Genomic DNA, 139266 nt, shown 5'->3' on the forward strand with positions numbered 1-139266 from the left:
TAGGGTTAGGGTTAGGGATGAAAACCTATAGGAGTTCAAGATATTCTTCCATAACTTTTTTTCTGAAGGTCATAGAGACTTGGAAGTTGGTTCCATCTCCACTAATGTGGCTATGCCCGATCCATTGGGACCATCCCCGAGCTTCTATGACCTTCGGAAATGGTGAAACCACCAAATCTATTAAAAAAAGTACAAGATATTTTTGAATAACTTTTTGTCTGAAAGTCATAGAGACTTGGGCTTTTCAGGATTGATAAAGGGTAGCCTGCCACGCAACCACACCGAATTTCAGCACGTTCCGAGCAAGCAGCGCAGAGTTATTCACCCTATGGTGAATATGGGTTAGAGTTGCCATTAGGGTTAGGGTTAGGGTTGTGATTAGGGTTAGGGTTAGGGTTAGGGTTAGGGAGGAGTACCCATTGGAGATCAAGATATTCTTCCATAACTTTTTTTCTGTAGGTCATAGAGACTTGGAAGTTGGTTCCATCTCCACTAATGTGGGTATGCCCGATCCATTGGTACCACCCCCGAGCTTCTACGACCTTTGGAAGGGGTAGGGTTAGGGTTGTGACTAGTGTTTGCTTTTTGGGTTGTGATTAGGGTTAGGGTTAGGGATGAAAACCTATAGGAGTTCAAGATATTCTTCCATAACTTTTTTTCTGAAGGTCATAGAGACTTGGAAGTTGGTTCCATCTCCACTAATGTGGCTATGCCCGATCCATTGGGACCATCCCCGAGCTTCTATGACCTTCGGAAATGGTGAAACCACCAAATCTATTAAAAAAAGTACAAGATATTTTTGAATAACTTTTTGTCTGAAAGTCATAGAGACTTGGGCTTTTCAGGATTGATAAAGGGTAGCCTGCCACGCAACCACACCGAATTTCAGCACGTTCCGAGCAAGCAGCGCAGAGTTATTCACCCTATGGTGAATATGGGTTAGAGTTGCCATTAGGGTTAGGGTTAGGGTTGTGATTAGGGTTAGGGTTAGGGTTAGGGTTAGGGAGGAGTACCCATTGGAGATCAAGATATTCTTCCATAACTTTTTGTCTGTAGGTCATAGAGACTTGGAAGTTGGTTCCATCTCCACTAATGTGGGTATGCCCGATCCATTGGTACCACCCCCGAGCTTCTACGACCTTTGGAAGGGGTAGGGTTAGGGTTGTGACTAGTGTTTGCTTTTTGGGTTGTGATTAGGGTTAGGGTTAGGGATGAAAACCTATAGGAGTTCAAGATATTCTTCCATAACTTTTTTTCTGAAGGTCATAGAGACTTGGAAGTTGGTTCCATCTCCACTAATGTGGCTATGCCCGATCCATTGGGACCATCCCCGAGCTTCTATGACCTTCGGAAATGGTGAAACCACCAAATCTATTAAAAAAAGTACAAGATATTTTTGAATAACTTTTTGTCTGAAAGTCATAGAGACTTGGGCTTTTCAGGATTGATAAAGGGTAGCCTGCCACGCAACCACACCGAATTTCAGCACGTTCCGAGCAAGCAGCGCAGAGTTATTCACCCTATGGTGAATATGGGTTAGAGTTGCCATTAGGGTTAGGGTTAGGGTTGTGATTAGGGTTAGGGTTAGGGTTAGGGTTAGGGAGGAGTACCCATTGGAGATCAAGATATTCTTCCATAACTTTTTTTCTGTAGGTCATAGAGACTTGGAAGTTGGTTCCATCTCCACTAATGTGGGTATGCCCGATCCATTGGTACCACCCCCGAGCTTCTACGACCTTTGGAAGGGGTAGGGTTAGGGTTGTGACTAGTGTTTGCTTTTTGGGTTGTGATTAGGGTTAGGGTTAGGGATGAAAACCTATAGGAGTTCAAGATATTCTTCCATAACTTTTTTTCTGAAGGTCATAGAGACTTGGAAGTTGGTTCCATCTCCACTAATGTGGCTATGCCCGATCCATTGGGACCATCCCCGAGCTTCTATGACCTTCGGAAATGGTGAAACCACCAAATCTATTAAAAAAAGTACAAGATATTTTTGAATAACTTTTTGTCTGAAAGTCATAGAGACTTGGGCTTTTCAGGATTGATAAAGGGTAGCCTGCCACGCAACCACACCGAATTTCAGCACGTTCCGAGCAAGCAGCGCAGAGTTATTCACCCTATGGTGAATATGGGTTAGAGTTGCCATTAGGGTTAGGGTTAGGGTTGTGATTAGGGTTAGGGTTAGGGTTAGGGTTAGGGTTAGGGAGGAGTACCCATTGGAGATCAAGATATTCTTCCATAACTTTTTGTCTGTAGGTCATAGAGACTTGGAAGTTGGTTCCATCTCCACTAATGTGGGTATGCCCGATCCATTGGTACCACCCCCGAGCTTCTACGACCTTTGGAAGGGGTAGGGTTAGGGTTGTGACTAGTGTTTGCTTTTTGGGTTGTGATTAGGGTTAGGGTTAGGGATGAAAACCTATAGGAGTTCAAGATATTCTTCCATAACTTTTTTTCTGAAGGTCATAGAGACTTGGAAGTTGGTTCCATCTCCACTAATGTGGCTATGCCCGATCCATTGGGACCATCCCTGAGCTTCTATGACCTTCGGAAATGGTGAAACCACCAAATCTATTAAAAAAAGTACAAGATATTTTTGAATAACTTTTTGTCTGAAAGTCATAGAGACTTGGGCTTTTCAGGATTGATAAAGGGTAGCCTGCCACGCAACCACACCGAATTTCAGCACGTTCCGAGCAAGCAGCGCAGAGTTATTCACCCTATGGTGAATATGGGTTAGAGTTGCCATTAGGGTTAGGGTTAGGGTTGTGATTAGGGTTAGGGTTAGGGTTAGGGTTAGGGAGGAGTACCCATTGGAGATCAAGATATTCTTCCATAACTTTTTTTCTGTAGGTCATAGAGACTTGGAAGTTGGTTCCATCTCCACTAATGTGGGTATGCCCGATCCATTGGTACCACCCCCGAGCTTCTACGACCTTTGGAAGGGGTAGGGTTAGGGTTGTGACTAGTGTTTGCTTTTTGGGTTGTGATTAGGGTTAGGGTTAGGGATGAAAACCTATAGGAGTTCAAGATATTCTTCCATAACTTTTTTTCTGAAGGTCATAGAGACTTGGAAGTTGGTTCCATCTCCACTAATGTGGCTATGCCCGATCCATTGGGACCATCCCCGAGCTTCTATGACCTTCGGAAATGGTGAAACCACCAAATCTATTAAAAAAAGTACAAGATATTTTTGAATAACTTTTTGTCTGAAAGTCATAGAGACTTGGGCTTTTCAGGATTGATAAAGGGTAGCCTGCCACGCAACCACACCGAATTTCAGCACGTTCCGAGCAAGCAGCGCAGAGTTATTCACCCTATGGTGAATATGGGTTAGAGTTGCCATTAGGGTTAGGGTTAGGGTTGTGATTAGGGTTAGGGTTAGGGTTAGGGTTAGGGAGGAGTACCCATTGGAGATCAAGATATTCTTCCATAACTTTTTTTCTGTAGGTCATAGAGACTTGGAAGTTGGTTCCATCTCCACTAATGTGGGTATGCCCGATCCATTGGTACCACCCCCGAGCTTCTACGACCTTTGGAAGGGGTAGGGTTAGGGTTGTGACTAGTGTTTGCTTTTTGGGTTGTGATTAGGGTTAGGGTTAGGGATGAAAACCTATAGGAGTTCAAGATATTCTTCCATAACTTTTTTTCTGAAGGTCATAGAGACTTGGAAGTTGGTTCCATCTCCACTAATGTGGCTATGCCCGATCCATTGGGACCATCCCCGAGCTTCTATGACCTTCGGAAATGGTGAAACCACCAAATCTATTAAAAAAAGTACAAGATATTTTTGAATAACTTTTTGTCTGAAAGTCATAGAGACTTGGGCTTTTCAGGATTGATAAAGGGTAGCCTGCCACGCAACCACACCGAATTTCAGCACGTTCCGAGCAAGCAGCGCAGAGTTATTCACCCTATGGTGAATATGGGTTAGAGTTGCCATTAGGGTTAGGGTTAGGGTTGTGATTAGGGTTAGGGTTAGGGTTAGGGTTAGGGTTAGGGAGGAGTACCCATTGGAGATCAAGATATTCTTCCATAACTTTTTTTCTGTAGGTCATAGAGACTTGGAAGTTGGTTCCATCTCCACTAATGTGGGTATGCCCGATCCATTGGTACCACCCCCGAGCTTCTACGACCTTTGGAAGGGGTAGGGTTAGGGTTGTGACTAGTGTTTGCTTTTTGGGTTGTGATTAGGGTTAGGGTTAGGGATGAAAACCTATAGGAGTTCAAGATATTCTTCCATAACTTTTTTTCTGAAGGTCATAGAGACTTGGAAGTTGGTTCCATCTCCACTAATGTGGCTATGCCCGATCCATTGGGACCATCCCCGAGCTTCTATGACCTTCGGAAATGGTGAAACCACCAAATCTATTAAAAAAAGTACAAGATATTTTTGAATAACTTTTTGTCTGAAAGTCATAGAGACTTGGGCTTTTCAGGATTGATAAAGGGTAGCCTGCCACGCAACCACACCGAATTTCAGCACGTTCCGAGCAAGCAGCGCAGAGTTATTCACCCTATGGTGAATATGGGTTAGAGTTGCCATTAGGGTTAGGGTTAGGGTTGTGATTAGGGTTAGGGTTAGGGTTAGGGTTAGGGAGGAGTACCCATTGGAGATCAAGATATTCTTCCATAACTTTTTTTCTGTAGGTCATAGAGACTTGGAAGTTGGTTCCATCTCCACTAATGTGGGTATGCCCGATCCATTGGTACCACCCCCGAGCTTCTACGACCTTTGGAAGGGGTAGGGTTAGGGTTGTGACTAGTGTTTGCTTTTTGGGTTGTGATTAGGGTTAGGGTTAGGGATGAAAACCTATAGGAGTTCAAGATATTCTTCCATAACTTTTTTTCTGAAGGTCATAGAGACTTGGAAGTTGGTTCCATCTCCACTAATGTGGCTATGCCCGATCCATTGGGACCATCCCCGAGCTTCTATGACCTTCGGAAATGGTGAAACCACCAAATCTATTAAAAAAAGTACAAGATATTTTTGAATAACTTTTTGTCTGAAAGTCATAGAGACTTGGGCTTTTCAGGATTGATAAAGGGTAGCCTGCCACGCAACCACACCGAATTTCAGCACGTTCCGAGCAAGCAGCGCAGAGTTATTCACCCTATGGTGAATATGGGTTAGAGTTGCCATTAGGGTTAGGGTTAGGGTTGTGATTAGGGTTAGGGTTAGGGTTAGGGTTAGGGAGGAGTACCCATTGGAGATCAAGATATTCTTCCATAACTTTTTTTCTGTAGGTCATAGAGACTTGGAAGTTGGTTCCATCTCCACTAATGTGGGTATGCCCGATCCATTGGTACCACCCCCGAGCTTCTACGACCTTTGGAAGGGGTAGGGTTAGGGTTGTGACTAGTGTTTGCTTTTTGGGTTGTGATTAGGGTTAGGGTTAGGGATGAAAACCTATAGGAGTTCAAGATATTCTTCCATAACTTTTTTTCTGAAGGTCATAGAGACTTGGAAGTTGGTTCCATCTCCACTAATGTGGCTATGCCCGATCCATTGGGACCATCCCCGAGCTTCTATGACCTTCGGAAATGGTGAAACCACCAAATCTATTAAAAAAAGTACAAGATATTTTTGAATAACTTTTTGTCTGAAAGTCATAGAGACTTGGGCTTTTCAGGATTGATAAAGGGTAGCCTGCCACGCAACCACACCGAATTTCAGCACGTTCCGAGCAAGCAGCGCAGAGTTATTCACCCTATGGTGAATATGGGTTAGAGTTGCCATTAGGGTTAGGGTTAGGGTTGTGATTAGGGTTAGGGTTAGGGTTAGGGTTAGGGAGGAGTACCCATTGGAGATCAAGATATTCTTCCATAACTTTTTTTCTGTAGGTCATAGAGACTTGGAAGTTGGTTCCATCTCCACTAATGTGGGTATGCCCGATCCATTGGTACCACCCCCGAGCTTCTACGACCTTTGGAAGGGGTAGGGTTAGGGTTGTGACTAGTGTTTGCTTTTTGGGTTGTGATTAGGGTTAGGGTTAGGGATGAAAACCTATAGGAGTTCAAGATATTCTTCCATAACTTTTTTTCTGAAGGTCATAGAGACTTGGAAGTTGGTTCCATCTCCACTAATGTGGCTATGCCCGATCCATTGGGACCATCCCCGAGCTTCTATGACCTTCGGAAATGGTGAAACCACCAAATCTATTAAAAAAAGTACAAGATATTTTTGAATAACTTTTTGTCTGAAAGTCATAGAGACTTGGGCTTTTCAGGATTGATAAAGGGTAGCCTGCCACGCAACCACACCGAATTTCAGCACGTTCCGAGCAAGCAGCGCAGAGTTATTCACCCTATGGTGAATATGGGTTAGAGTTGCCATTAGGGTTAGGGTTAGGGTTGTGATTAGGGTTAGGGTTAGGGTTAGGGTTAGGGTTAGGGAGGAGTACCCATTGGAGATCAAGATATTCTTCCATAACTTTTTTTCTGTAGGTCATAGAGACTTGGAAGTTGGTTCCATCTCCACTAATGTGGGTATGCCCGATCCATTGGTACCACCCCCGAGCTTCTACGACCTTTGGAAGGGGTAGGGTTAGGGTTGTGACTAGTGTTTGCTTTTTGGGTTGTGATTAGGGTTAGGGTTAGGGATGAAAACCTATAGGAGTTCAAGATATTCTTCCATAACTTTTTTTCTGAAGGTCATAGAGACTTGGAAGTTGGTTCCATCTCCACTAATGTGGCTATGCCCGATCCATTGGGACCATCCCCGAGCTTCTATGACCTTCGGAAATGGTGAAACCACCAAATCTATTAAAAAAAGTACAAGATATTTTTGAATAACTTTTTGTCTGAAAGTCATAGAGACTTGGGCTTTTCAGGATTGATAAAGGGTAGCCTGCCACGCAACCACACCGAATTTCAGCACGTTCCGAGCAAGCAGCGCAGAGTTATTCACCCTATGGTGAATATGGGTTAGAGTTGCCATTAGGGTTAGGGTTAGGGTTGTGATTAGGGTTAGGGTTAGGGTTAGGGTTAGGGAGGAGTACCCATTGGAGATCAAGATATTCTTCCATAACTTTTTTTCTGTAGGTCATAGAGACTTGGAAGTTGGTTCCATCTCCACTAATGTGGGTATGCCCGATCCATTGGTACCACCCCCGAGCTTCTACGACCTTTGGAAGGGGTAGGGTTAGGGTTGTGACTAGTGTTTGCTTTTTGGGTTGTGATTAGGGTTAGGGTTAGGGATGAAAACCTATAGGAGTTCAAGATATTCTTCCATAACTTTTTTTCTGAAGGTCATAGAGACTTGGAAGTTGGTTCCATCTCCACTAATGTGGCTATGCCCGATCCATTGGGACCATCCCCGAGCTTCTATGACCTTCGGAAATGGTGAAACCACCAAATCTATTAAAAAAAGTACAAGATATTTTTGAATAACTTTTTGTCTGAAAGTCATAGAGACTTGGGCTTTTCAGGATTGATAAAGGGTAGCCTGCCACGCAACCACACCGAATTTCAGCACGTTCCGAGCAAGCAGCGCAGAGTTATTCACCCTATGGTGAATATGGGTTAGAGTTGCCATTAGGGTTAGGGTTAGGGTTGTGATTAGGGTTAGGGTTAGGGTTAGGGTTAGGGAGGAGTACCCATTGGAGATCAAGATATTCTTCCATAACTTTTTTTCTGTAGGTCATAGAGACTTGGAAGTTGGTTCCATCTCCACTAATGTGGGTATGCCCGATCCATTGGTACCACCCCCGAGCTTCTACGACCTTTGGAAGGGGTAGGGTTAGGGTTGTGACTAGTGTTTGCTTTTTGGGTTGTGATTAGGGTTAGGGTTAGGGATGAAAACCTATAGGAGTTCAAGATATTCTTCCATAACTTTTTTTCTGAAGGTCATAGAGACTTGGAAGTTGGTTCCATCTCCACTAATGTGGCTATGCCCGATCCATTGGGACCATCCCCGAGCTTCTATGACCTTCGGAAATGGTGAAACCACCAAATCTATTAAAAAAAGTACAAGATATTTTTGAATAACTTTTTGTCTGAAAGTCATAGAGACTTGGGCTTTTCAGGATTGATAAAGGGTAGCCTGCCACGCAACCACACCGAATTTCAGCACGTTCCGAGCAAGCAGCGCAGAGTTATTCACCCTATGGTGAATATGGGTTAGAGTTGCCATTAGGGTTAGGGTTAGGGTTGTGATTAGGGTTAGGGTTAGGGTTAGGGTTAGGGAGGAGTACCCATTGGAGATCAAGATATTCTTCCATAACTTTTTTTCTGTAGGTCATAGAGACTTGGAAGTTGGTTCCATCTCCACTAATGTGGGTATGCCCGATCCATTGGTACCACCCCCGAGCTTCTACGACCTTTGGAAGGGGTAGGGTTAGGGTTGTGACTAGTGTTTGCTTTTTGGGTTGTGATTAGGGTTAGGGTTAGGGATGAAAACCTATAGGAGTTCAAGATATTCTTCCATAACTTTTTTTCTGAAGGTCATAGAGACTTGGAAGTTGGTTCCATCTCCACTAATGTGGCTATGCCCGATCCATTGGGACCATCCCCGAGCTTCTATGACCTTCGGAAATGGTGAAACCACCAAATCTATTAAAAAAAGTACAAGATATTTTTGAATAACTTTTTGTCTGAAAGTCATAGAGACTTGGGCTTTTCAGGATTGATAAAGGGTAGCCTGCCACGCAACCACACCGAATTTCAGCACGTTCCGAGCAAGCAGCGCAGAGTTATTCACCCTATGGTGAATATGGGTTAGAGTTGCCATTAGGGTTAGGGTTAGGGTTGTGATTAGGGTTAGGGTTAGGGTTAGGGTTAGGGAGGAGTACCCATTGGAGATCAAGATATTCTTCCATAACTTTTTTTCTGTAGGTCATAGAGACTTGGAAGTTGGTTCCATCTCCACTAATGTGGGTATGCCCGATCCATTGGTACCACCCCCGAGCTTCTACGACCTTTGGAAGGGGTAGGGTTAGGGTTGTGACTAGTGTTTGCTTTTTGGGTTGTGATTAGGGTTAGGGTTAGGGATGAAAACCTATAGGAGTTCAAGATATTCTTCCATAACTTTTTTTCTGAAGGTCATAGAGACTTGGAAGTTGGTTCCATCTCCACTAATGTGGCTATGCCCGATCCATTGGGACCATCCCCGAGCTTCTATGACCTTCGGAAATGGTGAAACCACCAAATCTATTAAAAAAAGTACAAGATATTTTTGAATAACTTTTTGTCTGAAAGTCATAGAGACTTGGGCTTTTCAGGATTGATAAAGGGTAGCCTGCCACGCAACCACACCGAATTTCAGCACGTTCCGAGCAAGCAGCGCAGAGTTATTCACCCTATGGTGAATATGGGTTAGAGTTGCCATTAGGGTTAGGGTTAGGGTTGTGATTAGGGTTAGGGTTAGGGTTAGGGTTAGGGAGGAGTACCCATTGGAGATCAAGATATTCTTCCATAACTTTTTTTCTGTAGGTCATAGAGACTTGGAAGTTGGTTCCATCTCCACTAATGTGGGTATGCCCGATCCATTGGTACCACCCCCGAGCTTCTACGACCTTTGGAAGGGGTAGGGTTAGGGTTGTGACTAGTGTTTGCTTTTTGGGTTGTGATTAGGGTTAGGGTTAGGGATGAAAACCTATAGGAGTTCAAGATATTCTTCCATAACTTTTTTTCTGAAGGTCATAGAGACTTGGAAGTTGGTTCCATCTCCACTAATGTGGCTATGCCCGATCCATTGGGACCATCCCCGAGCTTCTATGACCTTCGGAAATGGTGAAACCACCAAATCTATTAAAAAAAGTACAAGATATTTTTGAATAACTTTTTGTCTGAAAGTCATAGAGACTTGGGCTTTTCAGGATTGATAAAGGGTAGCCTGCCACGCAACCACACCGAATTTCAGCACGTTCCGAGCAAGCAGCGCAGAGTTATTCACCCTATGGTGAATATGGGTTAGAGTTGCCATTAGGGTTAGGGTTAGGGTTGTGATTAGGGTTAGGGTTAGGGTTAGGGTTAGGGAGGAGTACCCATTGGAGATCAAGATATTCTTCCATAACTTTTTTTCTGTAGGTCATAGAGACTTGGAAGTTGGTTCCATCTCCACTAATGTGGGTATGCCCGATCCATTGGTACCACCCCCGAGCTTCTACGACCTTTGGAAGGGGTAGGGTTAGGGTTGTGACTAGTGTTTGCTTTTTGGGTTGTGATTAGGGTTAGGGTTAGGGATGAAAACCTATAGGAGTTCAAGATATTCTTCCATAACTTTTTTTCTGAAGGTCATAGAGACTTGGAAGTTGGTTCCATCTCCACTAATGTGGCTATGCCCGATCCATTGGGACCATCCCCGAGCTTCTATGACCTTCGGAAATGGTGAAACCACCAAATCTATTAAAAAAAGTACAAGATATTTTTGAATAACTTTTTGTCTGAAAGTCATAGAGACTTGGGCTTTTCAGGATTGATAAAGGGTAGCCTGCCACGCAACCACACCGAATTTCAGCACGTTCCGAGCAAGCAGCGCAGAGTTATTCACCCTATGGTGAATATGGGTTAGAGTTGCCATTAGGGTTAGGGTTAGGGTTGTGATTAGGGTTAGGGTTAGGGTTAGGGAGGAGTACCCATTGGAGATCAAGATATTCTTCCATAACTTTTTTTCTGTAGGTCATAGAGACTTGGAAGTTGGTTCCATCTCCACTAATGTGGGTATGCCCGATCCATTGGTACCACCCCCGAGCTTCTACGACCTTTGGAAGGGGTAGGGTTAGGGTTGTGACTAGTGTTTGCTTTTTGGGTTGTGATTAGGGTTAGGGTTAGGGATGAAAACCTATAGGAGTTCAAGATATTCTTCCATAACTTTTTTTCTGAAGGTCATAGAGACTTGGAAGTTGGTTCCATCTCCACTAATGTGGCTATGCCCGATCCATTGGGACCATCCCCGAGCTTCTATGACCTTCGGAAATGGTGAAACCACCAAATCTATTAAAAAAAGTACAAGATATTTTTGAATAACTTTTTGTCTGAAAGTCATAGAGACTTGGGCTTTTCAGGATTGATAAAGGGTAGCCTGCCACGCAACCACACCGAATTTCAGCACGTTCCGAGCAAGCAGCGCAGAGTTATTCACCCTATGGTGAATATGGGTTAGAGTTGCCATTAGGGTTAGGGTTAGGGTTGTGATTAGGGTTAGGGTTAGGGTTAGGGTTAGGGAGGAGTACCCATTGGAGATCAAGATATTCTTCCATAACTTTTTTTCTGTAGGTCATAGAGACTTGGAAGTTGGTTCCATCTCCACTAATGTGGGTATGCCCGATCCATTGGTACCACCCCCGAGCTTCTACGACCTTTGGAAGGGGTAGGGTTAGGGTTGTGACTAGTGTTTGCTTTTTGGGTTGTGATTAGGGTTAGGGTTAGGGATGAAAACCTATAGGAGTTCAAGATATTCTTCCATAACTTTTTTTCTGAAGGTCATAGAGACTTGGAAGTTGGTTCCATCTCCACTAATGTGGCTATGCCCGATCCATTGGGACCATCCCCGAGCTTCTATGACCTTCGGAAATGGTGAAACCACCAAATCTATTAAAAAAAGTACAAGATATTTTTGAATAACTTTTTGTCTGAAAGTCATAGAGACTTGGGCTTTTCAGGATTGATAAAGGGTAGCCTGCCACGCAACCACACCGAATTTCAGCACGTTCCGAGCAAGCAGCGCAGAGTTATTCACCCTATGGTGAATATGGGTTAGAGTTGCCATTAGGGTTAGGGTTAGGGTTGTGATTAGGGTTAGGGTTAGGGTTAGGGAGGAGTACCCATTGGAGATCAAGATATTCTTCCATAACTTTTTTTCTGTAGGTCATAGAGACTTGGAAGTTGGTTCCATCTCCACTAATGTGGGTATGCCCGATCCATTGGTACCACCCCCGAGCTTCTACGACCTTTGGAAGGGGTAGGGTTAGGGTTGTGACTAGTGTTTGCTTTTTGGGTTGTGATTAGGGTTAGGGTTAGGGATGAAAACCTATAGGAGTTCAAGATATTCTTCCATAACTTTTTTTCTGAAGGTCATAGAGACTTGGAAGTTGGTTCCATCTCCACTAATGTGGCTATGCCCGATCCATTGGGACCATCCCCGAGCTTCTATGACCTTCGGAAATGGTGAAACCACCAAATCTATTAAAAAAAGTACAAGATATTTTTGAATAACTTTTTGTCTGAAAGTCATAGAGACTTGGGCTTTTCAGGATTGATAAAGGGTAGCCTGCCACGCAACCACACCGAATTTCAGCACGTTCCGAGCAAGCAGCGCAGAGTTATTCACCCTATGGTGAATATGGGTTAGAGTTGCCATTAGGGTTAGGGTTAGGGTTGTGATTAGGGTTAGGGTTAGGGTTAGGGTTAGGGAGGAGTACCCATTGGAGATCAAGATATTCTTCCATAACTTTTTTTCTGTAGGTCATAGAGACTTGGAAGTTGGTTCCATCTCCACTAATGTGGGTATGCCCGATCCATTGGTACCACCCCCGAGCTTCTACGACCTTTGGAAGGGGTAGGGTTAGGGTTGTGACTAGTGTTTGCTTTTTGGGTTGTGATTAGGGTTAGGGTTAGGGATGAAAACCTATAGGAGTTCAAGATATTCTTCCATAACTTTTTTTCTGAAGGTCATAGAGACTTGGAAGTTGGTTCCATCTCCACTAATGTGGCTATGCCTGATCCATTGGGACCATCCCCGAGCTTCTATGACCTTCGGAAATGGTGAAACCACCAAATCTATTAAAAAAAGTACAAGATATTTTTGAATAACTTTTTGTCTGAAAGTCATAGAGACTTGGGCTTTTCAGGATTGATAAAGGGTAGCCTGCCACGCAACCACACCGAATTTCAGCACGTTCCGAGCAAGCAGCGCAGAGTTATTCACCCTATGGTGAATATGGGTTAGAGTTGCCATTAGGGTTAGGGTTAGGGTTGTGATTAGGGTTAGGGTTAGGGTTAGGGTTAGGGAGGAGTACCCATTGGAGATCAAGATATTCTTCCATAACTTTTTTTCTGTCGGTCATAGAGACTTGGAAGTTGGTTCCATCTCCACTAATGTGGGTATGCCCGATCCATTGGTACCACCCCCGAGCTTCTACGACCTTTGGAAGGGATAGGGTTAGGGTTGTGACTAGTGTTTGCTTTTTGGGTTGTGATTAGGGTTAGGGTTAGGGATGAAAACCTATAGGAGTTCAAGATATTCTTCCATAACTTTTTTTCTGAAGGTCATAGAGACTTGGAAGTTGGTTCCATCTCCACTAATGTGGCTATGCCCGATCCATTGGGACCATCCCCGAGCTTCTATGACCTTCGGAAATGGTGAAACCACCAAATCTATTAAAAAAAGTACAAGATATTTTTGAATAACTTTTTGTCTGAAAGTCATAGAGACTTGGGCTTTTCAGGATTGATAAAGGGTAGCCTGCCACGCAACCACACCGAATTTCAGCACGTTCCGAGCAAGCAGCGCAGAGTTATTCACCCTATGGTGAATATGGGTTAGAGTTGCCATTAGGGTTAGGGTTAGGGTTGTGATTAGGGTTAGGGTTAGGGTTAGGGTTAGGGAGGAGTACCCATTGGAGATCAAGATATTCTTCCATAACTTTTTTTCTGTAGGTCATAGAGACTTGGAAGTTGGTTCCATCTCCACTAATGTGGGTATGCCCGATCCATTGGTACCACCCCCGAGCTTCTACGACCTTTGGAAGGGGTAGGGTTAGGGTTGTGACTAGTGTTTGCTTTTTGGGTTGTGATTAGGGTTAGGGTTAGGGATGAAAACCTATAGGAGTTCAAGATATTCTTCCATAACTTTTTTTCTGAAGGTCATAGAGACTTGGAAGTTGGTTCCATCTCCACTAATGTGGCTATGCCCGATCCATTGGGACCATCCCCGAGCTTCTATGACCTTCGGAAATGGTGAAACCACCAAATCTATTAAAAAAAGTACAAGATATTTTTGAATAACTTTTTGTCTGAAAGTCATAGAGACTTGGGCTTTTCAGGATTGATAAAGGGTAGCCTGCCACGCAACCACACCGAATTTCAGCACGTTCCGAGCAAGCAGCGCAGAGTTATTCACCCTATGGTGAATATGGGTTAGAGTTGCCATTAGGGTTAGGGTTGTGATTAGGGTTAGGGTTAGGGTTAGGGTTAGGGAGGAGTACCCATTGGAGATCAAGATATTCTTCCATAACTTTTTTTCTGTAGGTCATAGAGACTTGGAAGTTGGTTCCATCTCCACTAATGTGGGTATGCCCGATCCATTGGTACCACCCCCGAGCTTCTACGACCTTTGGAAGGGGTAGGGTTAGGGTTGTGACTAGTGTTTGCTTTTTGGGTTGTGATTAGGGTTAGGGTTAGGGATGAAAACCTATAGGAGTTCAAGATATTCTTCCATAACTTTTTTTCTGAAGGTCATAGAGACTTGGAAGTTGGTTCCATCTCCACTAATGTGGCTATGCCCGATCCATTGGGACCATCCCCGAGCTTCTATGACCTTCGGAAATGGTGAAACCACCAAATCTATTAAAAAAAGTACAAGATATTTTTGAATAACTTTTTGTCTGAAAGTCATAGAGACTTGGGCTTTTCAGGATTGATAAAGGGTAGCCTGCCACGCAACCACACCGAATTTCAGCACGTTCCGAGCAAGCAGCGCAGAGTTATTCACCCTATGGTGAATATGGGTTAGAGTTGCCATTAGGGTTAGGGTTGTGATTAGGGTTAGGGTTAGGGTTAGGGTTAGGGAGGAGTACCCATTGGAGATCAAGATATTCTTCCATAACTTTTTTTCTGTAGGTCATAGAGACTTGGAAGTTGGTTCCATCTCCACTAATGTGGGTATGCCCGATCCATTGGTACCACCCCCGAGCTTCTACGACCTTTGGAAGGGGTAGGGTTAGGGTTGTGACTAGTGTTTGCTTTTTGGGTTGTGATTAGGGTTAGGGTTAGGGATGAAAACCTATAGGAGTTCAAGATATTCTTCCATAACTTTTTTTCTGAAGGTCATAGAGACTTGGAAGTTGGTTCCATCTCCACTAATGTGGCTATGCCCGATCCATTGGGACCATCCCCGAGCTTCTATGACCTTCGGAAATGGTGAAACCACCAAATCTATTAAAAAAAGTACAAGATATTTTTGAATAACTTTTTGTCTGAAAGTCATAGAGACTTGGGCTTTTCAGGATTGATAAAGGGTAGCCTGCCACACAACCACACCGAATTTCAGCACGTTCCGAGCAAGCAGCGCAGAGTTATTCACCCTATGGTGAATATGGGTTAGAGTTGCCATTAGGGTTAGGGTTAGGGTTGTGATTAGGGTTAGGGTTAGGGTTAGGGTTAGGGAGGAGTACCCATTGGAGATCAAGATATTCTTCCATAACTTTTTTTCTGTAGGTCATAGAGACTTGGAAGTTAGTTCCATCTCCACTAATGTGGGTATGCCCGATCCATTGGTACCACCCCCGAGCTTCTACAACCTTTGGAAGGGGTAGGGTTAGGGTTGTGACTAGTGTTTGCTTTTTGGGTTGTGATTAGGGTTAGGGTTAGGGATGAAAACCTATAGGAGTTCAAGATATTCTTCCATAACTTTTTTTCTGAAGGTCATAGAGACTTGGAAGTTGGTTCCATCTCCACTAATGTGGCTATGCCCGATCCATTGGGACCATCCCCGAGCTTCTATGACCTTCGGAAATGGTGAAACCACCAAATCTATTAAAAAAAGTACAAGATATTTTTGAATAACTTTTTGTCTGAAAGTCATAGAGACTTGGGCTTTTCAGGATTGATAAAGGGTAGCCTGCCACGCAACCACACCGAATTTCAGCACGTTCCGAGCAAGCAGCGCAGAGTTATTCACCCTATGGTGAATATGGGTTAGAGTTGCCATTAGGGTTAGGGTTAGGGTTGTGATTAGGGTTAGGGTTAGGGTTAGGGTTAGGGAGGAGTACCCATTGGAGATCAAGATATTCTTCCATAACTTTTTTTCTGTAGGTCATAGAGACTTGGAAGTTGGTTCCATCTCCACTAATGTGGGTATGCCCGATCCATTGGTACCACCCCCGATCTTCTACGACCTTTGGAAGGGGTAGGGTTAGGGTTGTGATTAGTGTTTGCTTTTTGGGTTGTGATTAGGGTTAGGGTTAGGGATGAAAACCTATAGGAGTTCAAGATATTCTTCCATAACTTTTTTTCTGAAGGTCATAGAGACTTGGAAGTTGGTTCCATCTCCACTAATGTGGCTATGCCCGATCCATTGGGACCATCCCCGAGCTTCTATGACCTTCGGAAATGGTGAAACCACCAAATCTATTAAAAAAAGTACAAGATATTTTTGAATAACTTTTTGTCTGAAAGTCATAGAGACTTGGGCTTTTCAGGATTGATAAAGGGTAGCCTGCCACGCAACCTCACCGAATTTCAGCACGTTCCGAGCAAGCAGCGCAGAGTTATTCACCCTATGGTGAATATGGGTTAGAGTTGCCATTAGGGTTAGGGTTAGGGTTGTGATTAGGGTTAGGGTTAGGGTTAGGGTTAGGGAGGAGTACCCATTGGAGATCAAGATATTCTTCCATAACTTTTTTTCTGTAGGTCATAGAGACTTGGAAGTTGGTTCCATCTCCACTAATGTGGGTATGCCCGATCCATTGGTACCACCCCCGAGCTTCTACGACCTTTGGAAGGGGTAGGGTTAGGGTTGTGACTAGTGTTTGCTTTTTGGGTTGTGATTAGGGTTAGGGTTAGGGATGAAAACCTATAGGAGTTCAAGATATTCTTCCATAACTTTTTTTCTGAAGGTCATAGAGACTTGGAAGTTGGTTCCATCTCCACTAATGTGGCTATGCCCGATCCATTGGGACCATCCCCGAGCTTCTATGACCTTCGGAAATGGTGAAACCACCAAATCTATTAAAAAAAGTACAAGATATTTTTGAATAACTTTTTGTCTGAAAGTCATAGAGACTTGGGCTTTTCAGGATTGATAAAGGGTAGCCTGCCACGCAACCACACCGAATTTCAGCACGTTCCGAGCAAGCAGCGCAGAGTTATTCACCCTATGGTGAATATGGGTTAGAGTTGCCATTAGGGTTAGGGTTAGGGTTGTGATTAGGGTTAGGGTTAGGGTTAGGGAGGAGTACCCATTGGAGATCAAGATATTCTTCCATAACTTTTTTTCTGTAGGTCATAGAGACTTGGAAGTTGGTTCCATCTCCACTAATGTGGGTATGCCCGATCCATTGGTACCACCCCCGAGCTTCTACGACCTTTGGAAGGGGTAGGGTTAGGGTTGTGACTAGTGTTTGCTTTTTGGGTTGTGATTAGGGTTAGGGTTAGGGATGAAAACCTATAGGAGTTCAAGATATTCTTCCATAACTTTTTTTCTGAAGGTCATAGAGACTTGGAAGTTGGTTCCATCTCCACTAATGTGGCTATGCCCGATCCATTGGGACCATCCCCGAGCTTCTATGACCTTCGGAAATGGTGAAACCACCAAATCTATTAAAAAAAGTACAAGATATTTTTGAATAACTTTTTGTCTGAAAGTCATAGAGACTTGGGCTTTTCAGGATTGATAAAGGGTAGCCTGCCACGCAACCACACCGAATTTCAGCACATTCCGAGCAAGCAGCGCAGAGTTATTCACCCTATGGTGAATATGGGTTAGGGTTTCAATGAGGGTTAAGGATGACACAACAAAGTACAACAAGCTTCAAATTATTAAAATAGGAGAATTTTCAGCCGCCGGTGTTGATGCATCAGAAGAAAGAAACACAACAGAAAAAAGATGATGTCAAGAGAAAAATTCCATCAGCGGAAAATTTTCACACAGGAAGAGACATTTATTAACAGTTTGTAAAATAATAAGATCTAATGACACTTTAACTGAGCTGTTTTCACAACGATACAGATTCATACAATTGATTATGATGCAGCCATTAAAGTTAAAAAACATGATTCTTTCACAGTATATTTTTCTCAATCATTATATATATATATATATATATATATATATATATATATATATATATATGTTTTTATGTATTTGGAACAAAGACAAACGTACTTTGAACACTACAATGACAATCATGCAATAACAGACACATGGAGAACAGATATTTGAGATGAGTTGTTGAGTCGTCAGTAGATCTTCTCCTTCCTTTCATACAATATTCTAATGAAACATTTACAACCCAAACTTCTACCTCTCCTGTGTATTTACAACCAACCAACGACATCCAATAAGCATGGACGCAGCATATCCACTTCTTCTTCTTAATGTACAAAAATTAAGCCCAAACATTGATACGGGCGCTGCCATCACGCTCAGAATGGATGAAGCAAATGACACAAGCACATAAAAACCAGGGTCCGAACATTCGGGCTGCAGATGTTGTAGATTTCATATTTTCTTCTCAGGGCTGATGTTTCCTGGCTGCTTGCTTGCAGACTGTCGAGTACAGAGGAACCTCTGCAGCTCTGGGCTGTTGAATCACAGTAGAGTCTGTTGGACTTCGGAGGCCATTCACTGTAGAGTATTCGCAGGAGGAGGAGCTGGTTATGGGGAACAGAGCCTCGCCACCAGCTCTGTCAGAGCCGTTCTGATGGTTGATGGTGGCGTAAGTCGGTGAGGAAAAGTGGTTTGAGGTGTCAGGGACATGAACGGTGTTTGTTGCATTTCTTGAGTCTGGTGTCTGGAGATGCTCCTGTAACTCATCATAGACATAAACGTTCCAGAGAGGATGAGAAACACATTAATAACAAGCACAGTGTAAACAGCATGAACCGTCCACAACTACACACAGACATTTATACACCAACCTCTCTGTCCTGCTGTGCTGCTGCTTCATTTCTTCTGCTGTCTGAGCGAGAAAGTCCTGAAGGATGAGAACAAAGAAGAGATAAAACCAGCAAACTGAGACTCGATGGCTTCTCTATTTATCTCATTCACAACTAGAGACGAAGGAAAAAAGAAACCATTTAAACTCCCGCCACGACTCAGGAGCAGAAACAATCAACTTCCAGACATGAAAGTGTCACGTCTACTCATCACTGATGTAGTACTGTATGTCTACTGTGTCATTTGTGCAGGACAAAGACGTGTGAATGTGGTTTTGTGTGTCTGTGAGTGTGAATGTATTAGTGTGTGTTCTGTGAACTGATAAAGATTCTCTTACGTATACGTTTGGTGACTGGGATGAGAATCAGCAGCAGAATCACAGAGAACACAATCACAGAGATGATCACAGTGACGAGGACCTTAAATCGTCCTGCAAGATAAAACACAGCAACAAGAAAACACGCAGCAGTCAACACATGTCACTATCATACATGATCATATTTCAATGTGAAACATGTTAACATTTTCCTCTGAATGATTTTGTGCAGAAGAAAGTTAAGTTTCAGATCTCTCTCTCTCTCTCTCTCTCTCTCTCTCTCTCTCTTTCTCTCTCTCTCACCTTGATTCTCAGCCGATGCAGGAGTTGGTGCTGAAGGTTGAACTGAAAGCAAACACACACATTAGGTTTCACAAGAAATACATTTGAAGTCTCATCAAAACTTATAATTTTTTGGGGGGGAAATCTGGAAAATAGGAACAAACTTCTCATAACACATTTTCAGTGTGTGTGAAATGTTGAAACTTGAGTTTTGAAAGGCGGACGTACACCAGCACATTTCTTTCACAGCTGAGTTTACAACACACTCTTCAGAGATTTGTTAATTATGTCATTCAGCTCTGATCTGAAACACCAGAACTGACGATCTGAACAAGTTTGGATCCTGGAGGAAGAGACATTCCATCAAAACCTTATGTCAGGCTTCAAAACCAAGTTTGAATCAGTAATAGTATTAGTAGTATTTACTACATGTATTTGTGTCTCTAAGATTAAAACAACTCACTTGTAACATTCAGGTGTATTTTTCGCAGTCCAACACTGGTTTTGTTGTCATCTTGGATTTTCAGTCCACACCAGTAGACACCAGCATCCTGCGAGGACACGTCCTTGATTGAAACGTTGAAGCCGCTTGTTGTGATTGTGAGTGAGAACGTCCCGTTTGACCTCTGAGAAGACTGTGTTGATAAAATCTCTTCACAGGTTAAACTATTATCTCTGCAGAAGAACTTGACGTTGGACTCTGAGATTCCTGGATATTCACATGTGAAGGTGGTTTCAGCTCCTGTGTACGTAGTCTGATGAAGTGGTTTCTTGCAGACGTGATCTTCTGCAGATACTGAAGGTTGAAGATGACTGAACATTTATCTATATTTATCTGTTTCCGTCACTGAGAGTGAACTTCATGTTTTAACTTCTGCTTTGATAGAATGCCATCACAAAACCATTCACTTTGAATAAGATGCATGCTCTGCAAGATATCTGTTCTTTTCGAACAAATGTTTTATACATAACACATTAGATTTAATCATTTTTATCTTAAAGTTCTCCTGAACTCCAAATCATTTAGTCCATTTCTGCCGTTTTGTTTTGACAGACAGGAAATGTTGGACGTATACAGAAACAACATGCAGCCAATTGTCCGAATGGCCGTGAGTCAAAAACAAGGACTTGCCTCTCAGGTTATTTTAGCCCACGTGGTATTCGTCCTAACTCTGGCTCAGATATTTTATTAGCATCATTAAAGATGTACTATAAATATTGACTAACAGATTAATACATTGAACATGTCTCCTTCTCTTACCTATTAATTTTAGTTGCACAGGAGCTGTGTTGTGTTGGCAGGTGTAGATCCCAGCATCCCCTTCTTTAAGTGGATTCCCCCAAAATCTGACTGTTTTTGTATTTATATTTTCATATGGGTAAAATCTGCCAAATCTTTCCCACTTGTCATTTCTTGTATCTAATTTAAACAAAGTTAAATCACCAGAATGGTTACAGGTTAATTCAAACCATCCTCCTGCACATCCCCTCACGACAGACTCGGCCTCACAGCCTGGAGATCAAACAAAGAGAAGAGTTCACGTCAAGTTAGATACTGAAACCATCTCAGAGCTGCTGCTTTAATAATCTCAATCTTTACTGAATCAGGTTCAATGTCATCAAGATTCAAGACACATGAGAAAACAGAAAGACTCACAATCCAGCAGCAAACAGAGACAACACAGCTCATAAAAACAATTAATAAAGAATCCTCAGATAATAAAGTTTTAAATCTGTAAGAGTGTGGAGGACGTTAGTTTGTTGGCAGTTTGCAATTTAACTCAATTTAAAAGGGTAAATGGGCAAATAAAGAATATTTACACAAAGACCCTGATTCAGATCCACGACAAAATGTCATGAGCTCTTCCCTGAGAGAAAGTGTATATATCTGTTCTGTAGTTTTACAAATAAATCAACGAACCAACAAACAAAAAACAACCTTAATAATGTTAATATTGGCCAAATCAAAGTTTTTCTACTCTACAGTCCTTGTAAAGCTGCAGGAAACATTTTCAGGATTTCAGATCACCAGCACAAGAAGTAATAATATCACAACATCATGATACTATCACACGTGGACATTTTCCCAATTTCACTTTGAATATTTGATCAATATCAACAACGCACGTCTGCATGTTAAGTTTGAAGAAAGATTCAACATAGTAAAAGTGAAAACAGAAACTCATCCATATGAAAGTTCAGGAAAGAATAAACCCTTTAGTTTACATCTTGTGATCTGTAGCTTTCATCACTGTAATGTTGAACAGAGGAAGCAGAAAATAAACATGTTAAATGTCAGTGACAGTTTTTAGTGTCTGATTCGTGATGATTGTAATTTTATTATGTGCTGCAGTAAAGCTGCTGGGATCCGTGTTACATTTCTTGGTTGTAAGAGTTATGAGTAGAAATGGATCAGTATTGAAGTTTTACCTGTGATCAGCGAGAGGAGGATCAGAGCCAAACTCTTCATGTTGTTCATCTTGGTTCTGATGTTGAAATGGCTTTTTCTTCAGCGTCTCTTTGAATTTGTGGCTTCGATATCTTCTTCCCCTTTCTCTCAAAACTTTTGAGTTTTCTGAGTATTAGAGATGTTTGCTCCTGTTGTTGCTCATATTCCTTCGTCATTTTCATTGGGGAACATGTGTTATTAGAATGTTTGCATCAAACAGCTCAACACTTGTATGGAATCATGGCCTGTACACGGCTGGCACCATGTTATTGTATGTTACTGTATGTTCCTCCTGTGGTGTGAGGAGCCAAAGCAGGGAAACGTTGTCTTGACCCTCCAGGTCTGGGGGACGTCTTCAATTGTGGATAGTAAAATATTAACACATTCAGTCAGAGGCTTCAGGGAGAAAAGTTGAAGAAATGCTTGTTGAGCTGTTTTTAGGTGGCTCGAGAATTCAGTTCTGAGAGAAAAGATAAAAAAATGAGGAAGTGATTCAAGAAATTTCTGTTGCTGACAAAATAATGAGAATGTTCAAGAGCACCATCATCTGGATTCTCTCGGTAATGGACGATATCTTTGAGCTTAAAGGAAGCAGACAGAGTGAGCAGCTTGAACAACGAGAGACTTTTGATTTGGTCCAAACTTTTATTTTTTAAACAAAAAATAGATGAAAACAACTTCTATGATACAAAAATACACTTAACCCCTTTAACAGTAATATAACAAAATAAATCAAGAATGTTTTTTATGGAATCTGGTAAAACATGAAGATAAATACGTATCTTACCTATACCTTCCCTATACTGAATATATATTTATACACAAAGGATTCAATACGATCTTTTCAAAAATACTGATTCCACGTAATAATAAAACCTTTCAATATATTTTTCCATAGGGAGTAGAAAATAACAATAATACAGCACACTATACATATTTGCTGCCAATCTTAAAAGGTTTTTACAAAATGTTCGATGTTACTTTCTGATGTCTGAGTTAGGTTTGTGTTTTTTAAGGCCTCTTACAACTGAAAGGCCTGAAACTGTGAGGACTAGTTTGTTCCTCAGTGCTGCTGTTGGTTGACGTGGAAGTTGATGGTAGAATAAAGAGGTTTTTCAGTGAAGCTGGAAGGATGATTGACAGTAGAGTAGGTGGGACCCTCGACACTGCCCCCTACAGTGGAACACGTGTCACTACTAACTCCAACAGGGCTTTTCTCAAACAGGACGTTTAAGTAATGGGAGGCAGAAACCTTTGTGGGGAAGTTGGCAGTGACATACACTGTTTTTGCGGCAGTTCCTAAGTCCGGCTTCTGGGGGCGCTCTTCTATCTCTGCATAGTTGTGATCCTGCCAGGATATAAAACACAGACTTTATATACAATCCTAAAAATAAGCATCAACTCTTACTTAAGTTCGTAAAGACAAAGCATCATCTCAGTTGCTCGGAAAAACATGTATCTTTAATTCTGAGAGCTGTCCCATGATCACGTGCAAATGTATGCACCCTCATACATAGCTCTCGTTAAAAGAGTACAATTTAAAACAATTTAGCCATGATGCTAGCAGCGTAGCTCTGTGTGTGGTGGTACCAGTCAGACGATTGCTCGAGACATAAAATATTCTTAGTAATGTGTGTTTCATCTAAATTGTATGGATTGTTGTTTTCTTTACCCTTGAATGAGCCTTTATATGAAACTACTTTACATTTAAATACTTTATATTTAAATATTTATATTTACAGCAGTCCAGACTGGACAAACTAAACCTCTTGAGTTTTTATGACAACTGAAGCTACCACAGATTCACCTATATGTTTGGAAGGGGATGGGAAGGTGAGGGGTATTCAGCTGCAACAGGACACTTCACCACTAGATGTCACTTAAAGATTCCAGCAGTTATTGATTACACACACACACACACACACACACACTGTATTTACCTCGTTCTGTGCTCCTCCATGAGTTGTGTTTTTTGAACCATCACATCCTGTGAGAGACAAATGAGAAAATGTAAGGGGAGAAGAAAACAATGTGTTGGCTCTGTCCTGCTCAGTTGTACGTTGTACGAGAGCTTGCATGTGTTGTGATTTTTTTTGCAGCCTCGTTGACAGGTGTCGTCAAATTGATGAAGTTGTTTTCTTTTGTGTATTTACACCTGTTTGCATTTGTCATGACTTTGTCACCGTGTATCCCCACAAAACCAAATATATTGAAATCTAGACAGAAATCAGACATTAAGGAGGTAACATGTACATGAGTGCTTCATGTTCTGCAGGGTAAGGAATCTCTTACGTCTATAAATAATGATAAGAAGCACCAACACGGCCGCACAGATCACTGCAACAATTGCACCAATAACCGGTAACAGAAAGCCATCTGCAAATCAAAGCCAAACAACCACAGAACAACCATCACCAACAAAATTCATCCAGAATCAAAAGTGTAACTGAATTTAAGGGAAGTTTTCACAAAAAAATGTTTTTCCTGCTCTTGTATGTTTTAAAAAACAAAGTCCTTCCTCACCCTGATTCTTATCAGGTGCAGTGGTTGTCTTCTCTGAAGTCAAAGATCTAGTAGTTTCATGGACGGGGGGTATTGTTATAAGTCGAGGTTCTGAAACTAGATGAGAGAGATTAAAGTCAAAATGACAAAATACAATTATAAATAAATTATAAATATAAATTCGAGCAGCGGGCGACTCCTCTGGTTGCTGTTGCAGGGAATGTGTCAGACACAGACGAGTGTCACCATCCAGATGATCCTCCAACAGTTTACATCCAAACATTTGAATAATGCAACCACTCACCTACAGTCATCACAAGTCTGTGGACGAACACGTCACTGCGTGCTTTGTCCGAGGTTTCTGCTCCACACCAGTACGTCCCAGAGTCATCTGTCCTGAGGTCTGTCATTGTGAAGCTGATGTTTAGCTTGGAGTTGTCTTCTTTAAGGGAAAACCTCTCGTTCGTACTTATTTTGCCGCTCGCCAGACGTTCACACAGAGATGGATCTTCTCCCTTACAAACAAATTTCTTGATGAAATTGTTCTTGCTGAAGTCACACATGTATGTGAGTGTCTCTCCAACGGTTGCTGATCTTGTGTCGCTTGTAATATCTGTAGATACAGGAGATAAAGATGTTAACCCTCTGACAGTCAGGGGGGAGTATAAGCCCCCACATATCAATCAATCAAATTTTATTTGTGTAGCTCATATTCACAAATCACAATTTGTGTCATAGGGTTCAACAAAGGGCTCATTCTAGGGTAAAGAAAACAATTCATACAATTTAGATGAAACACACATTACTAAGAATTGTCATGTCGACTTAATCTCCAGTCTATGACTCACATGCAAGTAAAACTCATCATTATATGTTGTGAAGTAAAAAGTTCAATCGTGACTTCATGTATGAATATTGACTCACTTTGAACCTCCAGCTGTATTCGTCTGATTGAACGCTTGTAATCAGCTGATTTCACACCACACCAGTAGACGCCACTATCCTGTGAGGACACGTCACTGATGGACACATTGAGGCCTCCTTCGATTTTCGTCAGTGTAAACCTTTCGGGGAAAATCTCCGTGCAGTCAAAACCGTTGTCTTTGCAGAAATAACTTTCCCTGTTCTTCTTGTCATATTTGCATGTTACGGTGGTTTTAGCCGTTGCGTAAGCAGTTTGATGAAGATTTTTCCTGCAGCCATCTGTCGGTAAAAGAGAAACGTAAAAGGTGTCAGATTCAGTTTACTCTGTCATTTGAGAAAGCCGAGGCAAGACAGTTTTATTGATTTCATGCACAGAGGTCGACGTTAAAAACAACAAAGTTAACGTAAATCGATTTGAAATGAGAGAGCATAGGTTACAACAATGTTCAAGCAAAAATAAAAGAGATTAAAAAGAGTGGAATAATAGCGGTGAAGAGAAATATAAAGAACTAAGTCTTATATAAAATCTAAAAAGAAACACAAATGAAGTAGATCAAGATATGTTCTTGTAAGATAGAGACAGGGGGATGTGACCCATACTGCAGCCACCAGGGGGTGATCAAGATGCTTTGGCTTCACGTTTGAGGAGCTGTCATGTCTTTAATCTTTGTTTACATTAAATAATCCTGACAGACCTGTGAGTAATACTCGTCATTAGAGTAAAGTAAATATACATCATGTAAATATCATTTTAAATAAACTTCAAAAAGAAATGTATAATGTTTAACTAGCTCTGACTGACAGATAGTGATAGTAACTTTATATTTAAAATACTTGTCTTTCATATTTATAAAGTTCTTTAACAAAGAACAAGATAGTCGCTGAAGAGATAAATCATTTTCTTACCATTTTTTACTTCTAGTTCCAGATTTGTTTTGGATCCCTTTGGATTCTTACACTTGTAATCGCCAGAATCATCTTTTTTCAGGTTTTTGACAATCACCCTGAGGAGTTTACCACTTTTATTGTGGTACATGAAAATATTCTTATTCTCTTCCCATTTATCCACTACAGTGCTTTTTAATTTCTTCTTCAAGGCCTCGATGGTTGGACCATTTTGGATAGAATATTTGCAGGTGAATTCAAACCATCCTCCCACACATGCCTCGATTTCACGTTCCGCCTCGCAGCCTGTTGATCAGAGAGAAAACACACAACTCAGACAACAACCGATCTGCTGTGTGAATTGTGAATCTGGTTATCAGCTGTTTCAGTTAACTCAGGAGGACTCATGGTTAATTATGGCCGACACCCAGAACCAAATTTCTCAATATGATATGAGAAGAAACGCTGACACCTGCTGGTAGAGTCGATAATAACGACGTCATTAATGAAAGAAAGGAAACAGTAAATAAACAAGAATATTACAGAGTTTTTTCGTTTGTTTTTGTCAGATGATGAACAAACTATATTAAAAAATAGAAGCGTTAATGTGTGATGAGCAGTCAATTTACTATCATGAGAAATATTCAACAATTTGTGGATCATGTTTTATGTTATGCATTAAAATAATCTTTGTTTGATTACAATAGTAAACGTGAAGTATTTATATATTTTTATAATAAACTATGGTATTTGTGAAGTAGTTGTTGAGTCATTAATATAATTGGTGTCACAGATTAAACTGGGTGTTGCTGTGTGCTCTGGCACCTTCCTGCCACCAGGGGTCTTTTATATTCAGGATTTAAATTTAAATGGTTTTAACTTCAATATTCGTTTAAATATTCATATTTCTGATAATTATCCAATTTGTTTAATCATCAAAACAAACACAAAAAAACATCCTTATCTGTTCATCAGTGGAATATTTCACATCCTCATCGTGTTTTAATAATTACTGTGTTTTTTCACAGTAAAACTCTTTGGTGCAGTTGACGACATATTAAAAAACTCACATGAAGTAATTACCTCAAACAAAATGAGCCTTTATAGAAACAGGTAATCTGTCATCATATATTAGTGTGTGAACTGTTACCTGTGAGGATCAGAGAGAGGACGAGTAGAAGAATCATCTTCTGAGATTCCTTCAGATCATTTATCTCCACTTTTCCGTTTCTGCTCCCTCTGCTTGTATTGACAGCCGCTTCAACAAAGTGTTTCCTGAATCTTAAATCTTTTCACATACACATCTCTGTCCATCCTCCCTTTTTTTTTTTTTCTCAACCACAATGATGTCTTTACTCTACGCTTCCTCTCAGGATTACAAAACAGGAAACAAGTAGTCAGAGAGAACAAAAAAGAAGACAAGAAAAGAACATAGGAATATACTTAATACTAAATCAGAGGTCAAAACTGCTATAATCATTTAAAATATGTGCATGAGTAAAATAACTTAAAATAAAACATAAATACAACAGACGTTAAAATTCCATTATATCATTGGAACAAGAACTATTAGATTTATAAAAGTTGTGTTTGCAATATGTTTTTCTAAGAATTTAGTTACTCTTGCACAATCATGTCTTTTGTTAAGCATTTTAGAATAAAACTGGTGTGTATCTGATAAAAGTGGGAACTAAAAACAACTGTAGTGACGAATATAAGGTTAATAATAAGACATCATCCGACCGCAGCATTGCATCATCGGCCGTACAGCTGAAGACACAACAGGATGTGACTAACATTGGATTTCATGTTGTGCAGACATGATGCACACAGGTACAAAAATAATTTCTCTGACACACTGTCGCTAAAAATTCAATTTGACGTTACTTCACAAACGGTGATGATTCTCAGTCGTGCTCAGTTCTACCTGACGAGTGTGAAACGATGACTTTTACAGAGAAACTGAAACACAACGGGATATTACCCATGATCCCTAATTTCTTGAAGGAGCTGCCACTGTAAAAAACTGACCTCCACACACACACACACACACACACACACACACTTGATTATGTCGCCTGAGCTGAAGATTTCAGTTCGTCTCTATCAACTAATCACACAACAATCCTCGGGGTATCTGGGCCCTGCGGACTGGGACGGACACCCCGTTTATTTCAGGGGGGAAAAAAAGCAAACTGCTTTTTGCCTTTGGCTCGTTGTGGGTTTGGAGTCTGATAACGTTTGTCGTCTGCTCCAAGTGAAACACGGGAACAATGGCTGAGTGTGTGTTAATGCTTTATGAGTGTGCTTGTGAAGCTGGAAGGAAAACAGAGATAACACACACACACACACACACACATGCAGAGCTGATTGGTTGTAAAGGCTGTGATTTATAAGTTGTTCATGATCTGCTGCTGAGAAGAGAAATGTGAAGCTGGTCAGAAACCCGACATGTGATGTACTTTGTTGTTTATTTGTCTTGTGGATTTTGTGGCTTTGGGGGAAGTTCAGGTGTTAATCTATAAATGGAGGATCTGATCGCACCTGCAGAAACCTTGAATCGTGAACAATAAATGCGTAATATATTATTAATATAACGGCAACTGAAATCAGTCTACTGGCTAAAGAAGAGATGATTTTCTAAGTAAGAACATTCGTCCGTCAGTCCGTTGTTCTCACTGGACATTAACAATTCTGTCGATGGCACTTTTAACCCGTCTCCGAGGAGGTGAGGTACGATGTGAAACTACCAATGCTGACTTTCAGTTTGATGATGTGTAAAAGGAGAAGACGAGAGCCTTCGCCAGTGTGAGACTCTGAAGTTTAAGGCTGTGGCTATTTCCTGGAATCAGGAAACTACTTTTCAAATGAAAAGAGGATGATTTTATGATGAGAGTCAAACGTAAATATGCATCTCGCGTCTGAAAAGCAGAGAGAACATGTGCGACAGGTTCAGTTTGTTGTATAGTTAGAATAAAATGTTCTGCCCCTGATGTGTTGGAGCCTGTTGGCACTTCTCTGTAACGTGTGATTGATGAGGGTTAATGTTTCCCTGCAGTTAGAGGAGCAGCAGCGTGTTTACGTTGGGATGGAGAAGCCTGTCAGGAACCGCCGGCTGCAGACTGACCTCCTGCAAATTCCACTCGCTCATTCACCACACCCACAGGTTTCAGACTCACCCACAACAATCCACATGCTCCCGCACCGAGGGGCAAAATCCTTTCTGCATTAATAACTTGGAAGTCACTCTCAGCAAGGCTGTGTTTAATTCCTGAAAATCAACCGTTCTCTCTCTGAGGATGGAGGTTTTTGTTTGTTTCAGTATCGTGAATTCACTGAGTGACCTTGTTATCTTCATGTTCGCTTATCAGGGTTTGAATTAGTCGTGCGATACAGTTAGAATGAAGCAGATACTACAGTGTAAACACACTCGTCACTAATGGTGGGAAATCTTCCTCCATTTATGCCGAGCTTTTGAAATCTCTAAAAAGCTGAAGTCTCTCTGAAGATAGAACCAAAGTAATGATATGACTGAGCTCCCTCCCTGAAACCATTTCGCTCTCCTTCTCTTTCAGCCGCTCACAGACACTCAACCAGCAGATTATAAACTATCAGACATTTCCATTAAATGAAACATTATTATCTCTTCAGTCCCACAGTTTTTAATGGAAAACATCCCATTAACTTCTCTTCAACTCTTTGATCACGTTGTCATGTTCAGAGCATTCCAGGGCATTTTTTTATCTTTATACTTGTTTTTAGATGCCTCCATTTCCCAAAACCTGCAGAGTATGCTCTGCTACAGTAAGCCTTTTCCTACATTTACCAGAATGCATTTTGTTTTCCACTGCCCCTCTCTTTCCTCTGCATGGGAGCATGGGAGCTCTCAGGTGTTGCATCTTGCACGACGCTTTAATTTCTCAGGGCGTACACACAACTGATGCGGGAAATATGAAGCAGATATCTTCTGACCCTTGGAGCTTGGTCTACGTTTTTCTGTCTGAACTCATTAGAGCCCGAGAGAAAAGTAACCGAACCCGAAAACCAACAGCCAGATACAACTTTTCAGGTAGTTTCAAACATTACATCATCCTCTCCTTCCTCTCCTTCTTCTTCTTCTATTGTTTAACGCGGTCTCTACTTCCTGTGATTGGTCCAAAAACCTTATTATTCAGATAAACAAGAACTAACAACTTTTTACTTAACGTGTAAGACTTGTGATGTGATGTTCTTCTTCTCTTGTTCTTCACACAGTCAGAGGTCAGAGGTCACACGGTGGATAAAAGTGATGGTTTTCTCAAAATCAAGAGAAATCTCGATGTGGAAACTGAACAAATAGTCGCTGCCTGTGAGCTGCTTCAGTTTATTTGTGTTTTCATAATATTTGTCAGTTTCGCCTCATGTTGCCTAGCAACAAAATATCCAGGAAGTATTGGAGGAATCACTGCAGCTTAAAAAAGATCAAACCCATCACAGTGTCATGACTCTTTCAGACGGACGGTTTCGCTCGGAGCCATAAAATCATCAGGTCTCTGAGAAGGTTCATGTTAAATGATGAATCATGTCTTTAATCTTTCTTAATCTTTTTCCGATAGTCAGAAAAACTCAACAAATATAATGGAATGACCATAATAAGAGTCGAGCTGAAGCACTTACAATCATGAAGATAAACACATAACGTGGACAAGCACTGGAAATCACTGACGCCCGTCTGACACTTAAAGAGTCGCTGATGCAAAGTTACACTGGGACCACATTTGGTCAAAAGTTTTCAGCTTCAACGTGGAACATGGAAAATTATTCTTCACTTCACAGCTTTGAATATGATAATAGGTCATATTTAAACTTGAAAAGTAGATTATCTTAACAAAAATAGATGAAGGGACAAAAGTGCAAACGTTCAAATGTCTTTTAACATTAAAAGCATTTATTTACATTTATATTTAGTTGATCATCAGCTTAAAGACTTTAAGTCCTCAAAACAACAAATGGCAACAAGTGTCAGAGCACTGCTTGTTTGGAGTTCTGTCTCATTTTGGATTTTCTGGAGCATTTTGCTTATTTCACAAAATAATTGTACACCAGCAGTTTAACTCACTGCTGAGAGTCATTACAAATAGTGGAAGAATTTATCCATCCTTCCATCCATCTGTCCGTCCATCCTTCCATCCATCCGTCCATCCGTTAGTTTATGACCATTACTGATCGATATGCTTTGGGAGCCGTCATCTCGTCCATCTTAACTTTCATCCATTGCTGATCCAGAACACATCAGTAAAATGTGTTTTTCAATATCTTTGAACTTTATTATTTCCTGTTTTATTTTGAAACCACTTACCTTGTTTGTGTTACTTCCTGTCCTCTCTGCATGGTTCCTGTGATGACTGTCACATCTTGATGTGTTTCACCTGCGTCCAATCAGCTTCCTTCATGTGTATTAGTCTCTGTGCTCCACAGTTCACAAGGAATATTCACCTTCTCGTCCCATCTTCTAAAATGATTTATTTTGTTGCCTAAATTTTGATTTTTGGAGCCTGAATCACTTTTTGCTTCCCAACCTTCAAACACAGAACGTAAGCATTTATTTCTGATTAAATATTCTGTCCTGATTAACCTGCCTATGCTCACACATCTGCATTTTGGGTCCAGTTAACTCTTTAACACATCAAGAATAATTCGTTTTCCTCCAAAATATATCATCTTTCCACAAAATATCGACCTTGTGTTGTGTTGTGCATTGTTTATTTAACCTAAAACACCAGCTTTGCTCAAAGTGCTTTGTTGCCTAAACCACTGCAGGACGACCACCGTACGATCACTGTGCCAAACCATGAGGAGGTAAATGTGTCCAGCAGCAGAGGAGCGAGAAAGAGGAGAAAAGCCAGACCCTCGATTTAAAAAAGCAAAAAGACAAACATCAAGTTTAGAAGGGGACAAAAATAAGAGTCGTTGCTGAAATCGGATCCTGGAATAAAACAAACCCAACATCCTCATCCATCTTCCCACAGAGGGAAGGTGAAAGGCCTGGTTCATGACTCAGTTATTCCTGATATCAGCCGGGAGAAACTCGGAAATAGAAATGATCTGATTTCAATGACTTTCATAATTCGACTAAAATGTGAGAAACCAACTTTTCTCAGGTGAAGTTTTTGAGATCTCAATCACCAGAGAGGTTTTTGATTTGTAATGTTACTCATACTCAACATGGAGATGATTGTTAAAATAACAAGGAGGTACTAATCCTAAAATAAACAAAGATGAGGATTAGCTCCAGAAACCGCAACATACTGATCCAAAGTCTGGATATTCATAGTCTGTGTTCTAAAAATTACATTTCTATAAGACTAATCTTTTGTAGGAAACATAATCTCAGGCTGGATTATGTTCTGTTGTGTATTTTTAGTTTTGAATGAATGACCAAATGAAACCGCACGTCCAGCGTCACAGTCTCCAGGAGGCGGTGGAGCGGCTGCTGGCTGCGCTAAACACACAACTGTCACACGTCATTTCTCTGTATTAAACCAGAGCAGGATCTTTAACAAAGAGCCGAGTGAGTCTGAGCAGAAACATAAATAAGTGTGATCATGACGGACGAACTACGAGATGATGTTGTGCTGCCACATCGAATCGAAAACAAATATTAAAATTCACACTTTATACAGTGAGCTCAGGATCCTTAAACCCAAAAGTTCCCAACTGGAAGAATCCAACCGACTCCAGCGACTTTAAAACAACTCATATAATGTATTTTACCAGTTTTATACTAAACAGGTATGGAAGTGAGAACTAGTGATTTGTCTAGGAGAAACTAATATTCTTTAAAAACATGGGATCGGATCAGTGACATACTCGTCAGTGTCCAACTCTGCGTCTTCAGCAGACTCTGAGGCAAGTTTGATGCTGATGTCTGAAACATCTAATAAATGCAACAGGACCAGACTCAGAACTCTGCTCCTCTGGTTTGGTTGAGAGATGATGAATGGCAGAGAAATGAGGCGTAGGGGGAGAGGTGAACAGAAAACAGCTGTGGCTCAGGAGGTAGAGCGGGTTGTCCACGAACTAGCAGTTAGATACCAGTCTTCCCCATTCCACTTGTCCTTGGCCAAGATTCTGTACCCAAAATGCCTCGTACCAGCAGTTTGAGTCACGTGTGACAAAGCATACATTGATGCAGTGTATGAATGTGTGAATGTGTGAAAACTGTACTTATGAAGCTCTCAAAAAACATTTGAAACCATTTTCAAAGTGGAGCGGAGGAGAGATTTGTGTTCGGTATCAGTCAAAGTTCTTAAAAACGAATTCAAACGATGCAGTAAGTAGATTCTGAGCAGAAACACCAGCTCCGTGTTTCTCAGCTCCGAGCTCCAGACTCACGTTCCCATGAGAATGATCTGTGGTCGGGGGCAGAAGCCGTTCACTGAGTAACCTCTCTGCTTTCCCCCAGAGGAACCGTTGGCCAACGTTATAAGAGAGTGACTCGGCCTCGCTGAAACTTAGACGAATGCTGCAACAACAGTTGACTTGAGGTCAGGCTGTGCTGAAAAAATAGACCATTAGAGCAAAATGAACGAGTGTGCGGTTGTGAGATGAAGATTTGTGTCGTCTTTGATCAGCAGAGGACGATGTTTGCGCAGCAGGAACCTCGCTCCGTTTTATCACTTTTATCTTCACATCTGTGAGTGTGTCTCTTATCTCCCGGTAAAACTATTTAATCTGCATCGTATTTTGCATCAATCAGCTTCTGCAGAACGCTTTATCGCTGTGCAAATAAACTCAATAATTGACATCTCACATTGTCCCACCACATGTCGAGCTTGTGTTTCATAAGCCTGGGACCGGGCCCATCTGTCTGGAACTAATCTCTGTATGTGTTTCCACGTCGAGTGCAGAGCAGCAGGACAGATGTGAGGCGGAGGGAAGGTACAGCACCTCCTGTTACAGAGAGAGGGTTTGGACAAACGGGGGGTGCGTGGTTTTACCTCAGCCCCTCCAGAGAACGCCTCAGAGAACGAGAAGCAAAAACTCTGTGGCTTTTGTTCCTCTTTTTTTTTAATTCAGGAGCGTGGTGGTTGTGTTTGAAACATTGATTTCACATACAGATTTCATAATGCTTTCACTCAAAACCCTGCACTCGCACTCAAGCACCCCCGCCTTTGTCCCGCTTGTGCTCAAATGTACGGCAGATGATGAATGTAACAGTCCAGCCCTTGTTGTAGTTATACTTTTGTGATTGGAACAAGGAGATCTGTAGTTAGTTTTCATAGTTGCTTGAGTGCAAGCTCCCAGTTTGTGCTGTTTGACCACCGGTGGTTAATTACCTCTCTTCATTGGGGGTCTTTCAGTTTGATGGGAGGACTTACTGATTCTGCATCAGGTTTCCTAAAGCTTTCCCTCAAAACCCGGCTCACACTCAAATATACTCTGCTTGCGTTCAGATTTCCTGCGCTCCAGCTTCAGCTCCTCATGCTGCACATGTGAATTCTTCTCCCTACATCACTACACCTAGCATTCAGTTGATTTTTACAGACGTTTCACGTACAGAAGCAGCTTGAGTGCGATGGGGAAGAGCTGGAGCGCAGGAATTCAAAGCACTTGCAAAGTATATTTGAGCGCGAGCGTAGGGTTTGGAGTGAAAGCTTTACAAAATCTGAATGTGAAACCAACAAGTCCTGCTCTCAAATTGAAAGCCTCTGGAAATTAGAGAGAAAAAAGCTGCAGCTTCAGTTGCTGACTCAGTGTGAATGACCATACAAGGCTCTGGTTTGTCAGGAAAGCAGATTACAGCAGCTTCAAATCGCTCTCTTTCTTTTATCGGCCCATTTCTCTCTGGCTTTCATCTGCATCTCAACATTTAAGTTTCTTTCTTTCATTTTTGTCTATTTCTCTTATCTTTCACCCCCTACATCTCTCTCTCTCTCTCTCTCTCTCTCTCTCTCTCTTTTCCTTAATCTTCTTTCTTTTACTTTTTCTGGCCACTTCTCATTCCCTCCTTCCTCCCTCCTTCCCGTCAGCCCACAAATAGAGAGGGTATACTCTAACAGACCCCCCTCAGGTCTCCTGTCCGTCCACTCCTCCCTCTCCGTCTCTCTCCCCTCCCTCACTCACTCACCCATTCCTCCTTTTCTCAGCCAGCCCCAGATAAAAAAGGGGAAGAAGTATTTCTCTTCTGCCACTTCTGAAGCTGGAGCCACCAGAAAAGGATGGGAAGGAAAAAAGACTGTGTTCTATCTCTCCTCTTTGTTCTTTCATTCTTGGACATTTGAGGACTGAGAGGTGCCTTTTAGTCATCTTTCATTCAATGTGCAACTTTAAATCTCTTTCACATGTTTCACTTTGCCTCCTAAACATCTGTTTTACTCTAAAATTAAGTTTGGACATCTTCATATCACCCAACCCTTCTTTCTTTATCATTTTGGATTTCTCTTCTTAGATTTTTCCTGAGCGTTTCTTGAGCAGCACCTGCTACATTGTGGACAGGAGTGAGTTTCTGGAAAACCATGTGGGTCGAGCCAATGGACCCGTCCTGAAAACTCAACAAGTTCAAGACCCAAGGACGAAAGAAGGTAAAGAGAGAACAGAGGAGATGGATCCAACTATTCATCACAAGTGAGAAGGCAATAGGAGAAAATTCGATTTGAACAGGTGTCGCTTTGTGTTTCTGTCCTCAAGAAAAGTCTTCTAACATTAAAGAGAAGCAGAAGAGACCTCAAACCTCATAGACTGAGTGGTAGGTGCAGATACTTGTTCAAGGTGCAGATACTTGTTCAAGGTGCAGATACTTGTGCATGCATCCTGCAGACAGATGTTGTCGTAAGGTGAAACTGGGGTCAAAGCGTGAACGAGCTCCACTTGACTCTCTTCACACTGAGAGAAAACACTTTTATCTATATAGAAAGAGCGTCATGCGTGGCCTCCATCTCAGCCGGGGGTTGCTGGTCCTTCTGCTGCTCTGCACCCTGTTGGTCGTCGCTGATGCAGCCGGTGTTGCGAGCGCAGAACGAGGAGGAGCTGGAAGAAGCCAGAGAAGAGGAGGAGGAGGAGGTGCAGAGAAGAAAAAGAGGTTCCACCGCATCCAACATGGACAGTGCAGCTACACCTTTATCCTCCCAGAGCTGGACGGATGTCAGGCTGCAGGATGGGCGTCACAGGCCGAACGGTACGGTGACTCTCGCAGGTCGAGCGTTGTGCAAAGAGACTCGCCACCTACTGACAGAGAATGGTCGGCTCAGAAGCTGCAGCACCTGGAGAGCACGATGGAGAACAACACGCAGTGGCTGCAGAAGGTAAGAGACCAACCATCTTCTTGTTTGGAGACTAAAGATCCACAAACCTCAGAATAAAGCAACACGTGTGTAGAGAAGACGAGTACGGTGACGGTTATGCAAAAGAAATAATGAACGTTCGGGACTTGGATGTTGATTCATAACCTGCAAATAGAAAGTAAATCCAACTTCTTATTTCTACTCTGAAGTGATTTGCAAGACTCTTGCAGAAGATGCTGCTCGGTGCTTTGGTTGGCACTGCATGAAAATTATACACACTGATTAAAGGCTTAAGAGAATGGCTGTGTGTGTGTGTGTGTGTGAGTGTTGTCGGTTGTTACCATGGACGCTCTTGTCCTCTCCCTCAAAAGACCTGAGAAAACAAAACGAGAAGAAAATATGTGTTGGAAACCAAAGAAAGCAGTGACTCAGGATTCTTTCAACATAAACTGCATTTGGTTCAGCAGCTGTGTGTGTGTGTGTGTGTGTGTGTGTGTGTGTGTGTGTGTGTGTGTGTGTGTGTGTAGATTTCCTCATGTGCTGTTTTGCAGGTCAGAGATCAGAGTTTGAGGTTATGACTGTGGATGAGTGGCAGCTGGTTTCAATCAGTGAACGTCCCCTCCTGTAATTCCTCCATGTGTTTCCCTGCAGCTCAGACTGTACAGAGCGTAATGAGAGCTGTTGTAAATCCTGTTATTCCTGTATAGATCCAGCACAAGTAGATTTGCAATTGAATGTCTTGTGCAGAAGAATCTTCAGGTGTTGGAATGAATTTATTATTCTGGTAAACTGACGTCTGATGAAGATCTAACTGTGAGTTTTACATCATCCCTCCCTTAGTTTGTAATTCTCTGTCTGTAATCATCACTATTGTTCTGTGAAGACTTCAGAGAGACACGTGGATCTTTACAATCCCCACAACAACTTCTGGCCAATGGTGTTTTAGACCAAACACCAAGCAACTTCTTCACTCTGCTTTAGTTTGATTCACCTGAGCTGCTTTCAGATGTGCACAGAACTCCAGATAATCTCCTGAAATTATGCGGAGGGTCTGTATGTGAGAATGTCCAAGTCAGGTGCTGTGGAGGACGTTCTCCGGAGTATCTCCTCACCAGCCCCTCAGTCAAAACTCTGGAGAATATGAGAATACAGCAGGAAAATGTCCAGAGAACAACAACTCCGGACAAAGTCATTTTAAAACATATTCAACCTGTAGATCTCGTTTCTCTGTCGTCTCAGACGTCAGTGAAGCTGAAGAGCAGATTTCTTGTGGTTTCAGTGCAGCAGGTGAAGCTGATCCATGAAATCAGATGAGTGAGAGAAAACATCTTTGAGTGTGTGTGAGGAAAGTTCATCCATCATCATTAGAATCATTTAAACGCTGCAGAAGAATGAGAGCGTGAGTGATGACTGTGTTTCAGAGCTCGTATGAATCAGGACTTACAGGAAGAATCCAGAGTTTATTTAACTTTTCTAAATGTTCGATAAATCCCCCAGAACATCCACACTTACTGTTAATTACGTTAAATGACGTTACGTGTTAAATTCCTTTCACCAAAATGCCACAAATATTTAGTTTCACTGGACAGAATTTTTAACTCTGCTTGAAAATATTAGTTCAAATAGTTGTTAGACTTGCAGCTCCATTTGAAAATTACTGACAGAAAAGATATGATAAGATAAATGATATATTCTATGTAAATGTATGAACATCAGTGAGGCTGCAAAATTAACTTTTTAAACACATCCATGTAAATTATTTCCATCTTTATTTACCACAGACTGTAACTACAGACGGACAGAAGTCAAAATATCATTATGAGTATACAAAACTGATCTGAAACATGAACACCTGGACAAACATCAGTGAATTAAGAACATCCTGAAATGACAGAAACCACGTTTATTCATCATGACTTAGATTATTTGTTTGTTTGGTTCATGTCCCATCCGCTAACACGGAGGAGTTGGTGTTTATGATCCAATGTGGCTTTAATTACCTCGTCTAACAAGATCAAACTGTGTCAAACCTGGAACGTAAAGAAATAACACAGAGTCGCTGGTCGTCTGCAAATCAAATCTGCTTATTTAACAGTTTGATTAACGCCGGCTCAGATTACGATTGATACGTTACTTTGGTTCGGATGCATTCCTGTGTAAATGGAGCGAGTAAGAATTTCATTATTTCTGCCGCCCACCAGAGTCGATCTCTCTCCTGCAGAAGCTGAACGAGGGATTGAATTTCTCACAAGAAAAGATTTGTATCAGCGGAGTGTAAATTCAGAGAGCTTCACTAGATGAACCCCTCTGGGATTTCAGCAGCATGTCTACGAACCACTTCTGTGTGTGTGTGTGTGTGTGTGTGTGTTTACCACCCACACTGTTAAACCTCAGAGGAGACGACAGAAGTCTGCGGCACCACGACGACAGAGACAGAAGTGAGAGTTGACCTTTGACCTCCAGGGTTCAGTCGCAGTCTGAGTCGATATCTAATCGCTCTTTGTCTCCGTCTCATCAGAGCTTTAATTCAATTCAGCTCAAAGATAACGACGTCTCCTCTGTCGACTTTGTCTCCGCTCGTCTCTTCCTCCTCTTCACCTCCTCCTCTCGCCTCAATCTCTCCTCAAACTGTAGCAGCAGAGACTTTTCTCGTGTTTTCAGTGTTAAACTTATTTAATTCTTTTTAATTCTGATATGACATTTTGTCATAATGAGATTAAGTTGTAAAAGTTTCTGCATCATCTGATCTTGAGTCGACAAAAAGTCCCTGAAACAAACATGAAGTTATTTCCCAGACATGAAGTCTCTTTGCACGTTGTGAGGTTTCATCATCGGAACAAATTCACACCCCCGAAAAACTGAGAAAAGCAGAACAACATTTTCTTCTCTGTCGTGACACATGAGCTGAATGTAAACCCATTGATCTGGACTGGAGGCCCAATAAAATCCAGGAGAACATTAAAGAATGTTCTAGTTGATTCCTTCGTGCTGAACAGCAGCGGCATAATAAACGTTTGGTTCTCAGTTGACATTTGACATCAAACTGTGACTTTTATTTTACAATCCAGAACAAACCTTGAATTAAAACCTGCATCCTGCATCGTCTCCTTCTTTTAAATCCACTTTTCTCCTTCTGGTACCGACAGATTTGTCTAAGCGTGTCTCTCGCTCTGCAGAAGGTTATCGTCTAAACGACCTCTGACCACATCAAAGCGTCGTATCGCAGCAGCAGCAGCGGTGGATGATGACCACAGAGGTTTTCCTGTCTCTGAGTCTCAGTCTCTCAGGCACCGCTCCATTTGAAGTCAGTCATTTGGCAGAAAACTAAACAAGCCTCCTGTTAACTACCTCACTTACTGCTGTTTACTCTGAAAAACCACCAAACCCCTGCAGACGCCACGCTGCCACTGAAACTGAACACTTCTATATTTGTCAGGGACAGTGCAGTTTAACAACATTTCTGAAAATATGCCGTAGAGGCTAATTTTCATCGATTGTCCCTGAACAGGCAATAAAAGAATTGAAAATACAGACGTATATAAAAGTTGTGAAAACGATTTATAGACACAAATTGGGTCTGTCTACATAAAAGCAAATGTAGCAGCTGTTCAAATACACAAAAGTCACAATATGAAAGTCACTATATATATATATATATATATATGATATGTAAGAAAACAGATAACACAAATTTAAACATATTAGAGTTCCCAGTTTTGATATATAATAAATCAGGAGTTAGTCTCAGCTGTCAATCATGACGTCTCAGCCTGTTTTTATATCATAAACTAATTAAAACCAGAAACACTTGAACAAATCAGAGTGATAAGAAATAACAGAAACCATCTTTGACAAACATTTATACATACTTCATTTTGTTTCATTTTGGTCCATGTCCTATCTGCTAACATGGAGGAGGCGGAGTTTATGACCAATAGCCAGTCACCAGGGGGCGATCAAGGTGTTTCAGCTTCATTTTTAGAAGCCGTCATGTCGTTGATCTTTCTTTAGAGTCTTTGGTTTAATTAAAAAACAAGAACTCGTCGCTGCTTTTAGAAAACAACCACATCAGAAAACACAACACACACTTGATGCTTGGCGCTCCGTCCTTTGTGCTGCAGTTTGAATCCGCGACGGACTTCGAGCTTTCAGACCTGATTTGTGACTTCCTGAGCTCGGAGGGAAAACATTTGCCACCAGCGAGAGAAACACAAATATTGAGAAGAATTTGAGCAAATAGAGAGAATCTGAGTTGAGGAGGTGAAGGAATGAAATCCTCGGCTGTAGAGTTCAGACACAACACAGCTGTGGTCCTGAAAAAATCTCTTCTCTGCTTCTTCTGCTGAAGTTACGTCCAGAAAAGTCTGTTCACACGATTCTGAGCTGAAACTACATTAATCCATTCACTGATATACTGAAAATAAATCATCGTAAAAATAAATCGATTCATCGCTGACAAACTTCTGCCGAGTTGATTTGGTGGAATCGAGGACGAGGAAAAGAAAGAGTGAAAGTCTCTTGATATAAAACACAAGTCTGGACTTGTTCCTGAAATGTTCTGGAGGATCTGTATGTGAGTCAGTCGCTCTCCTGCTGCTTCTTCACGCGAGAAACACAAACTACACAAAATGTCCATTCACTGCTTCGTCTGAAAACATCGAGAAGCGGTTCTGCTGTATTTGTCAGTTTCAAACATGTGGATTGTTCCAGATCAGAACAGAAAGAGGTTCCTGATGTGAGTAATAACAAACTGTATTTGTCTGTAGAAACACCTGGTCTGTGAGCTGCTGCTCCATCATCCTCCACCGCTGCCACCTGACAGCGCTAATAACACGCTAATGACGGCCATTACCTGCTGTCGGCCTCCGGAGGTCCAAACACTCTGCAGCGCTCGGTCAGCGACTGGGTTTGCCTCATCAGAGCTTTGATCATTTCAATCTACTGGGACTCTTCTCTTTGTGTTTCAGGATAATGACAGAACAGAATTTGTTTTCAAACATGAACATATCCGCAAAATAGCATCTGGACATTTTCAGACTCAACGACGGAACATTCCGATGTTTGTGTTCTCACATTCAGCCGCTCCAGATCATTTCAGGAGAAGATCCGGACTTCAGCGTCCGTCTGAAAGCAGCTTTCGTGAGCGGTTTATAGGTTTCGGTTCCTGGGATTCTCTGTGAGTTTATCCCTCCTGTGGGGAAATGTTGGGAGAGATTAGTGAGGCAGTGATGGGAACAGTTTTACCACAGCTCGCTGTTTTATTGTGCTTCATGGGGAACTGCAGTGGGGAGGTCGTGGTGAGTTGGGGTGTTTTAAACCGCCTCATAAAGACTGCTGTGTGTGTGTGTGTGTGTGTGTGTGTTGAGGAGCTGCTGGTTTATGAGCCGATGATGCAACAACCCGAGTCTCACAGTCACGTGTTCCTGCTGTTTATCTGCAAAACTGATAAATGTAAAAACAAAACACAGCCCATCCAACCATCGTTTTCAAACCAGACACATTCTGTTCGTCTTCAAGTTGATGAGGATTTTAATTTGTGTTATGACTGTTAAATGTTTTCATGCTCTAAACTCTCCTCACACTGTCCATCGCTGCAGCTCCTCTTCTCAGCCTCTGTCAGGCAGGAAACGTCGGCGTCTGCGTTCACTTCACGTGGTTTTGTGAGGACACAGACAAAGGAAACGATGTAAACTGCTCGCCGGAGGTAATAACAGTCGTAGAACGTTTCGTACAGATTGTTTAAAACGACTTGTTTTAAAGATGGAAACAGAGGATCTGTCCGTCACTGCCACTGAACTGCAGACACACAATGACCACACACAACTGATAACAACCTGTGTGTGTGTGTGTGTCTGTGTTGTCTTTTTATCTCAGGCAGTAGTTTGATCACTGCAGCTGCTTTCTCACCACATGTGGCTCATTGTTACTGAACACACGTAATCACACACACACACACACACACACACACACACACACAGGTCGGCCTCCTGTTTCTCTGCAGCTGATTACTGGTCCGTTATCGTCACAGTGAATCTGACTAACTGCTGGAGACACTTCAGAGGAACAACTGCAACAAAGAGAGTGAAGTTAAAACAGAATTTGAATTTAATGTGATGAAACAAATCTGTCTAAACGACTGGATTCATCTTTTTGTACCTGCAATTTCACACCTTGTACAAAAAGTTAAAACTAAACTTAAAAAACTTTTTCACATAGTTTTCAACGTAAAAAGCAGAAAATAAATAATTAAATAAAACATATGAAAACAAGATGTCATCAAAATGCTCAAATTCCCCTTCAACTCTTCTTCTGCGCTTCTTATTGTTTTTCTCTCTTTTTGGCGAAATGAATTATCGGATCCGGAGCTACAACGCTCGTCTCGATGGAGACGAGACGCAGCCAAAGTGTGTAACATGAAGGCCACAGTCTAAAAGAATAGAGTGAGGGAGTTAACACAGAAAATGAAACAGAGAGGAAGACATGGTTCAACAATTCCAAACAAGTCATCTGTTCACCTATTAATCACTGAAGGGACGTGAAGCGAGCGGGACGGAGAGGAACAAAGAGGCTGGAGGAGATAATAACGTGAGAGGAGACGTGAGGAGGGAGGAGAGGACATATGAGACAAGAGGAGAGAGGGAGTGAAGAGAAATAGGTTTAAACTTATTTCATATTGTCAAACAAAGTCACAGAGGCTGCAGCTTCGTACGCCGATGTGCGGATCCTGTTCTTCACATCAGCAGTTAGTTTGTCTGAGGTGCTGCTGGATGCATCTTTCTTTAGAAACAACTTCACATTACAGACGGTAGAAACTGTTTCTCTGCACACGACTCGTTTACATGGACACCAAGAATCTGACTCTTGACCTTATTCTGAAAAATAATTACTTTGATTATGACGTTTACATGCGTTTCTAGAAGAATATTCCATCACAGACCTGTTTACTAAGACTCACATCAACAATGCGATCACTGTGTCATACGTCCGCCGCTCCCAGGACATTTTTTTGAAAATATCATAAAATGGAAACTACACGTACATTGAGGTTTCTCCCTCATGCTGAAAATGTGATTTCATCTCATTTCGCATCAATTTGTCTAAAATCCCTGAGACCTTTTAATGGAGCTGAAATAAACCAGATACTGAGGTACGTTACACAAACACACACTTTTCTTCTGATCAACTCATCTGCTCACATCCATCGACCCAGATTACATAAGAAATATAAAAACACAGTAAACACAATCTCTCTCTGATACACACATACACGCAGTAAACATTCAGCACAACATGTACCCTCATGTATAAAGCTTATTCTAACCTGACAACTAAATCTTAGTCCTCACACACACACACACACACACACACACACACACACACACACACACACACACACACACACACACACAGCGCTCTAATGTGATTCCCTTTGGATGTCCATATTTACTGGGTTAATTTGTCAATTCGTTTTTCCCAGAGAATCGTTGCTGTCAGCAGAACAGCTGGAACAGAGACAAACCCACAGTCAGCAACTTTCCCATTACTGCATCTGCTGTGTGTGTGTGTGTGTGTGTGTGTGTGTGTGTGTGTGTGTGTGTGTGTGTGTGTGTGTGTGTGTTGTTTGAGCGTAGATTTTTTCTGTGTCTGTACCAGTGGACATGTGTGTTGTTTGTCTAACAGAGAAATGGACGGACAGTGTGTTTGTGCATCAGATATCAGATGTACTATTATTTGCTGAGTATGTGATCTGCTGTGGGTGTTGTGTGTTCGGACGCATGCTTGTGTGTGTGTGTGTTGTGGAATGTGTGACTGATTTTCAGTAAATTAGATGGACACTCCGACACCTGCAGGTTTCTGGATCTGCACCATTCTCACTCTGCATCGTTAACAGTCAGATCATAAAACAAGCAACTGAAGAAACTTCAGGTTGAAGTTCTGCAAAAACCATTTGGGGGAAGACTCGATGTTTAAATGATTAAATATTTCAATTTAATCTTCGACTAAATAATGAAGCTCACATCTGATGAAACGTTTCTGCTGCCAAGTCCAACAAAGACATTATGTTATTTATTTTAATCATGATTAAAAAGAGCACTAAGGACCAAACTGATTTTATTTGATGTTGCAGGCGAATTACGTGTTACACTCACACACATACACATTTGCCAGCTCTCACAGATGGATGCAGATATTTCATCGTTGACGTCTTTTGCTGAGTGTTTGTTCTTGGAGTAAAACACTACGTGCCGTTTGTGTTTATAATGATTTTTCAACCTGTCACAGAGCGCTGAGGCTACCGTCATTAATTCGGTCCACTTAGCGCTACGTGCTGTACGACAACGCCAGCAGCGGCGGCCAGCTCTGCTTCATTCAGCTAAAATTAGGTCCAATTATGTAAATAGTAGATTAAAAAAAGATAAAACAAATTTCCATTAATTTCCTCAGAGTCGACCTGAGAGTATAGCGGAGGTGGAGGCTGCTGGGTTGTAAAAAATACTAAAGACGTTTTGTTCTCAGAAAATTTGGGATGAAGAGGGACTGGATCGGGCCAGGAAGCATCAGAAATCCAAATATTTAGTCTTTCTTACAGATTTTGTGAAGAAATTCCCTGATTTGTTTGTTTTGGGGACAGAAGTGGCCACTTCAGGCAATGATGCAGCACTTCTGGCTGAACTAAATGGAAGTGGAACATGTGGTAAAAGGTGACAGTGGCCCAAATAGCCGAATCTAGGCCAAAACAATTTGGCTATTTGAACCTTATCTGAAATACCGCCACAGGAGCTATAGGTGGCGACACTTCTTGCCATGGTTAGAATAATAAACGTGTTTATCTGGGAAGACATAATGGTTTGGCCCGACAGAGAGCTCATTCTCGAGTGCTGTCACTTTATCTAAAACTCAACTTTGAACTAATACGACTTGAAACTTGGTTTGTTCCGATATATTTTCATTTGTTCGCTGTCAATCACGTCACGCCGTCTATTTGACTCTAAATGATCATAATTTACTAAATGAACATCAGCTGTATTGAAGAAGAGATTGAGACAAACTCCTCAGGAAAAAGTTTATTGACGTTACAAAGTGAGAAGTAGAATCATTTTCTCATAGACTTCTATAGAAACAACCAGTGGAGTCGCCCCCTGCTGGTCATTACACGGAAGACAGGTGTCAGGCACTGTCACATTGGCTTCACTTTCTGGATCTGGAGTCTTCGTCCAGTTCCATAAACAGATGTGAACACATTTGGGCGTAGAACAGAACAGAAGAAACCAGGTCTGAACATCATCCTCATACGAGACGAAGAGTTTGAACCTCTGTCGCGTTGCTTCCATTTTGCTCGGTTACACAAGAAACAACACATGCACGACCAGCTGCCCACCCATCAACACACACTGGGGCGGGATTGGAAACCATTATTTAGCCATTACTCTGGTTTTCTCTGGGGGGTTGAGGCTGGTCTGGTGATAAACATTGACAGATCACAGAATGTCTTCATCCCTCTGATCCAATGAAAATGTTGTGCTAAGTTGATGTTGAGCAGAAGTTGAGCTGTGAGATATTTCAACACCTTCTATCACACGTTACTATATTTTAGTAGAAGTAACAAGGCTGCAAGTGAGATACAGTAAACACACACAGGACGAGACACTGGACAGATTTTGAGCTGTTTTGCTTCCATATATAATTTAGAGTGGACAGAAAACGTCCAGAATAAACATTTAGCTCTTTACTTTACTTCACTTTGTGTAATTACGTCTGCAGATTTAAATTACAAGACAAATCTGTCAAGGATGTTTTGGTCAAACTAAGATTTCTGAGCCAGAACTCTTCAGTAGCATTTACATAAATCAAACTCCACAGTTTTATTCTGAAGGTTTATTTGGTGCAATTTTATTTCAAGGACGTTTTCTCTCCTGAGAATCTGAACCAGCTTCATGTGATTGTTCCACAGTTTCATTTGATCTGGTTAGTTTTGGAATCACTTTGCAATTTAAGGACCAAAGACCTTTTGCCTGATATATGTACATTTGATTTTCACTGTAAACAAACAAAACCATGGTTCAGTTCGATCCAGACTCAGAACACCTCTTCTGGTCCGAGGAACCTTTCACACCTGATGTTTAGTCTGGAAAGTCTGCAGATCTGAAACAAACAAGGTGTGAAAACATCATGTAGAACAGAATGAAACCAGAATTTTGAACCTGGCTTTATGTCATATTCTTTTCTTTTCTCAATTATATGCAAATTAACAAACAAGTTAACATATCAACATAGTGTTTTGTATTATATATATATATATATATATATATATATATATATATATATATATATACAGTATATATGTTAATGTATTTCAGTGGCTGTTGCTTCTGCGGATTAAATGGCGTAGGCGTGTAATGTTGTGTGTGCGGTGGTGTCATGCTTCCAGGAACAGGCGTGTTTTCAAAGAGCTGCATCCTCAACATGTGTAATCACAGTTTCCTCAGAGACAAACACACGTAGACATGGGCGTCTGTTTACTCCAGAACAAACTCTGGATTTATCGTCTCTTACTTTGATGTGTCTCCACCTCAGTCTCTTGGTTCGTACGATGGTAAATTCTATGAGTTCTGGATTCATTGCAAACTGTCCTGTCATCCTCTGACTTCAGATTTGTGCAGAGGATTCTTTGTGTTTGTCCTGTGCAGAGATGAGATGATGTGAGTGCAACAACAAAACAGTAACAAAAACTAAATAAAGTCGATTTTCATGAGGAAAATTGCGTTTTACATTATTTTGTTGTGATATGTCTCGTAAAGCCATTTGGATCCGGACATGTTGTGTAGTTAGTGTTTGTGAAGCAGCAGCAGCAGATTGTCCGACTCGTTCACAACAGTAGGGGAACATCCAGGCGAGGGGTGGAGCCTGTAGAGAAGCAGGAGGCGGGTCATGACGTATAAACTCTGTTGTGGAACAGCTCATCCACACCGGCGTCGGCCTTTATCACCAAAAGCTCTGGAATCTCCTCGTCTTTCCAAGTTGACGTCTTTGTCTTCTACGTGTGCGGCTCCTCTTCTTCATCCTGAGATATTCGGATTCTTTACGAACACAGAGCTGCGCCTGTTTTGATGTATCTAGAGCTGTTGTTCGTTTCTGTGTAGCTTTCCGCAGATGTGCACGAGTAAGAAATGAAATGAACTATTAAAAACATCATGAAGATTATTCTACATTCAATTTCTGCCAATAGTTCCCTTTCACCTAAATCCTACACACTGGACCTTTAACACACAAGCATGAGTTGAATATACAAGCTTTAGCCGAGAGCAGAAATGTGCGGCTGCAGCGTCGGGGTCAGGACGGACTCTTGTTCATCTGGGATGTGTCAGCTGTCGGATACTTTCACTGTTGCTGTGGGAGAAGCCAGATCATCACCTTGTCCCACTTTAAGGAGGAAATAACATTCAGATAAAGCAAACGTCTTCCGACACAACCTCGTCTGGTGCTGTTTGGTCTGAGTCGACTAAATTTAGTCCACAGAGACGTCCAGTGAAGACGAAGTACATCACCATGTTAAATCCTGCAACAGTCAAGATTATCTGCTGTTTGCAGAGCTCCAGGTTTTAGCATCAGTAGCTTTAAAGCAGCAGACTCTGTGGGGGGTGATCCGTCTGCAGAATCATTTTTAACATTAAACAGTAAAGATATTGTTATTTGGTGCCACAGATCAGAGAGAGTCTTCTAGTACTTTATCAGAGCTGAGGGAAGTTCACTGCACCAACATCTGAGACTGCACGTCGTCAGTTCATGGACGTTTGTTTTTCCAGTTTAACACACGAGACCTTTACAGCGTCACAAATAAACGCTGTGGCACCCAGCGACTGAGCAGGAGGCCGGATTCACACCGAGAGAAGAATTCCTGTCAGAGAAACCATCACACAGCTGATTCACACTTATTTTCTTTCACATGTAACAAGCAGAATGTTGTTCGGACGTTTGTGTTACTTTATACAACTGTCGGCGATGAAGAGTTCACACATAACGACTGGCGACTATCGATTGAGCTCTGATCGCGGGCTTTTGTCTGTAACTTGCAAAATCAGAATGAAAATTTAGGAGGCAGGATTCATCCTGTGCCCACCCACCAGGGGGCGATCAAGAGGATTTGTCGTACATTTGTCGTAGATCATTACACTCAAGTCAGGCTTTGAATTTCTCCACATTTGACTGAGCATGTTTGATTTTTTATTTCAACTTAAAAGAGAATTGAACACATTCAACTCCCCTCAGTTGAACAATCTTATAAAAATGTAGAAATTCAAGGTTTGTAATCAAACGTTTTGAAACGCTGCTGACTTTTTTTTTCAAGACAACTTCCGTTTTGAGTAGTTTTCTTCTTGAGTTGAAGTTACTTCTGCCTGGTGAGTACTCTGAGTACTTCACTTCTCTCGTACTCCGGCGCTGTGTTTGTTTATGTGAGCCTGAGAGAGGAATCTCTCCTTTTGGCCCTGACGCTGCTCTTTCCCTCTGAGCAGCTGGGTCACAGCGCTCAGGCCCAGTTTGGGGGAAGCCAGCATCATCTGAATTGCAAAGAAAACAGAAAAATCCACTTCAGGCTCGGCCTTAACTTTATGATAACACGTAATTAATCGGCTGGAATCTGCGTCCGCAATCAAATGTAGCCTTAACCCTGCATCTCTGTAATTACACGTTAAGGACAGAGAATATTGAAGAGGGTTTTAGGGGGAAATTGTTTCACTCTGAGTTTCTCCATATGAACAAACAACCAGAGGACGTGTTTACAGCTCGTCTGCACAGAAACTTGTTGTGTGTTGAGTTTGTGTGATTATTGCAGGGAGCTGGGTTTGTTGATTTGCATGTTGTACTTCATGTAATGAAAGTGTTTGAGCCGAGGGTAAACAAACACTGAGGAGGGGTCCGGTCGTGTCAGCTCCGTCACTGTGCTGCAGATTTAAAGGGACACTTCACATAAACCAGAAGGATTTCTTTAGAAAACCTCTGCATTAAAGATTCATTGATATCCCTGTAAGATGCATGTGAATTCTTTACAAACCTTGATCGTAAACTCAGATTGTGGGCGATGCTCAGTTTGCGCAAACTCTGCAAACAAACAAAAAGAAACTCTGACATTTGTTCATTCATTTAATTTCAACTTTGTTATTTAGCGTATCCACCACTACCTCCGTCCTGTCAATGTAATGAAATAGAGTTATTTGTTGTTGGATGTTCTCATCTTCCTCAGCGCAGGTGAAAGTTCAGGACCATCATCGTTGGCTAAGTTAAACAGAGTCGTCTCTGTGACCAACAGACCACCAACATGTTGGGAGTAAACAAGGAATAAACAAGATACTTTCAAATAAACAGGTGTATGGGACGATAGCACAGGGATCTGTAATTATTTAGACGTTGTACCTGATCTTTTACCTTCGTGTTCTCACCTCAGGAAGTCAATTTAACTTCAGAAGTTTGAATTAAAACTTTACTCACATCATCGTCTATATGTCTGTTCATCAAGATCTGTGAATTATTTTTCGAGAAAACACAGAGAAACAAAAAAAAACTTATCACCTCACAATGTTGAAGAAAATTAAGAGATATCTTGGATCCGCCCATTTCTCAGGATCCACGTCAAGGTTTAATTCATAATTTGGCCCATAATGGAAAACTGTCCGCTGGTTTTAATCTGATTCTGCTGACGAACAAGTAGACAAACAGAAAGGGCTGAAAATAAACTTGTGAAAGGAAATGTAACCTCAGTTAACAGAAGTAGATTTCTAACTTCTGTTATTTTCTACTACAATAGTTTCACTTCATGAATTTCTCCTGACTCCTCAGCTCTTTGGTGACATCAGCTATTTCATCATTGTTATTTTTATGTCTTTATGAAAAAGAGTTTCGACTGAACCGTCACCAAGCAAAGACACGGTCGTGTTGGTTGTCATGGTTACAGGTGGAGCTGAAAGTCCTGCTACAGCTCAGGAGCCGAAACAGTGAGAGAATGAAGACACAGGAAATGTGAAGAATAAATAAATGAAACAACTCAGTCACTCATTAAACGGCCAGGATGCAGGAAAGACAGAGATGTGAGTGTGTGCTGAGAGACACGTCTGTAACATCTAGACACACCTGTAACACAGAGACACGTCTGTAACACAGAGACACACCTGTAACACAGAGACTCGTCTGTAACACAGAGACACGTCTCTTAAAAAGAGACACGTCTGTAACATCTAGACACACCTGTAACACAGAGACTCGTCTGTAACACAGAGACATGTCTCTTAAAAAGAGACACGCCTGTAACACAGAGACACGTCTGTAACACAGAGATACGCCTGTAACACAGAGACATGTCTCTTAAAAAGAGACACGCCTGTAACACAGAGACACGCCTGTAACATCTAGACACACCTGTAACACAGAGACATGTCTGTAACACAGAGACACGTCTGTAACACAGAGACACGTCTGTAACACAGAGACATGTCTCTTAAAAAGAGACACACCTGTAACACAGAGACACGCCTGTAGCACAGAGACTCGTCTGTAACACAGAGACATGTCTGTAACACAGAGACACGTCTGTAACACAGAGACACGTCTGTAACACAGAGACACGTCTGTAACATGAGCTGAACGTTCTGAATGTTCACTGAGACAACAAATACAGACGAGCTTCTTTATTAATGTGCTCCTCTGTCAGCGTGTTTGAACAGACGGAGCTGGACGGTGACGGAGACATTAACTGGCTGATAGACAATGTGGTTGGAATCTGTTCTTAAAAGAAAAAAAACGTTTGGGTTCTTGGTGGAAAGTGGAAGAGAGAGAGACTCTGTGGTCGTTTGGTTTTAATGTCGTGTCTTGTTTCTCTTCACCTCTTCCATCCTCTAGAGAATAATGTGGTTTGCGTGTGAGACACATAAATAATTGTTTTATTCTTGTAAGAGAATTTAAAAACTCTGAGTTAATCCTCCGAGTGCAGCTCCTCCTCTTTAACTTTGATGAAACAGTAGAGCTCATGTAACTTCAGCAACAGTCCCTTCAATTCAGTCAAGCTGCAGAAAGTATCGAACACTCATCGATGTCACTTCTCAGCTATTAAGTCGTAGTCTAAGTCTACGTTTGGTGTTAGAGGACGAAGGTGTGAGGATCCGTCCGTCTCCTGTGTTAACCTGATGAATGTGCAGCACGTCGTTCTACTCTGGTGCAAGGTTGACAAATAACAGAATCAAGATGTTTGTCTCATCAGCTGCACATGATCATCAGATCATCAGAGAAAGTTTTCACTCGTTTTAGGGCCAATAAAAAGGGAATGTTTGAGCCCCTTTAGAGACTGTGGTGCTTGGACGGACTCCAGTGTGTGTGTGTGTGTGTGTGTGTGTGTGTGTGTGTGTGTGTGTGGTTGTGTGTGTGTGTGTGTGTGTGTGTGTGTGTGTGTGTGTGTGTGTGTGTGTGTGTGTGTGTGTGTGTGTGGTTGTGGTCAGTTTGGCACTCGGCCACAGCTCACTGGAAATCTCTCCCTCCTGTTTCTCCCTCTCTTCCCCCCCCCCCCCCCCCCTCCTTCACCCTCCTCACCCCCTCCAACCCCTCCCACCTCCTCTCTTTCATCTCTTCCTCTAAACCCCCCCCCCCTCCATCGTTACACATCCAGCAACGTCCTTTCGTCCTCTGCTTTCTCTCCCCATCCATCCATCCGTCCTCCTCCATCCCTCCACGGCCTTTTTAGACTCATTCTCTCTCTCCTCTCCCTTCTTCGTCTCCTCCTCCTCCTTCATGTCTTCCACCCCTCCGTCAGCCTGTCCTCCCTCTGCCCTCAGCTTGTCCACTTCCATGGCAGCTGGAATCTCCCACTGTGCCAACTGGCAGCTGCTGGGTGATGAATGGCTTTTTGAACTGGGACTTAAAAACAAAATGGAACCACCACTTATTCTCTCCACACACACACACACACACACACTGAGGGGGAGTATTCTTCTTTCCAGCTGATAACAGCCTGACTAACTAATTTGGTGACCTTTAGGACAGAAGATTAATCTCACTTATGGTCTTGCTCTGTTTCCTCTTCTTGTATATTTGTCTCTTTGTCAAGTTGTGTCAAAGTTGTCTCAAAGTCTGGCTCCGGGACCTGAACACGGCCCCGGACAGGACGAGGCTGAAGCGTTTAAATATTGACGGACTGTCCATCACTTTAAATTTGGTCTGGACCTGGTCTACATGTCTGTCACAGTTTACTCTGTGACAGACGTGTAGACCAGGTCCTCCGAGGGACGCGCCCCTGAATTTACACACAGCTCATGATCTGTATCACAACCTTAAATGGAAATTTGCCCACTGACATTAAAACTTCCCTGGTTATTCAACCAAACCACAATTTGTTTGTATGACGAGCAGCAGAGAGAAAGAGCAGCTTCCTCTGAAGCGTTAGAACGTAACACTGACTCAGAGATTCAGGAACAGCAACATTATCAAACTGTGTTCAGGCGTCTGTGGAGGTTTGAGTAGTGGAACTACTTCTGAGTAATGTGCATACACAACCCACACACACACACACACACACACACACACACAGACACACACAGAGTTGACCCAGACCATCTGGTCCTGATTGTGGTGAGATGATTGAGATATTTGTCGTAGTTCGTTTGCGGGGGTGTAGTAGTGGTGACTGGACATTCTAACACACACATACTTACACACACATGCACGTACACATGCACACATGTTGTAGATGCATTTACTGACACACTCACTCCCTCATTCATGTACAAACACAGAGCTGTGGCCCTTCTGTCAGTGTTGGGGTTCAAACACACATCAGACTGTGACATGTAGGTTAGTGACACACGCACACACACACACACACACACACAGAAACACACAAAGCTGTGACATACATGAAACTGTTCTAATCTTTTGTTGCCATGTGATTTCACAGTCATTCGCTTCGTTACTGCTTTTCCACTTTCAGCCTCTTAAAATGAAATTTTCGGTGCAAAAATGAAAACTCATCAGTTTTAGATAATTCAAACTTCTTCAAATGACAACGACGAGCTCCAGTTGACGGTGGAATGTCGACCAACTGACGGAAATATCTAAATCTCCATTGATTAATGTGAAGTTTCGCTCTGGAGATTTTTACAGGATATCATTGGTTGTTCAGAGAAAGAATGTGACACGGCCACAGACTTCAGAATAAACGAGTCTGTGGAGATTACTGGGTCAGATTCTGAGATCTGGTCTAACGCTACTTTTTTTTCAGAATTCTTCAGAATGCTAAAACAGAGCGGTTTAAACGATGCTGTTTTGATTTGAAAGCTCTGGGGCTGCGTTTCGGTGACGATTCCCATCACGTGACATGTGATTTATATGTAGTAGTAAGGATGGAGCCTAAACTATCTGTCCATGTGCCACAGTCAGTAATGATAAGAAACACTAGACGCAGTAGTTTCATTCTGATGGACATATTCTCAAATTAATCTAGTTTTGATCTCTTGGTTTCTTTAAATCAAACATTGGACAAATCAGTTGATCATCCACTTGCCAGGAAGGAGGTCTAATTCGATCCTGGTTTTACTAGAAGCCATTTTGTTTGTGTTTGGCCCACGTCTGACGCAGAGTCCTCATGTTGGCATCCACTGGGAACAAGGTTTTTAAAAAAAACAGCTCTAACTTGGTTCTTCTCAGCTGTTTTCCCACTCCTACCTCCTTCATAAATTTAGCTTTCCCATAGAAAGCATTAAAAACACTGAAGGAGAGAAAACTGGAAGTTAATATTCCATCTGGTTCTGGTTTAATTCTCTGTCGTACATAATAAACAAAACTCTGGACGGGAAGTTAGTCGGATATTTAAACATTCGCAGTGTGAATGGTTTGAATCCACCTGACCACTCGAAATGATTTAAGTAATTTGAACTAATTAGAAACATGTTTTGTTTAAAAAGGTCTAAATCTCAGCCTGAATATTGTCACACTTAATACAATCATGTCATTCCCACTTTCCTTCAGAGGGATTTCTGCAGGCGTCCAACATAAACACAAAACACGTTGCTGAACAGGACGAAAGTGAATCGTCCCGTGGAGATTTTTCCGTTGCTCATTCTGCACGGTACCAAAACAAACAACTGTGACATCCACGCAGGATTTAGACGACACCAGAGCGACCGGGACACTCGACTGATACAAGACGACTGGCCGTGGGTTCCTCCAGATCACGTGCAGCTCAAGACAAATTCATACATGAAGAAGTGATGGGACGGTGAGGAGGGTGATGGAGAGAGAGGGAGGAAAAACAGAACATGTAGTGCAGCGGTGTTCGGACGGAAAGCCCGAGGCTGTGGGCTCCAAAACATCTGGACGCTGTGATTCTTAGAGACGCGATGAAGTTATATAAGAAGCTCTGCGAGTCACCCAGTGTGTCACCATGAGTTTGGTGACACACTGGGTGAGTTTGAAAAAATCTAAATACACGTTTAAATACATATTTCCAAAGATGGTTTCTGTCATTTCACATTCATATATTTTCAAGTGTTCATGTTTCTGATGAGTTTGGTTTTACTTAGTTATTTCGATGGTATAAAAACGGGCTGAGACGTCATTGATTGACAGCTGAGACTGACTCGTGATCGGGCGAGCTCCATCCCCAGATCACTACGGCGTCGACTCTGGCTCTAGAGAGAGAATGAATGGACGGTTGAGAGTAACACCAGAAGACGGCACTAAATAAAAAGGTCAGAGGATCATCATGTGTCTGCAGACGGTGAGGATGTTCACAAAGCTGATGTGGAAAAAGTGCATGAACTTAGAAATGTGTTTACATGACTTGATCCTGCATCGCACTCTTATCAGAGGATGGACATGTGGTTGGCAGGGGCAGTTTTGCTCGAGTTATTTTAGGGGGAAACAAAAGTAAAAAGCCAAGAACATGTTTGTGGTGTGTTGAGTTCAGTCTCAGATCCTCCGTCAGTGCTTCAGTTTACCAGCTCAGGTCCGACACACTTCTGCACTTGTTACCCCAGATCCATATCGGTGCTACTTGCCTGTGCGTCACTCATGTTATCGGAGGCACACACACACACACACACACACACACATCCTCTGTGAAGTCACCCAAAGGGCCAGATCATAGTGAAGCCAACATGTGGTTTGAGTTAACATCTCAGAAACAAGCTCTCCATACTGGAGTTGCCTGTGTATTTCCAGAGTTTGTGTGTGTGTGTGTGTGTGTGTGTGTGTGTGTGTGTGTGTGTGTGTGTGTGTGTGTGTGTGTGTGTGTGTGTGTGTGTGTGTGAGTGAGTGTGTGTGTGTTGTATCTTTCATCCTACAGCAGGAAGGAAGGGTCAATTAAAAAGTCAGCACATTGTGTCTCAGGAGACTAAAATAAGAAGCAAAAAAAACCCTGCAAAACTTTGATTTTCTTGTTTTTTCATCAAATCGTTTGTTGTTGTTTTTTCTTCTGCTCTCGCACAGACGACACGTATGTGCTCTCACTGTATACTCAGAGCAGTACAGAACCCCCCACCCCCACCCCCCGTCAGTCAGGTGAAGCGTTTGGTTTCCATCACAGTCAATCTGTGCAACATCACAGGAAGCAGAAACCACAGCTCGCTCCAGCTGTTTTCTCCACGTTTGATTATTTGATTAACTTCTCACTGCGTCACAGCATCTGTCTTTTGTTCAGGTTCGCACAATTCACTCCGTCGCGCAAAAAACCCTCTCCAACGAGCCACTCGGCCGCTGCGATTCCTATCTCTCCTCTCGTAAAATCACTTTTTGATTGAACGGAGCGATGGTTGTTTTATCTGAATGTGAATTGAAGCAGACTAAACATAATAACACCGGAGTAACTGTAATTGGGCAGTGAAAATGAGTAATAGCGCCGTCAGTGTGCATGGAGACCGATGATTGAGATAGAGTCAATCAGCGAGGATAACATCAGTCGGTGAAAGGAATAAAACCGTGAATGTTTAATGCTGCAGGATTAGTCAGCAGTTATTTTAAGGAAAATGAAAAACATATTTAAGCCAAATGGACGGAGTCACTGTTGATCTTCGGGGATTTTCATTTCATTATCTTCACTCAAGGTCTGTTTGTGTGTTTTTCAATTAATTTCAGCAAAGTTTGGCTCAGAGTCACAAAACAAGTGACAAATCATCGGTCTGGATCCATGAACGTATGAAAGTGTCCTTTAACACTGACCCTGTTTCTCATGAACTGCTGCACCTGAGATTGTGTCTGGTTGATATTTGTGTGCAGAGCTTTTTATATAAACGGTGCAGAGTGAAGTTAGAAAACTTTGTGTTCATCCAACCTGGTTTATCTGCACTGAAGTTTTTATCATGAATGTTTCTCATCAAATGAAACAGAATTATCGTTATTACTGTTCACATGTGAGGTTTATGAATAGTTTGAAAGACTTACTTAATAACTGATGTTGTTTTTTCACATTTTAATTGTCGACTGTTTCAGAGGTCCAATCAACACAATCTTCAGATTCAAGTTCACATCTTTTCAAATTAAAAGCTCTCACGACCTAACTGTTGTTGGAGAAGCCATGGAAATGTGATGAGATCCACTTAATCAATCAATCAATTTTTACTTGTTTAGCCAACATTCACAAACCAAAGTTTGTCTCATAGATCTTAACAAGGTGCAACATCCTCTGTTCTTCACCCTCAGCAAGAGTAAAACTACCAATAAAACTTTATTAACAAGGCAAATAAGAGTCACATGTGTGGATCCTCTCCCAGGATGGACACAAGTGCAACAAATGCTGTGTGTAACTGAACACATCGACAAAATAACAGAATTTACAACATTTATTCAATGTTCAACTTAATGGAAAATTGTGTTAATGTTTAAAGTATTTATACATAAGAAAAAGTCTGATAGAGATGAAGGGAGCAGCAACGACAAATGAACTGAGACGTGATTGTCAGTAGAATATGTGAGGAGACATTTGTATATCAAGCAGTCTTGTTGTGATCATTATTCACGATCAGCTGCCAACACCATCACGATCTTGAGAAAATCAACACACACACACACACACACACACACACACACACAGTTGGATCTCATCAAACAACCACACTGGTAACGGGGTCTCCCCAGGGACCGATCTGTTTGTTGGTGCAGTGGTATATTTATCAACTCCCTGCTTCTCAGTGGCACTGATATCCTGGGGACGTTTGAGGGAGGAATTGCAGGACAGATGGATTATTTATTTGTCAGAGGTCAAAGGTCACAGCATGGCAGTGTGACTTGGCATCAGTTGATATTCCCATACACATGGAGACCTGCATCTTTTTACCCCAGACCTCCTGACATGTTCCATTGTGCGTTTGATTTGAGGAACTTCATGCACCAAGCCAGTGTTTTTACTGAGACACTTTCTAACTCATAATTTCTTCTGTTTGTATCTTTTCATCCCGCAGCTGGAGAACTTCGTACAGAGACGAGACATCACCAACATACCGTCACACGTCGTGCACAACCAGACGGCTACGATGCTGGAGATCGGAACAAACCTCCTCACACGCACAGCAGAGCAGACACGCAAACTCAATGTGGTGGAAGCCAAGGTATCTTCATGCATCCATCGTGTGAGAGAGAGACCATTTAATGCTTTAACAGTAATGAGTAGAAGTCAGAAATCAAAACTTAATGTAATATAGGATTCATGTATATTGCAAATTTAATTTCATCCACCAGGTGCTGAACCACACGTCTCGGATTGAGATCCAGCTTCTGGAGAACTCTCTGTCCACCAACAAGCTAGAGAAGGAGCTGTTACTCCAGATGTCCGAAATCAGTCAGCTGCGAGACAAGAACAGGTAAAAAATCAAAGGAAATAGCGCTTTAATCTCAGCAGAGTCTGGGTCTGGAGGGCCAGAGTAGACTCTGAATGACAGAGCTCGGCGAGAGTCTTGTGGTTAATTGGTCATGGGTCTGCACTTCGGTACCTCAAGTTCCTTCTGATGGGCATCTTTTTCTCTCTGAAGACTAGACTGCAGTGTCTGGTCTGCTCTCCTTCCAGCTTGGGGGTAAGATCTTCTTCATTTTGTGACAGAAACTTAGTATTTTCTGTTTCTACCTCTAGCTTGGTAATGTTGCTCTGCACATTTTGACTGAGCTCTTCCAAAAGCTCAAGGTTAGTTGCTTTCAAGCTTTCCAGTTCCTGCAGTTGCAGAGCATTTCTCTCAATGTTGGACTGTTTCACTGCCTGAAGATCCTCCTGATGAGCGTTGTTTTGTTTCTGTAACTGATGTGTCAGCTCCTTTGTCTGGGCCCACTACATCTGCAGCTTGGCAGAAAGATCCTCCCTCTCTTTTGTCAGAGATTTGTTCTTTTCAGTCTCTGCCTCCAGGCTTATATAGAGTTTGACAGATTGTCTCTGGAGGTCCTGATTGATCTTATCCTTCATTTTAAGTTTGTTGACAAGCTCAAGGGTGGTAAATTTCAAGCTCTCCAATTCCTGCAGTTTCAGAGCATTTCTCTCTTTGTTGGACTGTTTCACTGCCTGAAGCTCCTCCTGAAGAGCGTTGTTTTGTTTCTGCAGCTGAAATTTCAGCTCCTTTGTCTGGGCCCACTCCATCTGCAGCTCAGCAGAAAGATTCTCTTTCTCTTTTGTCAGAGACTTGTTCTTTTCTGTCTCTGCCTCAAGCATGGTGGAGAGCTTGATCATTTTGCTCTTAAGATTCTGACTGAGCTCTTTTTCAGCTTTAAGTTCGGTGACAAACTCTAGGTTGGTTGCTTTCAAGCTCTCCAGTTCCAGCAGTTGCTGAGCGTTTCTGTCAATATTGGAACATTTCACTGCCTGAAGATCCTCCTGATGAGCGATGTTTTCTTTCTGCTGCTGATGTTTCAGCTCCGGTATCTGGGTTCGCTGCTTCTGCAATTTAGCAGAATTATCCTGTTTCTTTTCTGCCAGAGACCTGATGTGTTCTGCCACTGTTTCCATTCTAATAGAGAGCTTGGTCATTTCTCTCCAGAGGTCTTCCTCAGCTTTAGGCTCAAGGTTGGTTGCTGTACTGCCTTCCTTGTCCTCCAAGTGGCAACTATTAGCCTCTTGAAGGGACTGTTTCCATATCATAAATTGTTGCAGATGGGCATCTGCTTGTTTTTGCAACCTGTCTTTCAGTTGGAGACATTGGATGGATTCTTTTTTCAGCTCAGCAGAGAGAAATTCAACCATGTCTGGCAGAGAATTGATATTTTCATCCATTAGCATCTATTGGTCAACTTTCCACTTTATGGACCGGTACATGTTTTTGCTTTTTAATCCTGGTCACTATTGTTGAATACTATCAATGAATTCTTGTCTAAATTTGTCTGCAACATTGGTGGGTTTAAGTTTCACATTGTACAGGATGCTCCTTGAGCCTTCTCTTCAAAGGCAGGTATTAGTTTGGATGCCTTTGATTTAAGTTAAAACAACACTTTGGTGCCAGCTGCTATAAAACCTGATAGAAGAAGAAGAAGAAGAAGAAGAAGAAGAAGAAGAAGAAAATAAATAAATCATGAATATGGTTTATTTGTCATATAAATGTATATATAACATATTTATAAATAATATACATTTATTTTGAATATAATGAATATCCATAATTAGTGGACAGACAAACTGACAATATTACCCTAAAAAGGAAGCACTGCCAAATACAACAATACTGTCATGTTCAAATTATATAATAACAATAAATGAAGATACAAGTTGCTGAAGTTGAGAGAATTTACATTTTTCATTACTTTTCGAATGCGTTTTGTTCAAAAGATCTAATCAAACCTGAGCACGATGGCTGCTGTGAATGAGATAAGCTCTTGGAATGATCCATCGGTAAATAACATTTTCTTTTTAAACTGAGAAAAGTGATGAGAAACAACCACTGAGCTTGGCACACCCCTCAGGTCAGAGTTGACATTGTAAGGACAAATCCTCACAGGCCTTTGTAGCAAAATAATTCATGATACATTCATGGTAAATATGTTATTGTTATATCTATAAAAAATAATAATTGTGTTAATTAAGTGTGTGAACGCATTGTGTTTTGTCCTTTTACTTGTGTATTATTATCATTATTTCATTTGGAAAATATCACAGTTATTTTCAGTACTGGCATATCGGTACCATGGTTACCAGTGTTGTTCTAATCAGTTTCGCTTGTGTTCCACACTCGCACTCACACGCACACACACACACACACACACACACACACACTGTACAGACCGCAGCACCACAACGATCAGTGACTCCCCATCAGTCCACATCCCAGTAAAAGGTGTTCACTCGTTCATGTGTGGGTCAGCATGATGAAGTGTTTGGAGGCAGGAGCTGATGACGTGTTTCAGCTCTTAATATGACCACGGTCTCACCGCTAATGTAAAAATATATCACTGGTAGATGTGAAAACCACGTCATGACACATGTGGACACGCTAGAACAACGGAAGGTCGTGTCCAACACTTGTCAATTACACTTCAGCAGAAATAGACCTTGTGGTTGGAAAGGTTTCATGAGCAGTTTGTCTCAGGGGGTTGATACAGTGATAAATATACTGAGGAGTGTTGGAGAGCAATGTAACTAAACCTAACAAATATAGGCTCACTTTTCTGTTTGTTAAACACAGACTGGAAACTTATATTAAAGTTAAAGATATTGTATCGTGGCCATTTCATTTTAAACACAGAAATCTGGACATTCCGACAGTCTTCACAGTCCTGTGTTTCCCTGTGAAGCTGCTGAATGACAGACCTTTCAAATCCACTTATCTGGCAACCAACTTAACCAACTTAAGGCAAAGTTTGCTACTTTTTCATTATGACACTCATAAGTTGCTCATATTAAATATGAACAAAATCCTGAAGAGGTGACACAAATATCTCCCCTCACTTGTTCATGGTGACCCCCACTGTCTGTATGTCGAGTTTCAGAGGTTATAAACTTCATTTAGTTGTTTTATGGCTCATTGACCAGGAGTTATAACTTCAGGTCCATTACAAACAGATTTGCTGCACAAATAGTTTGGATTTGCTTCCTCCCTCTGGAGATACTCACAAACTTCATGTTAAAGTGTCAAATCTGAAGAATTATAGGAGTTATGTTTCTATGACAGTAATTTACTTTATGGTGTTCCTAAAACCTGCAGATCTCCTAGTTTGCTTTTATCTCAGTGATACAGGACAGAGTGTCTGTGCTGCATGTTTGCATGTTTTACATGGTTAGAAAGGATTTCTCCTTTTAATTTTTCATTCATTGATATCGATAGACTATGAAGATTTATTTTCCAGCATGTCGCCTGGACCGAGATTTAATCTGTCTTTTTTTGCCAAACCAGATGATCATTTTTTTTGTCCCTGGAGGACCCTGGCTCTGGAGCTAGTATTTATAAAGATGCTAAGCTCAGGTAAAACCTCCTATAGGAGAGAGGCCTGGGAGTCTGGTGTATTCTGGGTATTGTAGCATTTATGGAGCGAACCCTGCAGCCAACTAGAGCTGCGCTGCTCCAATCATGTGACACACATCATGTGACATACCTCATTCTCCACAATCATCTATTTTACACATCCACCTGTAGGCTCCGACGGGGGTTACGAGTATTTCCTCGTCACTCACATCATATCTGTGTAATCATATCGGGGGAGTGATTAAGTCGGAGCCTAGACGAGAACACAAACTATGATTGAACTACCTTTTGGGGGAAAAGGTTAATACCACAGTCACTTTTCTCTGTTTTCTTCTGTCGTGTTGCACCAACTTCATTCCCACTTTTCTACTGATGGGATACAGAGGTTTTATTAGAGGGCTCCATCCTCCCACAGTGAAGGACTTCTTTAATGTGTCTTTCAGTCACCTGGAGAGTAAAGTTCAGATGTTGGAGTCTCGGCAGAAAGGAGAGCTGGAGGACATGAAGGAGCAGAAGAGCAGACTGCAGGTACACCTCATACAAGTGACTCATTCAGGCAAAGTATTTTACATGTACAAGACATAGATTTCAGTGCATGTGCTCTTAAATGTAAAACTATTCAGATCTGTTTCTATTGATTCATAATACTTTGACCAAGCTGGCTGAGAGGTGTACACTCAAAACAAACAGAAGATAAAAACAAGGAGGTTATGTTCCAAACATTTTTTCACATTCTTTAACTTTCCCACATAGCAAGACTTGGCCCTGATTTTTCAAATACCATATGGAATAATGGCATTCGAGCCGTCTGCTCCTGTTTGCCAGATCTGGGCCACAAGTGAGCCATAAACTTTTGTTTTGGGATATTTTGGACAGATTAGTTATTTTACAAGTGGGTCTCTTACGGCTCACATCCATTTTGTCTGGGGCATAAGAAGACCAGACGTGCTGCATCATTGCCTGAAGTGGCTCTGTATATTCCATGAGAACAATTCATAGTTTTAAATTCATATAATCAGTTATATTTAGAGAGCTGAATCATATGAGTGTGTGAAGTTTGGTGCAGCTAGTTTGTTTTTTTATCACTTTCAATGTGAGATAGCAGTTTGTCAACTTTTTCTTGATTTCTCAGAGTAACGTCCAACGAACTTGGTGGGAAAAAAATCAGGCATATCTAGTTTTACTGCTGACGAACAAACCAACAAGAAACTGAGGGAAAGAAGAGGAAAAAAATAACCTCCCTGGCAAAGGTCAGATCCAGATTAGGATTTTTGTTGGAGACAATAAATTCAGAGCTGTTAAACAAAAGAAAATCGATTGAGGGGCTGGCTCCCTCCTCTCCACATCGACCTGGTATTGGTACTGGTATACATCGACCAACACAGTAGATGGCGGTGATGCACCTTGACATCTATCGCCATCCAGTAAATATCCGAACAAAGAAGAAGACAAAAGAAAATCTTTTTCTCTCAGTCTGTTGTCAGGACTCAGATGGCGGCGATCGAATCTTTGGAGAGGCAGCTGAGAGTCGCCAGCAGCAACAACACGGCTCTGCAGAGGCAGCAGTCTCAGCTGATGGAGTCTGTCCACACACTCATTAACTTGGTGGCCAGTACTACAGGTACACACACACACACACACACACACACACACACACACACACACACACACACACACATACACACATTCTTGTACTTCTATCTTAAGCTGCATTCAGACCTGCACTGAGGTCCAGATAATCTTCTGAAATTATCCAGAGGGGCTGTCTGTGAGAACTCAAATGTTTGAGTCAGTTGCTGCCAACATTCTCTGGGGTTTCTCCTTCCAGCCCCCGAGTGAAAACTCCAGATAATGTCTGAGTGAACCCAGGTCAGAATACATAAGGATGCAAAACTAAAGAAGAATAAAAAGAATATAAATATCTAATAGGGTGAAAAAGAGGAGCCATACACGTAGACCACACCAACAGAATTGTCAAAGAAGGAGATTTGAGAGTTTATAAATGGAAAGTCCTGCCTCCTGTGTGCTGCTCCACCCCTCACCTGAACGCTCCAGAGCTTTTCCTGCTGTGGTGAACGTGTCAGGCTCCGACAACCTCCTTCTCCGTTCTTCACCCCTTACCCTAAAATATCAAAACTTAAAACCAAGTCTTTCCACTCTTGAAGGTTTATACTCAAAATAGTCCTCACAAAGACACACACACACCCATGAGTCTTTACTGTATTTGTGTGTGTGTGTGTGTGTGTGTGTGTGTGTGTGTGTGTGTGTGTGTGTGTGTGTGTGTAGCGTCACCTCCTGGGAACCAGATGTGGAGGAACTGTGCAGATGCCTACAAGGCCGGTCACTCTGTCAGCGGAGTGTATCACATCTTCGTCGGCAACAGGACTCAACCTGTGCAGGTAATGTCTGTTCTCTTTATGCTCTAAATTCAGTTATGACGATCAGTGTGAGCGAGTGTTCTGGTAGAATGAGAACCAATGAATGAACCAGAACACGTGTCCTTCAACTCTGACTCTATATCAAGCCATAACTTCAAGCGTACTGAACTTCAAATAAACAGGTGAACAGATCTTTGTGCAGCAGCAGCTCTTGATTTGCTGCAGGTCACTTCTACACTCACAGAAAGAAAAGCTGCGTCCAGGCAAAGCAAACAGCCCATTCCAAATGGACACTGCCATAGTCTTTAAAATTTGAACTTTTAATACTTTCCCATCTTCTCCTGAAGGTGTACTGTGACATGGAGACGAGCGGCGGAGGTTGGACGGTCTTCCAGCGACGGTTTAACGGCAGCGTGGACTTCCAGAGGAGCTGGACGGATTACAAGATGGTGGGTTTGTCTCACAATGTAAAAGAATAAGATCGGTTCATAGATAATACCTCACCCTCCTCCCCATCGTCCCGCTCTGCAGGGTTTCGGGGACGTGTCGGGAGAGCACTGGTTGGGTAATGAAGTTTTGTACCTGCTGACCAGTCAGGGTCAGTACTCTCTGAGGGTGGACCTGAAAGACTGGGAGGGAAACCCCGCCCACTCCCAGTATGACCGCTTTACACTGACCAGTGAGAGGCAGCAGTACAGGTGACAGTTACATTTTACACCACACACACACACACAGCGCTGATACACACTGATACACACATGTGTACACCGCTGGTGGAGTACTCCTGTTTTCACAAGTAAAATTAGCTCCACCACCTTCAGTTGAAATGTTAAAATGCTGCTTATCTCATTTGTGGTGATGACGGTAACGAGCAACAATCAATTATATATCGAACTAGCAATTGACAATCATCTATCTATCTATCTATATATTTATCTTATGTAATAAAGTACACTTCTCTCCACACTGCTCCTGCCTCTTTACTCTCAGGTTGTATCTGAGAGGCTACAGCGGCACAACAGGGAGGCAGAGCAGCTTGACCACCCATGGGACCAGCTTCAGCACCCGAGACCAGGACAACGACAACTGTGACCACTGCAAATGTGCCCTGATGCTCACAGGAGGTAAAGTTCATCCTCCCGTCCAGTGGGATCAGTGAAAACAAAAACACTGATGTTTCCACGGCACATTTTTAATACGTCGTGTCCGTCTTGCTTTCTTTCACCCACGTCTCTCTCTGTGTCTGTCTCTCTCTCCATCAGGTTGGTGGTTCGACGCCTGTGGTTTCTCCAACCTGAACGGTATCTACTACACCATCGGCCACAACATCAGGAAGCTTAACGGTATCAAGTGGCACCACTTCAGAGGCCCCAGCTACTCTCTGCACTCCACCTCCATGATGGTTCGACCCTACGACTTCTAACAGCACCCCTCAGCCTTCATGATGGAACAACCCAATAACACCCTTTGAATATATACCTTCCTGAGTATGTGAGCACCCCTTGGCTCCAGGATTAAGATGGTGTACCCCCCAAGTCTACTACCTTGATAGTCCACTCCGACTGCATGTAACAACACTTCTTGGATCCACAAAAGTACAAACATGACTTAAACAGACAGTGAGAATCACAACCATAATGGTACAGCCCACACGAGTCACAGACATGGTTTGAAAGTTTTGCCGGATAAGTTGTTTTAAGTAACCGGTCCCAGATCCAGGAGGGTCGTAAATGTGATCCTCAAAAAAGAACCAGTTCATTCAAAGGGGTTTCTGAATCACCACAGTCGATGGCGGTACGAAATGCAGACCGTCATTGATGGAGCCAGTTGCTCCAAACAGACGTTCATAGTGTTTCTACAAGTGAAAGGTGACAGAAATAATTGTGAAAAACTGAGAATCAGCAAAACAGTGAAACCCTGCTGACTTTCTCTGGCCAACGATGGCACGAAGTAAAGGCGTCAAAGTATCTGTGAACGCCACTAATCCACTGTTCCAAAGCTTTTCCTCCATCTGATGAGAAGTTCCCATGGCAGCTACATGGTACAGATCTTTCTGACTTTGGAGCATCTCGACTTCAACATATCTCTGCAGGTTGTTTTCACGAGGACAATCCCCTGTTTACCTTTTCCCGCATCTGGAGAATCCTTCTGTTTGGGAACTAGGGGTCATCCTGCTTTTGTGATTTTCTGTTGGCAGAAGATCGTATCCACTGCAGTGAAACCTCTCTCTCTAATGGTGTCGCACCTTTTGACGAAAACTAAAATGCAGAGGCCAGCAAAGATGCTTGTGCTGCCCACAAGCCCCAGAGGAGAACATGAAATGAGGAGGTTGTGCAGAACAGAGCGTCTCTCTGTCCCACAGTCACAGTTCTGAATATCTCCAGAGGTCGATGCTACATGTCATCACACCAAGGAGGCTTCCAGTCTGAGGAATGAACTGGTTGACCAGGAGTTCATGAAGACATGAAGAATAAAAGAGTGTCAGTTGTCAGTTGGATATTTGACTGTGATGCTGAAGTCTATAAGAAGTTAACAGGGTACGAGATTGGGCAGGAAAAGATCTATGAAATCTCTCATTATGTTTTCAGGAACAATTAAAAGACTTTTATCACGAAATGAGAGACCGTCCTGTTTCATGAACTGGAAATGTGTCCGCCTGATTCAAGGACCTGAAGTGATTTAAAGTCAAGTTAAAGAAGCTGCAGTGACTGACAGTTGTTTCTTTCTTCTTTATAATAAATTGAAAGAGTTTTTTCGCCCCAAAAAATGTCAAACTATTCCTTTAAAAACATGTCTCACTCATGTTGATCAAACTCTACTTTAGAATTTGACATTGAGGTGAAGCAGATCTGTGACAGTGGTGGTCGATGATACAGTTTCATATATGAAGCCTCTGCAGGTTTTACAGGTTGAGACGTCACATGTTTATTTGCCAGAATACAGAAGTCGTATTAAAATGCACTTTATGAAAGAGAGCATGAGTGTTTGTTTTGACCTTTGCCCTCAGTGTTACTGTGTACTGTGTGTTGAATGATACTGCAAACATTATTAAATTACACTTATTTTACAGGGTTGAATTAGTTTTTTTATTTTACTGCATATGTGTTACAAAGCTTGTCCACTCAATTGTAAACTGTTTATTTTGTACAATAAAATATGTCAATAAAGCGTCACTGCTCCTTCTCTCAGCCGAATGAATAAATCCTGCCTCATATATTTAAATAATATTTAATAAACATATTTCAGTATGTGTCAAGTGTCTGCAGAATTGGACTCGTGACCGTGTCTCATCCTGTAAATAGAGATTGACAACATGTGAAATTGCTGCATTAACATAATACTGCCAGTGAACAAAACAAGATAATGGTGAATTTAATTACTCTCTTTTCATTCACAGGAGAAACAAATCATTCTAGACCTCTGCATATAAATATTGTTCAAATTTAAAGATTCATTCAAACCCCTGAAGAAGATAGTTCAGTGTTGTTCTGCTTCGCTCTTGTGGTCAGACTGTGTAACTACAACATGTTTGGTTTGCTGGGGACTAAGTGCAGCATGATATCAAGTGTGTGTGTGTTTAAATATAAGCATAAATATAAGGTTTGTCTACCTACTGTAAGTACTCTATTTATACTATAATGATATACTATATTTATTTCAACTATTATATATATATAAAAAATATAGTAGACTTTATCTAACTTTATATTATATATAGTAAAACAAACCATAAATATATATATATATATATATATTATTATAGTGAGTATATAGAGTTTAAACCTGTCCTCTCCACCATGTCCTCAACTCCCCTCGCTTCGCTTTCCTCTGGACCGGGTGTGTTTTGTCCCTCTGCGGCTCCAGTAGCAGCTCTTCCGGTAGAGAAGCAGTGCGTTAGCGGTTTAAGTGAAGGTCGTGAGTCCAACCCGTGAGTATTCCTCCGTCTGGTCCGGTTCTAAACTCTCTCCTGGATTCTCATTGTGACCTCTCCGTGTACTAACCTGACCCTGACTCCGGGATCTGACCCGGTGTCTTTAATTTCGCCCTCTTGCCTCCAGCGTCTGCGGCTCGTTAGCACTTAGCTTCACCGAGCTAGCGAGCGTCCTCTCGTGCCGTCGCTCTCTGACGCTCCAGGTTCATTATTAATGTTTAACGTCACATTCAATGGTGTTCTGATGGTTTTCCACCTCGTTTCTCGGCGCTGAGTCAAACCAACGCGACGCAAAGAGTCGAGGCCCGACATGTCGTCGTGATGACTTCGTGCTGATTTGACCCTGCAGCTCAGCTGGTGGACCGATCGCGTGTTTTAACATGTCATATTATTGTATTCACATTATATTTAACAGTTTCCTGCTCGAGTTAACTCGTGTGTTCGTTTGTTTATATGATCTGTGCTGAGCTGAGTTCAGGAAACTGAGTCAATAGTTGTGTTAGATAGAAAACACGTCATCTGGACAAAATAACAACACTGGTTGACATCTTCTCCAGTGAAACAGTTCACACATGTCGCTGGATTATTAAACTAACTTATGCAGCAGTGAAGGATGAACTGAATTAATGATGACGCTGAATCGGTTTCTGTCTAATGTCACTGCTATGACATGGTTTCAGTCATTTCAATCAAAGACAGAGGCCTGTCACACTCACGTAAACCACTTTGGACCAGTTCCAGATCTAAAACCACTTGACACAGACCCGTCGAACTGGATTAGATTATCACACAAGCTTCAGACTCTTTAAAAACACAATCTTGTCTTTTTCAGTCTCATTACTAAGACTTGGATTTGTGTTTGGCAGGTGCAGAGTAACTGATCTGATACGAAGATTAGAAGTCCTTTGTGAGTCTAGTGTTTGATTACAACCCCGTATGACTCAGTGTGAGGAAGAAGCTGTCGTCATTCTGTTTCCTGGAAGGGAACGTTGGGCTCAACTTAAACTTTAACGCTTTCCATTTTTTGACTTACGAAATATAACGTAAAAAATGACACCACACTTGTTTACGTCCAGTGTTCTGTTAAACTCAAGTGACAATGTTTAGACGTCAGCGCTCCAGATTTCTGTGGTGAAGCTCATTGCGGGTTCATCCTCTCATTTCTCTTGTGGATTTTGTACAGAGTAGTCTCAGAAAAATGTTTCCATGATGGCAAAGTTCACTGTATTTAAAACTTGTTTTCAATTATCACCGGGGGGTTTCTTGAAATCGTGACATTTCCTGGTGCGATGCTTGTAGACGTGCTTGGTTAAGTTGTGTTATAATTGAGATAACCATCGAGACGATGGACGATGCAAACAGTCGTTGAATTACAAGATGAGAGTGAAAAGAAATCGAAACTGACCCTTTGCTTTTAGCTCCATTTGCTACGTGCTATACAAATGGTCATTGTTATTATCCTTCTGCTGACTCAATGTATTAAGTAAACAGATCTTTGATCCAGTTACTTGAGTCAGTATCGTAATGTCATCTGATCCCAGTGCATCCCTGTCTCATGCAGTAAGAGAGGACATGAAACTTGGACTGTACGTTTATGTTTTCACGACTCAGATTTGATTTTAAAGTTTAATCGGTGCCTCGTCCTCTCTGCAGGTAATCCACCATGTCTCTGCCAAAGCCTGTGATGAGGGGGATGCTGGCAAAGCGTCTGAGGTTTCACCTGCCCATCTCTTTCGCTCTGGCTTTTGGGGCTGCGATACTGTTCAAGGTGAGTACAGCGCACACACACACGCGGCTACGTCCTTCAAAATTAATCACTGAAACTCGATTCTGACATTTTCAACTATTTTAGTTCTTTATAGGTTTTGATTGAAGTGTGAATAAAAATGTTTATTTTATTTTTGTCTTGCAGTACACAGTGACGGAGCCCAGGAAAAAGGCCTACGCTGATTTCTACAAAAATTACGACTCGGTCAAAGAGTTCAACGCCATGAGGGAAGCTGGCATCTTCGAGAGCGTGCGGCCTTCAGGAGAGTGAAGCCACTGTGAGTCCTTTCTCCATTCTGCGACATTATACATAATATTGGATAAATCACAGCTCATTACGAAACATTAAGAACAATTAGTAATTGTGGCGTTGTGTTTTCTTCTTCCAGCTCTTTTTCCCCGTCATTGGTTCCTGGTCCGAGGATGAAGTTCCTTCTCTTTGATGTAATTTACTGATCAGATGTGAACTTCGCTTTTTCTGTTTTCTTCCTCTGAATAAAATATTCTATTAATGTAAAAGTTATTTGGTTTTTGTCTTATTGTCTTATTATTTGTCTTTTTAATTTTCCATTATACATTTTCAAATAACGTGCAATACAGTATCACTGAAACTGTGGTTTATGTGCTATTACTAATATTGAAAAATGTATTATTTACTACTAATCTGAAGTGTGGTAGATATAAAGGGCTAATTCTCATCAAATTATAGCAATGATTTTTATTTCAGGTGACGATTCACTAATAACCATAATTGTAAATATTATTTTAAACACAGATCCCAGTAAATCCAGCAAACTGGACCTAAGACTGTATTTAAAGATGAACAATGTGACGGCTCCCTGAAAGTGAAGCCAGATCTTCATTTGGACATGAACCAAACAAAAAAAATCAAAGTAGACGTTAAAGTAATGTTGGTCAAAGATGGTTTCTGTCATTTAAGGTCGTTCTTATCACACAGATGTTTTCACAAGTGTTTCTGGTCATTTTTACTTCTTTGATGATGGTTCCAGACTCTGATCTCTACTGCACAGACTCTGCCTACAAATACACAAGATGGCAGCGTTTGTATCCTGTAGCTTTTGGCTTTGTTTCTGGATAATGGGAGAAAGTGGAGACAAGTCATCCATCTTTATTTTTTTCAATGTATGATCTCAGTGTTTATTTTAAGTAAAGAAATGATCTGATACTTTGGCAGAACTTTACACCAGTGTGTTTTTCCTTAGTAAAAAGTAATAACGTTACACTGACGATGATCTATTTGACTTGGCATTTATTAACTTTTCTCCAGTATAAGTTTTACAAATAACAAAACACTTTTGTCACCTTTGTTCATCTCTTTCTCATTAAATTATGACTTTATTCTCTGGAAACTATGTCTTTAGACACATGATATTATGACATTATTTTTGTTAAATTATGACTTAATTCTCATAATATTATTACCTTTCTCTTGTTAAATTATAACTTTGTTATATCATGACTTAATTTTCATTAGGTAAATACTTTATTTCTCTTATATTATAACTTTATTCTCATTAAATCACTTTATTTCACTTACATTATAACTTTATTGTCATTAAATTACTTTATTTCAGTTACATTATAACTTTATTCTTATTATATCTGTTTATTTCAGTTACATTATAACTTTATTCTCATTAAATCACTTTATTTCAGTTACATTATAACTTTATTCTCATTAAATCACTTTATTTCAGTTACATTATAACTTTATTCTCATTAAATCACTTTATTTCAGTTACATTATAACTTTATTCTTATTAAATCACTTTATTTCAGTTACATTATAACTTTATTCTCATTAAATGTTGTTATTCGTCTTATTAAACGTAGTAAGCGGGCCTGCAGCGCCCCCTCTCGCCGCCGAGTCGTACTGCAGTGTTTGTGCGCCCCGCCCCGCTCCCTCTTCTCTTCCGGGTTGTTCTTCCTCTGGATGTGGCGCCTCGGTCTCTGTCTCTGTCTCTGTGTCTGTGTCTCTGTCCCTGTCTGTCCCTCTCTGTCTGTCTCTCACCGAGTCTCTCACTGAGTCGCGCAGGGCTGAAGAAGAGCGGGATGAACCGGGCGGGCAGCGCCGGGCAGGACCGGGCAGCGGACCGGAGTCTGTTCACCGACTGAACCGAGAGTCGGGGCGTCATGAGCGGACCTGGCGTGTCTCTCACCCCGCGGCAGTGAGCGTGTGAGCGGGCGGACCGCTGCTAGCCGCCGCCGCTAGCCGCCGCCGCTGTTAGCATTAGCACACACAGTTCGAAACAAGAACCAGGAGGAAACATGGAGAACAAGGTGCAGATGAGGAATCACCCCCGGAGGTAAAGAGTTCACACACGTGTTCATCCTGGTTCTCACATTCTATTGTCTTTATTTCTATTAGTTTATTTGATGCTTCTGCTCAGTTTTTTTTTTAGATTCTAATGTTTAACGTCTTTGCTGCTTCAGGACTTAGTTTCGTTTCCTCTCGTGTTTCAGAATGAACATTAATCTTCTTGAATCCTGAAGATGAGTAAACACACGTTCCCGGTGTGTTCACAGTTACACATGTAAAACAGCAGGAGTTCATAAAGTCAGGACTGTTCTCCATCTTTAAAACCTCCAGTGAATGGATTATAATGTAGTTTATTCATGTGTTTGTGATTATAACTAATGACATTTAACACTTTAATCTGTTCTCCATCTTTAAAACCTTCAGTGAATGGGTTTAAATGTAGTTTATTCATGTGTTTGTGATTATAACTAATGACATTTAACACTGTAATGTGTTCTCCATCTTTAAAACCTTCAGTAAATTGGTTTAAATGTAGTTTATTCATGTGTTTGTGATTATAACTAATGACATTTAACACTTAAATCTGTTCTCCATCTTTAAAACCTTCAGTAAATGGGTTTAAATGAAGCACAGACGTGAAATATCGAAGGAGAGTAAGAGGTGATTTGACTAAGAGTGAAATTTAGTGGGGCTTTCCAGTGATATAATAAAAAACAATTGGACAAATATGTAGAATAATACAACAACTGCTGCTCCTGTAGATGCACAACTGTAGGCTAATACCAATCACTGCATCCCATAATGAAACTACTTCCTACTTTTTTCTGGTAATGAAATAAATGAGAGCAGATAAAATCCGCACTGAGCCAATTTAATGCCTTAACTCCATTTGCGGATCTGGTCGTCGCTGCTTTAATCTCAGATAAGTTTGAGTGAATCAGCTCAGTGTGGAATCAGAGGCGGTCGTTCGTGTGCAGCAGTGAAACGTGTTAAAGGTGAGCTGTTCCTCCGCCGACGGCCGCGTGTCAAAGGCGTCAGTCACCACAGAGCTGGTTTTTGTGTCAGAAACATGAGGCCCCTGGAAAGAGCGAGGCTTTGGTTGATACCACAGAAAAGATTCAACATCTCCAAACACACACTGAAGAGTAGAGTGGACTCAAACACAAGTACCAGCAACAGCTTGAGGTAGACTAAACCTCTTTCAAATGTAAATGTACTCACCGTACATTACGCTCACTGCATTTTATGAATTTTAAATAAATGTAAACTCAGTGTACCTCTGCCCTTTGCCAGCTGTTAAGAAACATCAGGTTGAGGAGATATGGATTCAAACCGAGGCCCAGACTGAGACATCTTTTGTTTTGGTTTTGTCTTTTGTTTTGATGGATCAGTTAAGAGCTGTTCAATGTTCAAAACTGGTTTGTCAGCTGTTTGACAGTAGGAACTGACTTGTTCCTTTTCCAGCCACTTATCAGGAGGATGCTCGTAGCACACACAGCTCACTTGTTATCATGTCCATTCACTCGTCCACTGTTTCCTCATTCAGCTGATGTAAGACTCACGTTTCCAGTCGATGTTCCACGTTCACACTGAGGCAAGAATTCAGTCTGTCATATTCTTGATAACATTTTTGCCGTGTTGTTGTTTTGACCAAACATTGAAGGTGTTTTTTTTGATGCATTAGTTCTCGATGAGAAGGTTTTATGACATTTTCCCAGATTTCCCAGAGAATAATTGATGAATCTTGATGGAATGAATCATATTTGAGTGGACTGATATTTATAAGTGGGAGCAATTTGACGCAGCTTGATTGAACTGAACTTTTGGGCCTTGGTGGACGTATGAACTCTACTCTGTGATATTCTACTATTCAGTATTGTAAGCCTGTTGCTGGTTCACTTGAGGTAGAAGAACATTACGAGCAGCAGTTGTTTCTGAATGTAGGGGGCAGATCTGTTGAACTGTGACTGCGTTTGCTTTCAAAAATAGAAGCTGAAACTTGAAAGATAAGAAAACAAGAGCTGAGGGAAAGCATGGGGCATTTTAAATATAGTAATGTAAATATTCGGTGTGTTCTGTACTTCAAGCCACTGCAGATACGCACACATACATTTTGCAGAAGTTCACAGAGTCCTCTTGAAAAGCAGATTATGGGCTGCTACAGTCGAGTATCGTTTCAGTGCTTATTTAACGGTCTCCTGTGGCTTGAAGTGCAAACACTGGACAGTTTGACTTTAAAATCCAGGGGGGTTAAAAAAAAAACAGTCACAGATTCACTGACAACATCTTTTATCAACCGATGAACGAGAAGACTGGTTACAGTTTGACCACACGGCGTCTTTGAGGTTCTTACAAATGTCGCTTTTGTGTTTCTCCATCCGTGATGACGTCTACACAACATTTTACTTTTACACTCACCTCTACGTGAAACACACAACAACAACACCCAGCAAACAGTTCACATACACAACAACAACAGTAACAGATATGGACGTCAACATTAAACACTACCGACAGAATTTCTTAGTAACACCATTGGGTTAAATGAAATATTACATATATACATTCACTCAAAGCAGTTTGGCCTCATGCCTTTGATATTTCCTTTAATTGGATATTTCCTCCCGTCTTCCTGTAATCATCCTGATCGGTTTGTCGCTGGCTGCATCCAGGACGTTGGAGTCTATTTTTGTTCCGGACTATTTTTGTCTTTTGACTTATCAGACATCAGAGAATTGTTTTCGTGCTGCTCATCAGGAGAGAGAAAAGGTGGCGATGCCACAGTTCACCCAAGAGGATGATTTTAATATTCTGCTTCTGATTTTATTAGATCCACACAGCCTGATTATAGTATAATGTAGTTTTTTAATGTGTTTGTGAATATATAACTAATGACATTTAACACATAAATCTGTTCTCCATCTTTAAAACCTTCAGTAAACAGGTTTAAATGTAGTTTACCCCCAAAATATATAAACTAGGGACCCAAAAATAATGATCATATTTATGCCAGTTAAAAAAGAAAAGGTGAAGATGAAATTCTGGCTTTACTCAATCTAAAAAAACGAGCTCGGTGAGCTGGACTTACAGCAGAGAAAAATGGTTTCCAAGCTTTAGACGCCTCCCAAACTCCCTCTCTTTTCAGTCTTGGGTTCTGACGTATCTTGACATATACGAGCCGTCAGGTAATCGTCGTTTGAAGCCTTACCCTGAAATATCTGCATGAAAAAGTTTCAGTGTCACATTTATTGCGTCTCGTTTCCTGCTTCATGTCTCTGTCGTTCTGTCGTTGCAGACAGCTGAAGAAGCTGAGCGAGGACAGTCTCACCAAGCAGCCGGAGGAAGTGTTTGATGTGCTGGAGAAGCTGGGTGAAGGGTGAGTCGTCGAACAGTCGCCCAGAGACGTCACAGAAACATCACACTGTCCTGACAGATGGGTTTCCACACCTCTGTCTGCGGATCTGTTTTTAATCAATCTTTCTTTCCTTTTTCTCTTCTCCGCTCTTTCTCTATCACTCCCTCCATCTCTCTCCACCCTATCTTCCTCCCCGTTGTTGACATGAAGCTCCTCCCCCTACCATCAACATAAACATTGCCTCTTCATTTCCTGTGTCTCAACACACTTCCTGTTCTGAGTGGCTGATTGACATTGTGCATGTGCGTGTGTGTGTGTGTGTGTGTCTAACTTCTAGTTTGTTCTTTAATCTGCAGCGCAACACAATCATCAGACATCACTGGTGTTTAATGAGACTAAACTACACAAAGTTGTGTTTAAAGATGTTCACAGTCTTTTCTACCTTTTGATTGATTCGACAAAAACTCAACAGATGTGTGACAATGACCAAAACCACGGAGGAAATAATGACGCCTGCAGTGACAGATATGAGAAAAACTATGCTCACCGCACATCTTGTCGTCCGTGTGAACACATGGATGAATATTAGATTTCATCTGTGAAATTACAGATCATTAAAATTCTGATGTTTACAGCTGCAAAACACAGGCAACACACATTTTATCTCACAGCGATACTTTTGTGCAGTTTTCACTGTAACACATGAAACCTCTGTGTCTCTGCAGATCCTATGGCAGCGTGTTTAAAGCCAATTACAAAGAGACGGGGGAGATCGTAGCCATCAAACAGGTTCCTGTGGAGTCTGATCTACAGGAGATAATTAAAGAAATATCCATCATGCAGCAGTGTAACAGGTACTTTACTTCACCGTTTACATTGTCAAGTGTGTTACTTTAAATTCTTCCACTCATCTTTTGCAGCGGCGGATTCATTGAATTATAGATTTCCTTTATCTTAAAGAATACCTTTGCTCTTTCAGCACGTTGGTTTCTTGCATATTTCATATTGTTAAGTTTTTAAATGATATAACTTAAGTATAAGTTTGATAATGTGTAATTCAGGAAGCTAAAGGGGGGGGGGGCTTTACTTTACCTGAAATTGAAAAAAGTAACTGCAAATGTGTGTGTGTTCAGTCCATATGTAGTGCGTTACTATGGCAGCTACTTCAAGAACAGTGACCTGTGGATCGTCATGGAATATTGCGGAGCCGGATCAGTTTCTGATATCATTAGAATACGCAACAAGACGGTAATGTAATACTCTCAAGACACACACACACACACACACACACACACACACACACACACACACACACACACACACACACACACACACACACAGAGTTTACATAAAGTGTGTGTAATTGTTACTGCACTGAATTGTAGCAACAAAAAGAGGCAAAGATTGTTTTGGCTGATCTCTTTTCATTTCTGTGCGTGTAGATAACAGAAGAAGAGATAGCCGCCATCCTGTACGCGACTCTGAAGGGTTTGGAGTATCTTCACTTCATGAGGAAGATCCACAGAGACATTAAAGCAGGAAACATCCTGCTGAACACGGAGGGTCAGGCCAAACTGGCCGACTTCGGAGTTGCTGGACAACTCACAGTAAGAAAATAAGAATTCAATAAAGAGACATGTCCATAAAATACAGCTCCCACTACAGACAGGACCTGATGGGTACGAGGATGTGTATATATGAAATGTATGAAAAAAACTATGACCTGAATATGAATTACTATTTTTGTTTGTCGACTTTGTTAATTGGAAGTTTAAACGGGAAAATAAAAGTGCTCTGTTGTACTTAAAGACAGACATCAGCAATTCAACAGAGAATGAATTGACAATTATCTCAGTGTTCAGTTTTGAGTGATACTCCAAAAGTAGGATCGCACCACTAAAGCTCAATAGCTTCTGGAGGTAGTGCGGCGTTGTGTCTGGTCAACCAGAATTAATTAATCTGCGCATATCGAACCGTCACGTGTCTCCTGCTCTCTTCCTCAGGACACCATGGCGAAGAGAAACACGGTGATTGGCACGCCGTTCTGGATGGCTCCAGAAGTTATACAGGAGATCGGCTACAACTGCGTGGCTGACATTTGGTCTCTGGGGATCACAGCTATAGAGATGGCTGAGGGGAAGCCGCCCTATGCTGACATACACCCGATGAGGGTGAGGGAGTGTGTGTATTGTCTGTGTGTTTGTATTTAAAGGTTAAAAAGAAAGAAAAGCAAAAGTTCTCAGAAAATGTTGAGAGGTTGAAGAGGGGAGTAAATCTCTGTATTAACGATGAAAAAGAGTTAAATGAATTAAATTTGTGTGTACTGAATTATTTTTCCTCCTCCAGGCCATCTTCATGATTCCAACCAACCCTCCTCCAACGTTTCGGAACCCAGATCTGTGGTCGAAATCATTTGAAGACTTTGTGAGCCAGTGTTTGGTGAAAAACCCAGAAAAAAGGGCGACTGCCACACAGCTGTTACAGGTAATGGTGCAGTCATGTTCGAGTCCACCCTAGCAATTTCATGCTGTGTCCTTCACGTGTGAAACACAAACTCCAGAAAATCCAAACACTTTCCGGAGTTGATGTCTGAAAACAGCTCATGTAGGAGCCATAAAAATCGAGTTGCTCATATGAGCGTGTTTCTGTTTGCTGGTAAGTAAAATGGAAAACTTGTAGGATACCTCGTCTTCATCGTGTCTCTCACTCCTTCAGCATGAATTTATCAAGTCGGCCAAGCCCAGCAGCATCCTCAGAGACCTGATCACAGACGCCATGGAGATCAAACTGAAGTTACAGGAGGAGGCAGAGCAGAGGGAACAGGACGCAGAAGATGACGACAATTCGGTAAAGACACGAAGAATCCTGAAATTATAAAGAAGGCAGGAGAGGTTGTTCTGTTCTGTCTCCTGTCATTTTTTACTTTCCCAGATATAAACAATCAATCTTCTTGAAATAAGACTTGGCTTTCTGCCTGTGTTTCAGGAGGAGGACGAGGTCGACCAGGGGACGATGGTGCGGACTGGGTCAGGCGACTCCGATACCATCCGGGCCGCTGGCTCATTGGTGGGTTCCCTCGGCGGTACGGCACGGACCATGATCGAACACGACGACGGGACCATGCAGTCACAGCTGGGAACCATGGTCATCAACTCTGATGATGAGGATGACATAGATGCTGGTACAATGAAGAGTAAGTTCGTTAATAAAATCCAAAGTTGATTTGCGTAGAAATTGTGGGTGCCTCCTCCATGTTAGCAGATGAGACATGGAACAAACTAAAAAAAGTTGACTCTAAATAAGCATTTGTCAAAGATGGTTTCTGTCATTTTAGGTTGTTCTCGTCACACTGATGTTTGTTCAAGTGTTGTTACTTATTGTTTGGTTTAATTTCATTCGGCTGAGACGTCAGGGGAGGCAGACTCGCGATTGGTGGAAGTAGAAACGTGTCGTCCAACATGTTGAACAGCTCTGTGTTCTGTACTGAGACAAAGATTCAAACATCATAGAGCGCTGCTGTGTGTTGTCGTCATCCAGTAGAGGGCAGAGTGTTACCGTCAGACAGACCGAGGTTCCCTGACTTCCCTCTGAACCCGTAGTGTTCAGGGTCTTACTCCTCTGACCATGACTACGAGTTTTCTCTTTTACGTTTAGGGAGAGTGGTGAGTTTTTGTATTGTCAATAATCACAAAATGTACTTTACTTGACATGTGAGTATTACATATTCATTCATTGTTGTCTTGAAAAAATTCTACTTGGCCTGGTTAGATGATAAACCAGCAGGTCCCCCTTCATGCAGTGGATGCATTAAGTTTTGCTGTGGTGTCATTTAAGGAGAGATGCGATGCTGCAGGAGTCTGTTGGGAGTGTTTTTTTTTATTATTGCAGTGTGGGAGTAGTAAGCGTTGGATGTATTGGAGGTTTTGGAAGGAGTCTCGATAAGAGTTGGACTCTGTTCATCAGTGCTGGCAGTCAGTGGGTGTGTTGTGTTGTGTGTTTGTTTTTATCCGCTAAGAATTAACCTCGGTGAGCAGCTGCAGCAAACTGAGTTTGTGTGCGTCTGTGTGTGACCTCTGTACCGTACGACCCTTTTCTAGGCAACATAACTTTTTTTTGTGTGTTTGACTTCGTCATCTACCTCAGTGAAAGTTTTTTTTTTAGCTTCTCCCACAATACAATAAAAAATCCATACACTCCACATAACGCAACACATACAACTGACAATAGTGAAAATATATTTATATGAACACAACAGAGTTAATCTTATAAAATCACCAGTGTTTCCTGACGCAGTCGTTCTCTGTCTGTGTGAAATGGATTTCTTGTATATGTTCTTGTTGAACTCTGGGCAGCTCAGACTCCGAGTGTGGTGGGTGTGATGTATCTACAGTTTACGCGTTCATCCTTCCTGTGCACAGCTCTGTCAGATATACTGTTAAGTAGTTTTTGTGTCTTGCCTATAGCGTTAACACGTCTGCAGAGCTTGTTTCTGCTGTGTACTCTCACATTACTGCACTGGACTGTTATGTTAAACGAGAAGATGCTTTCTACAATCCTCCTGTTTGCTATTTAAAGCACGTGTCAGCTTCCTGATCAAAAACAGTCGCTGGTTCGCTCTCTGAGTTCTCATCAAAACAAGATTACATCATAACATCACAACTCCTACACCACATCTCATGAGATGTTTGCTCAAGCCAAAGAAGTGTGGCAGCGTTTACAGCAACCGACTGGGATTAGCTGCATTCTGATGGTCGCTGGGGTAATTTCCCAGCATGCACAGCGCTGCTGAAGTTGTCAGAAGGAATTGAGATTGAACCACAGGACAGCGAAGCGTCTGCAGGGTATCATCAGACAGAAGTAGACACCACAAATATCAAAGATACAGCAGCAGTTATATTTCATTGCCATGTGTCAAATGTATTGTTTATATTTCCATCAGCTGATTAATCAATATTGACATCAGTCATCAAATCCATTTCAGTTGAGAACATGGAAACACATGAAGACACTTTTGATCAGATTATTAATGTAATAAGTGTTTTTAACTTCTTGTGATTTCATGGCACCACAGGTTTAATCTGATTAATCTGACACGAGATCGATCTCCTCGCCATCCGAACGTCGGCTCTTTCGTGATCTTTCCTCGTTTATTTAACTGATTTTGTTATTGAATGAGATACTACATTTATTGCAGCGATCTGACATCAAATCATCACATGGATTCAAATACAGATACAATACAGAACATGGTGTACGTCCATCTGGTTGAGGATTTTATTTCCCATGTCCTTCCCTCTAGTTTTGCATTTGCGTGAGATTATGTGAGCAGGATCCTTATTCTGACCTAAAACCAGCACATTGAGGGGAGCAGGTCTGAAAGGGCAATAACACGCACGCACACACGCACACACACGCACACACACACACACGCACACACACACACACACACACACACACACACACACACGCACACACACACACTCTGTCTCCTGTCTGATGTCCTGCTATTAGGTTAGCATAGATCTCCACTGCTAGCAGTTTAAACTGCATTAACGTTGGAACATTTTGAATTTATAACTGCATTAGTATCCTTGTATCCTCCAGTTGTGTGTTTGCGAGAGTGTGTATATCTCTGTTGTGTTTTTGTACAAAGTTGTGTGTGTGTGTGTGTTTCAAACTAATTGACTTGATTGTCTAAAGCTGAAGAATCAAGATAAAGTATTGGATCAGAAATTGATCCTGTCTGAATTTTTCAGAATTATAAAAAGCCTTTTCATTTACACTGATTAGCCACTAACCCTCAGTCACGCTCAGGCCCGCTCTTCTCCAGAGTCGTGCTCTCGCCTCTTTCCTCCGTGTGACGTCATGATTCTGAGGAGCTGTTTACTTTCACCTGACTTTAAAAATGAATGCATTTCCTCAGTGTTTCATTATTTTCCTCAGTTGTGATTCATGGTCAGCAGCAGCTCTTCACCTGGACTGCCCTTGAAATGCAGTTCAGAACTCAGAGCACACATAAATAAGAATATTAGGATCTTTTTGAATTGCTTCTTTTGAATTTTTCATGTGTCTCTGGTCAAGTCTTTTCTGTGTCCATGTCAAGGTCTGTTTGACAGCAGCTGCTTCTTCACACACCCAGTCGCAGGCTCTCTTGCCGTTGCCGAAAAGCAAAGTTATTATTTGAAGTCTGTTCACAAGAGAACGAGAGCATTGTCTCAGTTCAGACATTTATTGCAGCTGAGCTCCTGAGATATTTTGAGAACTTAATTTCAATCCTTTCTCCAAAAATAAGACAGGATCCAAAGCACAGACACTCAAAACCACCACAAGACAAAGAAGGATGCAGTCATGACATTTGTCAATTTAAATTTGACGTCTGATCTGATGTTGATTTGATGTCTGAGCAACTAGTGCGTTGACAACATCACATACAGCCCAACGTCTAGCAGAACAGAACAAGATAAAGGAAACAAACTACATTTCTGACTGTCCGATAACAACAACGCCACGTCAACATTTGTCCTGCAGCCTCTTAAAACTCCCGCCAACAAGGTGAACTTGCTCTTCTGTTCCTCTGACGACGTCCTCTTTGGTTTCCTCAGTGGCTTTGTCATGACATCCAAACTGAGAACAGTGAGATGGCTCTTGAAGCTCGCTGTAAGCTGCAGATCTGGTTGTTGGTACGTGATGTAAAGCGTGTCGTAATGTTCCAGCTCACCAGCTTTACATTGAGAAATTCCTGGCCCCCAGGGGGCACTGACGCACCATTCTCCATTTTATGAGATTGTTTGATTTTCATTAAAATGTCTCTGAAGTTGCTATTTTAAGGTGTAAAAAAAAAAACTGTTGTTTCAACAGCGGCCGACATTCTGAAGTGAGGTGGTTCAACTTTCCATTTGTTGTTTGAAATGCACACAGATGGAACCATTATGTTGACTTAAATAAATTATTTAAATCATGGCTCTCCTCTGCAATGTTCTCTGATGCTTAAATGCTCAGTGAATGCAGCCATTACTCCGTCTTTAACGTTACATTCTCCTCTATAGTAACGTCAACAACAAACAGCACAGTGAGCTATGCTCACACTTAGAGTAAACGCTGAAGTGCATTTCCTAAAAGCCTCTTCGTAGGAGTTCTAGTTAAAATGATTTAATATCTGTGTATCTGCTCAGCTCGCTGCACTTTATTAAAGTTTAATTTTGTTTTGGGAAGTCTCAGGAGCAGATGGCAGCTCTCTTTGGACTCCTCTTTGGTTTGGCCTTCACCTTGAATTCAAACGTGTGGTTTTTAGCTCGGTTTAGAGGCAGCAGCACTTGTGAGTGTGTGGGCAGAATAAAGCATCAACACCACTGTGGTTAGAGAATTCAATCCCAATGAGGCCGATAATGAAAACCATGATCACAAATTTATTTGAAAAATGTCAACCACCTGATTTGTTGTCGACTGTTGTTAAAACCCAACAACTGTATACCTCCTACCAGCAACAGCCTGCAGCAGAGGGATTATGTTCAGTTAGTTAGAGTTGTCTGTCTGTCTGTCCGTCCGTCTGTCCCATTCATGTGAACATTATCTCAAGAACTCGAGGGAGTTTCTTCAAATTTGGTGCAAATGTTCAGAAGGACTCAAGGTTGAAGTGATTGAGGGCAGTAATTCTGCTTTCAAATTTTTACTTTTGAGAAGTAGAGTCATTCTCTTGTTGACTTTTGTAGAAGCGGACTCATTTTAGTCTCGCTCTGGTAGTCATTCCAGAGAAAACAGGTTTCAGGCACTCCCACATCAGCTTCACTCTCCGGATCTGGAGTCTACGTCCATTTTTATACACAATCTATGATATTGACTTAATAGTCGGTGATATGCCAATGTTGTGTACTCAACTTGTTTCTGCTGTCCTCAGCTGGTCAGCAGGATTAAGTTATCACAGCTTTAAAGGATCAGTGTGTAGAATTTAGTGACATCTAGTGTTGATGTGTCATGTTGCAGCTGAAGACCCCTCACCTCACCCTCCCACTTGAACCTCTGCTAGTTTCAGTTGTCATAGAAACTCAAAATGTCTAGTTTGTCGAGTCTTGGCTTTTGTAAGAAAAAAACTTGGCTGCCTCTGTAGAGAGGACCCGCTCCTGATGTAAATATAAAGGGCTCGTTGTCGGGGGAAAGAAAAGAACATTTTAGATGATTAAACACTTGTGAAAACTCCAATAGTTTTATTTTCTGTTCAGTTTCTGCCAATAGATTCCTTTCAACTAAATCTGACTCACTGGATCTTTAAGCCTTGAAAGTTCTAGAAAGCTCCACCAAGATACAAACCAACAACATTTCTACTTTTTAATTCAAAGTAAACACAAACATGTCCACTTCCTGCTGCGTTGTGACCACCGAGGGGATTAATGATCAGACTGGTCGGAGCAGAGGGAACAAAATAATGGGCCCGTCTGGAGGCGACAGACATTAATGACAGAACTCCTTTTTTATTTTGTTTTGTTTGTTTGTTTAGTCTCAGCTGATCAGAGTGGTTCTGGGTAAACGGCCAGATTCTCCAAACCTTTCAGTGATACAGTTGCTTCCAGTAAATCACTCCAAGCACTCCTCTTTCTTTTCCAGGCACTCATCTGGAAAGGAGTCCTCTGTTTTATCTGTTGTGGAAAACTTAGGAAAAGGTGCGTGGGTGCGGCAATGACTGAGCTAATTTGATTAAAAACTAAATTGAACATATCTTGTAGATGTTGGTGCATCACTCAGCTCACATGGACCCACTCTGACATTTTATGGACGTTTACCAGGTGATGTGAAAAGTTTCAGATAATTTGCGGAGTCACTGCCTCGGACATTAAGTTTTCACATACAGCCCTCTTAGAACTTGAGTTCATGTCTGAAAGCAGCTTCAGTTGCACAGAAACTGGATTAAGGCCAAGATGTTGTGACAGATGCTGTGTTTGAGAATCTCCCAAAAAATGTCTTTTATTTAAAATGTGCAAGATGGATGTTATACAACCTTAAAAGTCGACCAGAATCATGTAGATAGACCAAGTGCTTCTACTGAGTCAAACCACTCAACTTTGTTTTTCTCTGTGTCAGGCTGAAGTTTTAAGTGAAAAATCATGTTTCTAAACTTTGCAAGAAGTGTGAGCACATTTAAATAGGTACTCCTCTTACACAGCCTCATGTTGTGGGGTTCTGAAGAAGCTTGTTTGAGCAGATGCTGTGTTACACAACACAAAGGATTGGCTGAAAGAAAGAAGGACACTTTCCACACTCTGTAGAAAGCCTCACTGGAGAAGCCCTAATGGTTGTGTTTGGTTAATCGTCTAACTCGAGGAGGTAGTCTGTTCGTATTTGTACAAGGCGATTACATTTTCACCCCTGTCCGCTTGTTTGTTGTTTGGTTTGTCTGTTTTTTTGTTTGTTAGCAAGACAACAGAAACAACTAAATGGATTTCCACAAAACATGGTGGAAGGGTGTAGTATGGGTGCGGAGGGGGACGACTCAGAATCATTTTTTTTTTACTTTCCTAAACATTGTGAGGATATTTATTTCAGTTTTCACCTTTTTCTCAGATAATAATTCATAAATCTGAATGAGGCAGGACTGATACTCATGAGTGTTTCTAATATGAGCTTCAGTGTTTCCTCTGCAGGAGAGGAGCTCCCATAACCACAGACTTGACTTTTAACTTTGCAGAACTTTTACCTTCTCAGGAAACACACTCGAGGAAAGAAACACTGAAAAAAGTATCATACGTCTCATTTAATAACTTCATGGGCTCAGTTCCTCTAAACTGCGAAGACGGCTTTGATTCAGTTGTGATTCTAAATCATCTCCGTAAACTCACAACGGTTCCCAACACGTGACAGAAAATATATATTATAGAAAACTCTTCACCCAGAAGCACAAAAACATAAGACAGAAGAAACGTCGCTCGCTAGGCTACGTGCCTCCACATGGGGTTGTCATAGCAACCAACAAAGCACAGCGGGTCACAGTTTATAGAAATGTGAGGCACAGTTGGAAAGAGTCTTTGAGCAGTCGGATAATTGGTCCAGTTACCTGACAACAGCAGATACCACACTGAAATCAAACACACATCAGGTCATGGATTTTTTAAAGTCCGACCTTTCATCTGATTATGTTGGAAAAAAACTGCGGCTGGTTTCCTGAAACGCTCGCATCTCCGAGGTCCACGCTCGGTGCAGTGTAAATAGGTGGCTGTGAAACGAGCCCACAGCAAGAGAACCGTGATACATTCTCAGAATCTACATCTAACATCAGAAAACTGTGAAAGAATCCCTTCAGTGTTTGAGGGGTTTGACCCACAGTCCTCTAACCTGGAACTACGAATACTGGGACTCATCAACGTAAGTGATGCACGTCCCACTCTAATACCAAAACACACAGTGCACTGATCCGATACCAGTGCATTTAAAAATATCATAATATATAATATCATATTTTAACAGCTGTATACTAACTCTGTATGGAAGTGTGGATTGCTGTCATTGTTGTATGCCCTGTTTCAAGTTTTGAAGTCTTGCATAAGGTACAGGCTGACATTTTACTTCTGGGACTTTCCAGAGGGAAGTTTTTGATATTTCTAACGCTGCATCACCAGGATTCCCTTTTTCTTTTCTTCTCTGCTCTGAGTAAAATCCGTTTTGTCAGAGTGAAACTAATAAACTCTAAAGACGTGGTATAAGATCGGTACATAGATTTTTACACACTCGCACAAAACTTGGCATTTCTGATGCTGGTATCGAAACATCTCATCTTAGAGTTGTTATGTTTGTCTGACAGTTTGAGGGAAGGAAAAGCCTGAGGATGGTGTTCTCCTCCAGATACTGAATGTCCTGGAAGAATAGCGTTCAACATAAACAAGGGGAATCAATGCCATTAAACATTGAGACTGTTGTCCAACAGTTTTAGACACATTCTGTTAGCTTTTCCTTAAATATGTCCTGTGTCGATATACTGATGTTTGTTTTAGGGCATTTAGCTAAAGATACCACGGAGCACCCCGAGGATAATATAAGATTCTCTCAATTAGCAGCTGCGGCTCAGCAGGAGAACCAGAGGGCTGAGTTCCACCCCTGCTAAATGTTGCATCATGCAAGTCATTTTTACTTCCTGGTTACACTGAGATTCAGGCATTTGTGGTCAGGAACATGTCGGGTCATAAAAACAGGTTGACTCCTCCAGCTGCTGGATTCTTGATTTTAAATCTCTCGAGTGAGCAAACAGAAGAGATCATTTTAAACTATATCTTTAGATAAGCAATATAAACGCTGAACAACCTGCAGGTTTCTCACAACAGTTCATCTATAATTAAATTATAATTTATTCTTCTTCTAGGATTTTATCATTTTTCCTGTGAAGCACTTTGTAACTTTGTTTAGATAAGTGCTATACAAATGCAGTTATTATTATTATCAAACTTAATATTATTATTATTAACTCTGTCACAATACTTATTCCGGTAAATGTCCATTTATATAAGCTGATTATTGGACATAAATTAATTATAAGTGCACACATGAACCAGCTCTAATTTCCTCTTGGTATGACATCAGATTTTCCTGCATCCAGTCGAGTTTACAATCAAATAAGAACCAGGCTGAAAGAACAAAGATGCTGCTGTTCTGTGAATCTGAATACGTTTCTTACACAGTGAAGCTGAAGAATCTGAATTGTTTGCAGCGACTGTTTTCCCACCGTCCACAGTGGGGCTGTATGTGACTGCTCTCAGATGTGTACATCTTGTAGGAATGGAAACGGCAGCCTCTGTAACACCACGGCTTATTAAAGCCATGAATCAAAGTGAACTACTCTCATTGATTTGCTCTACTCATGGAACCATCTGGGTAAAATTAGCGATGCATAGGTTTTCTCCAGTGAAACCGCTTCATCTCTGCAACTCCACACGCCCGCATACACTTCTTATGTGTACCTCAGCTGGGTGCATTGTTGGTTGCATTGTTTATTTAGTGAGTCTGCAACTATCCCACACGTTTTTGTTTGTTAGTTTTTTTGTTTCATCGCAGGTCAGAGAGAAAAACTATTTTTCAGTGTTTACTTTCTGCTGCAGCTACGAGGCAGCTTAACAAATCCTCCCTCCGTCCCTGTCAGCATTCAGTCTTCTGAAAACTGCACCAAACTCCACAGAAGAGCATTTACGTCATCCAACCGCATTCGTCCTTGAAGCTCGTCCAGTTTAGCTGCATGTGTCTCTGCAGAAATCCTGATAATTGTGCTTGTGTAATTTACAACGTGAACAACTGCTGTTAATCCTTTTTTGTGCTCGTATACATCTTAAAAAACTGTGCAGTCATTTAACATGAACATTGTTTTTGATTATTATTATTAAAATCAATTAAAGCAACATAACTGCTGACAAAGAGCGTTTTAACACCTCTTTGAATTTAATCAACAGAAGCTCCTCATAATTCGTGTGGATTTAAAACACTAAGTGAGAGGCCCATTAGGAGAAACTGTGTTTCAGAATGTGTCAGTGTTAATAAGTAGGCTGTATATTATTGACTCAGCTGGATTGAAGAGGAAGCTGTCGGCCAAACCAGCTTTTAAAGTGATTGCAAAGTTCATTTTAGTTCATCGAAGGATTGGTTGACTCTTGGATGTTTAACTTCTCGTGTTGAAACCACTTTCAACCAACCCAACAGTTAAGTCAAGCCCGCATCCTCCTGCCAGGTTAGAGCTTGTGTAGTATCGGGCTACTCTTCAGTGGCCCTGTGTCTTTTGTTAGAGTTGATACACAAGAGAATATGTGGTGTTTTATAAGTAACGGTTGGTTCTGTTTTACAGGGAGAGATGAGACGATGCAGCCAGCGAAGCCGTCCTTCCTCGAGTACTTTGATCAGAAAGAGAAGGAGGCCAACAGTCACAATGACGGAGGACGAAGAGGAGACAACAACGCAGACAACCGCAAACTGCCTGGTGAAGGAGATCTCGAAGTGGTGAGTTTTTATCAACTGTAGCTGTGTCCTGATTCCGTGGGACGCTGCTGCTTTTGAAATCATTTAAGTCAAGTTTATTTATTCTATTTCACTTTTCAGTGTTGATGTTTGAGCGATGTGATAGTTTGATGGTTGGTGGGATTTCTCGCTGTAACCTCCGATCAGTGTGTTGATGCAAGACGTAGTCGGAACTGTGAAATGTAGAAACAACAACCTGCAGAGCTGCTTTTTTTTTCTCTACCACGGCTGCATTCATTTCAGTTTTCTCTGTGTTTCACGCAAATGTTGGGATGCATGAAAACAAAGTTGAAGTGAGAATGTGCAAACTTTAACCCATGCATACGCACATTTTGCTAAATGGACACATAAAGCATGTTCAGCCAAAAGATTTTTAAACATGAACAAAGTATTTCTAAACCCTCCATAAGTAATTTTAGATATCTATTTTACGTTTATGACTTTCTGCTGCAAACACACTTCAATATCCAAAATATGATATTTTTTATGGCATCAACAGGATCATACAAATCAATCTCCAACGGTGAGTTTGGAGCCGCCCGTCGGATGTCGATTTTCAGGGGGTTTAATAATTTATATTCAGAGTCTGCTAATGTTTTCAAATAATTTAACAGGCCTTTTTTACAATATGTAATTTCATTGGTATATTACCTTCAGTTTTGTTGATATAAATCGTGGGTGTGATGTACTCGGCTCGATAAACTCACCTCTCTAAGTTCTGAGTGCCTTTAAGTTTCCGGGCAGCTGCAGCGAGAAGCCGAGGCTGTTTGTCTCGCTCCAGGACACTTAAGCAGGACAAATGGCTGCTGCTGGAATTAAATATTAAATATGTGACCTTTTTAAATACGAGGTGGTTTCTCTCAGCAGACCACAGTGCTGCCTGCTCAGATTCAGATATTCAGAGTACACCGATGCGTCTGATTAATACAGAGGAACCATTTCTCCAGTCATACTCATCAGCAGCTGAGAAATGAGGCTAAAACACTGAGAGAGGTTGAATCATGTGTCGACGTATCAGTGTCATTCGACGTCTGAATAAAAGAACAAAGGTGTCGTGTGTGTGTGTTTTCTGTGTGTAGTGTGTTACACGATGAAGCTATTGAGACGCAGATCTGTGCCAGTGTGCATTCAATGACGTTACGCTAACTGACAATGACACGTAACCGCCGGCTGACCCCGATTCTCACTCTCCTGAGGGATGAGTCTTATCCAGCACTTCATCTGGATTTAAAGAAAGAGTGAATGGTGAAATGATGAAGAATCGTTCTGAAGACGCTGCAGTTCGCAGGATTCCCATGCATCCTGGACATCGTTAGAGGTAGAGCGGAGTCAGTTTTTGTCCACTTCATCAAACACCCTGCATCACTTAAAACGTGTTCATGTGTCAACTCTACACCAACAGTTGTGTTATATCGAGTCTTTGTCACCAATTTGTAGCCCTGAAGAACTGTGATATGCAGAGACACCAGGTTATAATATAACCTCTAAGAAAATAAATACATCTCTGTGTTATTACAACATTCACAGTTTGTGGCACTGAGAATAAAATCTCACACTCGAGGGGATTTATTTTTCCATTAGAATTTCAAATGTGAGGATAAATCGGCTCATTTCTTCTTGAGCCTGAAGACTTTGTGGCGGCCGGTTGACAGCGTCGTGTTAATTTTAGATCTGTCTACTTTGCTATTTTTATACTTTGCTGCTAAGATGTTGTTTTCAGAGACCGGGACAGGAAGCCGATCACAGGTTGGCTGGTTGTAGTTTACACATGCAGACTTATTCCTTTCTTGAATTGAATTCTGTTGCGTAAGGAGACGATTCATTTGTCTGGCTTTTGTCTGAAATGTGAATTTCACTCCAGGATCAAATGACTCTGCGGTAGACACAGCAATGATTGAAACACCGCATCCGGGTGAAGGTGCTCATTTGCTCCAGGAGCCAATCGCCTCTTTTTAACGGGTTTACCACTAACCTGCTAATTCTGGTGTAAAAGATGTGTAATTGTACATCCAGACTTTATATATGATCACAGATAAAGATCACAATACTTGTGCTGAAGTCCCACGTTAGTGTTCTGTGTTTTGCAGGGACATGCGTTGTTTTTTCAGTGTCCAGTGACGCCGCTGGTCAAATGTCAAACTCACGGCTTCAAAACAGCAGCTCGCGACCCAATGGGTGACGTCACAGTGGGTTGATACTTGAGGAGCTGCAGCAATGGACAGTACGAGAAAAAAGAAACCCAGCTGAACATGATCAACCTGAATATGAGCAGACTCATACGGTCTGCTTCTTATATTTATCATATTTATCATTTCACCTGTAGTTTGACAATGCAGCACAGGACACGTGGTGTTAAAGCACAAACCTTCATTTTTCACGAGGAGCGGGCGTAGAACAACCAATCCCCCCCCCCCCCCCCCCCCCCCCCCCCCCCCATTGCTCCTCTCCGCCCTCGCCCCTTTTCTCTATTTTTATCCTTCTTCTTATTGGTTTTCTCGACTTCCGTCTCTCTTCCTTTCTTCCGTCCCTCCTCAGAACACATCTTATCAAACAGGTCACGAGAGAAGGTCAAATCACACCCGTCAACGGTTGCATCTTCTGTGTCGGCAGTGTCGTTGAGTTTAACGGTTGAATTGTAGATACAGAGGAAGTCACGTGTGTGTTTCAGAAGTGATTTCAAACTGACTCTGAAACCCTGAACAGAACTTGTTCCTGAGACCACGCTGGTGCAAGCTGAGGTGAAACAGACCTGAGTTCAGTCTGATGTCTTTAAATAAAACAGTTTTAAAACTGTGAAATCCAATACTTCCTCTTTTGCTGTGTTTGAATCCTTTATCGTGTGATTATTTGTCCAAATTCTCATCTATGATTTCCCTTCACTCGGCAGAATCGTCTTGTAACTGTTGGTTCCTCAGTTTAACCGAAACTAAAACCTTTTCAAACCTACAATAACACGAGAAACGAGCTGAAAACGCAACAGCAGTTCACGTTGTAATGGAAAACTTCTAAGCAACCTCTGTGGATTTGGGGGAAGTGTTCGTGTCCACTGAAAAAATTGATTTCAGATAAGTTTGCAGATGAAAACCTTCAGAAGATCTGCGGGAACCTGATCCTTAATTTATATAAATGTTCTGATTGTAGCCTTTAAAAAACAAATGTGAAGTGACAAAACATTCACTATTTTACTTCCATTCAAAAATAAACCTCGCTTCTGCACTCTTTCATTTCTGTTTTTTTTATTTATTCCAGAGGTCTTCTCTGTAGTTTTGTTGGATCAGGTCGTGTGTTTGTGAAACAGAGAGCGAGCATGAGAGCAGAGCGTTTGTCAGCTGTTAGCTCAAATAGTAAATGTTTAATGACGTTAAGTGTTTCTCTGCAGTGGTCGGACATAACGCTGCAGCTACAGTCCGCAGGAACCACAGTCCTATAGTGGCAACAATAAAAAAATATATATTCTCAGAAGGAATATTAGTCCTTTCTTAAAAGATTCATGTTTGTGTTTGACTTTGTGTTCGTTTGCATCAGAACAATTTGCCTGGTAGGTTCATTCTGTGGAATATTATAATTATATTTATTGATAAACCCTAAAAACAGGTATCAGCACCGGTTTGAAAGGTTTGATGTTTTTTATGTGGTGGACAAATGATATTATGCTGCAGAAGCTTCTCTGGATGTTTTAACGTTTGAGAGTTGTATCGATCACTGAGGGAACATTTAATGAATCAGGAGCTTTAAGAACGATTTGGGTTTTACTTTGACCCTGGTGTCGTCCAGTCGTATGACCGTCCATCCGCTCCTCGCGGTTATCTGTCCAGTGGAGTAGGACGCCAGTGTTATTTTAGCTGCATTGATTGTGGGTAATAAATAGCCTGAGAGCGAAGTGCTGCTGGTAAAAGCCAAGGGGAGGAGGGGGAGCCCCCCGGGGAGAAGCCGAAGCTCCAGGTCCCGATCTGAGGTCCACAACACAGACAGAGGCAGATTAAATAAAGGTCAATAACTGAAGCATTTTGAAAGCTACTGAAATAGATTCACTCATCAGACTCCTTGGGTTAGCGCTGCCACGCGTGAGATATTTTTAGGTTTCGGTAAAGATTTTCTTAAGTGTTCATTAATGGACTTGGTAACCATTGATCTGCGGGATTCAAGTCATGAAATCCTCCGTCGGCACAGAGGACGAGTCTTTAAGTCCAGAAGGTCTGTCAGTGTGGAAACCTCTCACACCACTGCTGCTCGCTGACACAATAAAAGACTCAGTGAATTATTTAAGTTCAATATAAGAACCGTAATATAACATAACCTTTATTTATGCAGCAATTATCTTCAAATTAAATAAAGATTAAACGAGAGCCGACAGAATTAGCACCTTTACAAAAGTCTAAATTTCTCAGCCTCTGACGCAGATAGAGACATGAAGTAAAAAACATTTATTTTCATTTCATTTGTACATCATTGCCTTTTTAAAAAAAATCTTCTTCATTCTTAGTTTCTTCAAAGAAATCTGCTTCAATATTCTCCCTTGTTTAGCTCGTCAGCCATCATCTGAAAAGCGACTTTAAAAACAGTTTTACTGGCTGAGACTGCTAACAAACAAACAAATTACATTTCCCATAATGCATTTCATCAATCCCATGTCTCGAAGCATCATTTTGAGCGTCAGGCTTCACACTGAAACGTCTGTTTTGTAGATTTGTTGAGCAACAAACGATGTACATGATATACACATCATGTGATGTGTGTGAGATTATTTCAGAAAGAGCTGAACAAGTAAAAAGTGTGAATGAAGTCGTCTGATTAAAGTCTCACCTGTGAGAGTAAAGAGAAAACCACACTGTGACTTTATAAACTTCAGACTGTTGGACTGTCTGATGTGTCGCGTTGTGTCTTTGTTCAGGTGAGCACGTGGTCGGTGGAGGAGCTGCGGCTCAGACTCGCCTCTCTGGACCCTCAGATGGAGCAGGAGATCGAGGAGATCCGTCAGCGCTACCAGGCCAAGAGGCAGCCCATCGTGGACGCCATCGAGGCCAAAAAGCGGCGGCAGCAGAACTTCTGAGGAGCCGTTCGAGCTCGTCACTACAGCAACTGGATGTTTCTCTCTTCCTCTGCAGCACAGGATGCTTCTCTCTTTGTAACTGGTCATTCGACTGGATGATCGTTAAACTGAGACCTGAACGACAGAAGCACTTCCCCTGAGCTGTGTGACAGATGATTACGTTTGATTTGAAACACAGATCTTGTTTCTCTCCCTTTGAGACGACAGAGGAGAGTTTTGATGTCATCATCAGCTGATCTGCATCCTTGAGTGTCTTTCTGCTTTTTTTTTTTTTTTTTCTTTCTCGAGCTCGTCTGTGCTGATTGTGAAGAACCACTGCCCATCTCCAGGGGGGCACGTGGTCATTGTAGCTGCAGTTTATTTGAGGTACGCTTCTTTTATTTCTGTCCTTCTTCAAACAACGATGCTGCTCCACTTCTCTGAGTTTCCACTCTGGATTGTAAAGGTCTAGAAATTGATGTTATGCTTTAGAAATTTTGATAATGAAAATACTTGAGAATCCTTGGTTTGTTCCAGCCTTCATCAGGTTCATTGTTCTAAACTTTAAAACTTCTCACTTTTAAAGTTGCCTTTGAAAACTTGTTTTCTGTATCAGGTACATTTCTAGGTTTACATTTTTTAATCTTTTGCCTTAAAACAAAATGTCGTTATTTTTATTTTTCCCGTTTCTGCTCCTTGACTTGAACCCGTCCAATCACCAGTGAGAGTTCAATATAAACATTTAATAAATGGATTGTAAACAAAAATAATGTCGTTGTAAACAGACTTTTTAAAAAAACAAAAAGATTAGAAATAAATTACTTATTTATTCTCATACATTCAATATCTGTTCATACAGTCGTGTGTCCACAGGAGGAGTAATAGTTGTTAACAGATCATTCGCATCTACATAGAACTACATTATAATGTGTTATAATTCAATTTATTACATGTTTACATACGACATATAAATTCTAGCTGTGGGGACGAGCAGATGATAAACGATTTGGAGCCACAGTATCAAGATCGATGCTTTTTCATTGACATTCAGACATGAATTTAAATTTCTAATGTTCGTATCATGCTGCAGACTCAACGTCCTGAACGTTAGTTTATGCAGCAAAATGTTTGGAAGTGAATTTAATCAGATGATAACTTTTCCATTGGTGTTTTTACTCCAACATCTTTCTCTTCGTCAGTAAAAGACCTGGGCGGACATATTTATGGCACAGATTCAACAAAGCTTTTATTTTGTGGGTTAAATATTTTTAATCTGGCACAGTGGACTCAATGCTGGCGTCCACCCAGGTCTGATCTTCTAACATTCCTCAGAGCAGCTCGGCCTCTTCAGACGTTTCTCATCGTCCAGCACAGAAGACAATAAAGGGATGAGTTATATTTTTGTATGTAGGTTTAATGGTTACACGGTCAGAGAACAGATTTGATCACAGACGTGTGATTCAGAGTAAAAACTTCTCAGGTCATAAACTCCTCAGGGGTGTGAAATAATGACGAGAGATTACTGTAGATTTTCCGGAGTCGTGTCTGTATTATGACTCCGCTCTGTTTGTATATTGTGACGAGTTTGACCGGTTGAAGGTTTGAGACACTTCTCAGCAGGTTGTTGCTTTTAAAAAAACTCCTCCGCTGGATTCTCTGTCTTTTTTCCTTTTGTGTTACAAGCTACAGCGAAGTATCAGGGCCAAGCCGAGAGATTCAGAGAATGACTTCGTAATATTATGATAATAAAGTTGAAAATGAAGAGAAAACTGTTGAAATTTTACAATAATAAAGTATTGATACTAAAGAGGAGCAAGTCGTAATTTTAGAAGAATAAAAATTTATATTACAGGCATTTGTTTTCTTCAGTATGGCCCTTATACTCCGTTGTGATGAGCAAAGAACGACGGATTTGATTTCCTGCCTCATCTTGCCATGTTTTCTGTGCGCTGCTGTTTTTGAAGATCTCAACATAGAAATGTTTTTTTCTGACTTTATTTTTAGCTGAAATAAAAACAACTGAGTTTGATTTGGTGCTCACAGTGAACTGTAGTGACGCTTCAGAGGTTTAATAAGTTTAATGAGTCGTAATCACTGGACAACAGAGACAGACAGGAAACTGTTTTCTGCCTTTTTTTAAACGTATAAACACGTTATTGTTGTAAATACACGTCTGAACGCATCTGTTTGTTCATTTAACACCTGCAGCAAAAAGAGTTTTAAACTGCAGCAGCTTCTGAGAATCAGTCAAATGCTTGATTTGTTTGAGTCTGACACATCTGGAAAACGACTGGTATTTTAACATTTTGGTTCATTATTTTAAATAACGTGTTGTTCTGTTATCAGCTTTGTTTTCAGGTAAAGTGTGAAATGTTCATATTCAGATCGTCGTTGGCTGCAATATTTAACTTGAGTCGAGACTCGGAGGTGACAGTGGAGTCGCTCTGAGTCGTCGCTGCCTCTTTGTTTTTCAGGTTTGTTAATGATCTGCTGTTCAGTCTCAGTTTCACTCGCTCTCTGTTTCTGATGTTTCTGAAGTTGATCTGCCTTAAAGAACGATGCAGTGCAAGTTTGAGATCACTGATGTTTGTTTGCTCGGCTAATAAAGAAAAACTACGGAAACGTGCGACAGTTGTGTTTTTGTGTCTCCGAGTTCAGTTCTGGACTCTTTCCACCTGCTCTAAATTCTTTACTTCTTCTGATCCTGATCGTAGAATCAATCAACTGATGGCTCTGTCGTCTAAAAGCTTTCTCCTGTCCCCTCACATCCATCACACGCAAACTTTCCTTTTTTCAGGCACAGCTCGTTTCCTTGGTCTTGTTTCTTCTCCGTGTTGAAACTTCTGTCAGCTACGAATCTGATCTCCCTCCTTCACTGTGCCTGACTGTGTGTGTGTGTGTGTGTGTGTGTGTGTTCATCCATATTCACAAATCATTGTTTCTCTGAGGGTAAAAACGCAACAACATTTCACAAAACACAAAAACATTTCAGATTACGGAAAGGGTAGGGACCATGGGGACAACACTTCTTGTTTGTGATTGGACGAACCCAAGTCTGGCGACATGTCATTTCCTGTTTCTACTCTCAGCAGCGTCCTTGTGGGAATTTTAAACACAGTTTGAAAGGATGGAAGAGGAGCTTGAATTGAACAGAGAGTATTTTAACAAAGGACATACATATGATGTTAGTCGCGATATGCTCTCGACCGTGGGACTCACAGGTCAATGATGTAATAACGTCCAATAATACCTGCCAATAACGCAATAACACAAAAACTGCAAAATAATCTTTTATTTCCAAGAAATGCAGTCCTGTTTATGTTTTATTACATTATCGGATAGCTATTTTTTTAATGCTACGCCAATAACGTAACGTAGCAAATGTTATTACATTAATGGCTTTATTACATTCAAAACGGCCAAAATTATTACGTTATCTGCAGGTATTACATTATTGGTTGCTACAAGCCTACTCGTATATTTTGCTTATTTTTCTGTTTTTAAAACATGACTAAAGTATTATTGCAGTCTGGCATCATTGCTTTTGGATCTAAGTAGTTCCTCCACAACCGGTAAAAGCAAATAGCCTACTGCAGCCAGATATCGCCATGCCAAACGGTTATAATTTGTCATATCCGTCTACATGCCACAAATAATTAGGACCCATAGAATGGCCCGTGCGTCTAATAAACCTACGACGTGTCCGCGACAAGGTTCCGCGTGGATTCAGTTCACGAGCATCCGCATTACCGTCTCCCTTTTCACACACAGGCCATGTTTCTGTTTTAAAGTGAGCCACATTGTTCTGTACCCAAACATCTGTCCAGGTCTGCGCAGCTCTGATAAAATGGCCCTTCTGACTTCAGTTAGCGAACAGCAGCCGCCCCGTCTCCTCAGTCCTAAATCTTTCAGTCGTGCCTTCAGAGTCCCACGGGACATTTTAATGCCATGATGGGTCGAGAGCATATCGCGACTAACATCATATGTATGTCATTTGTTAAAATACTCTCTTATCAATTCAAGCTCCTCTTCCATCCTTTCAAACTATGTTTAACATTCCCACAAGGACGCTGCTGAGAGTAGAAAGAGGAAATGTCAGGGTCGTCCAATCACGAACAAGTGTTGTCTCCATGGTCCGTACCTTTTCCGTAATCTGAAATGTTTTTGCGTTTTCTGAAATGTTGTTGCGGTTTGACCCTCAGGGCCACCGTACATAGGTCTTAACAAGGTGTGAAGTCCTCTGTCCTTAGCCCTCAGCAAGACCGAGGAATAACTACCAAGAAAAAGGGTTTTCACGACAGGACCTTTTCCAAACTGGTAAGATTTGATGAGGTTCACAAACAAAACTGAATTGTGTGGTTTATGCAGTAACATCAGATGATTGTGTCAGATGGATGTCATAGGTCTGAAAGCAGGATCCCCACAACCCCAACCTACTCTAGTGACACCTTAACTTTTTCTATGAAGTAACTCACTACGGTTGGAACTGATTCTGTTGAGTGATTAGCCCTAAATCTGAACTGCTGGGTGCAGGGGGGAGGAGCTATTGTTTAAATAAGTAATAATTTGTTTGGCAACAATTTTTTCAAATCCATTCCACACTATGGGTCAGATACTGATGGGCCTGTAGCTGTTGGTAGAAGTGCTGGTTCGTTGGTAGCGATGGTGCGTATATTGCTTTGCTGGACTTGGTCACTCCAGGCTATGGTGGCCACTGACTCATCAAACAATTGGCTTTGTTACTGTATAGTTTTGACCAGTTTGTTTATCAGACCCCAAATAACTTTTGAGTTACAAGCAGAATTTTCAATGATTGTGATGATGTCTGCCTACGTTTCTCTCAGTTCTCTTATTACCCTGTTTGTTAGCATTGTAAATGTATCAGATCTTATTTTTAGGGCATTGTCCCATCCTGTCATTACTTTGTGAGCATTATAAGAGTCGATTTCATGTTTGTGTTTCATCTTAATTGAAAATTCACTGATAATAGATTGTAATTATTCTTTAAAGTTTTGACCTTTATAAAGATAAATAGAATTGAGAGAAAGTTAAAGTTGTATCAATAGTATAGTAGAGTATTACAGCTAATTTAATTTCTGTAAATTTAAACATTGGTGTGAATCAACAGAGGTGCTGTGCTACTGGTATATAAAAGAAAATAGATACTAAGTTTAAAATTTTTATATTTACTTTTAATTTGAAAGTTTCCATCGTCCCAGGATTGTACTTGACTGGTCTCATCCAGTGATGATAACTCCAAAGCCATTACCTGCTCCATCAAACAGTCTTGTCAACAACTGCTGTAGCATAATTCAAAACATGTGCAGCATTATACATAGCTGTAGCAACTTGGGGTCCAATGTCATCCTCTTCTTTTTCATCATTGAACACGGCTGGCACACTGGTCGTATCCAGTGGGGCTGTTAAATCCAATAGAGCCACTACAGTTTCAAACACAGTTTGAGCAGGATTGGCCTCATGCAGTGCTACTGCAGCTTTGTTTATAGCGAGTGCAGCATTGTACCAAGTTTCATCAGTATTGTGCGCAGCTGTAGCACTGGTCGAATCCAATGCTAGTAATACTTTGTGCAAAGCATCTGCAGCACTGCACAAATTTACAACCACGTTGAGCACAGCTGAAGCACTGGTCTCATCCTGTAGAGCTGTAGCTCCGATGGCAGCCACTGCAGTGTCAAACACAGCTACATCAGAACCGGTCTGGTGCAGTGCTACTGAGGAGATGTACACAGCTTCTGCAGCTTTGAACAAACTTTCACAAATGTTATGCACAGCTGCAGCACTGGCCTCTTCCGGTGGTGGTGCAGTGCCTGACAAAATAGAGGAGGGGCAGGTCCTTATCAGTTCTGCTGTAGCATCATTCACAGCGTGTGCAGCGTTAAGCAAAGCTGGAGCAACTTGGGAGGCAGCTGCAGTACTGGTTGTATCCAGTGGTGCTGCAACGTCTGACACAGCTGCAGCAGGTCCAACCTCATCCTCTTCTTTTTCATAGTTGAACAGGGCTGGCGCACTGGTTGTATCCAGTAGGGCTGTTTCATCCAATAGAGCCGCTACAGTTGCTAACACAGTTTGAGCAGGATTGGCCTCATGCAGTGCTACTGCAGCTTTGTTTATAGCGAGTGCAGCATTGTACAGAGTTTCATCAATATTGCGTGCAGCTGTAGCACTGGTCGAATCCAATGCTAGTGAGACTTTGTGCAAAGCATCTGCAGCACTGCACAAATTTACAGCCACGTTGAGCACAGCTGCAGCACTGGCCTCTTCCGGTGGTGGTGCAGTGCCTGACAAAATAGAGGAGGGGCAGGTCCTTATCAGTTCTTCTGTAGCATCATTCACAGCGTGTGCAGCGCTAAGCAAAATTGTAGCAACTTGGGATGCAGCTGCAGTACTGGTCGTATCCACTGGTGCTGCAACGTCTAACACAGCTGCAGCAGGTCCAACCTCATCCTCTTCTTTTTCATCATTGGACAGTGTTGCCCCACTGGTCGTATCCAGTGGTGCTGCAACGTGCACAGCTGCAGCAGGTCCAAGCTCAACCTGTTCTTCTTTATCGAAAACAGCTGCAAGCTCTGACTCTGCAGTGGCCAATGGATTAGCCTCTGCCTCTTCAACGCTAGTTTCTGATTCAGGCATTTCAGTGGTTACCATGGGTGCTGAATTGTTATCCTCATCAATATGTACATTGCTCTCTCCAGGTGGGAGAAAATAGTCAAATAGACTCCTCATAGTTTTAGTGACTATGGTGCCTACAAGGAAACCAAGGATCAAGAAGGGCATGTTGCTGGGTTTTCTTCCTTTTCGAATATGTGTGGATCGGAATGAATACAAATCTGCTTCTCTTGTTTTGTGGCTATGTGATGAGATTCTGTTCAGTTTTACGGTGGGTGGCCTCGTGATCAAAGGTCAAAGGTAATCATGTATCAAAGGCATGACTGGAATGATCTGAGGCATGGAGTCAAAGGCAAGGTGATGTCATGTTTTTCTTCTATCTTATACAAAGAAAAACACTGACTTTGATGTTTAATTCAATTGCAGCCCCCCCCCCCCACACACTGTTTTTTTTGGGGGGTTAGGGTGTTAGGGTGTTAGGGTTAGGGTTGGGGGGGGGCTGCAATTTGGGGGGGGGTGAAGTAATGAAGTACAGCAATAGATAGCGGTGATGCACCTTGATGTTGGTGGCCACCCACCATTAAACCTGAACAAATAAGAAGAAGATGCAATATTATTACGCACATTATAGGTTCAGTATCCTTGTACCGTGCCGGACTATCTTGACAGAGTGTCATCCCTCCCCGCTGACCTGCACTCACCTTAACGAGGCGCACAGCCATGACATAAAGGTTAAATTTGACTGGGAAAAAAATCCTGATTTGTGATCTGACACCATCGATCAATAACTACATTAAATGTGATTGTGTGTAGCAACAATGTGCTTGATCAATATCAGCACCAACATTGACCTTATTGAGGTGATTTCATAACAGCCAAATGTGACTGATCCACATTAAATACAATTTGCTTGGTCAATATTATACTATTAAGTGTTTCTGCTAAATTCATTGAGTCATTACAAACTGCTGACTCAGTTTTCAGTGCCACAGTCATTTCTGACCTCATGTTACTTGTCAAACAACACAGTGATGTATTCAGATTTAATACAATCAAAGATCCATGAATTCTCTGGGAAATGGTGAAAATATAAATAAAATGTCCTATTTCACAATATTAAAGTAAGAGAAAAGTCTGGATATTAACCAGCCGCCTCTGTCTAGCAATTTATACAATCGTTTCATTGGACTAAGCAGGTAATGAGACCCGACCACAGACAATGAGAATAGTTTAAAGAAAGGCCAATCTTCTCCTCAAAGAGGCAACAATATTTAATGTTTAACTTGAATTAAAATCCAGAGAGAAGAAGTAGGTACTTAGCGAACATTTAAAAGTCTTAAGGTTCAGTCACTCTGCAGAAACAGAATCCTCACAGTGAATCTGTTTCTTTCATCTACAGTGTCAAAGTTAAGCTTTTGTTTTACTGCAGCGTCTGAGAAAGAGAAACAGAAAATCAAACTCTGTGTCTGTGAAGAGTGAATCCTGTCAATTTGAGACAAATAGTGAAACGTGAACTGGTTTTATCTGTCAGAAGCATTGGTTCATTCCTGCAGCTTTGTTTACCTGAGAATGAATCACCTGTCAACTGTCATTTAATCTCACCCATGATGACTCGGCCTTGTTCTCTGACTCACATCTCCCTTCTCTCATTTCCTTTACTTTGTTTCACTTTATTTCATCATTTCACCGGACTCTGCTCTTCTTCTCCTCTTTGTTTCCTCTTTCTGTCTTTTTGTCTTTATCAGTTCAGGTTCGTTTTAGCTCTGATGAACTTTCAAACAAGTTTTATATTATAAGTAGGTAAGTTATTATCGTTTTCGTGTCTGTACATTAAATAAGCTCTGTCCTGTTAGTTTAGCTTAGCATAAAGACTAGAGACAGAGGGAACAGTTAGCCTGACTCGGTCAAAAGGTGAATAAAACAAGCCAATAATAATTTTTTAATTTATTCTCTTCTTCCACAAAACTCAGTTTTTCATGTTGCTTTAGTTTTGTTTCATTTCATTCACGTGCATTTTATCTCACATCAGTTCTTCACTTCTTCTGCAGCAGAAGTTTTAACAATCAAACTCGTCGACTATGAACAAACCTCCTGAATCTGCTCACATGCACAGATGAACTCAAACAAACAACAGTTCAGTTTCAGACATGGAAGACCTCAAGTTTTCGTCCGTGTAGTTACAGTGTTGTTCCTCGAACTATTCATCGTCCTCCATGTTTGTTAGAGTTTAATGACAGTGATTGGTCGCAGAGTGACGTGAGGTCACTTCCCTCACACCTGACGCAGCTCCTTCCTCCTCAGAATGGACGTGAAGGACGGATGCTCTACGTAGCTGTAATTGATGACACCTCCTTCATTCTCATAATCAATATCATCGTCCTCCTCAATATCGTCGATGTCATCGTCATCCAGACACTGACTGTCCCCGTCCTCCCCCTCCTCCTCCTCCTCCTCCTCTTCCTCATCCTCGTCCTCTGTCTCATTCTCGCAGCTCATCCTCATCCTCCTGCGGTTGTTGTTCCTCACCGACGCCTCCAGAGCTTTCTGTCTCCGGTAGAAGTGGGAGAACTTGTTGAAGATGATGGTGATGGGCAGCGCCACCACCAGTGTGCCGCCCAGAATGCACCCGCTGGCCGCCAGTTTCCCGGCCACCGTCACGGGCACCACATCCCCGTAACCCACCGTGGTCATGCTCACTGTCCCCCACCACCAGCAGGCAGGGATGGTGTCCAGACCCACGTCCTGGAAACAAAGACCCAGAGAGGAAAGTTTCATAAATTAAATTTTTATACATCAATAAACACTTTTCAACAAAATTTTAAATGTTCCTGTGACCAAATTCAAGCACGACAACATCAAAAATAAAGGATACGAAATAATTTGCATAAAATGTTAAAAGTTTCTGAGGACTCAACACGTCAGACTTCACCTCTTCGTATTCTGCCGTGTAAGCGATTCCAGAGAAGACGGAAACTCCAACAGCCAGATACAGCAACAGAATCCCCACCTCACGATAACTGTGCTGCAGAAACGAGGAGGAACGACGTTAGAAACTTTACACATCTATGCCTGAAAAGAAAGATGGACGTCATGACACCTCGCAAATGTGAAGCCAAAGCGTCCTAATCACCCCCTGGTGGCTGGGTGCAGTATTGATCATAAATCCTGCCTCCTCTGTGTTAGCAGATGGGACATGGGCCAAATTACAAGAAGGATACGTTAAATAAATTAAACTAAATAGTTAAATAGTTTTATATTACATATTTAATATTAAATATATAGTTTCTCAAAGATGTTTCTGTAATTTTAGGTAAAGTTCTTATCACACTGATGTTTCTAATAAGTTTGGTTTCAGTTTTGCGTCCATGTGTATCCGAAAGGACTTACCCGAAGCGTCGCTCCCAGTGACCTCAGTCCTGTCGAGTGTCGGGCCAACTTCAACACTCTGAAGATCCTCGTCAGCCTGAGGACCTGAGGTGAGAGATGTGTGTGTTTCATTCAAAGTTTCAAGACAAACTGCAGCAGAGAGGATTATGCCTCTGGTTTGGCCACGTTAAGAGCCTCAGTTATTGTGTTTATAAGACAACAGATTATAATTTGTCCTCTGAGTCGTTCATCCATTATCTATATATCGGTTATTGTTTGAGGGTCGCAGGGTCATAGGGCACAAGGCGGGATTCACCTAGGACAGGTCACCGGCAAATAGCAGGGATGGTATTTGGAGACACAAAGAAAAGAAATGTCTGGGGTGGGTGCTCTGTCGACATGTGAGGATCTATGTATGCACCCTGAGGTCTCCACTATAATAATAGCAATAAAGACTGACACCCAATGTACAAGAACTGAGCTGAAAACGGATACAAACCCTCTTGGCTTGACCTTGACCTCATTTGGAGTCAGTCTGTGTGGTAGAATTGATGAAGCCACGGTATCAACCAATCACAAGCCAGTCTCAGCTGTCAATCATGACGTTTCAGCTTTTATAGCATGAAATAAAATGGTAACACTGGAGGTCACATTGTACCGCTACCATTCTTGGAAATGTTGTGTCTTGTGGCGTTATTTTCTAAGGACGTGCACTAAACTGATGCCACTGAGGCAGCCATGATACGCACATGTAGTAAAAACCAAATACTCTGAGTTCTGTGTCAAAGTGTGATTCAGATGAAACTGACCGACCTGAATAAGTCGTCCCAGGTTTCCAAGCTCCGACTCGGCTCCCAGGATCATGTCGAAGAGGAGTGTTATGTAGATGGGAACCACAGAAACCATGTCAATGATGTTCAGAGGGTGATGGAAGAACTTCTTCCTGTTCGGAGCGAGCAGCAGCCGCGTCACCACCTCCGAGAGAAAACAGAACTTTTATAGATTCAGTTTTGTAGCAGAAACTCACCTGTTTGTTTAGTGAGCTGACCTCGAAGGTGAACCAGCAGCTGCAGAAAACCTCCACCACCTGCATGGTGGGGTCCTCCGTCAGTTTCCCCTCAGAGTCAAACGTCTGACAACAAGCAGGAGAAAGAGAAGTTAAACAATTTAATCTTACATTTAGTTTTTTAACTTTGTCTTCTTCTATCTCAGCCTCATCAAGTTTGACTGTCATGAGCCATAATGTGAGGGATTCATCTGGTGGGATTTTACACAATATTTTGAAAGGGGCAATATGTGAGAATGCAAATGTCCGAATGTCTGTGGCTGCATTTTCTGGAACTTTTCCTGCAGCCTCCTGGGAAAATATCAGCAACATTCCATGTGGGAATTCAGCAGGAAAATGTCATAGTTAATAACAACATCAATCATTATAATACTATAAAACCCTGATGATATATTATAGCAACTTATTTTGAAGATGAAAGTTAAAAAAAATGTTATTTGACACTTTTTTACACTTGGGGCTATTGTCTTAAAGGTTCAGTGTGTAGATTTTAGTGACATCTAGTGGTGAACTGTCATGTTGCAGCTGAACACCCCTCACCTTACCCTCCCCTGTGGTAGCTTAGTTTGTCCAGCCTGGGCTACTGTAAAAGAAACATGGCGGCCTCCGTAGAGAGGACCCACTTCCTGTGTAAATATAAAGTATTTAAATATGAAGGGGCTCATTCTAGGGTAAGGAAAATAAATTTAGATCTGACACTAGTGAAAACATCAGTAGGATTATTTTAAATTCAATTTCTGCCAATAGATCTTTTTCACCTTTAAATCTTACACACTGGACTTTTAAAGATTCAGGTGAAGATGTTTTCAGAGTTGCGGACAATCTCCTGCTGCTTCTTCACATGAGAAACACAAACTGCAGAAAATGGTCTGCGCCCAGTTCTCAGAACATTTTCCAGAGTCTGAAAATGTTCTCAAGTGGTTTCAAAGCTGGAACCTTCTGTCTCTGAGTCTGTTTGTCTTCACTATCTCTCTCTGCTCTGACCTGATACTCGGGAATGCTGTTGACGCACATGATGGCGATGGACGTGAGCACCACAGCGATGGAGAGCAGGCTGAAGAGCTTGCTGGGGATGGAGTATCCTGGGTTCTCCAGCGTCAGCCACAGACACCTCCTGATGTTCCCACAACGCACCACCTGGAAGTGCTGCATGTCTCTGAGGATGGAGACCAGGAGATTTAATGACGAACACACCTGAGTGATGACGGGAGGACGATGAAAGTCTTTTTGTTTTACTTGTTCAGGTCCGATATCTCGTCCACAGACGTGTCGATGCTGCTGGCGTCGCTGTCGTCGTCCCAGCTGCGATGGCGGCTGCTCTCCAGCTTGCGGTCGTGGTAACGGTAACTACAGCAACTGTCCAGGAAGAACTCGTTGATGCCCCAGTACTCGATCTCCTGACTGTGGGAAAACAACAGAGTGACGAAGACAGTTCAGATGATGAAAACTCCAAACTTCATCCACGGTCCTGTGGGAATAGAAACTTCTCTCTCATCACTGTAACCAAACTCTTCCCACATTTCATATTGAGAGAAGAACTCTGACATTTTCCAGCTCCTCACTCAGTGTCCGAGGTCGTCAGGCCTGGGAGGAGAAATCATGTGACCTCACCAGCAGGTAGAAAACTCATTACTATCTCTAAATGTGTTGTGAGTCCATCTGCTGAAAATAACACCAGAAACACTGTCGGCAGAACAACACAACACATTTTCACTCTCAGAAGCTTCAGTTTCTACCAGTGTTGTACGGGAGGTGTGTCAGTGAGACACGAGGAAAGAGACACAGACCTGAAGGAGAAGACGCACAGCTCGTCCATGATGTGAAGTTTCCCCGTCTGGTAGAAGTGGAGGACGTACGGGAACAGGCTGGGATTCCTGTCGAAATAAAACTCCTTCTGCTGCACGTCGTAGTCATCACACACCTACGAGAGGAAGGAGGGAACATAAGGATTCAAGTTATTTGTTCCCCACATGTTCCGCGTGTACATGTTCATGTTCCGCGTTCCCCACATCTGCTGCTGCTGGTTCACAGGACAAAGACTAACTACAGAAAATGTCAAGACACGATTATCTGGACATTTGTGCGAAAACCTGACCCACCTGCAGAATGTCCTCCTCTGAGTCACATGACAGCAGTTTTCCCAGTCTGGTGTCTGGGAACTTCTTCAGCGTGGTGGAGCACAGGCTCCTCTTCAGGCCTCCGACGTTCACATGGATCAGACCCTCCTCGGGGTCCCGGTGGACCCAGCTGGGCACGCTCTCCTTCACCATGGTTACCGACTGTCGAGGGAAAAAGACGCAACTCAGGTGAGTCTGAGATACAGGTGAAAAACGAGAAAACAAGCCCACATTCAAATTTACTAGATCCTGATTTATATTCGGATCTGCACCAAATTACACGTCTTTCCTCGTTATTTAGCTGCAGGTATTTGTATTTGTGATCACTTTGACTAATCACAGCTTTGAATACTTTTTAAATCGAGGCCTGGATGTGACTCAGATCTTTTCCCGTCTTATTCACCTCAGGCTCCGAGCTTCTTTCAGTCACATGTGCTCTTTATCTTCGTCTGAGTGCAGCAGACAGTCACACACTGATTTGATGGACCAGACATAAATCAAAAAGCTCAACGTTCACTGGACCTGAGCCCAGAAGACTTTATATTAGGTCCTTAGACTGAATGTGAGTGAGTCCACGTCTGAGCTGAGTAAATGTAACGAGCCAAAACAAAGATTTTAACCAAATTAAATAATCTGAGTTCTGCTCAGAGAGGCTTCAATTAAGATTTAGTCTCGTTTAACATTAGCCAATGTTTGTTAGTACAGACACACACACACACACACACACACACACACACACACACACACACTTTTCACAATGTGACCCTACAACATGAAGAAACATTTACATAAAACTGTGAGTCTCGATCGTTAGCAGTTAGGTTTTGATTTTGACTTCATTTCTGGATCGTGCTTCATCGCTCGGACACGTAGCTCAACAGAAGGAATCACACATGTGCCTGCAGAGGGCGCTGTTGCTCAGTGAACGTCACATAAGTTGTGTTCATATTCAGGGGGGGTAACACAACTATTTCATCACCAGCTTGTCCCACCCTTACCACTGTTACCTAGCAACGGAACTGCAGTTTTAATGCCCATTTTTTTGTTTTGGGTTTTATCATGTGCACCATCAGCGGTTTTGGTCTCATTTGAAAAACAGTTCAGTCACCGAGAAAAGGATTGTGGGAGAGGTTGGCCTGAAGGATGCATGCGTTGGAGCCGTCATCGTGACCCGAAAGGACGAATTTGTCTGCTGCATTTGAAGGAGCCCTCGAAATTGGACGCTACATTTGTGACACTGTGATGCAATCGACCTTCAATCGCAGCTTAAATGTTTCTTAATAATCAAGTTCCAGGGAAAAAAGAAATGATCTGGCTCCTTCTTCTAATTCTTTACGTCTCCTGGTGTGAACATCAGATCTGTGCAGCACTCGCTCCGACAGGACGGAGGAGCTCCACCCTGAGAGTGAGATGTAACGATGTTATCGTCTGTAAGTGTGCGCTGCAGGAAATGGCCTCATCTCAGACAGGTGTTAAACCTAATGTGAACTTAATGTTGTTTTTAACAGAGCAGCCTGACTTCATCTCTTCTCTTCTTCCTGCTGCCGTTAAATCAAGTTTCTGTCTCTCTCTCATCCCTCATGTGTTAGTGGACGGAGGCCGATGTAGTGAGGAGTCATTTCTACTCAAGTACGTTCGAGCGAAACTTTTCAGGAAACTTCTATATTTTTCTTACACATTACTGCTGCAATATGGCAAATTCCCTCATTAATGGGACAAATAAAGGATAAATCTTATCTTATAAAAATACCATGCAGGTAATTTGTGTTAAATTTCGGAGGCTGCCTCACAGTGTTTCAATCTGAAAAATAATTCCCAGTAGTGATTAGACGAATCCTCAAATTTCACTAGAGTCAAAAACTGTTGATTATTATGATGCAGGTTCAGTTCAGAGAAGTTTGTGTTTGTCCGTCAGCAGGATTAGGCTCAAACTACTGGACGGATCATCATGAAACTTGGTAGGAGGACGTGAAAAATGACAAAATCATCAAAGTTACATTTTCACTGATTTTCAAATTCATGGATCTTAATGAAAAAATCTGCCATATTTAGAGGACTTGAGGACGAGCTGACTATTGGGCCGTGGTGGAGGTGACGCATGAGTGACCTTCAGGTTTTCTCTTTTTTCCCATCATGCACTTGCCCCAAACAAACAGAAACAGAGTAAAAGCAGTGAGACAATGTGGCCCCTCCCTCTGCGTCTATAAAGGACCCATGCTGGGGCCTCAGGGATCCGCCTGCTGCTCATACAGAAATGAAGTTGATCTATAATTCAGCACCAGGAAGCTCAGCGGCTTCAAATCACAGCGGTGGAGAGAAGAAGAAGGAAAACACACCTGCGATAACCAACTCCCTTCGACACTCAAACATGATGCAACTTCACTTTCCGGACAAAAGAAATCTTTTCACGCTCGGGTCGAGTGGGTTTTTTATTTGATTTACTTTTGTGTTTGTAGATTAAAATCACAGTATACATATTTAAAGAGTCAAATTGAGTTTTTTCTTCATATTCTGAAACTTTTGTAGTTTTAGTCCAGTTTTATTCTGAAGTTTTTTTTCTCAGGGGTTTGTTCATATAATCCTATAGAACATTTATTCATTAAAACTGTTTATTCAGATTTATTATTAACCAACCAACAAATATAATGAAAAAAAGAGAAAACTATTTGCTTTCTGTGAGTCAAACATCTCCGAGCATCGTTAAAAACTCTGGATCAGTAAAATACCACTTTTATTGTTGTTGTTAACCATTATAATAAGAATAATAATAGTAATAATAATCATAATCATAATAAACACATCCTAAACTGACTCTGATATATCGATAAAATCTAAAAGGAATTGTAAAAACATTTAAGGACACAATTTTTCAATTCTATTAAAGTCTATTATATTTCATACTCTCACATATTCTACCCCTATAATGTCTTCACCTCTTTTATTCTTTTTTGATTTATTGATAAGTTTACTCACTCGTTCATCAGCATCCTCCTCAGAGTCAGATTCACCCCATCACAAGTCCGGAAGTTTTTCACTTTCACTGATGAAAACGATGCAGAGAAACACACAGCTTCTTCCTCCTCTTCTTCCTCTTCTTCTTCCCTCCTCCTCTTCTTCTTCCCCCACTTATTCCTCCCGTTCCTCCTCAGAATAAAACTCTCTCAGTCCATCTCTCTGTGCTTGTGTAACATCACTGAGAGAAGAATCAGCTGCAGCTTCCTCCTGCCTCCTCTCCCTCTCTCTCTCTCTCTCTCCTCTCTCTCCTCTGTTCATCTCTGTCTCTCTCTATCTCCCTCTCTCTCTTTCCTCTGTTCATCTCTCTCTCTCTCCCTCTCTCTCTTTCATATCTCTCTCTCTCTCTCTCTCTCTCACTTTTAAAACGCTGCACGTGCTGATGGTTGTTTCTGTGACGTGTTAGCGCCCTCCAGCGGTTAATTTAATTCTAATCATCTTTATTTAAAGCTGCTCACGCACACACAGTAATAATAAGTTTGAAATGACCTCGCGCTTCCTCAGTTTAATAATATTCTGTGTGTCAGCTGAGAATTTAATTTTAAATTAAATCTCAGGTGTCATCAACTCATCAGTTTTTTAAATGACTGCAATGTTTCTCTAAACCCACAGAGACGCGTTAACATGCAACTCATGAGTTTTTAGTTTCACTCAGCTGACACAACATTAAAGTTTCCTCTCAACAACAACATGGAAATACAAAGTCGTGTTTATTATATGAAGTAATAGATGATGTGTTTTTTACTCATTTATTTTGTCCAGATTTCATTTTCTGTTTTTATTTGAAGAGGAAAAACAGTAATGTAACACAGATGAGGTGAAATGATGAACATCTGCACAGAAAAGAAGAAAACACTGAACAACAGCAGTTTTTATGTTTTTAATATTTTTGAAGAAAAGAGCTCAAAATACTTTTTGAAGCAAAAATGTGTTTTAATAAATCAAAACATATTACAAACAAATTAAAAGAACAACTCTGGATTTGATAACTGCCACTCACTGTATAAATGTATTAAAGAGTTTTTACTTTTCATGTCACAGACTTGTCTGTGAAGGTGTCGCCATCTAGTGGCCAGACTTTGGTTTTACATCTCAGTGTGGACAATTGTCTTTCTTTACCTCTTTAATGAAAATGTCTTCAAGCTGCAGAACCACCAGAGGTTGCTCCGCAGACTCAGTTGTCTGTTGTTCGTCTGTGGTCCGCCACTGTCATTTCCTCGCTGTCTTTCACAATCAAAGCCACGTTAGAACAAATCAAAGCCACGTTAGAACAAATCAATGACAGATCAACTTTGAGGTTCACAGCAGAATAAACAGAGAAAATGATCTTTCACCTGAGTTTGAATGTTTGATAAAAACACATTGTGGATCAGCTGGTTCTTGTTTCTATAGTAATGAAGATAAACTGTATTTATATTATGTGTGATTATCATATATACTTCTATCAGTCAATCAACAGTTTGACTCAATGCTGCGATCACATTAAACCTTAAACTGACAACAGGGAAACAGTGTAGGAGGGCTGACTTCATTGTGTGTTTGAGCTCACAGTGTTTTTCCTCTCATACTGAAGATGGGTGGAACCTCCTCTAGTGTAACCCCTGCATTAGGACACAGCTTTTAAATTCACTAGATACTCATTTTTATGTGGATCTGCACCAAATGTGTCTGTGAAGAGGAAACTCCCCTCCCCCTGATCTGGTTCACAGACAACATCCTTCCACCAAATTTACTGGCAGCCATTTGTTCAGTTTTTTTTTTTAATAATACAACGAGATAAAACCAACCCAAACATTCAGGGTGAAAACAAAATGCCCTGAGAAGTAATGACTACCCGTGATTGCGACATTTGGGTTAACACGAAATGTCTTCACAGGGAGAGGAAGAGGAGTTGCGTTTCTGAGGAAAAAGAGGAAGAGGAGTCGTTTTTCTGAGAAATAAGAGGAAGAGGAGTTGCGTTTCTGAAGAATAAGGGGTGTCGCCCCACTGTGCTTTGTGTAAAAGACTTCCTGAAGAATCTAGTCTCCACCAAGAAGTTCACGACCGTGGTTCTTGCTGGAGGATCGTGTCCAAAGGTGAAATTCTTTAACTTTCTTTTCCTGGTAAGTGTTCCCTTTATTACACACACACGCACGCACATACAAGATGTGGGTCACAAGTAAGCCAGAAAAATACTGCATGTCAGCCCACTACTCAGAGCTATTCAAATATATAAAGTCTGTCTAATCAAATCTCTTTTTGTGAACCTCAAGAATGTGTTTTATATAAATCAAAACATATTACAAACAAGTTAAAGAAGAACTCTGGATTTGACAACTTTTCATGTCACATGTAGTTGCAGTTAAAGAGGTGGATTTTTTTTTTTTAAGTGACAAATAAATGATTTAGGTTAATAAAGTAAATAAATAACTTTTTCTGTCATAGTTCTGCTGTAAGAACTAGTCAGTCATGTGTAGGATTGTTGGACCTTAGTGGAGGAATGTGCTCTGGATCAAATCCTCGTACTCTTCCTTTTATTCTGTAAATATTTAGCTTGGGTTTCATGGTTTTATTCCCCTGTGTATCGTCTCAGTTCCCGTCAGTCCAGTCACAGCAGAGTGATAAGGGTCTGTGCACGAGGGCAGTGCACTGTGTTAATGATTCCCTCATCAGTTATTAACACGTTTTCTTATATGTACCTGAGCTCGGAGCTGTGGTTCAGAAGAGCGGAAACATGTCTTCAACCATGTACACGACAGCGGAGGGTGTAATGGTGGTCACCCATGTGCACCCCCCTGCACCCGTGGGTGATGGACTCCCACAATGCGTTGGCATCCGGAAGTTCAGCAAGAACCAGCCAAATGTTCTCGGGGTAAGATTGAGCATCAGTGTGTGGAGACGATGCAACGATTTCTACCCGGGGGAAATACAACAAGATGGAAATTTTGTCTGTCTATTTATTCATTTTTATTTTCAATCTTTCATATATGGATCTGTTAATGCTACTTTTAATTAGAATGTTATTTGCCACGTTTATGATCTTTCATTTGAAGCTTTCATTGTGGATTTATGTTCATGCTCTTATTTGTTAGATGTCCTGTAAACGACATTCAAGCTGAACGATCAAATTCATCCATCAAGTGTTTAAACTTTTCCTTCATTTTACCTTAGATTTCACAATTTCTGATTCAGAATGGCAGAAGTAGTCGTAAATAAAGTATACGGGTGTGATGTTAATTTGTCAGCTGTTGAGTTCCTTAAATGCTGGATGATGTGATGTGATTGAAAAAAAATATATATACATATATATATATATAAATGTCACATTATTACTTATTTCAAGGTTAAAGACTGAATGACAAACACTTGATAAACAGCAAAACATTTCAGGTTTTTGAAGACAATTGTCTCATTCTAATGTAAAGAAATCAACAATTTGTACAATTTCCATGAAACTTAAGAGTAAAAACATCACTGGGATTATTTTATAGTCAATTCACCTAAATCTTACACTCTGGACCTTTAAAAAAATTAATGTGTTCTTATCATTTTCAAATTGGTTTTTCCTTCATCTTCCTGAGTTTGTCTGAAACCAAAGTTGACTCATTGGTTTGTGTCTCCAGACCATTCAGATCATCGTCGGTCTGACCGTTCTGCTGTTTGGGATCGTCACGGTGATTAATGCGGACTCACTTGGCGCTTTCTCCGGCTTTTTCGTCTGGGGACCTTTAGTCGTGAGTCAACCTTAATGTGCTGCTCTGCTTTCAGGCTGTAAAGAGGCTCAGTCCTGTTCTGCTTTACATCCATTATAAATGCCAATACAGTCATAAAGACTTTGTGTACTGAGCCAGAACAAGTAATTATCACTTGTACTCTTTCAACACACATCTGGGAATTAGTTATACAGCGCCCTCTAATGGTAAATCTCCTTACTGTTCTTCTGGCTTTTTGGGAATATGCAGTTTGCAGACAATGAATAGAAAACGCTTCCCCCTGTTTCCTTTTTATAAATATTTAACTAGAACCTTTATTTATAGGGCAGGGAATAAGACAATTCAACATTACAGTATGCACCTTCATCAAGATTTAATTTCACGAAATCCAGGATTTTATTTGAATGTTCATTTTCATTGTGCCAATGAAAATATAACCATCCTTTCATCAAGTTTCCAGGAAATCCGTATATAACATTAAACACATACATAACATGGATAATAATAAATCAGAAAAGACATGTTGGTAATATCATGATGTACTGGGATTAATGACGGCTTTTTAAGAAACATATACGTTATAATAAGTGATGTCATTGAGGTCAGAAACTAAAGAATACGTATGCGCTTGTCTGTTGCAGTACATCACAGCTGGATCCCTGACAGTGGCTGCTGGGAGATATCTCAAGCGTTGTCTGGTCAGTGCCTCACTGTTGCTACTTCATTTCAATTCTTCCAGTCTTCCAGCTTCATGCTGGTAATGCGGCAACGACACCGCTAACAAGGCTGAAAAGGTGGAGTTGACCAAGGCCAGTGATCGGTGTGGGTCGTCCCTCAACCAGCCAACTTAGCGATCAATAAAGAGTCTGCCCCAGAGTTTGTCCCTTGCGAGGCACAAAGCATTGAAGATCTGCCTCCCTCTGGGTCTGACACGGGGGGAGGTCTGACATGTAGCCCAGGACAGACCCAGATGGAGGCAGATCTTCCATCTTTTCTTTCAGTCTAGCTGTAAAGTTCTTCATTTGAGATCTTTTTAGGCCAGAAGATGTATCATCCATTGTGGAAGGCATAAATCTTGTTTGCATGACCTCCCAATGTTTGCGCAGGTTTTTCTCCGGTTACTCCGTCTTCCCCCCACAATCCGAAAAACATGCATATAGGGGATAGAGACTTTAAATTACCTGTTTGTCTCAGCCCTGCGATGTGCCGGCGACCTGTTCAGGGTCATGTGGAATGTCAGCTGGGATTGACACCCTGCCACCCTCAAGGATAAGCGGTATAGATAATGGGTGAACTGGTTGTGATCGTGATCCAAACACCTCTGATATAAAGCCTCATTGAACTAGTCAGACTAAAGTAAACCCGGGTTGTTCAGAGCAGAATGCACCAACATCACCTCACTGTGCCCGGGAGTCCTGACGTTGTGTCTCTTGCTCCCTGCCAGGTGAACGCTGCTATGGCTCTCTGTGTTATTGCAGCACTTTTTTCCACCACTGGGACCATCCTCTACTCTCTGGATGCTGCAGGAATTCTCAGTCGGTGCTACAGTAGTGACTCGTTCTATCCCTGCTACTTGTATCAGGTATGCAGTTTGATGGTCGTTCACACTATACATCACGGCGGAAAGAAGTTGCAGACTCCTGGAAGCTTTAGTCTTCTTAGTCTTACTCATTATTTGATCATTACTGTACTAAGCTGCTCACTACGATCTTTTTGAATACCTCTTTGCCTCTTTGCATTGATCTCCATTTAAAAAAAATGTATGTGTCATGAATTTGAGGGAACCAAAGTTTTACGAGCCTAGTAGGGCAGACCTGGCTGCTGATTAACCGGCCTCCACTCAATTATTCTATTTGTTGTATGTGTTTTGCCAGAGTCGGTCGCAGGGCTTTTCGGGGGTCTTGGCTTTTTTCAACCTTTTAGAGCTCATTGTCTCGATCGTCGTCGCAGGATTGGCCTGCAACGCCTCCTGCCACTGCTGCGGAGAGGTGAGTCAACCAGCGACTGAGAGCGAGTCAGTGTCAGATAGATTATTCTTCAGTGCTCACGGTAACATATGATGAACTGACGCCTGCTGCACACCAGAAGATTATTATTATCTGAATCAACCCTCTTGATGATCATGGGAGCGATCGTCCGATTCTCTGTGTTGATATGACTTGTAAACCAGGATCGCAGCATGACATTATTCATTAAAGCATTTCAGCCTCCCACCCTGAGCGTGATGTCAGAGATAATTGGCCGCCATGCAAACATGGTCCAGTTTCTGTCATATGTTCAAACGCCAAGTGTGTGTTCCTGCGTCTCGACTGGATCGTCTTGTGTTCAATGCTACATGTTATGTCTGTGGTCAAAGCAGCTGAAATTTGAAAATCCACTAGTGTGCAGCAGACATTAGTTCCAAACTCAGATCAGATAGCCTTGAATAATATGTAGAAGTAAATATGACAATTAGACAATTGAAAAGAACTGTTGACCTCATCAGAAACAGATGTGGCTTCTTCTCTCCTCGCACCTGCAGCTCGTGAGGAATCGTTGATGCAGTGAAATGAGATTCATTCTGTGTGTTTTGTCTTCCAGCCGAGCACAGTCTTTGTTTATCCTCAAGCGTCAGCCTCCCCCGTGGTACCAGCCGCGGCTCAGCCCGTCCCACAGGTCAGGTCACATCTGTGAAGTCATGAGCACTTGTGGATCCTGTCTCTAACATCATAAGGACATTTTAACCCATATGTGTGTCTTACAGCTGGAGAACAATTTTAACAAACCACAACTTCCGGGAGCCTCGGGTCAAACTCAGCCTCCAACCTACGATTCCGTCATCGGCTGAAAAGGAAAGGACCTGCCTCTTCCTGCATAACCTGGCAACATGATGACTGATACCAATCTCTTTATATGCACGCCCCTGAGCCAAATGTTTTCAATTTTCTCTCATCTTCAAAATATTAAGAACCTTACATCCCCAAATAGGAGAAGCACGATATGTCATGTTCACATGATAAAACAATTTTCTTATAACTGCACTATTCCAGTTTGCACAACCCATGTGTGACTTATGACTGCTTACTATATATTTACTATGCCGCACTGTGTGCTATGCTTTGAGCACTTATTATGCATACTTATGTATTCTGTCTTACACCAGGGATCAGAGATAAACTGTATTTTAATCCTTTACTTGAAAATAAAGTTGATTTTTTTCTTTGAGATGAATCTATTTTTATTAAAGAGAGGACATAACGATATAATCGGTGATTAATTCACGAGGAACCTCATTAGCTGCTGATTTTAATAGGTTGGTATAAAACCTTAGTGTACTAATCTACTCATGATTAAGCCTTGAACAGCCATTTTCAAGAAGGCAGACTTCAAAACTGATTTCCTCTTCTGTTCCTTTCTCTCTCTTATCCGTCATCTATTCACAGCATGGCACTCAGAGGAGCTCATTCCTCAACATTTTCCCCGATTTCTCTGAATGATGTGAGAATCTGGATGAAAAAATTCAGACATGTTTAGGGATTTGGTATCAATGAGTTTATGCAATAAAAATTAAAATCTGGATCAAGTGGTTTTTATGAACCAAACGATTAATCAGCGAAGCATTTAGCAAATCAAGCCATGAAGTATCTTGGTACACTCAGGAATAAACAGCGTTGAGAGTGGTTTGAATTGAACTGCAACGTGATCATCTTCATCACCATCAGCTTAGTGCACACTGTCAACGATATGAAGGCCAACATGGCGGCACAGAGCAGCTCTGGAGGTAGAGTACTGGAGGAGAGTCTGCCAAACCCCATTAACATTTTCAGACATTTTCTGATATAATTTTACAACATTTTACAGCGAGAACTACAGTGATTAATGAGAATTTAATTATTTTAATAAAGAATGTTTTTCTTCATCTCAATTATCTGAAGAGAATCAGGGAACCATGCCGTGTGATCTCCTTACGTATCTGAGCATTGAGCCATTTTAAAATGGAGAAATGAATCCTACAGGCAGAATCGTAGAGAGAAAATATGGTCCATTCAATTCTGTTAACATTTTATCTTGAGATCATAAAGTATCTAAAAGCAGCTTTATTGGTTCAGTGGCACAGCAGCTCAATGTACCTGTAACTCGTTCATTAAAGATTCACTTACAAACATAGACTGTATCAGATGGACGACAAGACTGCTCCCGAAAACTGTGGCTCCATTTTTGTAAAACAGGGAGTGTGAGACTTGCGTCATTTATTATTTACAGTCTAAACTTTCAACCAGATAAATGTTGTGTTATGATACAATTCAGATTCTATTTTGCCAGAGTCTGGTAATGTATCAGTGCATGTGGACATACTCAGACTGATGGTATCACGTTTAACCGGCTCCCCTGAGCATCAGGTAGACGGCAGAGATGGTGATGGCGGTGGCGGTGTAGGTAAACACAGCATTATAAATAGTATTTGTCCTTATTCGTTCTCCCAGCGTCCTCTGCGTCTCCTCAAGATGCCTGGTCGCCGCCTCAGATTCCCACAGGTCCACTCTCTCTTCTCTCTTTGGTCTCTCTACCTGCAGCTCTCGAGCTTGTGCTTCGGCCTGTGGTTTGGCTTCCAGCAGCTCTTTCATCAAAGACAATTTGCTCTCAACTCTACCAAGTCCTTGCTCCAGTTGACCCAGTTGTGGTTGGAGGGACTCGAGCAGGGACTGTGTCCTTTGGCTAAATATGGTGAAGTCTTTTAAGGCTGAAACAGGCACACTGGGTGACTCTGGAGCTGGAGCTCTCTGGACTTGGATGACGGCGCTCCTCTGTGTGAAGGCGTCAGTCAGAGTGACCTTGAGGCTGTCAATGAGAGTTTGGAGCTCGTCCTGCTGGGAGCGATGGTTTCCAGCCTGGACTTTGAGAGCTTCTTGCAGATTCTCTGGACCTTTCTGGGCCTCCAGCAGCAGACTCTTCAGCTCCTACAGATGAAAGAAGTGAAGATGCATCGGCTGAGCGAAGGTTAAAGCTCACTGAAATCCTGGTGAGGTGCTGGTACAATTCAAATATACAGCACACGACACAAGAGCAAGTGGCAAAATCTGTCCACACACATAAAACCAGCAACCAGCTGAGAGACCAAAGCTTTCATTAACCCTCCTCACCTGCAGACGGACACGGTTCACATACGTTGATCCCATGACCCCTATCAGGGCTCCCAGCACCGAGCCAATGATGGACCAGTTCTTGGTCCGTTCGGCTCTTGTCCTCTCCTTTTCGTGGCTCCCTCTGACGGCTGCTGAAAACAAATTGAACTTCTCCCTCTCTGAACCCTCAGCATTCTCATACGCTGTCCGGTGACGCCGCTCCTCCTGTGAGTTCAAGTCAAACAGTTTAAGCAGATCTCTTTGGAATAAAAAGCATATTTCCCATAATATCATTATGATTTCATGATTATTTAGTGGCTTGTAAGATGCCCCTTCGTGAAACTATTCTGCAGGATAAATCTACTTCCACTTCTTCTTCTGACATCAAACTATCTGCATCTTGAACCCAGTAAAACTTTAAACAACCATACAGGAGCATTTTCAGTCCCATGAACTAACCTGCAGCAGTTTGTGCTCCAGTGTTGCCAGCTCCAGGTAATGAGACTCCTCCCTAGACACTCGGTCCAGCCGGTCTCGGACCTCCTTCAGCCGGCTCTGCAGGGCCTCCAGGCTGGCATGTGCCTCACGCACCATCCCTCTGGCCACCATGAACGCTGCCTCAGCCTTAAAGAAACACATCCATCTTGAAGCAGTACAAATTGCATATGTAAAATCAAACACATGCTGAAGATTAAAATGACTCTAAGGCAATCCCATATTCACTTTTCTTTGAGACATACAAACCTTGTCTAAAACAGGCTTAAAGAAACAATATGTAAGAATTCACTGTCAAATTCACATTCCAATCTAATAAAAGGCAGCAAGTAAAATGAAAGCCGGATGTCCACCCCTATCATAAGAAACATGGAACCACACTCTTTGCTCCCCTCTGTTTTGAAGAGGAGATGATTCAGATTTCATGATCACTTTGGAAGCTCGAGATTGTGATGTTGTTCAATTGTAATGAGTCGTACTTAGAGGTGTGTCCCATATTTGACCCATTAACATTAGAGTGGGTCAGCTGAGCTTGAAAGTCGAAGTGCATCTTACTGTCTGCTGACCTCAGTGACGTTGGTCTGAGCCTCCCGGACCTCGTTGAGCCCGACAAACTCCTCGTACCTCTCCCACCAGTAGTTGATTGAGGCAGTGGCTGTTTGAGCCGACCTCTGACCCCACTGTCGCCCCAGCTCACCTGCATACTGGAGGAGGGAGAGACGGCTGTGTGTTAGGATGGTTCTGTGATATTTTTGTAGTAGTGGACGTGGATGAATATTTTGTTTGTTAATACAGTTTGAATAATTCTGTGGTTATCGCTCTAGCATGTTGGCGGCGAAGTCTAGGGTCTGGAAAGTAAGTATGAAAAAAGAGGGAGGACCTCCTGTACCTGTAGGGCAGCCAGGGCTCGCTCCTTAACCACCTCAGCTCCACCCTTCCCCTCAGGGAGTGCAGGGTTAGGGGTTGGTGGGGAGCTTGGCTCATGACGAGCACTGTAGGTACGGACTAAAGTAATTCTGCCACACAGAGATCCAGAGAGGGAGAGGCGGGAAAGACAGCACGAGCCATGAGCCCAGCGACAGATCTGTGCTCCTCTGTACCTGCGGCGGTAAGGATAACAATCAAGTTCTGCTGTTTGTACACAGAAGCAGCCATAAAGCTCATGTCCGCTCTGCAGTGGACGACATTATGTAGAAGTACCTCATGGAGAAGAGCAGCACTCAGGGGAGCAGCTTGGAATCTGTCAGTGCTTCACACTCGATGCAGCTACAGAGTTGAAACTGGAACAGGAACAAAAAATAAAACAATTTAGATGATTGATAAACGACAAACTGTTCAGGTCATTTCTCTTTTTTATATTCCATTACATTGTAGTTCATTAAATTACCCAACCACATATAACTTCAACTAAATGAACAACCTACAAACAGTAAAATGAATGACACACACAGTCTTCACTAATGAATGATAACATCCTCATGTTGGCTCATGATTTATTAAAGCAACAATGGGACTATTATGTTTACAAGTTTCTTTTTTTAATCTTAATATAATGTGTGATCTCACCAGATCTCTGTTTATGCCCTTGCTTCATCCCCAGCTAGCCGGTTAGCACCGCGCCGCTAACAGCTAAAGTGGCTTTTCAGATGTAGATCTCTCCTCGCGTGGTTTCACAAACACAACGCGGAATTAAAACGAACGTACCTGCTCCGTTGTATGTTGTCACGGCGTACATGACACTCGGGTACGGTTTCTTCGTGCCTAAACTGGTTAGCATTTCGAAATGGAAACGACTAGCAACCCGGGGTTTTCCTTCAGGCACGCAACGGTCATTCTACTTCCGGTTCGGAGGCCACTCGGGGAGGGGGTCCTCACAGCGCGGATTAGAGAGACAGCTCCTTCATCTGCTCGCGACTACAACAATCGTCCATTTCTTCCCCCTCGTCGAGTGTCACCAGGTTGAAACATGTCTGGCAGAGAAGGTGAGGTGTCGTTTCACACGAGAGTCGGTTTCATTTTTCACAGCGAATGGCAAAGACAGGTTTTTTTTTTTTTTTTTTTACGGTGTAAGAAAACTCAAAACGCTAACGGCTACAGAAGCTAGCTGTTAGCCGTTAGCTAGCCGACAGCGCGAAGCTGACAACCACCTTTTCCCCACACATCAAACCAAAAGTCCTCCTCGTGAATAATTAGTGCTGCTGATTAACATGTCAACACGACAGATTCTGTGTTTGGTGCGTGAGTCGTGAGTCCTGTGCTGTTTTCTGAGGGAGATCCTCGCCTTGACGTGGAAATTAGCTAAATGAGTTTCTCGAATTGTCGTGTTGTGTTTCCAGCAGCTGTTATATCCGTGCATTTTATCACCTGAAATGATTTCATCGGTGTGCATCAATGAAGTAAAACAATAACGTGCTCCTGATGGGCATGGAATTTAAAAATCCAAGCCTGTGATGTTTAAATTGTCAGATTTGTCAATGGGGTTTGGTCTGGCCTCACCATCAGGTTACGTTTCCAGTGTTTTGTTTGTTTCTTTGAGCAGATTGTGAGCTGACATTCATTTATTGTCCTCAGGAGGCAAAAAGAAACCACTGAAGGCCCCCAAGAAACAGTCCAAGGAAATGGATGATGTAAGTCTTCCTCTCAGACTAAACTGTTGGTCCATGACAATAATACACGATGAATACACATCAGAATATACATAGTACTTGTATTGTTTACAATATGCCAGAAAATATTTTTTGGGGGGACTCCTTTGATTCGTAGTTTGTTTTAAAAATGAGTTATAAATAACTATCAGTTGTAACCCAAATATTAGAGCAACACGTGTCAGACGTGTGGTCAAAGGATTGTAAGCATGCGTTGTGTCTGCAGGATGATATGGCCTACAAGCAGAAGCAGAAGGAAGACCAGAAGGCTTTGGAAGCATTGAAGTCCAAAGCTGCAAAAGGAACTTTTGGTAAGACCCAGTGAGAGCTAGATGAGAAACGCTCTCATCGTAGATTCTTTAAGCTGTTTGCAGGATCAGACAGTGGAGCCAAGAACAACAATAGCAACATGATCTATAAACATATGTGGATACTTTAAGCATTTAAACCTCACATGAAATGAATAATATAAACTCACAGTAACTTCACATTTCATTTATAGTCTTTGTCTTTTAGTCACAAACACATGTTAACTTTCCTTTTCTCTCCCCTCCTCCAGGTACCAGCGGAATCAAGAAATCCGGCAAGAAGTAAACTCTGAATCTGACAGTGATGTTCTTTTCCTCCCAGGCTTTCCTGCGTCTGTGACGTTTGTATGCTTGCTGAAAGACTCTAGTGTGCTCTGTTAAACATGAACCCTGTCAAAATCAAAACTGGCCTTGGTGTTAAGCTCCTCCAGTGGGAATGTGTAGAAAAAGATATTTTTGACGATATCAGGAACAGGAATATCTGTTGCCAATCTGGCCTGGTACACGCAGCATGACAGATACTGGCATGAAATTAGACGTTCCACACTGTAATATTTGTTTTTGAAAACACTTCACTCAGTCATACACACTGACCAAAAACCTGCAAATGCAGTTTGGAAGTGGAAATTTAAACAAATTCTGATCTCCACTGTTTCTTGTTTTGTCTCCAAGTCAAACTCAAATCACCCTCTTTTATTTCTTATGTTTGTTTTGTTAACAGGGAGATGCCAATAAAGTTTTTGTACTTACATGTTTTTTTAAATTATTTGTAAATAATTCTTCGAGTCTTAACCATCACAATGTGTTTAAAGTAACGGCAGCAAGGACACATTAAATAATTTAATTTTTTCCTATAAAATCAATGACACGTTAGAGTCTGAGAGGCATGTCCCAGTGATGTGTATGAACACGTGGAAATTGATTTAAGTGAACATTAAAGTTTACTCTCCCAGATCCAGAGTCTTATAACTACTTTAACTATATAACTAAGTTTTGAACCGTCAATCTTTACACGTTGATCATAGATTGTTCATAAACTAGTTTCTGACCTATTCTTGTTTAAAGTGTGGTTTGCTTGCTGTATATTTGTGTATCTAGACGCACAGTCTGGGCAGAAGAGTAAAAACAAAAACACGTCACAGGTAAAGATGTAAATATTGATGAATTAAATAAACCACAACAAAGTTCTGAATGAGAATCAAGAATTTCACCAAATTTTCTGCCACAACTGAATCTGTAATCATGATTTATTTGACAAAACCTGATCTCTCGATTCAGTCAATAGTAGAAACACTAACTGGAAAGTGTTTCTCACAGTGCAGTCATCCAGAAAATCTGATATGGGCAGTAGGTTCAGGATGGAGACCCAGGCTCAGTCAGATGAACCCAGATCAGAAGCAGCGACCATTTTTTGTCTGTTGTGGTAAAATGTCCCAGTTGTCTGAGGTGATACACTGAGCGGTTCTGTAGGTTGTGTGGTAAAGTGAGTAAAAGCTTATTGTTTGGTCGGTTGTCGACGGATCTGCCTTCCTGAGTTCAGACATAATTTCCACTGTTCATCTTGGCCATCTTCTGTTGGAGGATCTGGATCTCCAGCTGGAGCTTCTCCCTCTCCAGCAGCAGGTTTCCTCTCTTCAGCTCCAGCAGATCCTGGTCCATGGGCACGAGGCCCAGAGGTACTGGCTCAACCTGCCACTGTGGTTTCACATCTGCAGAGAGAAAGAACACTGAATCCTGCAGCTTCATCACCACATGTTACCTTGGCTGAGTTTCAAACAATACAGTAGTTCAGAATTTTTTATTTAATTAAGTCAGCAGAATTGGCCACAGATACAGATGGATTATATTTAATATATAATATTAATATTTTAAAACAGATCCCCTAATTGTGATTTGTGAATATGGACTATAAAAATAGAATTCATAAAAAATGAACAGTTATTTCTATAATCATATATAATTACCATCCTCTTCATCTATCTGGTTTACAGACTTCAGCTTCACCTCCACTGGGTAATGGTCGCTGACTTTCAGAGCCTGGAAAATAAACAGTTGTGTATTGATGAACAACGACTGTGTGAGCTAAGATACGTTGGCCTTAAGTAAATACAAACTAGAAATGTACATGCAAATCTAAAGCAAACAGTAGATGCTGGGCTGATAGCTGGTACATTGTAATCTTAGTCATGTCTTTGTGATTCTGTGTCCAACAATACATCGAGTGTTTGCTATCTTAGTAAAGTGTTAGCCTCTGTAGCATGTAACAGCGATAGTCTCACAGGTGAAGCTAGGAATGAGAATCATAGCCCTATGTCCGAGATGAAAATAAAATAGTACCTGGCAAAAAAAACGATTTCCTCCTGTTTAAAATCTACATACATGACATTTCTTTACGATGATAAAATATCGAACGTCGGTCTGACCTGCTCCTCACTGAGTCCATAAGCCGTCTGGAAGTTGAAGGGTTTGGCAGAGTTTGGTACGATGGCCTGGAGCATGTCGTCTCCGTAGACCACGATCCTGAACGGAGACAACACAGTATTTCAGTTGTTCGATGAATACACACATGCAAATATAAAGAAATAAATGTCCACTACAACCTGGAGGAGGCAAGGTTTATGATCTCTACTGCAGTCAGCCACCAGGGGGCAGTCTAGATGCTTTGGCTTCACTTTTGGGGAACTGTGATTCCACCATTATCATTTATTGATGGATTCTTTCGTACATGGATTTTATATAATCTGTCAAAATACAGATATTAAGAGATAATAATGACGCGTTAACGCAATTATTGTGATTCGTTGTTTGAGGCCTTTGTAAAAATTGACTTATAATTACAACTTATTTGTTTTCTTCTATTTTCCACCTCTGGGGTTTTCCCGTGTGGTACCTGTCGTATGTGTGGTTGTTTCCGGTGCTGGCCGTGGTGTCGACATCATCTGCAATCAGCCAGTGGAAGTTCTTGTCGTTGCGGATGCGGATGCCCTTCATCGCGCTCTTGGAGACGTACGAGCCATCGGCGTTGAAGTCGCCCAGGATCATCACGTTCTGGAGCACAGAGGAGACGGAGAGCTGAAACATTCTCCACAATAAATCTGAGAAACAGAAACATTACTCCTGAACAAACTTCAGTGTGATGAGAACAATCTAAATTTCTAGTTTTGGATCGATACGGCAGCCGGCCACCAGGGGGCTATCCAGATGTTTTGGCTTCAGTCACGGTCAACACTGTCAGTACAGATGATCCTTACATCAGTGCTCCACTCCTTCTTGACGTTCAGGAAGACGTCGTACAGCTCGTCCAGCTCCGTCTCTGAGTCCTGTGGTTTGGTGTGAACTGGGATCATCACCAGGTCCTTCAGCACTACGGCAGACACACACACACACACACACACACACACACACACACACCCCCCGCCAGATTTAATTCTAAAAGGCGAAACTATTGTGGAATTGTTCCAATATTTTATATCTTTTTAAAAATAATTCCCTTGATATTGATATTTTGATATATCAAGTTCTGAGTGTGTGTGCGTGCCTGTATTGAGGCATCTGAATCGCAGGATGTATGGATCTCTGGCGAAAACGTCTCCTCCCTCAGTCAGCTGGTCGTCAAACTGATAGGAGTCCACCAAGTCGACCATGTCATCCCTACACACACACACACACACACACACACACACACACACACACACACACACACAGATCAAAGCTAATTTAAAGTTTATCATTGTTTTTTGAACATATAACGTGTTGAGTGTGAACTGAAACTCTGATTCTGATAACAGATGAACCAGACCAGAGTCAAAGCCGACAGTCTGTGATCTTGAAATATTCATTTTATGAAAAAGACCCAAATTTAATATAATTACAAGAAAAATTAAGCCGATGCAATTTAAACATCAACATTTCACGAGTTTTAATGTCTGAATGATAAATCCACTCACTCTGTGTTGTGTAAATCTATGAAAACCTTGTTTTTATCCATGTTTTAACATCATACTCTCTATATATCTATATCTATATCTATATATTGCAGTTGATCACAGAGTGTTTGATGCTATAAACCATTATAAACCCTGTCTGCTCCATCATCAGTTTGAATAAATCTCAGACCAACAGAAAGTCTCCATGTATAAAGAGCATCACTTGTACAAACTGTCGTGTGTCAGTTCAGTCTGAACTCTCACCTGTACAGGAACATGAACTGCTCCTTGTAGCGTGTTCGACCCAGACGACTGCTGATCTTCAGAGTGTAGTGATGCTTCCTGCTGTTTCTGCACAGACGGACACACAGACAGAAAAGAGTAATAATGTAATAAAGTAATAAAGAGTAATAATGATAACAATAATGATAGTAATGATAGTAATGATAGTAATGATGCTGCTGCACTCACTTGTTGAGTGCCTCCAGGAAGGTTTTTACAGACTCTCCACTGATGTCCACCACTTCCAGGATCAGAATGATGTCATATCGAGATACGATCTGAGGGAGAGAGAGAGAGAGAGACTGAGTCAGTGCGACAACAAATCTTTGTAACATGAGTGACGTAGGATTAATTATGGATTTATTTTACGGTTGAACTAATTAGTCTTAAACCAATAATTGGAAAAAAACATTCTTGGAAATACAACAACTGATGAATCGAGGAAATAATCATCAGGTTAAGGAATAATGAAAAACAGTCAGCACTCATACGTTCACATGTTTAATTTAACTGATATTAATTAAAATGATAAATAAATCAATTGTAAATAAAACTTAAAGTGTTGTTATTCACTGTTTTATTGATGTAGTAGAATAATTTTCAATTCTTTTAAATTTTAATGATAGCATGTGTGTGTGTGTGTGTAGGTGTGTAGATGTGTGTGTGTGTGTGTGTGTGTGTGTGTGTGTGTGTGTGTAGGTGTGTGTAGGTGTGTGTGTGTGTGTAGGTGTGTGTAGGTGTGTGTGTGTGTGTGTGTGTGTGTGTTGTTGTTACCCTTGTTAGGATTTGGAGAATATCTGGATCGGACACTTTGTTTTTTCCAAACTTCTGAATGTTAAAAGATGCCACTTTCATGGTGGCTGTGGAGAGAAAGAAAAGAAATGTCAGGAATTCAGTGAAAACGCTGTCGCTATCTTAATAAACATTTAATGTGTGTGTGCATGTGTGTGTGTGTTTAATGAGCAGCTGCTCCTCATAAAACCTGACCAGTTTTGTAAAACCTCTTGTTGTGAGTAAACCGCAGTGTAAAGATGAACCAGTGTTGGCACCAAGCTTCATTGAGCCTGCTCTTATTCTGCGGGGGGGGGGGGGTCTCATGATGACGGTGCTTGTCAGAGCAAATGAAAACATAATGAACGGTGAAGTGATTTGATTAATAGATTAATTTCTCTTCCTGGAGTCACTCTGACATTGAGTCAGCTCTGGTTTGTACTCATGCAAGAGATTTGACTTATGTCTTTAAATATTAGTTTGCTTGACAGAAGATGTTTCGAATTAATCCTCGTAAACAGGATTTAATTAGTTCCGTGTGTGACGACTTCCTCTTTTATGAAATGATGGAGCTGTTTTCTTTCTTTTTTTCCCAAATCAAATCTTGGTGAGCTCAGTTCTTCAGCCGAGGAAAACACGTCAGACTTGTTCTAACAGGTTCAGTTTCTAAACGACGACCACTCCCAAACCCCCCATTATCCTATCTCCACTGAGTCCTGCTTTACATCCACACAGTACTTAACACTGCTGTAACGCTGCGGCCAGCTCTACTGTGAATTCCTCCTGTCAACCCAGTAGATTTCCCACTCTGTCGTCTGTCTTTCATTTCTGAACCACACGTCTCTGCTGAAACAGATCAAATGAACAACACGTCTGTGTTTCAGGGGCTGGAGGGAAAAGAAAACGCAGCTCACACATTGGGAATTTCGTCACTGTGGTTGTGTGTTTGTGTGTGTCTGGTGGAAGTTGTCCAGCTCGTTTGAATTTGTGTTGTTGCTGAGTGATTATCAGTTTCTGATCGGTGAAATTCTGTGTGTTGTGCAAACGTTCATGCTCCCCACAGGCTGAACGCTTTTAGTTGAGAGATCTCCGGACTTTTTTTTCTCGATCCAAAAACTTCTGTAACTTAAACACAAGCGGACACTCAGACGTCAGGATGATTCTAAAAGTGCAGAAGTTGTTTTTCATCACTCACATCGACATATTCATTCTCTATTATCCAATAAACAGTTCAGTTCATGATGGGACACTGAACTCATTCCCATCAGCGTCAGTGGATAATCATGTTGATAAATAAGATTTGATTCCAATTTCTGAACTAGCAATGGTGTCACTCATACCGATGAGTCCTCATCGAGTTCCTGTTCGGTCTTTAACTTTAGTTTTGTTTCATTCTCATAGCAACGTGCTCAACAAACGAAAACAGCAAAACTCACTCATCATTCGTTCTGTTTACAACCGTCCAAATATTCAATATTTCCACAAAACGATGAATTAGAAGTTAACAAAAATTAAGTAGATCTTAACAAACACCAGTGATATCTCACACCTTTATACTCAGAATGAAGTTAATTGGCTCCAAAGTCTCAGGTTAGTCAGTGAAGACACAAACTAAAACAAAGCAATAAACATGTTTTGTTAAATAATAATTAAAATCATTACACTTTAGTTTTACATTTGTTCATCACCTTAATTCTGAATTGATGGTTTGAGGAATAAGGATTCACGCTCTTCACTACCTGCTCAGCTCAAACATGCACGGTGAGGGACAGGCTGGTGAACACAATGGGACATTAGGCCTGAGACTGACATTTCCTGAAACACGATAAACCTTTAGATTTAGGCAACAACATGACAAGGCCTTTTTTTTCTGGCACCTTCCTCAGAACAAACATTTCAGTGCAGTACGGTGAATTTGATCCTATGCTCACACACTGGTGAAAGAACAAATATTAGACTACAGGCTGCAAACATCCAGCTGCCTTCTCCCACTGTTTAAATACGTTTGAATTCAAGTTAGGAGCATCTCCTGCTGAAAAACACAACGACAAAATACCTGGAGCTCTCAGTAACACCTCTGATCTGTACTTCTCAGATTTCTCCTGTTGATTTAAGCGTTCAGATGGAGGCAGGAGTGTTCATCGTCTGCAGACGTGTTAAACCTCTCAGATATTCGGCTCAACGTCAGGAAACATTTTCTCACCTGCAGATGAAGGAGAAACCTGTAGGTCAGATGTGTCTGAGGATTAAATGGTTCAAAGGAAGAGAAGGAAAACTGTGTGTCTGTAGTAGGGGACCACGGGCAACGTGATTGGTCGACAGCCAACAAATAGCAGGGGCTGGACAGACAGAGAGAGAGAGAGAGAGGGAGTGAGAGAAGAAATATTACCGCCCTCCATAATGTTTTCCTTCTGTGTGTGTGTGTGTGTGTGTGTGTGTGTGTGTGTGTGTGTGTGTGTGTGTGTGTGTGGTACACTACTCAAGTTGGTGGGACCTGAAACTTTTGGCACAGTCACCTTGAGGGGACTTGTCGTCCTTATGGGGACGAAAAGCAAGTTCCCATGACAAAAATCTTTCATTTTGAAGGTGAAGACATGTTTTAAGATAACAGGTTAATGTTAGGCTTAGGTTAAGATCAGGTTAAGGTTAGGTTTAGGTTAAGATCAGGTTAAGGTTAAGGGTTGTTGTTAGGCACGTTAGGAACTATAGATCAGGTGAGAAATCCATGTGTTGTCCTCTGAAGTCATGGAGACGCAACTGTATGTGTGTGGGAGTGAGAGTGAGAGAGATGTTTTTCTGATCTCGGTCGCCCAGCAGCAGAGTCCAAACGACATGATCAAGCCACAACACAGTGACATGACACACCCACAGGAAATACTTAACCCCCCCCTCAAAAACAAAACAAACACAGGAAGTTTGAGATTCATATCTCTGTGTTGTGACAAACAGCAGTTTACAGCAGCTCTAGGTTTGAATTAACCTGCGTTGGTCCATTAAAGAGACATTGATCAACTGTTGCATTGTTAAAGTTAAATCAACGGGGGGGGGGGGGGTAAATTAACATTTACACTAAAGCCCACACCCTCTGTCATCATCACACGGCTCAATCCACACCTTATATTATAATTATACTCATCATGCAGGATAATATATGACATGATGTTGTAATAAGCAGCATGAGGTTTAGTTAAGTGTCATGTTCGGAGGTTGAAATGGAAATTCACTTGTTTTATTAAACTTTATATCAGAACTGTAGATTCAGGCTTTTGCAGAAGCTCATGATGTGTAATCGATGTTCGATGTGTCGAAGGCGCAATGACATGGTTTTGTTTCACATGTGTGATTAATAAGAAGAAGGATTTTTGTGTGAAGTTTGCAGGTTCTCCCCCCCTGTGTCTAAAGACATGCAGACTGGGCTCAGGTTCATCCGAGACTCTAAATTGACCGTAGACGTGAGAGTGAATCTTTTTTCTGTCTCGTTGAACCTGTGAGACATCGGCCGACTTGTCCAGGTTTGTACCCCACCTCTCGGGATAGACTCCAAAAGGAAAAGTGGAAGAAGGGGTAAAGATGAAATCTTACAAATCACAACATACATTTCCTCAAGACTTTTCACATAGAAAAGTCGAGAGCTTATAATATTATGACTGTATATGTGTAAAATGTCTCTTCGAAGGGGAGCAGACCTTCAGTAAGATCAATAAAATGAGATGTAGTTATATCGGCTGCACTGCTGTTTGCTGGGATGGTTTGATGAAGTGAGTTTCATTCCTTCACGTCCTCTTTCATTGTGTTGCTGACACAGTCTGAGCAGCAGATGATTCAATCATCTCATCTCTGACCAAACCTGATTTAATTTGCAGAATCTCTCTGTCTTCTCTCCTCGGAGATGCTCCTCTTGCGCCGTCTCTTGATTCCACTGTATCTCTTTTTCCTGAGAACTAAACGAGTCATTCTCTGAACTTATCTGATTGCGTCATGTACCCGCAGCCTGAAGGCATCTGGGTTAGGTGGAAAATGTCCTGAGATATCTCCTCGATCAACTGTAGCTCAGCGTGTGAATCAAAACATTGAATAAAACTGCTTCTAAGTGTCAAACAGGATTTCGACCGACACGCTCTTGTTGTGTTTCAGCAAAGTCACTTTTAAAAAGAACCATAATCAGAGAGAAATATAACTCAGAGAGCTAAACACACGTTCCTCTCATGTTCCTCAGCTGTAATTTAAATAGTTCAAGCTGGGTTTGTCTCCAGGCTCCTCACGACACTGGAGCAGGGCGACTAAAGACGGGTCTGCAGGCAAAAGTATTTTTCATGCTGCAGTATATGCAAATCCAGCCCATCACTCATGTAGGTGTCGAAGGAAACGTCTGGGGCCTGTACAATGAAGCAGGTTCAACATATCCAGGGTATGTTTTCATTATCTGGCTTCACTGAGCCTAACATCGACCGTCCTGGATGAAATACACCACGAAGCTGGTCATCAACATTGTCAGAACCTTCAATACAAATTGTCATGACGTGAGAAGAAACGTCGATACCTGCCGAGTCCGTTTTAGTGACAAAGAAAAAGATCAATAATACGAACAAATGACACTGGAAGGGAGGAGAAACATTCAAAATGAGTTTTGATATTCTAAGTCAGGCGAATTGAAAACTCTAAACATGCAGAGGAATTTAATCAGATATTTGTCTGATGAAGAGACTGTGATGAACAGAGGCCGAATGAATGTCAGACTGTTTCTGCTGCTAAAGCAAAGAGGATTGAGTTGATGTGTTTATATATTGTGATAAATTCTCCCTCTGTTGATTAGAAGCTGATCTGGTTTGTCAGTAGTTGAACCATCGGCAGGTTTTGATTCGTTATCTCAAACTTAATCTGCACAGTTACCATGGTGATTTTGTCAGGTTTTATGGAGCAGGTGATGCAGAAGCCAAATGTACAGTATCACAAAAAAAAGTGTACTTTAACTAAGGAAAGATTGAACAAACAAAAGGTCACAAAAAAGTGGACACAGGTGAAACAATGATGGGACAACTGGGAAACAGGACAACGACAGGAAGACAAGGTGGAGACACAGGAGGAGCAAAAGCTACGAAATAAAAAAAAACAACGTCTAGACTCCAGAGACAGATTTACCCTGAAAACAAGTAAACCTGTTTTGTAACAATGAAAGAACCTCACGTTACCCTGAAAATGAAAATGGAAATAGATTTGGTATACGTGTATTTTTCCATGTTCACAGAGCCACAGGCAGACAAGACAGAACACATCCTGTTTTCTTTTGCCTCGTCTCAAGAGGACATGTTGACATAAGGAGATCTGAAAACAGGTCTCCAGGTCGTTTTCAACTCATTTATTATCCTCGATTGATACTTATATGTTTATTTAAAGTATCAAATATATATCATTTAAGTATCTTATATATATATATTATATATTATATACTTGTGGTTTGTTTTTTGAAGAATAAAAACCTTTGTCCACACAGATCACGAGCCATAGCTCCACCTCCAATCACCTGAGACAAACCAGGAAGCAGACTATCGTTCCTCCACCAGGAAGTGACACACAGAGACGTTAACAAACTCTTTTAGACCAGATTTCTAATGTTCTGAGAGAGGAAAACTCAGCAGGAACTACAGGCAGCTCTGCAACTTCTGACGAGTTTAACCTGCTGCTGGCTCCTCACATGTGAATGTAGAGAGTTTCAGTGTGAGTGTAACCCTCAGGGAACTTTGCAGAGCGACAGAGAGGAGTCACAACTCGTTTGTTTAATGTTTCATGCTTGTGTGTGTTTGTGCTTTCAGCCCTCAAATGTCTTTCCGACCTGACGAGGATCTCTCCTGTCCGGTGTGCAAGGACATTTTTAAAGACCCCGTTGTCCTGACGTGCAGCCACAGCTTCTGCAAAGCCTGTCTGCAGAAATGGTGGAGAGGGACACCCACACAGGAATGTCCGGTGTGTAAGAGGAGATCATCGAGGAGTGAACCGCCTCGTAATCTGGCTCTGATGAACCTGTGCGAGAGCTTCTTACTGGAGCGAGAGCAGCGAGCGTCAGCAGGATCCGAGTCTCTCTGCAGTCTGCACGCCGAGAAGCTCAAACTCTTCTGTCTGGACCACCAGCGGCCGGTGTCTCATCTGCAGAGACTCAAAAACACACAACAACCACAGATTCAGACCCATCCACGAATTTGCACAGGAATTCAAAAAGGAGCTGTCGAACTCTCTCAGGCTTCTGCAGGAGAAACTGAAGCAGTTTGAGCAAGTTAAAGGAAGCTGGGACCAAACAGCACAGCACATTCATGTCCAGGCCCAAAACACAGAGAGGCAGATAAAGGAGCAGTTTCAGAAGCTTCGCCGGTTTCTAACAGAGGAAGAGGAGGCCAGGATCACTGCTCTGAAGGAGGAAGAGGAGCAGAAGAGTCAGATGATGAAGGAGAAGACTGAGGCTCTGAGCAGAGACATAGCAGCTCTTTCTCACACAGTCAGAGTCACAGAGGAGGAGCTGAGAACTGAGGACGCCTCATTCCTGCTCAGCTACAAGGCTGCGGTGGAAAGAGTCCAGCAGCGCCCCCTGCAGGACGATCCACAGCTGCTCTCAGGGGCTCTGATAGACGTGGCCAAACACCTGGGCAACCTGACCTTCAACATCTGGAACAAGATGAAGGAGATGGTCTCCTACACTCCTGTGATTCTGGATCCGAACACGGCCAACCCAGAATTCATCCTGTCTGAGGATCTGACCAGTGTGAGACACGGAGAGAGACGGACGCTTCCAGATAACCCAGAGAGGATCGACTATCACCGCTCTGTCCGTGGCTCTGAGGGCCTCAACTCAGAGGTCCACACCTGGGAAGTGGACGTTCGAGACAACGCCGCCTGGTTTGTCGGCGTGGTCGCAGAGTTCATCCACAAGAAGGGACGAATAAAATCTTGGTTCTGGCAAATTGAGTTTTACAACGGCAAATACAGCGCACGCATGTTAGGAGATCCTCCTGCTGTCCTCCGAGTGAAGAAGAAGCTCCAGAGGATCAGAGTTCATCTGGACTGGAGCAGAGGAAAACTGTGTTTCTTCGATCCCGACACCAGCACACACATACACACCTTCACACACACCTTCACCGACAGGCTGTTTCCATGCATGGGCACTTTGGACCAACTCCCACTGAGGATTTCACAAGAAAAAGTCTCTGTGACCAGAGAAAACTTGAGTTAGAGATAAACGTGAGGATAATGTGCTGAGCTGTTGTCTCAGATTTAAAAGAACTGAAGCTGGAAAACAGATGTGAAACCCAACATTCATGAGAAAAGTCAATTGCACTGATATCTACATTGATTTGTGTTTTCATTTCAAATTTGCAATCTCAATAAAAAATATTTAAAATATTTGTTGTCTTCCAATTACTATTGATGGACGGACGGATGGATGAATAGATGATGGACAGACAGATAGATTTTTTGGTCAGAAGGTGTCGCCATGCTCTTCATTATTAGGTTGGTTAATATTTTTAAGTTTCACTGTATTTAATATTCTTAAAACAGAAACTCAACAAATCAGTGATTCTGTCAGATCACAAGTTTCAGTTCCTCTGTGTGTGTGTGTGAGTGTGTGTGTGTGTGTGTGTGTGTGTGTGTGTGTGTGTGTGTGTGTCAGTGAGTCTTTCATTGCAGCTCCAGATCTCTGCTGGTGACACAGACACCTCGGCTGGTGAGTAAAATCTCCAACATTCAACAATCGGTCCATTTCTAAGGAAAATAACGTGTAGTTGCATTTATTGTTTTATTGTCAATTCATTTTATTCACTGTTACACAACCCAACGAAACTGTAGTTTCGTGAACAAAAGAGAAGTTTTTCTACGAGAAAGACTTTGCACATAGTCAACGCTGTGAAAGGGATTTTAACTCTTAACTTAACTTATCTTAACCAAACTACAGCAAAAAAAAAAATGAAATCAGAAATGAATGGCTGTAAACTTCTCCCAGAGGAATTATCCTCTGTTTCTGTCTTTTTATAACTTGTCATGTGTTTCTTTGAATATTGATTTGTGTGGGAATCATAGCAACAAAAAAAAGGTTTTAAATTACATATTTGTAACATTCTGAGATTTAAATGTAGTTTTAAAAACTTCTCCACACTGTCCGAAATTAAATAAATAAATGAGATTAAATTAATATTAGTCATAGTCATAAAAGTCAAATAGAAAACATGAGGTCTACAAATACTGGTACAGATACACATATTTTCCTTCTTTTCCTTCTTTCTTCTTACCATTAACAGTTACTGGACCATGGCAGGTTATTATGGGATGGTGGTTCTGGTGGGTGTGGCTTGGCTTGTGATGGCGGCCCAATGCGACGTGAGCTGCGGAGGACGAGACGGACGTGAAGGAGTGGCAGGATCCCCCGGCAGGGATGGGTGGCCTGGAGTGAAGGGAGAGAAAGGAGAGCCAGGTAAAAAAAAAAATTAAAAAAATCTAAATTCAAAAGGAATTTTACCGTGTTGCCAATTTTTCACCTAAAAACTCACTGATTATTTGTCCTGTTTGTCTCCAGCTGTGGTGGCCGGCAGTTCACTTGATGCAGGTGTCCTACTCTTGAAGGGGGAGATGGGAAATCGAGGTTTGCAAGGACCTATGGGTCCTAAAGGCTTCCGTGGAAATCTGGGAGCAGCAGGTCTGCCAGGACTACCCGGCTCCCCTGGCCCTGAGGGGAGGAGCAGCGGCCATGGTAATGATACGACCCTTCGGTAGTCCGTGTATCACGCTCGCATACAGTGTCTACATATAATAACGTGTGTGTGTGTGTGTGTGTGTGTGTGTGTGTGTGTGTGTGTGTGTCTGTTTATAGGTCAACACTCCCCTCAGGATGCCCGTTCAGCTTTCTCAGTGATCAGGACTGACAGCAGCTACCCTTCACTCAACAAGGTTCCGTCTGTTATCCATCACCATCCTTCACAAGTTGTTTCCAGACATGAACTCCAGAAAACAGAGTTTTCCTCTCGCAGCAAGAGATCAGTCAGAGTCAGACACGATCACTAAACACTCAGGCACACGGCTTGTTCGGGGAATTGGGCGTCATCACCCGAAGGCTCTTTGTCTTCGACTTAGTCTTCGTGTATGACTCCTCTTTCTCATCCTGAAATATTTTCATAGATTTGTGTCGGACGTGTGTTTGAAACATCATCAACACAACCGCTCGCTCGTCATAATATTTACTGGACATTTTCTCTGGTGGGAAAAGTTCTGGAAAATGTTCTCACGTACGTCCCTTTCAGAACAGTTCAGGAAAATGTCTGAAACACAGAAAACAATTTTTCAAATCTGCTGTATTTCTAATAACAATGTCTTTTTATCAAGATTACAACGTGATTTACAAAAAAACTGGTCGTACAGATGTTTATATCCATCATGTAAACGTAACTGGAAAATGAAGAAGATATTACTCTTTTACCCTTTTTCTTGATCGTGGATTTTTCTATGCATCTCTCAGCCTGTGACCTTCCAGATGACTGCGGTCAACAACCCTGGAGACTTCACTGCAGCCACTGGTTACTTCACCTGCAGAGTACCTGGCATTTTTTACTTCACTTTTCACTCTGTGGCCAAGGTAACATACACGTGTGTTTTACTACCTTCTAGACCACCACATGTTTTCACCACTTCTTTATTCAAGAGCTTGGTAGCTGCCGGCAAAAGTGTTTCCATAACATAACATATAAAAAAACTAAATTAAAATACTTGGTTTTGTCTCAAAGAAATAAAGTTAACGTGCCCAAAATGAGGGCGGGACACTTTCATTTCTTGCTGGGGGGATTTTGACAGAGTTGTTGCACAAAATAAATCCAAGTACTCCATAATATATTAGAGTGCAAGCGCACAGTTTGAGCAGAAACAGTCTCATATGATGGTGATGAACCTGTTTTTTAGGTCAGCTTGTGTCTGCGTATTGCCAGCGAGGCTCTGACCGACAAGCTGGGATTCTGTGATTACAACATTAACAATGATCAGGTGAGTTTCACTGCGTCAGGCGAGCTGGAGAGACGTCTCACACTCGAAAAGGTCACCGGTTCAAATCCCAGAGTCCTCCTGTGTGGAGTTTGCATGTTCCCCATGTGTAGCTACTGTCCGTGTGTGTGTCGTGCTTCAGGTGCTGTCAGGCGGCGTGGTTCTACAGCTGGCGGCCGGACAGAGGGTTTGGCTCGAGTCCTTCAGGGACCAGCAGACGGCTGAAGATTTAAAAGACACGCAAGAAAAAAAGATCATCTTCAACGGCTTCCAGCTCTTCTCCTAACGCTGTAAACTCGCCACTGCCGGAGTCAGCAGAGAAAACCTGGGGCTGAATTTAACTAAAAGAATCACCATTTCATTTCTGAATTGAACCATGACATTGTCGTTGGTTTCTCTAGCTTCACTCGTTCACCTGATTTGTCTCCTTGTTCCTGATGCTGTAAATCCTGTTTGAAGGTTTGACTGTTTCTGTGAATGCAACCAAAACAAAATAAAAGTTTAGTGTTGAGTCTGGATGTGTTTTATAAGATTGAAGAAATTCATCACACAATTTCATCACACACATATTTTCAGACAATCACTCACGTCAAGTCAACATATAGTGTTTAGACCAAAAACAGCTGGTGGAGGTAACTTACGGCAACTGTTTTACTTAGTTGCTGTACTTACAGAGCCTGTACTTTTAAAGTATTTGTACTTTACTCAAGCGGATTTACCTACTTTTACCTCACTGCACATATCAGAAAGTATCTGTACTTTCTTCTCCAGTATATGTTTTATAATGCATTGCTTTACTTTGTTTTTTTTAATATATATTTATAAAAGTGGTTAATATAGAGAAGTGAATTGGTCCATCGATCCAATCAGAGCGACCACTTAACATTAGACCCCGCCTCCTTTAACGAGAACAAAGCACAGCTGCAGAAACACCTGACGTGGATTCAGTCATAATGATGAAAGTTACATTAGGGACAAATACTTTTACCTTTAATACATTAGTACATTTAAAAGCAAGTACTTACTTTTACTCAAGTAACATGTTTGAGTGTACTTCCTTCACCACTGCATGAGTGAGACAAGAAAAATGATCCAGAGCAGAATTTTACTGCATTTCAAGGATTTATTTGTCGAGCACCAAATCACAACGTGCCGAAGAATAAGAGTTAAGACAGTTAACTTAAGAGTTTTCCTACAGTGACACATAGCGACGTGCAGTATTTGTACAGAGGAGGATAAACGTTTCCCTCGTTCTTCTTCCATTTCTCTCTGACCTCAGAAATTTACAGAACTACTTCCAGTCAGCTCAGAAAATCTTGTCCCGAGTAAAAGCTGCTGAGTGTGTTGTTTTCTTTCTGTTCCTCATCCGGCTGCTTCACACCAGCTTCACTTCACTTTGTTTTCAACTGGTCACAGTGGTTTTTATTCTTCTGTCTGTTCTCTCAGGTGAGTTTATACATTTCTTTATTTAACAGAAACATGAGTGAAAGAATCAGCTTGTTTCTCCTTTATTATTAAGATTGTGTATTTCATATATCAAAAAATGAATTTGGATATTTGAGCTGTATGATCCACTCCACCTTTCCTCTTGTCCCAACACTACCCTGTCTCTTCTTTCCCTCTCTCCTCCTCTTGTCTTTTTCCTGTCTTCGTCATCCCTCCTTCATGCATGTCCCATGCATCCACCATCTTCTTCTCCTCTCTCTTATCACCCTTTCCACTTATCTTTCCTGTCCTAGTCTCCTCTGCTCTTCTCTTCTCTTCCCATCTTTCTCTTTGCTAACCTCATCATTCTTCTTTGTTCATTTCCACTTGTCTCCTCTCATCTTTTCCTCCTCACCTTTCCTAGCATCCTTCCCTCTTCTCCTCCCCACTCTTCTCTGGTCTAATCATCCTTGTCTCGTCTCGTCCATCACAGGTTCTCCATCATGATCCGTCACTTCTATCTGGTGATCGGAGCCCTGCTCTCATTGGTCGTACCCCTGCTGGTTTCTTTGGAGACCTGCCCGGCAACAGGGATTCCCGGGATGCCAGGTATGTCCAGTGGTGTGTGTGTGTGTGTGTGTGTGTGTGTGTGTGTGTGTGTGTGTGTGTGTGTGTGTGTGTGTGTGTTTTATCTTTACGTCTTCCATCCTCAGGTATGCCTGGGCTGCCCGGCAGAGACGGTCGTGATGGAAATAAAGGAGAGAAAGGACAACCAGGTAAGATAATATAATTTATTAAGCACTTTTCCATAAACAGGTCAGCTGATAAATAAAAACATTGATGCCCAGAACATCTACATCTATGG

The 139266-nt window shown here is 41.7% G+C and overlaps 13 protein-coding genes, 1 long non-coding RNA gene and 1 pseudogene across 26 annotated transcripts in view; 8 read left to right on the forward strand and 7 right to left on the reverse strand.

Moving 5' to 3' along the window:
- Positions 1 to 18055: 18055 nt before the first annotated feature.
- Positions 18056 to 22169, reverse strand: LOC138411440 (uncharacterized). The gene is made up of 7 exons (XM_069531806.1): positions 21849 to 22169; positions 20680 to 20931; positions 19882 to 20214; positions 19440 to 19481; positions 19158 to 19250; positions 18802 to 18857; positions 18056 to 18686 (listed from the first exon to the last, which is right to left on the reverse strand). The coding sequence occupies exons 1-7, from the start codon at positions 21895 to 21897 to the stop codon at positions 18396 to 18398; spliced, it is 1116 nt and encodes a 371-aa protein (XP_069387907.1). The 5' UTR covers positions 21898 to 22169; the 3' UTR covers positions 18056 to 18395.
- A 329-nt stretch (positions 22170 to 22498) lies between these two features.
- Positions 22499 to 27557, reverse strand: LOC109635459 (CMRF35-like molecule 8). 3 transcript variants are annotated; one of them, XM_069531782.1, is made up of 8 exons: positions 27329 to 27557; positions 26200 to 26484; positions 25294 to 25572; positions 24674 to 24982; positions 24391 to 24486; positions 24160 to 24243; positions 23808 to 23854; positions 22499 to 23215 (listed from the first exon to the last, which is right to left on the reverse strand). In XM_069531782.1, the coding sequence occupies exons 1-8, from the start codon at positions 27363 to 27365 to the stop codon at positions 22931 to 22933; spliced, it is 1422 nt and encodes a 473-aa protein (XP_069387883.1). In that variant the 5' UTR covers positions 27366 to 27557; the 3' UTR covers positions 22499 to 22930. The 3 variants fall into 3 exon arrangements, with proteins under 3 accessions (XP_069387883.1, XP_069387890.1, XP_069387899.1); XM_069531789.1 differs by lacking the exon at positions 24160 to 24243; XM_069531798.1 differs by lacking the exon at positions 26200 to 26484 and having other exon boundaries at positions 27329 to 27468.
- A 4062-nt stretch (positions 27558 to 31619) lies between these two features.
- On the forward strand, positions 31620 to 67406 carry angpt4 (angiopoietin 4). Of its 4 annotated transcripts, XM_069531819.1 has the most exons (12): positions 35301 to 35451; positions 35609 to 35741; positions 36071 to 36461; positions 57872 to 58018; positions 58149 to 58270; positions 62284 to 62368; positions 63314 to 63461; positions 64127 to 64239; positions 64566 to 64667; positions 64750 to 64916; positions 65209 to 65342; positions 65481 to 67406. In XM_069531819.1, exons 3-12 carry the CDS (start codon positions 36081 to 36083, stop codon positions 65639 to 65641), a joined length of 1560 nt encoding a protein of 519 aa, XP_069387920.1. In that variant the 5' UTR covers positions 35301 to 35451; positions 35609 to 35741; positions 36071 to 36080; the 3' UTR covers positions 65642 to 67406. The 4 variants fall into 4 exon arrangements, with proteins under 4 accessions (XP_069387918.1, XP_069387920.1, XP_019952073.2 ...); XM_069531817.1 differs by lacking the exon at positions 35301 to 35451 and adding an exon at positions 31620 to 31751 and having other exon boundaries at positions 35609 to 36461; XM_020096514.2 differs by having other exon boundaries at positions 35609 to 36461.
- On the reverse strand, positions 46820 to 50541 carry LOC138411444 (uncharacterized). Its single transcript, XR_011244087.1, has 3 exons — positions 50007 to 50541; positions 49492 to 49538; positions 46820 to 48997 (listed from the first exon to the last, which is right to left on the reverse strand). It is a non-coding gene; the product is annotated as an uncharacterized lncRNA (long non-coding RNA).
- Positions 58038 to 62244, reverse strand: LOC138411443 (uncharacterized). The gene is made up of 2 exons (XM_069531825.1): positions 58400 to 62244; positions 58038 to 58253 (listed from the first exon to the last, which is right to left on the reverse strand). Exon 1 carries the CDS (start codon positions 59665 to 59667, stop codon positions 58729 to 58731), a length of 939 nt encoding a protein of 312 aa, XP_069387926.1. The 5' UTR covers positions 59668 to 62244; the 3' UTR covers positions 58038 to 58253; positions 58400 to 58728.
- A 602-nt stretch (positions 67407 to 68008) lies between the features above and the next one.
- Positions 68009 to 70435, forward strand: cox6c (cytochrome c oxidase subunit 6C). 2 transcript variants are annotated; one of them, XM_069531847.1, is made up of 5 exons: positions 68071 to 68146; positions 69016 to 69056; positions 69803 to 69917; positions 70062 to 70194; positions 70306 to 70435. In XM_069531847.1, exons 3-4 carry the CDS (start codon positions 69813 to 69815, stop codon positions 70185 to 70187), a joined length of 231 nt encoding a protein of 76 aa, XP_069387948.1. In that variant the 5' UTR covers positions 68071 to 68146; positions 69016 to 69056; positions 69803 to 69812; the 3' UTR covers positions 70188 to 70194; positions 70306 to 70435. The 2 variants fall into 2 exon arrangements, with proteins under 2 accessions (XP_019952138.1, XP_069387948.1); XM_020096579.2 differs by lacking the exon at positions 69016 to 69056 and having other exon boundaries at positions 68009 to 68146.
- Positions 70436 to 71809: 1374 nt separating this feature from the next.
- LOC109635410 (serine/threonine-protein kinase 4) lies at positions 71810 to 96185 on the forward strand. Its single transcript, XM_069531860.1, has 11 exons — positions 71810 to 72243; positions 75493 to 75573; positions 76278 to 76406; positions 76686 to 76800; positions 76995 to 77159; positions 77556 to 77723; positions 77899 to 78036; positions 78268 to 78399; positions 78538 to 78745; positions 88361 to 88512; positions 93422 to 96185. Exons 1-11 carry the CDS (start codon positions 72206 to 72208, stop codon positions 93578 to 93580), a joined length of 1485 nt encoding a protein of 494 aa, XP_069387961.1. The 5' UTR covers positions 71810 to 72205; the 3' UTR covers positions 93581 to 96185.
- Positions 96186 to 102115: 5930 nt separating this feature from the next.
- On the reverse strand, positions 102116 to 109989 carry LOC109635564 (potassium voltage-gated channel subfamily S member 2). The gene is made up of 10 exons (XM_020096831.2): positions 109709 to 109989; positions 106718 to 106897; positions 106406 to 106539; positions 105855 to 106019; positions 105603 to 105774; positions 104601 to 104684; positions 104366 to 104527; positions 103574 to 103657; positions 103116 to 103208; positions 102116 to 102928 (listed from the first exon to the last, which is right to left on the reverse strand). Exons 2-10 carry the CDS (start codon positions 106886 to 106888, stop codon positions 102458 to 102460), a joined length of 1536 nt encoding a protein of 511 aa, XP_019952390.2. The 5' UTR covers positions 106889 to 106897; positions 109709 to 109989; the 3' UTR covers positions 102116 to 102457.
- A 1308-nt stretch (positions 109990 to 111297) lies between these two features.
- LOC109635503 (membrane-spanning 4-domains subfamily A member 4D-like) lies at positions 111298 to 116643 on the forward strand. 5 transcript variants are annotated; one of them, XM_020096699.2, is made up of 8 exons: positions 111298 to 111849; positions 112431 to 112598; positions 113350 to 113460; positions 114081 to 114137; positions 114884 to 115021; positions 115314 to 115427; positions 116020 to 116094; positions 116183 to 116643. In XM_020096699.2, the coding sequence occupies exons 2-8, from the start codon at positions 112461 to 112463 to the stop codon at positions 116264 to 116266; spliced, it is 717 nt and encodes a 238-aa protein (XP_019952258.1). In that variant the 5' UTR covers positions 111298 to 111849; positions 112431 to 112460; the 3' UTR covers positions 116267 to 116643. The 5 variants fall into 5 exon arrangements, with proteins under 5 accessions (XP_019952258.1, XP_069372545.1, XP_019952260.1 ...); XM_020096701.2 differs by having other exon boundaries at positions 111490 to 111822; XM_069516434.1 differs by having other exon boundaries at positions 111710 to 111848; positions 112435 to 112598.
- Positions 116644 to 116955: 312 nt separating this feature from the next.
- ccdc51 (coiled-coil domain containing 51) lies at positions 116956 to 120880 on the reverse strand. Of its 2 annotated transcripts, none has more exons than XM_020096695.2 (7): positions 120741 to 120880; positions 120237 to 120316; positions 119926 to 120136; positions 119603 to 119740; positions 119001 to 119165; positions 118560 to 118766; positions 116956 to 118376 (listed from the first exon to the last, which is right to left on the reverse strand). In XM_020096695.2, the coding sequence occupies exons 2-7, from the start codon at positions 120239 to 120241 to the stop codon at positions 117795 to 117797; spliced, it is 1308 nt and encodes a 435-aa protein (XP_019952254.2). In that variant the 5' UTR covers positions 120242 to 120316; positions 120741 to 120880; the 3' UTR covers positions 116956 to 117794. The 2 variants fall into 2 exon arrangements, with proteins under 2 accessions (XP_019952254.2, XP_019952255.2); XM_020096696.2 differs by having other exon boundaries at positions 120603 to 120769.
- tma7 (translation machinery associated 7 homolog) lies at positions 120858 to 122738 on the forward strand. The gene is made up of 4 exons (XM_020096703.2): positions 120858 to 121018; positions 121608 to 121663; positions 121908 to 121992; positions 122241 to 122738. Exons 1-4 carry the CDS (start codon positions 121003 to 121005, stop codon positions 122273 to 122275), a joined length of 192 nt encoding a protein of 63 aa, XP_019952262.1. The 5' UTR covers positions 120858 to 121002; the 3' UTR covers positions 122276 to 122738.
- Positions 122739 to 123218: 480 nt separating this feature from the next.
- dnase1l4.1 (deoxyribonuclease 1 like 4, tandem duplicate 1) lies at positions 123219 to 129309 on the reverse strand. 2 transcript variants are annotated; one of them, XM_020096697.2, is made up of 10 exons: positions 129172 to 129309; positions 126972 to 127057; positions 126387 to 126475; positions 126180 to 126266; positions 125528 to 125640; positions 125241 to 125353; positions 124880 to 125037; positions 124413 to 124509; positions 123954 to 124026; positions 123219 to 123698 (listed from the first exon to the last, which is right to left on the reverse strand). In XM_020096697.2, exons 2-10 carry the CDS (start codon positions 127050 to 127052, stop codon positions 123526 to 123528), a joined length of 984 nt encoding a protein of 327 aa, XP_019952256.2. In that variant the 5' UTR covers positions 127053 to 127057; positions 129172 to 129309; the 3' UTR covers positions 123219 to 123525. The 2 variants fall into 2 exon arrangements, with proteins under 2 accessions (XP_019952256.2, XP_019952257.2); XM_020096698.2 differs by lacking the exon at positions 129172 to 129309 and adding an exon at positions 129025 to 129154.
- A 3232-nt stretch (positions 129310 to 132541) lies between these two features.
- On the forward strand, positions 132542 to 134357 carry LOC109648042 (nuclear factor 7, ovary-like; annotated as a pseudogene).
- A 262-nt stretch (positions 134358 to 134619) lies between these two features.
- Positions 134620 to 137492, forward strand: LOC109635437 (complement C1q subcomponent subunit C-like). The gene is made up of 7 exons (XM_020096595.2): positions 134620 to 134679; positions 135251 to 135423; positions 135526 to 135699; positions 135820 to 135896; positions 136462 to 136578; positions 136899 to 136979; positions 137119 to 137492. The coding sequence occupies exons 2-7, from the start codon at positions 135261 to 135263 to the stop codon at positions 137260 to 137262; spliced, it is 756 nt and encodes a 251-aa protein (XP_019952154.2). The 5' UTR covers positions 134620 to 134679; positions 135251 to 135260; the 3' UTR covers positions 137263 to 137492.
- A 434-nt stretch (positions 137493 to 137926) lies between these two features.
- Positions 137927 to 139266, forward strand: part of c1qc (complement component 1, q subcomponent, C chain) — a 3713-nt gene continuing 2373 nt past the window's right edge. Inside the window, exons 1-3 of the mRNA XM_020096589.2 lie at positions 137927 to 138422; positions 138895 to 139010; positions 139115 to 139177. Coding sequence (XP_019952148.1) covers positions 138905 to 139010; positions 139115 to 139177 — 169 coding nt within the window. The 5' untranslated portion in view covers positions 137927 to 138422; positions 138895 to 138904. The remainder of the gene's footprint in view (positions 138423 to 138894; positions 139011 to 139114; positions 139178 to 139266) is intronic.

The sequence above is a fragment of the Paralichthys olivaceus genome, chromosome 2 (genome assembly GCF_024713975.1).
Source record: "Paralichthys olivaceus isolate ysfri-2021 chromosome 2, ASM2471397v2, whole genome shotgun sequence".
Classification (NCBI taxonomy): domain Eukaryota; kingdom Metazoa; phylum Chordata; class Actinopteri; order Pleuronectiformes; family Paralichthyidae; genus Paralichthys; species Paralichthys olivaceus.

Coding starts and splice junctions, on each gene's coding strand:
- ccdc51 (XM_020096695.2), bottom strand. Junction 119,166..119,602: donor CTCAGACCAACGTCACTGAG/GTCAGCAGACAG, acceptor TGTTTCTTTAAG/GCTGAGGCAGCGTTCATGGT. Junction 118,377..118,559: donor TGAACCGTGTCCGTCTGCAG/GTGAGGAGGGTT, acceptor TTTCATCTGTAG/GAGCTGAAGAGTCTGCTGCT.
- LOC109635564 (XM_020096831.2), bottom strand. CDS start 106,888: ATGGTGAAGGAGAGCGTGCCCAGCTGGGTCCACCGGGACCCCGAGGAG. Junction 106,020..106,405: donor CTGTGCGTCTTCTCCTTCAG/GTCTGTGTCTCT, acceptor GTTTTCCCACAG/TCAGGAGATCGAGTACTGGG. Junction 105,775..105,854: donor GAGATATCGGACCTGAACAA/GTAAAACAAAAA, acceptor CTCCATCCTCAG/AGACATGCAGCACTTCCAGG.
- LOC138411440 (XM_069531806.1), bottom strand. CDS start 21,897: ATGAACAACATGAAGAGTTTGGCTCTGATCCTCCTCTCGCTGATCACA. Junction 19,251..19,439: donor TGCATCGGCTGAGAATCAAG/GTGAGAGAGAGA, acceptor TTTATCTTGCAG/GACGATTTAAGGTCCTCGTC. Junction 18,687..18,801: donor CAGCACAGCAGGACAGAGAG/GTTGGTGTATAA, acceptor GATGAGTTACAG/GAGCATCTCCAGACACCAGA.
- LOC109635410 (XM_069531860.1), top strand. CDS start 72,206: ATGGAGAACAAGGTGCAGATGAGGAATCACCCCCGGAG. Junction 77,724..77,898: donor CTGACATACACCCGATGAGG/GTGAGGGAGTGT, acceptor TTCCTCCTCCAG/GCCATCTTCATGATTCCAAC. Junction 78,746..88,360: donor AGATGCTGGTACAATGAAGA/GTAAGTTCGTTA, acceptor TCTGTTTTACAG/GGAGAGATGAGACGATGCAG.
- cox6c (XM_020096579.2), top strand. CDS start 69,813: ATGTCTCTGCCAAAGCCTGTGATGAGGGGGATGCTGGCAAAGCGTCTG. Junction 69,918..70,061: donor GGGCTGCGATACTGTTCAAG/GTGAGTACAGCG, acceptor TTTGTCTTGCAG/TACACAGTGACGGAGCCCAG.
- LOC109635459 (XM_069531782.1), bottom strand. CDS start 27,365: ATGATTCTTCTACTCGTCCTCTCTCTGATCCTCACAG. Junction 26,485..27,328: donor CCTCTCTCTGATCCTCACAG/GTAACAGTTCAC, acceptor TCTGATCAACAG/GCTGCGAGGCGGAACGTGAA. Junction 23,855..24,159: donor TCTTATCATTATTTATAGAC/GTAAGAGATTCC, acceptor TGTCTCTCACAG/GATGTGATGGTTCAAAAAAC.
- LOC138411443 (XM_069531825.1), bottom strand. CDS start 59,667: ATGCTAATGGATGAAAATATCAATTCTCTGCCAGACATGGTTGAATTT.
- LOC109635503 (XM_020096699.2), top strand. CDS start 112,461: ATGTCTTCAACCATGTACACGACAGCGGAGGGTGTAATGGTGGTCACC. Junction 113,461..114,080: donor TCGTCTGGGGACCTTTAGTC/GTGAGTCAACCT, acceptor TGTCTGTTGCAG/TACATCACAGCTGGATCCCT. Junction 115,428..116,019: donor CCTGCCACTGCTGCGGAGAG/GTGAGTCAACCA, acceptor TTTGTCTTCCAG/CCGAGCACAGTCTTTGTTTA.
- tma7 (XM_020096703.2), top strand. Junction 121,664..121,907: donor AGTCCAAGGAAATGGATGAT/GTAAGTCTTCCT, acceptor TTGTGTCTGCAG/GATGATATGGCCTACAAGCA. Junction 121,993..122,240: donor AGCTGCAAAAGGAACTTTTG/GTAAGACCCAGT, acceptor CCCCTCCTCCAG/GTACCAGCGGAATCAAGAAA.
- angpt4 (XM_069531817.1), top strand. CDS start 35,964: ATGCATCCTGCAGACAGATGTTGTCGTAAGGTGAAACTGGGGTCAAAG. Junction 58,019..58,148: donor TCAATGTGGTGGAAGCCAAG/GTATCTTCATGC, acceptor TTCATCCACCAG/GTGCTGAACCACACGTCTCG. Junction 64,240..64,565: donor ACAGGACTCAACCTGTGCAG/GTAATGTCTGTT, acceptor CTTCTCCTGAAG/GTGTACTGTGACATGGAGAC.
- dnase1l4.1 (XM_020096697.2), bottom strand. CDS start 127,052: ATGAAAGTGGCATCTTTTAACATTCAGAAGTTTGGAAAAAACAAAGTG. Junction 125,038..125,240: donor AGAAGGAGTGGAGCACTGAT/GTAAGGATCATC, acceptor TCTGTGCTCCAG/AACGTGATGATCCTGGGCGA. Junction 124,027..124,412: donor ATGGACTCAGTGAGGAGCAG/GTCAGACCGACG, acceptor TTTATTTTCCAG/GCTCTGAAAGTCAGCGACCA.
- LOC109635437 (XM_020096595.2), top strand. CDS start 135,261: ATGGCAGGTTATTATGGGATGGTGGTTCTGGTGGGTGTGGCTTGGCTT. Junction 135,897..136,461: donor GCTACCCTTCACTCAACAAG/GTTCCGTCTGTT, acceptor TGCATCTCTCAG/CCTGTGACCTTCCAGATGAC. Junction 136,980..137,118: donor ACAACATTAACAATGATCAG/GTGAGTTTCACT, acceptor GTCGTGCTTCAG/GTGCTGTCAGGCGGCGTGGT.